The sequence below is a fragment of the Calliphora vicina genome, chromosome 4, assembly GCF_958450345.1.
Source record: "Calliphora vicina chromosome 4, idCalVici1.1, whole genome shotgun sequence".
Lineage (NCBI taxonomy): Eukaryota > Metazoa > Arthropoda > Insecta > Diptera > Calliphoridae > Calliphora > Calliphora vicina.
Window position 1 is genome coordinate 102,139,523 of NC_088783.1, and position 144,179 is coordinate 102,283,701.

The 144,179-nt window shown below is 30.1% G+C and overlaps 7 protein-coding genes across 10 annotated transcripts in view; 4 read left to right on the forward strand and 3 right to left on the reverse strand.

Annotated features, from left to right (window-relative positions):
* Positions 1 to 3,632: 3,632 nt before the first annotated feature.
* Positions 3,633 to 6,247, reverse strand: LOC135956597 (growth hormone-inducible transmembrane protein). 2 transcript variants are annotated; one of them, XM_065507133.1, is made up of 7 exons: positions 6,112 to 6,247; positions 5,748 to 6,007; positions 5,575 to 5,686; positions 4,532 to 4,673; positions 4,121 to 4,457; positions 3,911 to 4,043; positions 3,633 to 3,848 (listed from the first exon to the last, which is right to left on the reverse strand). In XM_065507133.1, the coding sequence occupies exons 2-7, from the start codon at positions 5,980 to 5,982 to the stop codon at positions 3,761 to 3,763; spliced, it is 1,047 nt and encodes a 348-aa protein (XP_065363205.1). In that variant the 5' UTR covers positions 5,983 to 6,007; positions 6,112 to 6,247; the 3' UTR covers positions 3,633 to 3,760. The 2 variants fall into 2 exon arrangements, with proteins under 2 accessions (XP_065363205.1, XP_065363206.1); XM_065507134.1 differs by lacking the exon at positions 6,112 to 6,247 and adding an exon at positions 6,070 to 6,086.
* An 806-nt stretch (positions 6,248 to 7,053) lies between these two features.
* LOC135957858 (zinc finger protein 267-like) lies at positions 7,054 to 49,774 on the forward strand. Of its 2 annotated transcripts, none has more exons than XM_065508664.1 (5): positions 7,054 to 7,426; positions 8,617 to 8,799; positions 8,867 to 9,325; positions 9,389 to 9,409; positions 48,824 to 49,774. In XM_065508664.1, the coding sequence occupies exons 1-5, from the start codon at positions 7,118 to 7,120 to the stop codon at positions 49,757 to 49,759; spliced, it is 1,908 nt and encodes a 635-aa protein (XP_065364736.1). In that variant the 5' UTR covers positions 7,054 to 7,117; the 3' UTR covers positions 49,760 to 49,774. The 2 variants fall into 2 exon arrangements, with proteins under 2 accessions (XP_065364736.1, XP_065364735.1); XM_065508663.1 differs by lacking the exon at positions 48,824 to 49,774 and adding an exon at positions 36,667 to 37,701.
* Positions 49,775 to 62,992: 13,218 nt separating this feature from the next.
* Positions 62,993 to 66,806, forward strand: LOC135956739 (zinc finger protein 486-like). The gene is made up of 5 exons (XM_065507305.1): positions 62,993 to 63,379; positions 64,974 to 65,123; positions 65,192 to 65,644; positions 65,710 to 65,730; positions 65,791 to 66,806. Exons 1-5 carry the CDS (start codon positions 63,011 to 63,013, stop codon positions 66,736 to 66,738), a joined length of 1,941 nt encoding a protein of 646 aa, XP_065363377.1. The 5' UTR covers positions 62,993 to 63,010; the 3' UTR covers positions 66,739 to 66,806.
* A 16,325-nt stretch (positions 66,807 to 83,131) lies between these two features.
* LOC135958862 (zinc finger protein 239-like) lies at positions 83,132 to 84,056 on the reverse strand. The gene has a single exon (XM_065509796.1). It carries the CDS (start codon positions 83,997 to 83,999, stop codon positions 83,178 to 83,180), a length of 822 nt encoding a protein of 273 aa, XP_065365868.1. The 5' UTR covers positions 84,000 to 84,056; the 3' UTR covers positions 83,132 to 83,177.
* Positions 84,057 to 94,568: 10,512 nt separating this feature from the next.
* Positions 94,569 to 131,242, reverse strand: LOC135957517 (zinc finger protein 37-like). 2 transcript variants are annotated; one of them, XM_065508284.1, is made up of 5 exons: positions 130,527 to 131,242; positions 130,406 to 130,456; positions 101,904 to 102,424; positions 101,064 to 101,821; positions 100,356 to 100,991 (listed from the first exon to the last, which is right to left on the reverse strand). In XM_065508284.1, exons 1-5 carry the CDS (start codon positions 131,157 to 131,159, stop codon positions 100,405 to 100,407), a joined length of 2,550 nt encoding a protein of 849 aa, XP_065364356.1. In that variant the 5' UTR covers positions 131,160 to 131,242; the 3' UTR covers positions 100,356 to 100,404. The 2 variants fall into 2 exon arrangements, with proteins under 2 accessions (XP_065364357.1, XP_065364356.1); XM_065508285.1 differs by lacking the exons at positions 100,356 to 100,991; positions 101,064 to 101,821; positions 101,904 to 102,424 and adding exons at positions 94,569 to 95,577; positions 97,952 to 98,005.
* Positions 131,243 to 131,449: 207 nt separating this feature from the next.
* LOC135958921 (zinc finger protein 568-like) lies at positions 131,450 to 137,254 on the forward strand. Its single transcript, XM_065509866.1, has 6 exons — positions 131,450 to 132,100; positions 132,169 to 132,219; positions 133,223 to 133,276; positions 133,338 to 133,367; positions 133,432 to 133,461; positions 136,246 to 137,254. The coding sequence occupies exons 1-6, from the start codon at positions 131,468 to 131,470 to the stop codon at positions 137,167 to 137,169; spliced, it is 1,722 nt and encodes a 573-aa protein (XP_065365938.1). The 5' UTR covers positions 131,450 to 131,467; the 3' UTR covers positions 137,170 to 137,254.
* A 4,860-nt stretch (positions 137,255 to 142,114) lies between these two features.
* Positions 142,115 to 144,179, forward strand: part of LOC135957276 (zinc finger protein 69-like) — a 23,369-nt gene continuing 21,304 nt past the window's right edge. Inside the window, exons 1-2 of the mRNA XM_065507997.1 lie at positions 142,115 to 142,712; positions 144,126 to 144,173. Coding sequence (XP_065364069.1) covers positions 142,371 to 142,712; positions 144,126 to 144,173 — 390 coding nt within the window. The 5' untranslated portion in view covers positions 142,115 to 142,370. The remainder of the gene's footprint in view (positions 142,713 to 144,125; positions 144,174 to 144,179) is intronic.

The window sequence follows — 144,179 nt, forward strand, 5'->3', positions numbered from 1 at the left end:
TAAATATTGTATTAATCTAATTAATTTTTACTTTTGACTAAATGGAATAACATAACTTTTTGATGGTTAGTGATAGAAAGGAAATATTGGTGCCCTTTTGCTAAGCTTAAAATGGCTTTTCATCGAGCATGTTTAAAAAAACTAAAATTCTTTTTTTTATGGCTTTTTGTTGTGGCTTTTTGGAACTATTTTTAAGGAGTCAAAAATCATCAATTGTATTAATTTTTGATTCAGAACCGATTGGTGAAATCAGATTTGCAATATTTGAACCACCACAAGGAGTGAAAAACTTGCAAAAAAAAGGACGCCATTGTTTTTATTTGCGCAAAAACCTTCAGAAAAATTATGATACCCGCAAATCAAATTTTTTAAATTAACTCTAATGTATACATTCAAGTATATAATAATATTTAATTCAACAATAATATGTAATTTTAAATTAAAAAAAAAATAATTTATTTTTAGAGTTTTTGGGGATAAAAAAATGGAAATGGGGATAAGGGCTGGAAAAAATCTGGCAGCAGTGCTGGAAGTTACGAGATTCCGTTCGTTTACTTTTAAAAACTTGTAACGAGAGAACAAGAGATTGGTAAAAGTGACGGTTCGTAGATAGAGAATATGATATTAAGTGTGTTCGCGTACTTTCCAGTAAAAATTATCCAGTAACTTTAATTTAGAGCGTAAAAATACATTTACTCTCAATCCAAAAAAATATCCAAAAAGTACGCGAACAACAATTTGTAAAAATAAGTTGTATTTTATTATAAACTAGTTGATCGCCCCGGCTTCGCCCATTAGCATTTACTAATGTTCTTCAAGTTTCTCCAACCCACTCACACCAGCCTATTCTTATTTATTTGCAAAAAAATATCTAAATTTGTATTGCATACTTTAGGGAGCTTTTTTATTACAGTTGACTGGACTCACAAAAAAAAGAATTTCTGAGTTTTACCCGGAATTTTTTAATTTTTTTTCTTTACAAACCATCTCCTGAAAATTTCGAATCGAATAAAAAAAATCAGCCAAATCGCTCCAGCCGTTCTCACGTGATGACATTACATACATGGACCATTTAATTTTTATATATATAGATCAATTTAAAACGTTTGTTTTGTGTTATTTCACTTCTTTTATTTGCAAGACTTGTAAATTGTGTTAATTTTCAACTTTTTTGTTTTGTTTACTTTTGCAACAATATCTTCTAAAGATATTTTTACTGGACAAAAAATGTTCAGTAAAAAATATCATGTTCTCTATCTACGAACTGTCACTTTTAACACTCTCTTGCTCTCTCGTTACGAGTTTTTAAAAGTAAACGAACGGAATCCCGTAACTTCCAGTGATAACTTGTACAAATTATTACAAATTATCAAGTACGCGAACACAACTATTTTTGACAAAAAATGTCCAGTAAAAAATATCAACATAAAAATATGTTTAAAACAAAACTAAAGAGTTGAAAATTAATATAATTTACAAGTTTTCCAAAGAAAAGAAGTAAAATAGCACAAAACACAAAGTTTTAAATTGATTTATAATAAAATACAACTTAGTTTTACAAATTGTTGTTCGTGTACTTTTTTTGGTTACTTTTCAGATTGAGAGTAATTTATTTTTACTCTCTAAAATAAAGTTACTGGATATTTTTTACTGGAAAGTACGCGAACACACCTTGTGATTAGTTTAAATTTTTGTTGGGCAGATTTTTGAAATTTCCTATTCTGTGCTGGGTATCTGGGTCATTTATTAGTGGATGGACCTGGGATTGACCTATGTATACGCCGAATAGTCAAAAAGATACTCTGTTATAGAGTCGTATGTGCTAAGTTAGGTGGCATTAGTGTCTCAAAAGTTCGAAACCGTGGCACCCTACAGGGAGGTGTACTATCACCACTTCTGTGGAACATGAATACTCTGTTTCAAAATGGATATCAGAAGGATCAAAACAGTCGCTTACGCTGTCGACATTGAGGAATTAATATCTGATAAATTTTTTGGATACAATATCTAGCTATATGGAATCTGCATTAACTACACTGAGTGGAGTGTTTCGTGTGGACTTGGTTCTCTTCATTACCCTGGAATCTGGACATTCAGAACAGGATTAACAAGGCCTCTGTGGCCAGCTACTCTTGGTATTAACTGGGATATTGGGCCGGATCTTCAAAGCAGTTGTTAAATCCATTCTGTTCTATGTAGTACCGGAAGGCCGTTGAACGAGTTCTAAAAGTGCCTCTAAGGCACTTTTTACTATTTTAAACTGGTTACCAGTTGATTTGATGGTATACAAATGGCTCTTAATTCTGCTGTGAGGCTGAATGCTGGCTGCTCGTGGTCTGCTAAGAATCAATGGCAATTGACTTCTTACTTTTTTCTATCCAATTTCATTTATTCTCTTCACTTTAAGTTCACACCGGGTTATATTTCATCACAATGGATCCTATGGGTCTCCGAGTGAAAGTGTACTTCTATAGTACACACACCTTCAAATCTGTTCATAGCAATATCGATTACTGCATCGCAAAACCATTTTTTGACATGCATTTCCATATTATAATCCCAAACAGGGATATATGGCTGCGAGAACTCTACCCCCGGACGATGTCATAAGGGTATATACTGACGGCTCTAAAAGGGGTGGAGGTTTCTTTATCTAGAATTTTATGACAAAATCCTAATACATGCTACCTAACTTCTGCACTGCTCTTTAAGCTGAAATTACTGCTATAAATTGTGCATCCAATTGGCTAAGGTATTCGAATATCTGGAGATATATGTTTATTTAATGACAGTAAGCCGTTAACGGAATAGCGAGTGTCTTCACGACGTCTAGGAGGAATGCTAAGGATGACGATATATATAGGTTCCCAGACACGATGGAAATCAGGGTAATTGCATAGCAGACCAATTGTGCAAAAGGGGTGAGATGATGGATGAGGAGTCGATCAATCCCTTTTCTAGTATTTCCCTTGCAAAATGAAAAATGGTTGTATAGCAGAGACTATCAGCCCAATTATGAATAAAAATTTCCCCGGGAGTTTTTTCCCATTGAATTTGAATAGGAAAAATGGTAAAAGGGAAAAAACTCCCGGGGAATTTTTATTCATAATTGGGCTGTATATGAGAGTGCACAGAACAGGTGGGACGGGCTTCTGGGATTGTCTAAGACTCTCTAGGGGAAACTTGTACCACTCAAAAGTTCGAATGGATGGCTCTGCTCTATATCACCGTGATATCTACTAACAGTCAGAAGGAGTATATTCTCAAAAAGCAACGACAGGACTTTGCTAAATTTGAACGAATTTACGCCTTTGTAAGTGGTGTCCCAACTGCCGACGCGATCAGTTATCAGGTGAAGAGAGCAGGGAAACCTCTGGTAATGTTCAGCCATCAACATCAAAGGCATTAAGAAATCCGGCATCGTTAAATATAGGGGTTTCATCTCCGGCTAGATCTATTAAAGGCTGCCAAAGAAGACCATTAAGAGAGCTATGTCAGGTGATGATAAACCCTCCTCATCAACAAAGCGGGTGAAAAAATACTAAATAGTTTATTTGGAACAAATTGGAAAAAAATCCGTTGGTTTTTCTAATTATTGGAAATACTGTTTATACATAAAACATATTTCGTCATTTCAAGCGAATTTTAAATTTATTCAACTCTTTGGTTTTTTTTAAATATAACTACAAATACAACTAATAATTTTATTTAAATCGTTTATAATCGAAAAATCACATGTTGTTAATTAAATATAGATAATTTAGTTGCGGCGATTTCCACCGGCTCCTGACAAAATCATAGCAATTCGAATGAATATGTTTAAAGCGTCCATGTATATGGAAAGGCATCTGTAAATTAAAATGTAATATAGTAAATATTCTACGAGAAATGTTAGTTTAATTATACATACGCATTAACAGGATCAAAGGGTGTCATAGCATACTGAGGATGTACTTCAGCTTTGCGTACAATACGTTGTGTATCATAAAGCAAAAATCCACTGAATAATACTAAACCGCCGTAAAGAGACAATGAAGCTAAGCCTAAAAACAAACAGCAAATATTAGGTATGAAAATATTTTCAAAATTAATATAAATATAAATTTATTATGTTAATTACCAGCTCCCAATGCTGTTGTAGGTGGTAACCACATGCCTGCCAAAGAAGAAGCCATTACCAGTCCTAGGCCAATAGCTAAAGGACCACCCATATATAAAAATTTATCACTGGGTGCACAAACAGCAATAGTCGATAGACCACCAACTACGCCACCGGTATAAATAGCTGCCCGAGTCAATAAAGGACCACCAAGGAAACATAATGGTGCAATAACAGCACCCAAAACGGCACAATGAAAAGCCCAAGCCAATTGTTTAGCACCAATACCCTCTTTATATGGAATTGATTGTGTCATGGCACCGGTGCCAATTACTAATGCAAATGTGGCCAAAGTGGACTAAGTATGACAAAAACAAACAAAATGCAATGGCTACATTTAACACAAATATATTTTATAGATTATTAACTTACCAGCCAACCGTTACGTGTGGTTAATTCCAAAAGACGTGGAGAACGGAAAACAGCGGCTGTCGTCAATGCAGTTAGAACGCAAGATGCTCCAAAATATCCATAGGTTGTGTGTAAGCGATCTCTAACAAACTGTGGCCATAAACTGCAAAAAAACATTAGATTAATTTAATAAATTAGAAATGTTTGACCAATTATGTCCTATTGGCCATGTTCATAGCTTTAAATTAATTAAATAAATTTTAGTATTCACCAAAAATCTAATTTAGAATTATAAATGTCAGCAACTCATTCCATCATATAACCTTTCCCGATATAACAAATTCTTTATCTTAATTCAAGACTTTATTTGAATAGAATTTATTTATTGTTTCATTAATTCATAATAAAATTCATTCAACAATTGAATGGTTAAATTCATAAATTATATTCAATAAAGGAGAGAGAATGCTAATAAATTGAAGAAAAATGTAATCAACAAATGTAAGAAATTTTCCTCAAATAGAACTAAAATTATATTTTTTAAGAATCCTAGGCATAAATCAAGATCATCGAAATAGCTTGCATTTTAATTTTTTTTTATTAAAATTTTAAACATAGTTTAAGAGTTATAAAGGGGCATTTACATTATGATTTTAAGTAGACTTTAAGTCATGGGATTTTTTTGTATTGGCAAACTGTGAAGGCAACAAAAAGGCACGATTTCTGTTTTTCATGGCTTTTTTTGATATTGTGCTATATAAATGCAAGTGAATTTTCATAGGGATTTTAAAAGAGAAGCAAAAAAATGCATGACTTTAAATCAACAAGTAAATGTCGCCTAAGAATTTAAAGATACGCCACAAATTTTAAATTACAGAAAATATGAACATATAAATGTTGCATTTTATAGCCAAATTTCAGCCTATTTGGCTTACGGAAACTGGTTCAAAATTCAGTTACAAAATTTTGACCTAAACTAAGAAACCAACTAAAAGCTTTTAATAATTTGTTATCATTTATGTTTCAATAAAAATATTTACATGGTAAAAAAAACAAATACTTACATTGAATTATTCTGTATGCTGGCATCTTTGCTAAGACCTAAACCATAATAACATAATGCTCCCAGCCCAACACCAGCAGCACCAGCTGCAGCACCTTTGCCCATGGAATATGCTAAAATTATAAAAAATATTCATTCTGTTTTTCTTTTACATTAAATTCCATTTCTTTTTACCATTTGCCGATGGTGGTGCCATTAATTTTTCCTTTAAAGTTGGACCGCGTCTAACTTCACCTCGAGCTGTTACTGGTGGCTCCCTGGGTCCACGAGCATATTGGCGAACCAATAAATTATTATTGCTGGGCTTTGCTAAACGTGGAACGAGTAAGCTTTGTTTTAGAGAAGCCGAAAATGTGGTAGAACCGCTGGCTAAACGGCCCGGTAATTGTGTTGCAAGTCTCAGTAACATTTCCAATTGTTGTGAAATTCTTTTCCTGTGAACGAAATTACAAAAATATTTATAACTAAATTTTCAAATTTTTTCTTTGTTTTATACTTTGAATTATTTCTTATTTAATACAACTTCAATACAACTCACTGGATTTTAGTAAATTATTTTTTTGCTGCAATTTTTCGTTCAATTTTGTAATTTAGAAAATTCTCGGTCGTAGATAAATTCTAAATATCATCTGAATGTTGCTTGAACAATAACACAGAGTTGCTCTAGAAAGTATTATTGTATTCAGAGGTGGAAAATTTAATTTTTGTTCGGTATCAAAATTACAAATTCAAATAGTACTTTTTTCAAATACAAAGTATGTACTAAAATTTTAATGATTTCTGTAAATTGTGTGGTAAACAGAAAATACTGTTATACGCATGATTTTCTATAAAAAATATTGTTATACGCATAATTTTTTCAATATGGTTATAAGAAACTTCTCTTAATTAATTAAAAAAAATATATTTTATTCTTCAAAACGTGTGAATGTATTTTATTTTTGATAGATTGAAATCGGTAGCCTGCTGTCTTGATTGTTAAGGCAAATAGAGTCGTTTTGTGTAAAACTAGTTATTGTGAACGTAATACATACCAGCTAATTGATTTGTGTGTGTCGTTTTGTGCAAAACGTTCTGTGAACGTTGTTGTTGTTGTAGCAGCAGTGATTGCTGAGTTGACAGCCCTTGTCCGAGTGAACTTGTGTCATTCCGGTGTGTAGAACCGGCTGTCGGGGGAATGTACTGTACTGTCTGTGAACGACATGACAGCGGGTTCTATGTAACGGAATGACCCTTGTCCACTTTACCAAGTGCTGTCAACTGAACACCATTGCTGATACAACAACAACTATAAATTATATATCAATTTTACCACTATTATTTTTCTGTGTGTAACACATTGAACATGCTACTCGGAAATTATACTTAACTGAACATACCTCGAATAAAAAGTAAACAATTGGAATTGGGCATATTTCTCTATTTATTGTTAGAGACACAATTTTGTTGGTAGATCAAAAGTTATTTCAACGTATAAAATGTCTTGTAAAAATATCGAAAATAATAACACTATCACAAAAAAGTGTGGAGAAATTATAATCACAATGAAGAAGAATGCTAAAAATGGTTATTCTTTCAATTGTTGGTTTTGTGGCACCATTTATGTACAAATGAAAAAATTCACTTTACATCTTGAAAAGGAACATGTTACCCTGTTGGAACAAACAACGTCCATAGTTTCTGAACATAGTAATGAAGAGAATTTGGATGATAAAACAGAAATTCAATTAGACACTGCTATGGATAGTAGTCTATTTATTGGAGAAATTAAAATTGAAGATTGTGATAATGATGATATTAAATCGGAAATAGGAGATGAAAAACCTCAAATTGTAACAAGATCTCATAAAAAGGTAAATTTTATCAAGCATTGCAAGTGATTTGCAATGGATTTGGAAAAGAGTAAGATATACATGTTAATTATTTACATAGTAGCAAGGACGAATAATTAGAATGTAAGTTCTTCATTGTAGTACCATAGTAAAAAAAATATGTTGTAACAAATGGTTACAAGATCTCTTAAATATATAAATTTGATTAAATATTGCAAGATAGTGCAATTGATTTATAAATGGGTAAAATATACATGATCATTATTTACATACAAAGCCTTTACAAACAATTTTTTAAACAAGACGGTAGAATTAGCAAGAAATTATATGAAATGGTACAATGGTATAAACAAATATGTTGATTTCATTAACAATTTATTATGACTTTCATGTCTTACAAACAACTAATTTTTCAATAGGATGGTGACCCAATACACACGTCAAAAATCGTAAAGAATGGTGTTCCTAAAAAAATTCCTTAATGTAGGGTCACACATGACAAATATTTGACGAAAAAGACGTAACCACTAAATAAAATACATTTGAATTCATTTATTTATTTCAAAAACTTATTTTACTTAGTATGATTCAAAACAAAAAATTGTGTTTTGTTTTATTTGATGCTGTTTGATGTTACAAAACACTTGTAAGAGTAAACACGTCAAACAAATTTGCGCTAAAAAAGTGGTTACGCTTTTTTGAGCAAATATTTGGCATGTGTGACCCTACCTTTATTAATGCAGTTATCAGCTCAATGTCCTGAGTTCAATCCTATTGAGAATTTTTAGTGAATCGTGAATTGGCGGTTGAAACAATACCGATTAACTCCTACTAATTTGTACGAGCTTTAACAGCGGATTGAGCACGAGAGAGAGTATTCCAAAAAAATTTAATGAAAAATTTATAGAAAATAGGCCAATGCGTGTAAAATTTTATTTACGTAATAAAGGATTTTGAAATTTTTTTTAAAAAATGCAATTCTTCCCTAAAGTTATTGTGGGGTGCAAAATTGAGTACATGCGAGTTATTTTAGTTTTGTCTGTTTTTTTTATTTAGAACTGGATGTTTTTTGTTTTGAATTGTAATTCATTTTGTGATTAAAATATAAAACCTTGATTTAAGTAGATTTGTATGAATATATTAACATAGAAGATTATTGTGCCATTTAAATAATGCAATTTATACAATTTAATAATTCTCTAATTTTTCAGAGTCGATTGTCACCAACATTTCAAGACCCCCTAGAAACCTTTGAAAGTAATGCTAATGAAATTTCCCTGACTGTACCACAAGAAAATGATGAAGAAATTAAAGTTGATGAAAATATTGACTTAAAAAATGAACCACCACCATTGGAGGATGTGGAAATAAATAACTTTTCAGATGATGAACAGGTAAATTTCATTTTAATTTATTGTGTAAACATAAAATATAATCTTATTTTTAAATTTATTCCTTTAGCTTGATGATAGTTTAAATTTTAGTGATGAAGATAATACTACTGATAGCGATTTCAAAATTGAGAATAGTGACGATGAAAAATTAATGGAACCTCTTAAACAAAGTAAAAAACCTAAAGAAAAAGAATATATATTAGCACTTATTGAAGCCTATTATAAAAAGTCTCAACTCTGGAATGTATCAGATTCAAAAAAATGCAGTCCTAAAAAGAGAAAGATACTTTTACAAAGTATAACTGATGAATTGAATGTAAAACTGAAAACAAAATTAAAATCATGTACGGTAAATGATAAAATAAACCTTATATGCAAGCAGTATGAGAAAGAAATTAAAAGACAATTAAAAAAGAAAGAGAAAAACAAAGATAAGAAAAAAGTTGCAGATAGTTCCGAATTGTGGTTTTATGAAAATATGAGCTTTCTTAAATCTATAGTAGAAAGTAAATTGAAACAGAAAAAGGTAGGAATATTCAAAAAATTTTACAATGAATCATATAAATATAGTTTTATTTTTCTATTTTAGAGAAAAACATATCATAAAGTGGTAAGTAGACAAATTAAATTTGTACTAAACTATTAAGAAATTAAAATGTAAACTTTTTATTGTTGTATTTGTTTACATCACACCACTGTGCGATTTTTCGCGATAAACAAATCCCGATTTTCGGGTTTATTGAAAATAATCCCGGTATTTTTCGAGATTAACAAATCCCGAATATTTTTTATAAATCGCGTGACTTGATATTTTAAGAGCTTTCTGATGCTCTAAAAATACATAGAAAGCATACTTATAATACTAATAGCGCTTCAAAAACTAACGGAAAAAGAATATTAAACAGGTATAAAATTTCTTGGAACGTTAGTTTATTAATAATATCGCGTTAACTGTGAAATTTAATTTTATTCTTTTAGTTTTTTTTTGTTTGTATGTACATACAGTTGCGAACAAGATAATAGCAGTACCACGAAATTTTGAAATATTTTAAATTTTTTCACAGTGTACTGTGTTTGACATACAGAAGAGAGTGGACGTCGAATATATTGACTACAGCCTGAGCTTCCAAATAAAACCAGTTTAGACCCGCCAGTTCACAATATATTGCGATATTTGCTTGCAAACCAGTCGGCATTCAGCGTACTCCAAACGAGTACCACTAGAAATCATCTCCTTACTGTCATGTCAATAACTTCTAAATTTCATTCGGTTTTTATTTGCTTGACAGATTAAATGGATTGCATTTGATGATTCTGACGATATTTTGATCGTCCTGAGGTGCAGTTTTCCGTTTGCAGTCCCTATTTTCTTAAGCAATGGTGCAATGTATTGCGCGACCCACAAAAACAGGAATTTTATAAAAAAGAACTATATTTAACATTAAAAATACAATAAATTCAGCATATTTAACTAAATTGTACTTTAATCTTAAAAATTATTACGTATTTTTTTTAAATAGGAAAATAACAAAATTAAGCAAATGTAACAAAATTTTAAGAGAATTAACTGATATGGTACTTAACATTTTATTTTATACACTGTGTTGGAGATAAATAAAATTATGCGCCTAAAAATAGGCTGTTGTTACCAGTGAATGTTGAAAAATATTAAATGTCGTTAACAGTTTGTTGAAATACTTAAAAGAACGACATTAAAAGTACCTGTTACTTTCTTGTTTTGTTACCAGTGATTTTTTAAAAACGTTACTAATGAATGTTGAAAGATACAAAAGAACGACATTTAACAGTATGTTGAAAAATGTGAAAGAACGATATTAAAAGTACCTGTTACTACAGTTGTTCCAGTGATTTTTCTAAAACGTTGCCTGCGAATGTTGAAGAAAATAAAAGAACAACATTTAACAGTATGTTGAAAAATATAAAAGAACGACTTAATTGTACCTGTTACTTGCAATATTCAGTAACTGTTGTTACCAGTGATTTTTCAATCACAGTGATTAAATCACAGGTATGGAAATATCGCTCATCTCTACTTAACAGTCTTGATAATTGAATTATAATACAAAAATACGTCTGAAATATGTATCAGAAATAATTTCAGAAACAATTTCAGAAATATAAAAAATTAAAAAAATATTTCACATGTTTTTTTTATAATAATATTAAAAAAAAGTCTATTTTGAAAAATATCACTTTTATGATGAAGTTCAGGCGACGAATTTGGAAAAATATGGAGTTGCACACGTAACCCACTATATACGAAGGGTAGTCGAATGGGTCCTAAATGCGACTGCATAAGTCGAATTTCTGAAATAATTTTGGAATTTGAGAAAAACAATTTTTAAAAAAAGTATATTTTGAAAAAAAATCACTTTTATGATGAAGTTCAGGCGACGAATTTGGAAAAATATGGAGTTGCACACGTAACCCAAAAAAGTCTATTTTGAAAAAAGTCACTTTTATGATGAAGTTCAGGTGACGAATTTGGAAAAATATGGAGTTGCACACGTAACCCACTATATACGAAGGGTAGTCCAATGGGTCCTAAAATATATGACAGCGCGCCCTGTGTAGTACCTCAGTGGTGGTGTGGAAATCTACACAAATTTCAAATAAAAATTTTCTTATTTCAAATTTATTTATTCTACTTATACTGTTTTTTCATATTACATGCGGAACTCCTTATATAGTGTGTTACGTGTGCAATTCCAAATTCGTAGCATGATTCCAAATTCCAAAATTATTTCAGAACTACGAGTTAGATAGTCGCATTTAGGACCCATTGGACTACACTTCGTATATAGTGGGTTACGTGTGCAACTCCATATTTTTCCAAATTCGTCGCCTGAACTTCATCATAAAAGTGACTTTTTTCAAAATAGACTTTTTTTAAAAACTGTTTTTCTCAAATTCCAAAATTATTTCAGAAATTCGACTTATGCAGTCGCATTTAGGACTCATTCGACTACCCTTCGTATATAGTGGGTTACGTGTGCAACTCCATATTTTTCCAAATTCGTCGCCTGAACTTCATCATAAAAGTGACTTTTTTTAAAATAGACTTTTTTTTTAATATTATATATTGTATTAGCTATGTTCAATAACTAAAAGTTGTTACTAGTTAGTAACAATTGTTACTGGAAAAGCGTTCATTAACTCAAAAACTTGCAAGTAGAGAAAAAATCAAGAGCGTATAAATTTTAGAGAGTATTCTCTCGTTGCAAACTATTACAAGTTCTATTTTGAACTCGTAATAGTTAGCAGCTTATATTTTATATGTTTTGTGGTGAAAAAATGCCAAAACAAAAGAATTTTCAATAAAATTAAAGAAAATGTGAGTATTTATACATTTTAAAAGGAATAAAATAAGAAAATTGTGTGTATAAAACAATTGTTACTGGAAAAGCGTTCATTTACTTTTTACTATTTTTGAGAATTTAAGAGAGTAATTTTGTAAATTTTGATTTTGTTCTCTCGTTGCAAGTATTTACTGGGAAAGTAAATGAACAGACCTATTATTATAAAAAAAACATGTGAAATATTTTTTTAATTTTTTATATTTCTGAAATTATTTCTGATACCTATTTCAGACGTATTTTTGTATTATAATTCAATTATCAAGACTGTTAAGTGATTAACAGTGCTCTGTTGAATGTAAAATGAGCAATGTTAAAAAATGTGGTTTTTGTCTGTGCTAGTTAAATACGAATTTATCTTCACACACATAAAAATATTTGACTTCTTTAAAAAAAAATTAATTCAATAATCCGGCACTGCTATTCCAATGTTAATAAAAAAATACATATTGTCATATATAAGAGCCTTTATTTCGGAAGTTATCATTATTTTTACAAAAAGATTACCTCACAAAAAACTTACAGGCTTGACCGATTATGGGTATAAACAAAATTTTAAGTTTAAAATTTTTAAAGACGTTGCACAGAGGGTTGAAATGTACCAAAAGTGGCGATTAATTCAAAAGCTGAACTTTATCTGTTTCAGTCATGTTTGGTATTGGGTTAAAGTGCATTAAATAATACATCACAAACTGCTAAAATTATGTTGTGAGTAACTTACTTTATTGGCAGTGAGCGGTCAAAGTCAAATAATTTATCAACTTCAGGTATTTGAGAACATAAATAAATAATTTTTGTTTAGATAAATGTTTTGAAAATATTTTTTAAGAATTTTTTTAAAGTTCTCCATTATTGGGGTTTTTTCGATATATAGATTGAGTTTAAAAAAAAACAGGGCGAGATCGGGTAAATACCATTATATGCTTTTAAAATATGAACTTTCAGCTTCTATATACAGAAAAAAAATCGTGCGGGTTTATAGAGGTTTTTTTACTTGTTTAAGTTATTGAATAATCAAAAAAATAAAAAGACGATGCGTTTTTTGGTTTGATCTCTTTAATGGTCACAAAAAGAATGTGTAAAGAAAATATAAAAGTTACTTGTTATAGTTAAAGAATTTTGCAAGTATCTATTTACAGTTACAAAATTATAAAAAGTAAAATAGAGCGATAAATAAAGAGAGTGTCAACTAAAAGAGTTATTATTAGTTTGTTTTGTACCAAATTCTTAAATAAAGTATAATATTGAATGAAATTTAAAGGAATGAATTGATAAACGTAAAACGAATTAAATTATAAAATGAAATATATATAATATTAAGTAATTAAATAAAATTATTAAATATGATTGTGACCGAACATACTCCCCGCCATTGAAAATAGTTTTCAATTAGTTTCGTCTATTGGTAAGGGAGCAATTTTGTGTATAGATCTTCTAAGAATGCCTTTTGATGTTTGGACGTCTACCACTCGAATTTTTTCGTCACGACCAGGAATTACTTTTACGATACGAGCGAGGAGCCACTGTTGTGGAGGTATATTATCCTCATGAACGATTACCAATCTGCCTATTTGAATATTTTGAGATGACTTGAACCATTTAGCTTTTTGTTGTAGTGTGAGGACGTAGTCACGTACCCATTGTGTCCAAAACTGCTGCTTCAAGTATGTAACCATTTGCCAATGCTTTAAATAACTGATGGTTTTGTGGTTTTCTAAATTTTCGTCAGGCAAAGCAAGTAACGAGGAACCAATTAGCATGTGTCCTGGCGTTAAAGCTTCTCCATCATTCGGATCATCCGATCTGGGTGCTATAGGGCGTGAATTCAAGATGGCTTCCACTTCAACAAGAATTGTTTGCAGCTCTTCATATGTAACACCAGCGTTAGACATATTTTTGACTAAAATGGTTTTGGTGGATTTTACTGCGGACTCCCAAAGTCCACCGAAATGGGGTGATCGTGGCGGAATAAACTTGAATTGGAATCCAGTAATTTCACTATACTCCATTATAGCTTTGGTGTTATCTTTATCGAAGAAACGCTGTTTAAATTCGTTGAGCCTTGCGTTGGCGCCAACAAAATTTGTGGCGTTGTCACAATATAAACGATGAGGTATTCCACGTCTACCTATAAATCTCTTCAAACACAAAATAAAGCAATTAGTAGACAGATCCGAAACGAGTTCAATGTGGATAGCCTTTGAGGCAAAACAAACGAAAATAGCCACGTATGTTTTGTATGGCGGTTTTCCTCTGATCCTATAAGACGTGTAAAATGGACCACAGAAGTCTACACCACAAATAAAAAAAGGACGTTGAGCCTTGAGACGATCGGCTGGTAGGTCACCCATAATTTGTTGTAATAGCCGAGGTTTGTATTTGAAGCAGTGGATGCAATTTCGTACTATTTTTCTTACTATATCTCGAGCGTTTGTGACCCAAACTTGTTGACGAAGGATTCCAAGAAGAGCTTTAGGTCCTGCATGAAGATGTTTTAAGTGAAGATGCTTGATGTAAAGGGTTGTAAAACGATGATCTTTTGGGAGTAATGCTGGAAACTTTGTGTTGAACGATAATGATGCATTTGCTAGCCTGCCACCAACTCTGAGTATCGGTAATGTTGTTCTATAACTGGGCATGTCTTGAAGAAATGGCGATAATTTTTGCAGTGCGGGTTGTAAAGTAATACCTTTTTGTAAGTGACAAATTTCATCTCTAAACGAAGATTGTTGAATGTCGTGTACAATTTTCCAAAACGACAATTGTAGTTCTTCGGAAGTTATGAATGAATTTCGTTTTGGTTTGTGAAATAGACGATGAATATAAACGATGATGTGCAGTATTCGAAGAAACGATGATTGATTTTTGATGATTTCAGAAATGATTGAATTAGCGACAATGGTTGTTTTAAACGATGTTTTTCTGATATCTGACGAAGGAAGTTTGGTAGTAGATATGGTGCTTTTAGGCCAATCTTTTTCATTTAGCATGAGAAAGTCTGGACCTCTGAACCAACTTGTAGAAGCAAGTTCATTTGCGAGACAACCGCGAGATACGATATCCGCCGGGTTTTCCTTCGATGGTACATGACGCCAAGGTATATTGTTGGTTGTATTCTGAATTTCTGATACTCTATTGGCGACGAAACACACATACGACGACGAATGATTTTTAAGCCAATTTAATACTATTTTAGAATCTGACCAGAAAAATATTTGATACATATAGTTCTGAAACTTATCTTTAATTTTGGCCCATGTGCGACTCAGTAAGAGAGCAGCGCATAACTCCAATCTGGGCAGTGATTGTTGGACGACAGGAGCAACCTTAGACTTAGCAATAAGTAGATTTACTTGAAAACCATTGGGAACACGTACACGAATATACAAACAACAGCCATAAGCTAACTGTGAGGCGTCCGAAAAACCATGGATGTCAAAATTCGTGTCTGGAGATAAACCAACAAATCTGGGTATTTCTATTTGGTTAATGTGTGGTAAGGTTTTTTCGATTTGAAGCCAACGATTTTGTAGTTGTTCATTTAAAGGTATGTCCCAACCAATTTGCTGCTTCCACATTTCTTGTATGAGGATTTTGCAAGAAACTACAACTGGGCTTAACAAACCAAGGACATCAAAAATTCTTGCAACTACCCCTAACACCAAACGCTTTGTAGGTACTTCAATAATTGATAATTCGAATTGAAAACAAAATACGTCTTTATCAGGCTTCCAATACATTCCAAGAGCCTTGGTAATATTTTCATTACTTGTTTTTAGGAGCAAATCTTCATTGGAATGTGATATTTGTGAATAATTGGAACTCCACTTTGATAGTTTTAATCCTGCTCTATCTAGAATTTGTGTAATTTCAGTCTTTTTTATTAGCAGTTCAGTGAGAGTTGATGATCCAGTAAGAAGGTCGTCTACGTAAAAGTCTTGCTTGAGAACGTGAGACCCAATGGGAAATTCTTGTTTGTATGTGTCAGCGATGAATGAAAGACTACGTATGGCGAGAAACGGTGCAGCTGAAGTACCATATGTTACAGTGTTGAGCTGATATAAATCTAATGGACTATTGCCGTTGTCCCTCCAGAGGACTAGTTGGAAATTTCTATCCTCTTCATGCACCAAAAATTGTCTGTACATTTTACAAATGTCTGCTGACATAGCGAATTTATGAAAACGAAAACAAAGAATTGCGATGATTAGTTCTTGCTGGATGGTTGGTCCGACCATTAATATTTCATTCAATGATTTGTTTGTGGATGTATGAGCTGAAGCGTCAAACACCACTCTCAGTTTGGTTGATGAGCTTTGGGGACGCAAGATTGAATGATGAGGTATCACATAATGGGGTTTATTCAAAACATCGTAGCTGACTAAAGACATGTGTCCGAGTGAAATATATTCTTGCATAAATTCGATGTACATTTTGTTTATCATTTCGTCCTTTTGAAGGCGCTTCTCAAGGTAAATAAAACGACGATGAGCGGTTTCAAAAGAGCTACCAAGTTGTTCGACTGGGAACTTAAATGGCAAACGAACCTTGACTCTACCAGTTTCATCGAAAACTGTATTTTTAATGAAATGGGACTCACATTGATTTTCCTCTTCCGTCATCAACGATTTATTTTGGGCAAATTCTTCAATTTCCCAAAATGACTTTAGCATCGTATCTAAATCTTGGTAGGTAATGACATTGCAGGACAAAATTTTATTTGGTGTCTGAGAATCAACCTTGCCTCCTATTATCCATCCAAGTTTGGTGTTAATGAGACAGGGGAGCTCTTCTCCAAGAATAACCTTGCCATCAAGTAGAAGATCGAAGAAAATCTCGGAGCTAAGAAGTAAATCAATGCGCTGAGGTAAATAAAAGGATCTGCCAGCTCCACATCTGAAGGAATATTCCAATTACTAATATTTACGCGTTCGGCTGGTTGTTGAGATGAAATTGATTTAGTGACGGAGAATATTGATGTGAATTCAAATTCTGATATACGAGATTTAACCGTTGCGGCGACTTTATATCTTAATTGTGTACGAATATCCGAGACTCCAGCTATATCTTGAATGGACCTGGTTTGACTGAGACGAAGTCGATTGGCAGTTTCTTGGGTAATTAAATTAATTTCTGAGCACGAATCTAAAAGAGCTCTTAGAGGCTGTAATGTTCCAAATTTATCTCTAACTAAAACAATAGCTGTAGGGAGCAAAACTCGACGATGAGTGCGAGTAACGAATGATGAATTTGTTGTTAAATGGATGGCTGCTGAACCAGTTGTTTGTCTGGACGATGATGTTTGCTGGTTTGAAGTTGATTGAATCGAAGACGACGGTTGAATCGATGATGTGGAAGACTGTGCCGATGATGAACGCTGTTGAAACGATGGATTCGAAAATGTATGACGTTGTAACGATGAATTTGATGAATCTGAAGTTTGCGAACTTTGATTATGCAATGATGTGTGATGAGAAACACGACAAGTTCGGCATCGTGATTTTGAAATACACTTTGACACCATATGGCCTTTACGAAGACAATTGATGCAAAGATTAGAGGATTTAACAAAATCAAAACGACGGGGCACAGGTAACGCTAAGTATGAAGCACAATTTCCTACAAAATGGTCTTTGCTTTGGCAATACTCACAGAAAATATTTGATGTAACGAGCGATAAACCTGGACGTCTAAATTTTGGCTTAAGTTTCGGTTCTGGATCACGAAAGGAGTCGGCTTCAGCACTTCGGCTTTCAAGGAATTGACAGCGACGACTAAGAATGGAATAGCAGTCATCCCATGATGGTAACTTGTTGAAATCTTGTTTCTCATCATAAACAGCTTTGGATTCCGAATCGATTTTTGACAAAACAATGTGTATAATAATTGCATTCATAACATCAAGTTCTGAACCCAAAGATAATAAAGAACTTCGAATAGCAGCAACATTGTCCAATATAGCACGCAAACCCGTAGAACTTGGTTTATTTATGGGCGAAATCGAAAATAAAGTGTTAACATTATCGATGAAAATTAAAGATTTGTTGTCGTATCTGTTTCTTAAGCTGTCTAAAGCCTTTTGATAATTTTCTTCTATTACTTGCAAGGGCTCAATTAGTGCAAGTGCTTGGCCACTAAGGCAGTTCAACAGGTAATTAAATTTGTCAATAGTAGGAATGCAAGTTTCATCGTGAACTAACATTTTGAATGTTGTAATAAACCGTGAGTATTCACAATATTTTCCATCGAAAGTGGGTAGTTTTAATTTTGGAAGGCGATTTTGATGCGAAAATGATGAAGTTGTATTTAAAAAACTTTGATCTACATCACTAGAACGTCGCTTCTTATTTAACAAATCTACCATATAACTTTTGCTTGCGATAAAAATTTCCTCTAAATCAGTACGGCCTTCATCTGAAGGGTCTAAACGTTCAATTTGGGTTTGAATATGGCTCACCTGCTTAAAGTACGACTCCAGCATTTGTAAACGACATTCGATTATTGTATAATCAGCAGATGATCCTTCCTTTTCTATTTTAGTTTTTAAATTAGAAATAGTACGCTTCATAGTTGTCCTTTGAGATTTTAAGGAAGACAAGTCAGACTTCAATTTAGCTGCAGTTTCGTCCTCATTAGCCATTTTTATTAAAAAGTAGCTAACTTGTAGAAAAGTTATAACCAAATTAAAAAAAAAGGCACGAAAATTTACTATTACATCCAAACGCAACACTAATTGATAAGTAAAAGTACCATACAGGCCGAAAATGTATCAACACTAGTAAGTTGCTTTAATTACCCAACACAGATGAACCGGTAAATATTTTTGGTAGATTTAATATTAGTATGTGTGTATGTTTTTGATGTTCAATTACTTACATGAACCTTAAATTGTCTCAAAAAAAGAAATAGCAACGAAGAGTTTCAAATGTTGATGAAAGAATACAATAACGATGAGATGAAGTTTTATTGTTGTTAGATGAATACCGAAAAATCCAAATGATGATTATGTTGATGAATACAAAATACAGCAACAGAGTTTGGTGGCTAGCTAGTGCTTGTACCGACAAACAAATGCACAACTTAATTTGTTGATAATAATGATCTTCTGCTTACAAATATTTTTGAAGAACGACGATGATGAAAGCAGCAACAAGTAAATGCACAACTTAATTTGTTGATGATAATGATATTCTCAATCAGAATATTTTTCACTCAATGTCTAGTGTTTTTATTTATTTAATTTGAATAATTTAAAACTTTAATTTTATTTTCGAAAACTTTTATACTTTTTATAATTTTTAACCGTCCTGTCACGGTCGCCAAATGAATAATCAAAAAAATAAAAAGACGATGCGTTTTTTGGTTTGATCTCTTTAATGGTCACAAAAAGAATGTGTAAAGAAAATATAAAAGTTACTTGTTATAGTTAAAGAATTTTGCAAGTATCTATTTACAGTTACAAAATTATAAAAAGTAAAATAGAGCGATAAATAAAGAGAGTGTCAACTAAAAGAGTTATTATTAGTTTGTTTTGTACCAAATTCTTAAATAAAGTATAATATTGAATGAAATTTAAAGGAATGAATTGATAAACGTAAAACGAATTAAATTATAAAATGAAATATATATAATATTAAGTAATTAAATAAAATTATTAAATATGATTGTGACCGAACAGTTATAGTGAAAGAACTCCTCTTGCTAAAAAACATATTCTGATACAAAATAGGTTAAAACATTTTTTTTAAAGTTGTGTTTTTATGTATTTATGATTGTTCATTACAAAAATTTATAATATTGTCTTTTGTGGCTTTTTTTAAATAAATTTGTACATTTATAAAATTTTGTGAAAAACAAAAATTAGATTTTAAATTAAATTTATGCTAATGTAAATACATATAATAAATTTATGTTTTGAATTTTTTAATAGCATATTAAGTATGCTTTTATTTCCAATTTAATTCATTAATTTATCGCTTTCCATTCCAAAGTTACAGCATAAATTGTGAGCTAAGGTCTTTTTTTCCAAAAAACAATAATGCATTTAACGGGTTAAAAAAAATTTTGTTTAAACTTCTTTTTTTCTAAAGTGCTGTGTTTTTATGGATTTATGATTATTCAGTACTAAAAAATTATAATATTCTTTCTCTTTTATAACTTTTTTGAAAAAATTTTTAAATTTATACAATTATGTGTAAAACAAAAATTGGATTTTAAATTAAATTTATACTAATATAAATACATACAATAAATTTATATTTTGAATTTTTAATAGCACATTAAGTATGCTTTAATTTCCAATTTTATTCAATAATTTATCGCTTTCCATTCCAAAGTTACAGCATAAATTGTGAAAAAAGGTCTTTCCTAGTGGTACTGCTATTTTCTTGTTCGTAACTGTATGTATGTTAGTTTAGGTCAACATTTTAAAAAGTTCTCGTAGGCCGAATAAGTTGAAATTTGCCATTCATGCATACTACTGATGACATTGCAATATTATGTTGGAAAATTCGAAATCAAATCCGAAAATTCGAAGTTATATCCGAAAAATGTTTAAAACTTTTAAAATAACCTCTAGATCATCCTGATGACAATGCAATATTATGTTCGAAAATTCGAATTTAAGTTAGAAAATTCGAACATATATTCGACATTTCTTTTAAAACTTAAAATAATCTCTAAATCATGAGGATTCTTAAAAAATGCTTTTAGGTTTATTTGAGATAAATTTCTTACATATTCATATTTTACATATTTTGAAAAAATACTATTTTCAATATATGTAGTATCAGCATATAAGCTTTTTAAAAAATATTCAAGAATTCGAATTTAAATTTGATATGTTCAAGGAGCACTAAAAAGAAGAAAAAACAAAATAATATTAAAAAACATTTAGAAAAGCTTTTTTTTAAATGTTCTAAAAGGAAGAAAATAAACTTTTATTTTATTTTTTTATAAATAAATTGAATAGGAGAAAAAAAACGGAACATACAGTATTGGCCATAACTAAAGCACCCCCTCAATGAATTTTTTCAAATCATAATTTTTTTGATAAAAACGGCTTTTTTGGGATGTATTTTGTATATATTTTATTAACTAATATTGTTAATGTTCATATAATATTCATTTAGTAAAAGATAATTTTATTAAAAATTAATTTAAAATGATAATTCATATAAAAACTCAAAACGCATCGGACAAAACAAAAGCACCCTCTTATAAGATGTTTAAAAATTTGACTCGGTACTGCATATTTGCAATGTGAGTTATCTGGAATCACAATGAATGGACTTAAAAATTCCAAAAGATAAAAATATAGGTAGACGTAGTGTGCAAAATTTAAGTTTTATACAGTTTATTGTAAAAAAACAATGACAAGGAAGAAGTACTCCAGTAAATTTAAAATTAATGTTATTGAAGACTGGAAGACGGGCTTATCACTACATGAATTTAGTAAAAAATATTCAATTAACAGATCAGTTATTTCCAGGCTCGTTTCAAAATTGTTTAAGACTGGTCGAAAATCTCCGGTGCATTATGGATGTCGTTCGCGAAAAAACACGATATTATGATTCCTTGATCAAAAGAGCAATTCAAAAAAATCCTGCAGCATCAGCTATTCAAGTACGAACAAGTTTAGGATTATGCGTTAGCGAAAGAACAATCCGTAGAAGAGTAGTAGAAGCCCGATTATTCAGCTGACGACCAGCAAAAAAACCATTTCTATCAGCTAAAAACAAGAAAGCTAGACTGAAATTTGCCAAAGCCCATATCGACTGGAGTGTCCAAAAATTAAAGACAGTACTGTTCCCTGCCGAATCCAAATACAACTTAAAAAGTTCCGCTGGAATAAGGCGTGTACGCAGACCAAAAGGGGGAAGACTGAATCCTAAGTATTGCAAAGGAACAATTAAACATGGAGGAGGTAATGTAATGGTCTGTGGTTGCTTTTCTGGTCAAGGATTTGGGCCAAATCATAAAATTTATGGGATTATGGATCGGTTCATGTACCGTGATATATTGAAAGCTGTAATGTTGACGTATGCCAGTGAAGAGATGTCAATTATAGGCAGCTTCCAACAGGATAACTCCATCCCTCCAAAGTTTGTAAGACTTGGCTACACAGCAATAAGATTCAAGTTCTTCATTGGCCTGGTCAATCTCCCGATCTCAATCCTATTGAGAACTTGTGGCACATTGTTAATATGAAAATAAATCGTGAAAATTGTTGAAATAAGGGTCGGAAATTTTCACGATTTATTTCATGCCTGGGAAGGAATATCGAAAAACGCCATAAAAACATATTATCTTCTATGCCAAAAGATGTTCTTGTGCCATCCAAAACAAAGGATTTGCAACAAAAAATTAACTAAAATTGTTTTTTATAGTATATCCTTGAAGGGGTGCTTTAGTTTTGTCCGTTTCATTTTCTACCTTAAAATATTTTTTGATTTTAATTTACCTCTTATAGAAAGGTTAACTTTGAAAGTATTTGTTTATCAATACTAAACATATTAACAAATGAAAATAATACATAATAGATATTTAAAACTTTGATTTTATACAAAAAAATACCATATGAAAAAAATTCATTGAGGGGGTGCTTTAGTTATGGCCAATACTGTATGTACCTACCCGAAAAAAGTGCATCCAGTGCCTTAAAAATCGCAAAAATGTCATGTGACGTATACGTTATATATTTATAGATAAACAAAATAATATTACTTATACGTCACATGTAAAATGGTGAAAATGGGGAAAATATTGTTAAAAATGGACATTTTTGCGATTTTTAAGGCACTGTATGCACTTCTTTCGAGTAGGTATGTTCCGCTTTCTCCTATTCAATATCTACAACTTTGCTTCATAGACAAAAGAAATATTCCGTACGGTATACCGAGATACATATAAAAAAATATAGAAAAAGTGATAAAAATCATCCACCATGAGCAAAAAAAAAATTTTATGGCCATTACATTATTAATGCAGCCAACTTGACAGAACTAATGATGCAGAAGTTCTTATTTTTGGGCCTACTTTCACGTGGAATTGTCGGAATTGAGTCCCAAATCAATGAGTTGAAACATGTTGTACTATGTAATTCATATGATATAAATGTTTGTGGCGACAAGCCAATCACCAGGAAAATATCGCGAAAGGAAATGTCTAGATTTGGAATTTAAAATAACTAGATATGGCTAAAAAACTAAATAACTGAATAATAATTGATACATGAGTATTATGCGAATACTTCAATATCTTTGATAAATTAAATATTTCTAGGAAATTATAACTAGAATTGGATCCATTCCAGTGGTGACGAAATGGCTAAATTAAAAGAAAATCCCTATATCTAGCAGGAAAATGGAAAGTGTGGTTGAAAAAATCGTTTCTTGCTTATAGCTCAGCCATTTGTGGTCCGATTTTCTCGTTTTTAAATAGCAACCTAAGTTGGGCTATATAAACTATGATGTATCAAACATGTATAAAAGTTATTTGCGGGCTTCGGAATGATGATTGTAACAGACGGTCCGATTTTGGTATATCGACACCGCTATCTATAACGATCGGAATGACAATCTTATTTATATCCTTACAACTCATGGTGTAGGGCATAGAATAAAATATACATAAAAACGTTACTGAGAGACAAAAACCTATGTCTGTTGTCAAAAACCTAAGTCTTGCAACAATAAAATATGTATCTACATTAGAGCGTACCACCTTACAAGGACCTTACGTACACCCCCTAATATAAAGTATTTCTACAAGACAGTTACGAAAAAATTGTTTTCTCGAGACAAAAACATTGATATATCGCACTCGTTCAACAATACTGTATTAACTCAAAATTTTTAAAAATTCATTTTTTGCAAGAAATCAACTAACAACCTCAATATCTATCTACTGTTCAACGTATTCCGATTACTCTTTCATCTCGAAAACCACATTTGAGACCATTTTCGTGATAATTAGTGACTACCTTGTATCAACAAAAATGTATTATTTTGAGTTAATACAAAAATTTAAATAGAAATACATCGTATATTTTAATAAAAAAATATATTATTTTGAATTGAGCCTTTATTCAAGTTAAAAATAATCAAATTGTTTTATTTAAATTTTGTTGTATTTTGAGTTGATACTGTTTTGTTAATAAAATAATACAAACAAATATAGAGAACTTTCAAAAAAATGGTATTAACTCAAAAAATTTATTTATTTTGCAACAATTGCAAAAATTTTAAAGAAAAACAATGTAAATGTATTTTCAAATGGAATTTGCTTAATATGATGTATTCGGATTTTCAAATTCTCTTAAAATGTAATCACAAACAGTTTTTGCCCTCTACTGAACATTTTAAAATTTTGAGTTGAACGAGTGCGATATCATAATTTAAGATCCGACTGTAAATGCCAAAAATATAACGAAAAATGTAAAATGGCTACCCCTACGTTCGGCAAAAAAAATATATATTTTTTTCGAACTGGTACGTTCTAATGTATTTTGTTGTTGTGACAGGCATACAATTTGGGGAAAGTAATTATTTTTACTCTCAACTTACTCTCAGTTGCGCCTTTAGTTCTTCGCTGTTGTGTAGGGTATAATTAGATTACATTTTATTTAATTACACTTTTATCGATTTTAACCCTCCGTCATGCACATGTATCTGGCCAGATATTTTACGAATTTAACTGTGATTTAAATATATTTCTAATTTGGCTAGGGGTTTGAGTCTCCAGGTACCCTCTACAAATATTGTTAGGTATCATTTTATGAAAAAGCACATTAAAAAAAAACAACAAATAAAATTTATGTGGATTTTTTCATCTATACATCGTATACGTAGCGCATGTATCTGACCAGATACACATACATTTTGTATGAAGAGTACTGTACTTTATTGGTATTTTTAATTTATTCAAAAAAAAAATCGGCGAAGAAATAGAGTTTGTTTATAATACGCGATTTCGTAGTGGTAATGTGAATTTCCATACACGACTAGCAGAAGCATTACCCAATGAGTTAGAGCGTGAAAGAGCCGTTGAAGACGTGGTTGCAAATGATGAGATTGATGACTTCCCAGGAGATGACGACGATATGGATCTAAATTATATGCCAGACGATGGCGATGCCTCAGATGTCGAAAATGATTGGGTTGTCGAAGCAGATGAAGTGTTTGATAGTGACGACGATGATGAAATTGGTAAGGACGGTACTATATGGTGTAAAAATGAACCAAATTTTGGAGTTCGTTTACGTCAACACAATATCATGCGTTTTCCACCTGGTCCGAAGTAACAAAACAGTGTTCCAATTGAAGCGTTCAAAAAATATTTCACACCAAATATAACATTTATTATTTCTGAAACGAATCGCCATGGAAAAGCTGTAGTCGAGAAGTGGAATGCAGCTAATCCCAGTAAAAAACTAAAAGTTTGGACAGATTTGACTCAACTGAATTAGACGCATTCGTCGGCATTCTTTTGGCAGCTGGTTATTCCCACAATAATATGCAAACCACAAAAGCTTTGTGGCAGTCAAATAATCTACCCATATTCAGAGCAGCCATGTCTTTTAATCGATTCTCTGTACTGGCACGATACATTCGTTTTGATGATGGTAGAACACGCGCTCAACGATTGCACGATGACAAAGCTGCACCCATAAGTTTGATTGATATAACATTTGCCCCTCATTACATCTCATTTTCCTCGTTTTTCTTATTCATTTCAGTTTCCAGTAGTAGTTCCTAGCTCAAGTGGTGCTGATACTCTACAAAAGAGAAAAAGTTGTCAGCTTTGTACATTGGGAGATGAAAAAATTCGCCGACTAACTCGTTTTTTTTGTTCCAAGTGCTCGAATCCGGTATGTCTACAACATTCGAAATCAGAGTATACATGTTTTAGTTGCTTACCTAAAGCTGTGTAAGACTTTTTTAATTTAGAATTAATTAAAACTTACTTTATAACTAATAAATTTAATTGAAATGAACTTTATAACAACTATTTTTTTGAAATTAAACACAAAAATTAAAATTTTCTTGTTTTATTTCTCAATCATATTTTTTTTTGGTCGGGTAGGTGGTTCAGCATGTACTAAGAACAAAAAAAAAAATAGAAAATATATGTCTGCCTGGCGTGATAACAATATAACAATGTAATATTATCACTAAAATAGCATATTTTTCATATAAATGTACTGAAATACATAGTGTATCTGGCCAGATACATGCGCTACGTATGTGAATATCGGAACATGTGCATGACGGAGGGTTAAACGCGCAGTCAAAATCGGATTTTCCAATTGCAAAGCGTTGCCGCCGCGTTATTTCGGTATGCTGCATACAAATTGTATGGGCATGAGAAATTTTGACAACTAGAAAACGCTTTTGTTTAGGTATGCTTGAAAATCAGACTATAGCTTTTTAAAATATGAGTATTTTAAGTAACAATTTTATTTTTGTGTTTAATTTAAAAAAAAATAGTTGTTATAAAGTTCATTTCAATTAAATTTATTAGTTATAAAGTAAGTTTTAATTAATTCTAAATTAAAAAAGTCTTACACAGCTTCAGGTAAGCAACTTAAACATGTATACTCTGATTACGAATGTTGTAGGCAAACGGATTCGAGCACTTGGAACAAAAAAAAACGAGTTAGTCGGCGAATTTTTTCATCTCCCAATGTACAAAGCTGACAACTTTTTCTTTTTTGTAGAGTATCAGCACCACTTGAGCTAGGAACTACTACTGGAAACTGAAATGAAAAATAAAAACTAGGAAAATGAGATGTAATGAGGGGCAAATGTTATATCAATCAAACTTATGGGTGCAGCTTTGTCATCGTGCAATCGTTGAGCGCGTGTTCTACCATCATCAAAACGAATGTATCGTGCCAGTACAGAGAATCGATTAAAAGACATGGCTGCTCTGAATATGGGTAGATTATTTGACTGCCACAAAGCTTTTGTGGTTTGCATATTATTGTGGGAATAACCAGCTGCCAAAAGAATGCCGACGATTGCGTCTAATTCAGTTGCGGTAAAATCTGTCCAAACTTTTTATACCCTACACCACCATAGTGGGGAGGGTATTATGCGTTTGTGCAGATGTTTGTAACGCCCAAAAATATTAGTCTAACACCCACCTTAAAGTATACCGATCGACTTAGAATCACTTTCTGAGTCGATTAAGCGATGTCCGTCCGTCCGTCTGGTCGGCTGGCTGGCTGTCCATGTAAACCTTGTGCGCAGAGTACAGGTCGCAATTTTGAAGATATTTCGTTAAAATTTGGTACATATTATTTTTTCGGCTCAAGGACCAAGCCTATTGAAACTGGCTGAAATCGGTCCACTATTTCACCTAGCCCCCATACAAATGTCCTCCCGAAATAGGACTTTATCGGTCATTAATGTTTAATTTATATATGTATCTCCACAAATTCCGCTCCAAATAAGTTTTATATACACAAAATTCATGTCACCAAATTTTGTTACGATCGGTCCATAATTAGTCATAGCTCCCATATAGACCCGCTTCCGAAAATCACTTTAACGTGCATAAATCGCTTAAAAATGTTGGTAAACACACAAAATTCAACATAGTTAACTTTAATATAGCCATAAATCACACGACCTAATTTCATGGTGATCTGTCCATAATTGGTCATAGCCCCCATATAACCCCACTTCCGAAAATCACTCAAAAATATAAATTATAGAAATTTTAAAAGAAAATTTTTTTTTGCTCTTTTACTTAGTATTATATGGTCGGGCTTGACCGACCATACTTTCTTACTTGTTGTTTTTTACTGGGATTAGCTGCATTCCACTTCTCGACTACAGCTTTTCCATGGCGATTCGTTTCAGAAATGATAATAAATGTTATATTTGGTGTGAAAAATTTTTTGAACACTTCAATTGGAACACTGTTTTGTTACTTCGGACCAGGTCGAAAACGCATGATATTGTGTTGACGTAAACGAACTCCAATATTTGGTTAATTTTTACACCATATAGTACCGTCCTTACCAATTTCATCATCGTCGTCACTATCAAACACTTCATCTGCTTCGACAACCCAATCATTTTCGACATCTGAGGCATCGACATCGTCTGGCATATAATTTTGATCCATATCGTCGCCATCTCCTAGGAAGTCATCAATCTCATCATTTGCAACCACTTGTATGGAAATTCACATTACCACTACGAAATCGCGTATTATAAACAAACTCTACTTCTTCGCCAATTTTTTTTTCATCTATACATCGTATACGATGTATAGATGAAAAAATCCACATAAATTTTGTTTGTTGTTTTTTTTTTAATGTGCTTTTTCATAAAACGATACCTAACAATATTTGAAGAGGGTACATGGAGACTCAAACCCCTAGCCAAATTAGAAATATATTTAAATCACAGTTAAATTCGTAAAATATCTGGCCAGATACATGTGCATGACGGAGGGTTAATAGTGAAGTTAGTTTGTGCAAGGTAAGTTGAATCAAATTATTGTATAATCAATTTCTGCTTTAAAGGTTGTGCTTTGTATATGTGCTACTATTTTCCAACATACCCTGCCAGCAATTGGAAGTTATATTTTCGATATGTATACTAAAATGTGTCTCTTTTGTGTCACAAAAATGTTACTCAGCATTTAAAAAACATTTTACAAAAACAAATTACATTACTATCGAATTATGCTCATCTTAAAGTACATTTTAGTTACAAACAAAGATCCCTAAAAATTAAATTAATAGATAATATTAAAAAGTACATTATGATACAAAAACGATCCATTTTAGTATACAAAAGAATATTATTTTTGGTTAGTGAAAAATTTTACAATTACAAATTACATTAATACCGACTTTTTACTATTTACATTTTAAAAGAAAGAAGAAGAATATGACAATACTCATTATATTTATGAATTTTAAAATCATTGGTTGTGTTAAATAAAAAGTGTGTGTTTTAACTTAAGTTCAAATTAAATAGTGATAAATAAAGTTTTATTAAATAATTAGTGATTAATTTAAATTATATTTGTAATTGAAGTGTTTGTTAAAAGTGGACCAATAAATAAAGTTTTTTTAAAGGTATAGAGTTAGTGCAATAACTAGTGATTTTTTTTTTTAAATGTAAATACGTATTCCAATTAATTAGTGAAACATATTTTATATAATTTTTTATACTCTAATTTTTAATTAAAGTCGTATTAAGTTAAGTTATATCATTATTTTATTTATTTTTAATGTAAATACGTATATGCATAGTGTTTTCATAACTGGAATGCAATAAAATATTTCCATTTTAATGCAAGAACCAGAATTGGAAACATTATCTTCTCTCTGGACACTTTTTAGATATAATAATAATACACTAAATGGATAGAATTGGTAGGTATCATATGCGTGGCACGTTTTTTTCCCGCACTGTGCCACTATTACGATAAGAAAGCGATATCATATTCGATGAGTTTCAACTTCAAGATGATACGTTTGGGACACTTTTTGGATAGTAATTGTTGGCAGGGTTCAAAAATAAAAATGAAGATGTATTGCTGAGAGAGCTACCCAGCAAACATAATGTCAAACACTTAAAATAAGAACAAAATAAAGAATGTTTAGATTTAGAAATTTTGCAGGTATAACCAATTTATTAAATGAATATAATTTAAATTTTAAGGAAATAAAAGAATATATGTACATTATACGGCCGAAATTCTCTAAAATTTTTTATTTGTTTCTGACTTTGTTGTTTTGTGTTCAATTGTAATTGAAACGCGTGTGTTTGCTATGCTTCGTCCAAAAACCAACCAACAATCTTAGAAAAATAAATCTGAAGATTTCTGGAACGGAATACTATTCATAGATAATATTTTTCAATCGGACGGCAGAGTAACAGTTTGGAGAAGGCCAAACACTGAATTGGAAAAGAACAATGTAGTAAACAAAAATTAGTCGATTCAATGCCAAGACGATTAAAATAAGTCATTAAAAAGATAGGCTACTCCACAAAATATTAAACTATTAAAAAAAACTATTTTCCTATTAAAAATTAGAAACTGTGTGAATATTTTTGTCCTCTTAAAATCGAACTTCGAAACATTAGTTAAATTTTTTTTCGGAAATGTGCCAACTTATGTTTAGTTTTTCAATATATTTCAATAAGTTATATGTAAATAAATATTTTTTTGAAACCCGTACGAAAGTTGTGGCCTTCGTTTAAAAAATATGGATGATTAAAAATAAATCTGAATATTTAAGTCCGACACTGTATATAATGTACTCATGCTAGTATTTTCTGCTTTTTAGTGTCTAATAAAAATTAATTGCTAAATAAAAAATTATTTTTTACCAAATCACAGTGAATTCAACACACTTGAGAGAGAGAGATATAATTGTCAAAAGTTTTTTTAAAAATTGACAAAATCCTCTATCCATTGATATATGTATAACAAGTCTACCTTATGTTTTTACGTGGCAAAATAATTAGGGAAAACTCAATATCTTGCAGAGAATTTACACTGTTCTTTTTAATTCACAATTTAGAGACTTAAGGAAATTGTGTGAAAAAGAAATAATCCCTCAAAGATATTATCAGGAGCATATTAATATTAAAAGTGATGGTAAAATTGAGGACACCCTTGCATAAAGCTACAAATATGCTGATAGACATTGAAATTTGATAAATGTATTTTAACTCTTCTAATACAACTACTTACTACATGTAACTGCTTTTAACTTATTAATTTATCAGCCTAACTACAAAAGCCTTAAAGTCGATTTTAAGTCCATAAAGTTGACTATTATTTTAAATTTCGTACCATAAAACAAATTTCAAATATAATTTAAAATGTTGTTTTATTATTTCTTTTTTTTATTTATATTCATTGAAAAATATTTTCAATTATTTGAATGTATACACAGAAAAAAGAAATTCATAATTGGAATGAATTTTGTAATAAATATTATTAATCGAACTTGACTTTTTTTTCCCAAACTATTTTCATTCAGAATAAGAAAATGATCATAAATATTATAAAATTGTACATGACGGAAATTTTCGCTTTTTTACGTAAATTTTATAATATTTTGTAATAAATTGCATTATAATTGTATTATATAATGAATTAGTTCAAAAATATTTGCATAATAGCCATATATTGGCCACTATTTTAAGATAAATAAAAAATATCTGAAACTATTATATTTACTATATAATTATCATTAAACATAATAAAACATTCATAAACATAAAAGCATCTCATCCTCTTAAAACGATTTAATAATTTTCGCGCATATTATCTCAATTTGTAGCTGAAAATCATAAAAAAAATAAAAAATTTTCCAAGGAAAATTTCAAATATAAATGAAATTGAAACCTTTTTTTCAAGCCTTCTAGATTTTGTTTGAAAACAATAAAATATGAAAAAAAAAAATAATACTATTTAAGAAATTATTTATAAATGTTATGCTAGGTATACACGTTACGATAAGTCGTACGATAAATCGTATAAGTATGAAATTAGTAACGTGTATCATGTTGTCGTACTAACGAAGTATGAAAATCAAAAATTTTTGATTTTTGTGATATTTTTATTACTTGTCATTTTTTTCAAAGGAAATAGTACGATTTGTAGTAACGTCTATCACAAAATCGTACTTCAACTCATACTACGATTAGTACGAAAAATAGTATCGTGTATACCCAGCATTAAAGCTGAATTCACCCATGAGTTTCTGAAACATTTTTTGTTCGGAACAATTTTTTTTATATGTAGTTTGAAGTCTCTCTCAAAAATAGAATGTCAAACTACATATAAAAAAAAATTGTTCCGAACAAAAAATGTTTCTGAAACTCATGGGTGAATTCAGCTTAAGAATTGATATCAATGAAATCGAATAATAATATTTATGTTGAAACTTATTTCTGTGTATATTGGAAAAAGTTTTGAAGCTTTTTTCAAATAAAAACAAACGTTGTATTTTAAAATAAAGTCGACTTTAACAAAAATTAACTTTACAATTTTTTTTATAGTTGTATTTTTATATTTTATGATTTCATTAATATTTAATTGAAATAAACAAATTCAAAACATAAATACATATGTACATATGTATTAATATCGCTTTAAATAAAAATAAACAAGAAAAATATACTGTGACGGACTTAAGTATAGGCGCAAGCGGCATTTTAAAAGAAACTGTTGTTTTATTTGTATAAGAAATCCCGAAAAATTTATTTTATGATTAAATTATAGGTGCAGAGGTTATACATTAAAATAATAACCCTGAAAATTAAATACATCGGCGCATAATTATAGTCAAACACTAAAGTACTAAGTAAAGTCGAGTTTAATTCTCTTAAATTTTTTTGACTATGATTATGGGCCATTTTCTTTGCAAAACAAGTTATTAAAAAAAAACATTAAAAAATTCATTATTTTACTGGACAAAAGTATAGGCACAACTATTTGTACAATAATAAAAACCTCTATTAACATTCATTTAATATTAAGTTGATAGTCCTTTTTACTGAATAACGGCCTTAAGTCTATTTGGCATGGAGTGGACTTACTTTTTGGTTCTATTTTCGCCTATGTTATGCCATTATTCCATTAAAACAACTTTAAATTCAGTTTTATTTGAAATTGGGAGTTTTCGGATTCTCCGCTCCAACTCCTCCCACAAATGACATGTGCCTTATTATAAGTTGGACTTAGGGTTTTTAATTTCCCGACCTTTTTTGATTCCCGGGATTCAGGAAATTTTTTTCTACATTCCCGGGTACCCGGCTATTCCCGAAATATATAATGATACTGTAAATTAGGAATATTATAGCCAAATTTCATACAAAAACTTAGTGTTATAATTAATAAATATCAGAGCTTCGAATTAATTAATAAAATTTGAGCTTAATTCACTAAAATCTTAATCCGTAATTAAAGAATGTCAGCCTTTCATTCCATAAATCAATTCCTAATATAATTTTTTAGATTCATTCCAAAGCCTTTGTTTAAACTGAATTAATTTTAAAGTTAATTAATAACTATTATTAATTATTATTTAGTCTCAAGTTCATTAAATTGATTTCCTTAGAAATACAATTTATTCTATTAAATTTTCATAATTCTAAAGAATACTGAAAAAGTTATATTTAGACACACGGCAGAATGGAATGCATTTTCGGGGAATTAATGGAATGGAATTAATAACAGAATTTATTCAAACTTTGAATGATTAAATTTTTGTTAAATCAAATCATTTACAAAATTAATTGAAAAAATTGTCTTAAGCCTTTTTGTACTAGATTTGAATTGAAGAAAAATTTAAACAATTAATAAATTTATGAAGCTATTTTGTTATGGATTTGAAGAAGAAATTTAAAGAATTTAGAATGATTCAATAAGGAATAAATAGAATGATTCAATAAGGAGTGAAAAATTGGCAAAATTCCTGGGATAAAAACCCTAGTTGGACTACATGAGCCGTTTTCTTGCTGGAATGTAAATGTCTTAAGTAAGTTTAGCTTTTCTGCGCTTTTTGCCAAAATCTGGTTTAATCTCTGCAGCACCTTTGGAAGATGTTATTTTTGAATCAACTCTTACTTTTTGTACGATTTGAGCACGTTCTTTCTCAGTTAATTTTCGAGGATTACCACATATTCAAAGTTTGTTTTGCCTTTGACCTATTTACAATAATTCGTATGGTTAAACGACTGCAATTCATTAATTCCCAGATCTCAGCAAACAATTTGCCTTGGTTATGCAAATGTAAAATTACTCTGCGCTGAGATTCAGTAGTTTCACGTTGTTTAGATAAAAGATAACATACAAATTAAGTATTTTCCAAACTTTTTGAAACTCCTCACTTATGTAAATGACTAAAAAATAATAACGGATCACAAGAGCATGAGTCCAATGTAGGGTTCGGGAATTTCTTAATAAGTTTTCTTCTGAAAGTTACAATTTTCAGATTCGTTTCGATGGCCAAATTTGTTGCTAATTGAATCATTTCATTATATCCATAGATTTAGAGGTAGTCAGTCGGCAAAGAAGTATTACGGTTGAAATAACCGATTTCACTCAACTTAAGCCACAGCAGAAAAATTTGGTTATTAAGAATGAATCTAATTCAAAGTTTACACTCTTAAAGGAATTATTAAGATGCCTAACATAGTCGAAATTCTTAAGTTGTTTAATTATACAAAGAATTTATGGATTTTATACTGATTAAAACTACGAATGCGACAATACCGATGAAATTACACTATTAAACTAGAAACTCTATGCTGGACCAACATTTATTTTATACATTATTCGAAAAAAAATGTCTGGTTTTTGGTTTAATTTAGGGAATTCCCGGGAATGAAACGATATTTTAACTTCCTCCCGGGAAAGAAAAAAGTCCGGGAAATTAGGAACTCTAGTCCAATGCAAGATTGTTGCTTGATTATTAAAATTTAATAATTTAATGGATGATGCCTTTTTTAGTGCCTATACTTTTGTCCATCGTATTTTAGAACTTTTTGTACTTTTTATCTGCCATCGGACTAACTCAACTTTCTACATGAATAAAAGTGCTAGTATCTTAAAATATACAGCAACCTTTAATAGATTAATTGTAGTTTCAATACAAAAAATATTATTTCTGCTTTTAATGCAATCTTTAAATACAAAATGGATGTTGTGCCTATACTTAAGTCCATCACTGTAAATAACGTAAGCGACAAGATGCGTGATGTCAAACTGTGCGGACATGTTTTTTAACTTGATGCGACAAAAGAACAAAAAAAAATCGAATGTTACTGATTTAAAGTGATTTAATATTACTAAAAATTGGAAAAGACGTTTAAATAAATGTAGCCTACATTTTGTGAGAAAGAAAAACATTACCAAAAGAATAATACTAAAGAAAAATAAATTAAAATAAAAAACCCCAAATTTTTTTTTTTAATAAAACAAGTACAATGCTTCTCCACCAAATTTAACAGTGCAAAATCTAGCAACAAAAAATTAAATTTCACCCGCGCAAATTGCATCGCCGTCTAACTACATCGCCTCTGCTCATGAACAAACAACAACATAACTTGGAAAACGACCTAGCGTGGATTATAGGTCTTGCCGAGTACATTAGAAATTGTGTCAAAAAATTTCAGAAACACCCACAAATTCAGAAGTTATTCTGAATATACCGTTTTCAGTGATCTTCGTCAACTTATCGATTTGTAACTCAGTCAGTCTCTGTCCGACTTTAAATTTTTAAACGGTGTCGGAAAGAAAACTAATTGCGCTTTAAAATGACGTACATTCTTTAATACATTTGTAAGTCATAAGTATTGTTTTTGTTAAGAATACCTAAAAGAAAAATCATAACAGTAAGGAAATTCGGCTCATTCGCCAAAATATAGTAAAAAATTAGTTTTTCTCGAAAATAGCAAAGTTTAAATCACAGGTACGGAAAAACTATAGGAGGTATTGTCATACTTTTTTCATATTTTTATTCCCTATTATGTTCTAAATAAATCCCAATGTGATGATTAAAAAATTCTGAAATTTGTTTAACAAAATTTTTAAAAATTTGAAAAAGGAGTTTTGAAACAGCCGTAAAAAAATTAATTTATTTCATCATACCTGTGTCATACCTGAATAGGTTAACGGTATCCTACGAAGACAAAAACTCATATACAAGTAAATGTGGATATATTTTAAGTAAAAATAAGCTTTTATTTTAATATTTCTCAAAATATGATAATTTTGTTCGTACATTTCTTGTTCTAGTGGCCTGAGTCACATTAATGGCCTGGCGATTTTTTAATAACTTTAACGTTTTTTAACCAATTTCTGTGTTTTATATCTTATTAGAACGACAATTACGTACACATTTCGATTATTTAAAATTAATTTGCAAAATTAATTATTTAATGGCAAAATTTTTACAAAATATGAAGAAAAAAAATGCATTTTCCCCTTGTAAATGCACTTGAAAACTTTAGGGTCGTTGCGGCACCAGTTAACGTAATCCTATCATCCTAATATTTTACACACATGTTTCTACAATACATAGAACCATTCTAGAGGGGGGACGGTCAAAATTCGCAATTTTATTATTTTGGAGCACTCTAATATATATGTATATATTTTCTCAATATTAAATTGGATTTCTCATCTTCAATTTCTATTTTCTCTATATCAATTTTGATTTCTCATTTTCAATTTGTTTTTTGTGAATATCAATTTGTTATTTCTGAATATTAATTTAAATTTCTTGTATAAAATTATACAAGAATATGAAAAAAGTGTGCCGTGCTTTCAATGAAATGGGTCAGAGGGCCGTGAAGCAAAAGCTTGTGAGAGCCCCTGCTTTAAATATTAGTTAGTGCAGCGGTTATTCAAGAAACCAACCGATTAGTTTTCTTTAATGTATGTATGTATGCATTCAGTGCCGGAAAATTACATGTTTAATATTTTTTCCTCATTTCAGAAACCCTTAACCGATGACTTTTTGTATGAAATAATCAATATTTACAAGAATTACAATAGTTTATGGAATATCAATAATGTAGCTTACCCCGTTAAAGAAATACGCAATGAAACTATGCAGTCTATGGTAGAAGACGTTAAAAAGAAAATCGATATACCTTTAGATGTAGACATCCTAGAAAAACACCTGCAATATATACACAAGTCATTTTCTAAGGATAAACAACTCAGAATGGAATGTGAAACAAAACAACTGGATTTTCAACCCACGTTTTCTTTCTTTAATAAATGCGATTTTTTAGAAGAACACCAGGGACCATTTAAATGTCCACATTGCAGTGAAATTGTTATACCATTTAAGGATTTTCAAATACACAAATCCCAACATGATGGATCAATTCCATTTAAATGCGAAGAATGTGGCTCTGGATTTAAGGCTCATGGCAACTACACAATACATGTTAAACGACATTTGGGCATCCTTAGATTTCGATGCGAAATCTGTGGCAAGGGCTATCCCGTAAATTCTGAACTAGAAAATCATATGCGTGTACACAGTGGCGATCAACCGTATTTGTGTTCCATATGCGGCGAAGGATTTCGCACTGCTGTTGGTTATGATAATCATGTACGTCGACATGAAGAAAGATTCAGATATTATTGTCATATATGTAAAAAAGGCTTTAACGCTTTGATTTGCCTAAATGATCATGTTAATGCTCATCTTAATGTCCGCGAGTTTTTTTGTCCAGTCTGTGGTAAAAGTTTTACTTGCAAAAAGTATTTAAATTATCATAAACGTATACATGGGAGTAAAGACTACACATGTAATATTTGTGGAAAAAGCTATGCTCAGGATGCTGGTTTAAGACAACATAAAAAACAACATGGAACTCCTATTGGTGTTATTAGTATAAATAAAGAAAAAAATAAGTATAAAACGACTAAAAATTAATTAAACCTAATAATAATATCACCAAAATTGTAAAATCTTATTTATAAACTAAAATAAAAGTATACATACATACATTACTAATGATCGTACCCGTGATTTTTGAAGAACGCCGTTTTCAGTTAACGTAATTTATAAATCACTGTTTCTCTTAAACCTTTTTGCACCATTTATTTCAGTAGACAATAGGGTATTCAATTAATCGTGTTTCTGGTTTAATTGGTTAATCAAGCAAATAATTAATCGATTTTTAGATTTAATCGGTTAATTTTAAATTATTCGATTAACTGAATAATTTCTATTTTAATTTTAAATTGAAAATAAATCCACGAACAAAAACATAAAAGACAAACATACAAATATGTTATTTGAGATCCTTTTTATATTCACATGTGAGTTTTTTAGGATATTAGTGAGATCTTCTGAAATAATCTGTTTAAAAAAGAATTCAATTAAATGCTTTCTTTTTAATCGATTTTTTCTTTAGTTTTATAAAACTTGACTTGGAAAAATCTCGCTCGGTGATTGTAGATGTTGTAAAAATTGATAAAGGCATGATAAAAAACATCTCAGTTTTTTTTTAATTTTTTCTAAGCATATAAACTCCTTTATTATACCATTGGAGTTCTTTTGGATTTTTTTAGATTTTGAATAATGTTAATAGTTTCGTTAAGTTCTGATAAATGTAAAAACAAACGAAGTTTAAATACATGTAAGTTAAATGTGTCAGTTGTTATACTCACTAAATGGATGCTCTTGGATGTTCGAAAAAATAAGTAATTTGTCTTTGACATTTGAAAAAAAAAATACAAAAAGGTGTAAAATAAATGTCGGTTAAGCAATTTGGCAATTCCTTATTTTACATTAATATTAACATAACAAATAATAAGAACTTTTATTTAAATAGAAGGTCCTTTCAGGAATTAAATTTAATAGAAATATGTTCCTGCAAAATTGCAATATCTGCCCTTGTAATTTTTTAAGCAAGAGAAGAAAATAACAGAAAATTTACGAAAATATAGACAATTACCCGGTGCGCTTCGCCACCCCAATTAGAAGAAAGAAATAGTACTATCAAGTCTCACTTTGAATCTAATTGTAAATGTCTAATTTCATATTTCTGGGTATATTACTATAGAAAATGCAAAATGTGTTCCTAATTTTAAATTTTTAGGTTTATTATTATAAAATATTCAAAGAGTACCATTGCAATAAGGAAATAGTACCATTGATTATCACTTTTAAATTCGCATTCACTAAACCATAACCCGTCAAGTTTGAATTTTAGATTTGTATATCATTTCCTATATTATCAACTAATTTTGTTTCTATAATACTTAATATTTAATAAATTATCACAAAACCGAAACCGATCGGTTTTTAATTTTTTAAAACCGAAACCGCGTTTTTGAAATTTTTCGATTTTTTGGAAACTCTAGGTCCATTATTATAGGAAATTCAAAAAAGTACAAAAAGTACCAATCGAATAAAGAAAAAGTACCAAAAAGTCTCCCCTAGAATTCTCACTCACTTAGGACCATATATGCTTAATTTCATGTTTCTAAGTTCATTGTTATAGAAAATTCAAAAAAGTACCATTAGAATAAAGAAAAAGTACCAAAAAGTATCCCCCTAGAATTCTCACTCACCTAGGACCATATATGCTTAATTTCATGTTTCTAAGTCCATAGTTATAGAAAATTCAAAAAAGTACCATTAGAATATAGAAAAAGTACCAAAAAACCCACACTTGTGGTTTCCCACTCACTCGGTTTATATATAAGCTTTATTTCATGTTTCTAGGTTCATTGGTGAAGAAATTACAAAAAGTACCATTCCAATAAAGAAAATGTACCAAAAAGTCTCCCCTAGAATTCTCACTCACTTAGGACCATATATGTTTAATTTCATGTTTCTAAGTCCATTGTTATAGAAATTTCAAAAAAGTACCATTAGAAGAACAAAAAAGTACCTATAGTTCAGTTCACACATTTTGGTACCTAAATCTTATCCCCTATTCCTAACACTAACTTCACTAAGATGCATATCAGCTAACTTTATAATGTCTATAAGTGTAATAATTAAAATATTAAAAAAGTACCATTAGGAAAAAAGTACCAATTTCCCTTTTCCTCCTTGAGCACCCCTAAAGCTTGAAATTTAAAAATATTCCATTTTGCCAAAATTGTTTATGCTACCGACATGTCTCAAACGATTGAAATCTGTGTTAATGTGCCCAAGAAAAAATATGTTTTAAAAAAGTACCAAAATGTTTACCCGGATTTGGCCCAATATACACCTATTCACTCGAGTTCCAAATAACACCCTGTTAGTTAATTTTTGTATGAATCCAGGAACCAATGTTAAAAAAATTATCAAAATTGGCTTAATAATTTCAAATAAAATGTATTTTCCCGATTTTATCCCCTTTTTGGTACTTTTTCTATCCCCATTGCGGTGGTAAAATTTTATTCAAATAAATTTCTGTATCGTGGTGGGAGCTCATAATAAAATATTCATATGTCTATGTCAAATTATAGAAAAAAAAATTTTATGAAAAAGACCAAAAATAAACATAATTTTTATCCCTTAAGGGTTCGAATTTCCAAAAAGTACCAAACTTATATTTTTTATTTTTTGATAAGTAAAGAATACCACTTAAAATTTGTTTCTATGTTTATTGGTTTAAAAGATACATAGGGTGCCAAAAAAGTACCAAAATACCGTTTTCTCCCCTAAAATGTGCGAATTTCGAAAAAGTACGAAACACCTGTCAGCTTATTTTTTAGATGAAGTAACATGCAATTTTAAGTTTTTTTGTATCTTTATTAGTTTTGAAGATATAAGGTTACCGAATTTACCCGTTTTTACCCTTTTTTACCCCCTAAACGTTCGAATTTCCAAAAATCCCTTCTTATCGGATCGTTTTGGGGAGGGAGGAACCCACAGTTAAAATTTCATGATTCTAGCTTCAGCCGTTTGGGCTGTGCGATGATGAATCAGTCAGTCAGTCAGTAACGTTACTCTTTTATATATATAGATTAGCATTTAATCCGCTACTTCTAACCAATTGTTTCCTTTATTGGTTGCATTTTCATTTCCTCTATTCGGAAAAAGTAAAAAAAAACATTTAAGAACTTTATTATTTACTATTAAGTGCCATCCCATGGTCCTGGGGAATAATTATTGGCTTGAATGAGAATTCGCTCGGCAATAGGTTGAATTATCTACTAATATACGCAGGCTAAACGGTTTATTACTCTGTTCAGGGGTAAATCGCAGAAGCTTCTAAGCTATCTTAGATTACTTACGGGGCTATTTACCGGACATTGTGATCCATTGTCTGTGTGTAATGCTGAATCGAAACAATAAACATATTGTGAAATTCTCGACTCTAAGGATGAAAATTGGCATTGCCCTATACAGTGCAAGATCGGTATTCGCTACTAATTAATAACCAGACCTGTCGTAAGTAATTATTTAATGGCAAAATTTTTACAAAAACTGAAAAAATGCATTTTTTCCCTTGTAAAATGCACCTCAAAACTAAATTGCAAGTCGGCACGGGTAGCAATCATGATAGAAAGTCAAAATGTCATATTTAACTATAGTTTTATATATATAAACAAAATAGAGGGTATGCGTTCCAAAATTGCAAAAAAAAAATTTTTTGGGACATTTGTTTTTTGTTTTTTATTGAAATATGTATTTACAAATAACAGCTGAATCACGTAGTTCATATAGTGCTGTTGTCGGCTTATAATTTTCCAAAGGGATATGTACATATGTTTATCGATGTTATACTGGAGTTGTATATTATAGGATTATTGAAAAAACATTTAAAGGCGCGTGGGTTTTTCGATTTTCCAACAATTTTAGTTTGTCTGTGATATTCGCAAAAAAGTTATTCGCTCTTTACATATTTTTCTTCCGGGTGCCGTTTTCTCATTACATGTGACAAGAGTGTGATTCGTCGCCATTGTGCTTATCAACGTAAACCTTAAATTTTTTCACAAATGGATCAATAAGATGAGGTCTCGAAAGACAATTTCTCCCCCGTAATTTAAAAAAAATCTAATTCCATGTTGACGTTTAAATTTCTTCAACCTTCCTTCACTGGTATTGAATAATTTGGGATTGATAAATTTTGGAATACGAATAGCTGGCTTTTGATCGTAAAATCGCTGCTGATATTGGATAAAAATGTTTCCCTTTGTTTTACAGACCACTTATAAAGATTTTGTTAATTATTGGGTACTCAGCATTCTTTAAGGTGCAACGTTTGTCAGGGCCACTTTCTGTTGTACGTACGAACTCTTTTAACCTTTATGTCAACGGCGACATACCTGGGTTTGTTTTGCATTTTCAAAATGCTGTAGCTCTGAATTGGATAATCGGATCGACTTGAAGTATATGATATCCTAGCCAAAACTGTTTTACGCAATTGTCACAAGTTTGGTTAGGAAAGGATCACCCGTTTGGAAGATAATGCCCATTTAATAAAGTTGCGTCAACAGCATACATACCTGCTTATGTATAGTAAAACGCATACAAATATAATGATAAAATTTAAAAGTATAGTATTTTTTCAACGTTTTTACCACCCTATTCCACAGTTTTGATAACAGCGATTTTCTCCATTATTCTTTTATTTCCATTTTTGGGATTTTTAAAAACTTTTTTGGGTATTAGTTTTTCTATTTCTAATTGAAAAATCTATATAACTGTAAAATTTCATTAAAAAATACTAATAAATAAAAAACTTACTTTAATTTGAAAAATTTTTATCTTTGGAAAAATTCAATAAAACACATTTTTTGTCATACCTTTACAACCACTTTTTTCAACAAACAATGACTAAATCTAAGGGTAAAACCGATTATCATAAAATTGTTGTACCCTTTGTCTATTTCTAACAAAATTATAAAATAATAATACAGAAATTCCAACAAACGAGTAGATATTAGCATTTTTATGCTAACGGCATGACATTCCCCATACAAAACGTATATGCATACCCAGGTATGTTGCTGTTGACGTGCGTAAAGCAGTTCTGCTGTTGACATAAAGGTTAATGAATTTTCTTGCTTTATAATGCAGTTAACCGAAGACTTAGGTATGTAACTTGTAATTCAGAAAACTTTTAAATTTTTTTTAAAATCTCTAATTTTTGAGAAATCGTTGGCTTTAAAATATGTTGAACTTTTCCCATATTAAGAGACACATCCAAAAAAGTTAATATACCAAATACTTTTTTGGTTATAATCATTGTAATCAAATTTAAAAAAAAGTCGCGAAAATAGAACCCCTTTTTCGTAAACTGTCGCGACTATAGAAACTGCAATGTTAAAAATTAAGCCGTCGCGATAATGTGTAGTCGCGAATACCGAGCTTGTACTGTATTAGGGTCGTGTAGAGCTAACTGGCTCGAATGGCTTTAATGACAAGAGTGGATGTTTTTGATCTTTCAAAAAACTAGACAATTGGCTTCATAACAAGAAGTTATGAACTGCATAGAGCTTTCCTATAATGAATATTTTTATTTTTAGCTTGAATTGGTATTTTGAGAATTTCACACGCAATGACAAACTTATAAATACCTTACTCAGTTGTTGGTGAAAGGTATCTTAGTAGAATTTAAGTTTGTGCTGTAATTTAAGCACATATTCCAGTGAAAATATTCAATTGTTAGTGATAACTTTAAGTTACGTTTATATTGTTAATGATGGATGTTATGTGGTATTCTTTAAATATTAGTAAAGCGGTTATTCAAGAAACCAACAGATTAGTTTTCTGTAATGTATGTATGAATTTAATTCCGAAAAATTACATGTTTAATATTTTTTCCTCATTTCAGAAACCCTTAACTGATGACGTTTTGTGTGAAATAATCGATATTTACAAGAATTACAATAGTTTATGGAATATCAATCATGTAGCTTACACCGTTAAAGAAATCCGCAATGAAACTATGCAGTCTATGGTAGAAGACGTTAAAAAGAAAATCGATATACCTTTAGATTTAGACACCCTTGAAAAACACCTGCAATATATACACAAGTCATTTTCTAAGGATAAACAACTCAGAATGGAATGTGAAACAAAACAACTGGATTTTCAATCCACTTTTTCTTTCTTTAATAAATGCGATTTTTTGGAAGAACATCAGGGACCATTTAAATGTCCATATTGCAGTGAAATTGTTATACCATTTAAGGATTTTCAAATACACAAATCCCAACATGATGGCTCAATTCCATTTAAATGCGAAGAATGTGGCTCTAGATTTAAAGCTCATGGCAACTACACAATACATGTTAAACGACATTTGGGCATTCTTAAATTTCGATGCGAAATCTGTGGCAAGGGTTTTCCTGTAAACTCCGAACTAGAAAATCATATGCGTATACACAGCGAACAACCGTATTTGTGTTCGATATGCGGCGAAGGATTTCGCGTTTTCGTTGGTTATGATAATCATATGCGTCGACATGAAGAAAGATTCAGACATTATTGCCATATATGTGATAAAGGTTTTAACACTTTGGTTAGACTTAATGATCATGTCAATGCTCATCTTAATATACGCGATTTTATTTGTCCAGTCTGTGATAAACGTTTTACTTGCAAAAAGTATTTAAATTATCATAAACGTATACATGGGAGTAAAGACTACACATGTAATATATGTGGAAAAAGCTATGCTCAGGATGCTGGTCTAAGACAACATAAAAAACAACATGGAACTCCTATTGGTATTAGTAGTATAAATAAAGACAAAAATATAAGTACTAGAAATTAATTAAACCTAATAATAAGAAAATTATAAAATGTTATTTATGAACTGAAATAAACAAGTAACACTGCATTTACATGATGATTTTTACAACGTTGCTTTTGAAACGTCTCTTTTTGTTTGTAGGCAAGCGGTGTAGAGAAGCTTGGGGGGTAAACAAATAGATTCGATTTGTGTTTTTCGTGTCCTTTTTCAGATTTCTCTTTTTACTAATTTCTTTTCTTCTTGTTCCGTTTTATTCTTTTCCTGATTTTGAAGTTTAATAAAGAAGATTAACCGATTAAACAATAAAAATCAACCCTGGCTACAAAAAAATACATGAAACCAAAATTCATCGTATAAACGCAACATGATTTTGGAAGCAACTTCAAAAGGGAATTAAGAAAAAACAACGTTGTAAAAATCATGGTGTAAACCCAGCCTAAAACTCTGAAACATTTGATACATTATTTTAGATTGTTGCATTTTGGCAGAATTTTAAACAGCATATCTCAAATAATTAAAATTTGGTAGATTTTGTTAGTTTTTAATAGCAGGAAAAATATTTTATGTGTGTCAACGCAGATTTAGAATACAGACGCTGCACAGTGGTATAGAAAAAAAAAGTGAAACTTCTAAACCCTTAGTCCGATTTGAATGAAATTTGGCAAGCGCAAAGAAGAAGTATTGTCGACTTTAAGTTTTTTTGACCGCATGGGTCCACCAAGGGTGCGGCCATGTGTTCCGATTTCAAAAAAAAAATACATATGAAAACACAAAAACCCTTGAAACTTTTTTTCAAGATGATTTGAATAGAAGAAAATAATAAAATGTTACTATGTGAAATAACAGTTTAAACTGATTATATTTAATTTTTTAATGTTTTAGGTATGTTTTAGGCTAAAATTGCGGCGAACACTAGGCCGCCAATTAGCTTGTAGTATGAAATGAATTTGACTCTGATTGTTTTTTGCTATTGTCAAATTGTTTATTGAAACCGAATGTATATCCGGCGCATTTCTCCAACCCACATAAACCTGCCTGTTCTCATTTATTTGCAAATAAAATATCTAAATTTTGGACTGCATACTTTAGGGAGCATTATTATTACAGGGACCTTTTCACCTTTTCAGATTTAAACACATTTAAATCTCAATAGAAACTAAACTATTGGTCGGATCGCTTTGATTTTTTTTAAACGATTCTAGATAAAATTTCCTTGGAATACATGTGGGGGGCGGGTAAACTTCCCATGGACCATCAAGGAGTCATTTCAGTTTGAAAATGAAAAAGGATTTGTTATTGTAAAAAAAACAAAATACATGTAAAACGTCCACTCAAAGCACTTCTTAACATAAATCTTTAGTTTAAGTATAATCCTACATGTTAAACATTCAAGTTACGAACATTTGTATAATTTTTTTAATACGAAAAACATGAAAAATATTGTAAAACTTTGAGTTATTTGCGAAATAGTTTAGTATATTTTCAGCGAACTTTCAATATTTTTATATAAATTAGTTTATTGGTATGTTTTTATTGTAAAATTCTAAAGGATCAAACTTAAAAAAGTAAATTTTCAACATCCTTGCGATATCACCAATATATCCTGGAACTTAGATAAACAAAATTGATATCAGTGAAAAGATAATTTTGTGTAGAATACCAAAAAAATTTTTTTTTTTTTAATTTTAGTCTCCATTCATTAAATAATCAAAAAAAAAAAAAATACAGAATAACCCAAAAAAATTAAAACCGCCATATTTTAAAAACAATTAAGAGAGCTATATACCCTTCTGCAAAGATCTTTGAAATATCTATCATTAGATATCCATATTGTCTATATTAATGTCTTAGTAATCCAGATATAGGTAAAAAATCGAGGTTGTCGTGGTTTTTTCCTCATATCTCAGCCATTTGTGGACCGATTTTGCTGATTTTAAATAGGAAACTTCTCGAAAGCATGTCTGACAGAATTATTGAAGATTTGGATCCCGAAGATATCTGGGGTCCTCAGAAAATTGATTTCAACAGACAGACGAACATGGCTTAATCGACTCCGCTATCTATATAAAAAGGCGTAACTAAATTTTTTTCAAAATGTCGGTTTTTGTTTATTCCGGTAAACAAATGTCAGATGCACCTTGCCTCAAAATTTCAGGAGGATATTATTGCAAATAACAGATTTATAACGATTTCAAAAAAAGCCCTAAGTCAAGTCAAAGAATTTTTGAAAGAAGCCTCATTTTTTTTGTTTTGTTTGATTGGTTATCATTTTTTATAAGTATCAAATTCGATTCTGAATTGAATTTTTGCACCTATCAGGAAATTTAACAGCTTTATGTCGCTGAGTGTGATTCATGAAAAAAAAATGGAAACATAAATTGTCCTATCCATTTTTTGCGCAATTATTACAGGGATCAAACTATTCCATATTTAAACCTAGGAAAAAATTAATTCCTCAACTAAAGACGAGTGCTGCATTTTATAAAACTACATAATTTCACAATATACAATATTTTAACACACGAATTGGACAATTATGTTTCGGATGAAACAAATGGATGTCTAGGATCTTCCGTTTTTGCGAAGTGTGATATTAAACACTTGTGGAAGATCCAAAATCTACCAAAACCGCAATTTAATATTCTCTAATGCATTGTTGGCTTTTAGTATGGAAACACAAATAACGATTGAACAAAAAGTTTTAATAAGTGGACATACTCAACTGGAATGTGACTCAAGCCATTCCCTTATAGAAAGAAAAATTAAAAATAAGCAAATAAATTTACCATCGCAATTTGTGCAATACAAGCTCACCATTTGCACAACGACTATTTTCTAAATTTTGAAAACATGCCTAAACGATACTCTTCGATTCGTCCTGGTAAAAATATTGCTTACTATAAAAGTTCATGAAATGTATGTACTCAAACCTCAATTTCAAAATTTAAGCAGATGTATTGGTGATCTTACTGTAAATATTGTACGAGTCATATCAATGAAAAAAGGGCCTATATTAGATAACTTCATTAAAATTTTAAAAGAGAAATAAAATGTATCGCCTCTTTTTATAAAAAATAGCATTAAAACTTTTTTTGTATCTACAATTTTATGGATTTTATTAAGTTTTTTCCTTCTCCTGTAAAGTAACAAAAAATCGAGTTACGCCTTTTTTATATTAAGCCATCGATATACATTATAGGTTCGGAAAATTATATTGTGGAAATTACAAACGGAATGACAAACTTATATATACCCTTCTCACGAAGGTGAAGGGTATAACAAGAGCTGCCCAAAAAAACTAAAGATATTTTAGTAAAATTGTTTTATGCTAAATTCCAAATTTTTAATTTGATAAATTCACTGAAATTTATTGTTGGGGGATAAGCTAGTTCCTATGCGCATTTCACTGGTTGCTTAGGCCAGATCATCAGGAAACCTTTTCCCAAAAGGCTTTAGAAAAACTGAAGATATTATTCAAATAAAACTATAGAGTGTTTGAGAATTACAGACACTCAAGCTTTATTTGTAAAAATATCAAAGCTTAAACAAAACACCAACAATAAACCGTGATTTATCTTTTCTTACATTTCCTTACTACAAAAGATAGTTTTGACTATGAAATGTCCCATACATGTTTTATCAAAAACATTTTTCGCTGCACCAAACCAAAATGTGAATTTTGTTCTCCTGTGTTATTAATAAAGTTAGGGCCATTATTACAACTTGCCTTTATAGTAAAAGGTAACTTTAAGCAATAGAAAAAGGTACCCTTAAAGTTAACTTTAACTACAAAGGCAAGTTGTAATAATGGCCCTTAATGTACTAATCCGCATATTGTACCCATTTATTAATCTTAATTCAAAACTAAACATTAATAACTAAAATCTATTTTCCATGCAATAATGTATTACACTGCTCCAGTTTGGGCAAAAATTTAAAAATGCCACATCAAGAAATTACAAATTATTCAAAATAAACGTTTGAAATTAATGTTTAATCTTCCTTGGCATTTTTCTTCACTTCAGCTTCATGTTATCGACATTTTATTGCAAAATTTTTACCGACGTTGTTCGTATTTGGAATATCATCATATTAATGAATTAGTTCCGTATTAAGTAGTGAATAAGTATTATCTAATACCAAAACATTAAATTCATATAGGTTTTTGTATATTTTTTTCCTCATATACTTTGTATATACGTATATTTATTAACATTTTATTATTTACAAATAATTTTTATGTTGTAAAAGATATAATCTTGAACTTATTAAATGTAAATAATTTAAGAAAAAGTGTAAAAAATATTATTGTAAATAAATCGAATTGAATTGAAATTGAAATTATAGAATACATTTGTGTTCTATAATTTATTTATGTAGTTCCGAAAATTACTTGTTGAATATTTTTTTTTTTTTTATTTTCAGACACCTTTAACCGATGATCTTCTATGCGAAATAATTGACATTTACAAAAATTACACTAGTTTATGGGATGTCAATCATGTAGCGTATCTCGTTAGACAGAAACGCGATGAAACTCTGCAGTCTATGGTAGATGACGTTATAAAGAAAATTAATATTTCTTTAGATGTGGACAAATTGCAAAAACACCTATTGCATATACACAATTCTATTTCTAAGGATAAACAACTCAAATTGGAATCTGAAGCGAAACATCTGGAATTTATACCCACGTGTTCTTTCTATTATAAATGTGACTTTTTAGAAGATCATCAAGGACCATTCAAATGTTCATATTGCAGTGAAATCTTTATACAACATAAGGATTTTAAAATACATAAATTTCAACATGATGGCTCGATTCCATTTAAATGTCAAGAATGTGGCATGGGTTTTAAGACAAGCGGAAGCTATACAGTACATGTTAAACGTCATTTGGGTGTACTTAGATTTCGTTGCGAAATCTGTGGCAAGGGCTATCCCGTAAATTCTGAACTAGAACTGCATATGCGTTCCCACACTGGAGACCAACCGTATTTGTGTTCGATCTGTGGCGAAGGATTTCGCGCTTACATTGGTTATGATAATCATATGCGTCGACATGAAGAACGATTTAGACATTATTGTCATATATGTCAAAAAGGTTTTAACACTTTTGTAAGACTTACTGATCATGTTAATGCTCATCTTAATGTACGTGATTTTATTTGTCCAGTCTGTGGTAAAAGTTTTACTTGCAAAAAGTATTTAAATTATCATAAACGTATACATGGGAGTAAAAACTACACATGTAATATATGTGGAAAAAGCTATGCTCAGGATGCTGGTCTAAGACAACATAAAAAACAACATGGAACTCCAATTGGTATTAGTAGTATAAATAAAGCAATAAATCAATAAGCACAAAACATTAAAATTTAATAAATATTTATTTGAAAACATACGAGTATTTAATTTTCAAACACTACCGCTTATATCGTCCAAAGAGAGGTTCTAGGAATCGAGATATATCGATTTGAAGTTAGTAATTTTACTATCGATTTTTTGTGCCTTTTACATGCATTTTGACCATATTAAAGTCCGTATATCGAAAATTTATGTTCAAAAAAGTTGTTTTTTTTTTGTTGGTTTTCATTGAGTGGGAAAATCAGTTTTTTATAATTCGTAAATCGTAAGTTATCTAACAAAACTATATACCCAGAGAAAAAATATAGTTGTACATGTTTACCATAACCATTTCAACAGTTTTACAAATTGTTTAACAATATTATGTATATGATTGCGATAACCATAATATGTTTAAGTTACCATTCACATAATCGGATAGACCGATTTTAATAAATTACCATGGCTATAGAGGAGGTGTTGACAAATTTAAGTTTTGAATTTGAGCTTAAAACACCAAAGGGGTACCGAGTCACAATGATGACAAATTTTTATTCTCGATTATACATAAAAAATCTACTAGTTATTATCTTATCTTATAGTTTACGAGTTATTTGAAAAAATGGATCCAAATCTTTTCCTAATGTCATTTTTTGAAATGTATTTTTTTAATTAAGAACAAATTTATAAATATTTTCAAGAAAAGGAGCTCGATCTGTGATCACTCATATTTCTAAACAAAAATTTATTTTTATATTAAAATTTAAAATATCTAAATTCGTTAATAACTTTTCCAATAAGCGTTTAATCAAGAAAAGGAGCTCGATCACTCATATTTCTGGCCAAAAATCGATTTTTTATATAAAAACTCACATTATCTAAAATTTTTTAGTAACTTGGCAAATAAGCATTTAATCAAGAAAAGGATCTGTGATCACTCATATTTCTTTCCAAAAATAGATTTTTTATATAAAAACTCAAAATATCTAAATTCGCTAATAACTCGGCCAATAAGCATTTAATCTAGAAAAGGAGCTCGATCTGATCACTCATATTTCTGGCCAAAAATCGATATTTTTATATAAAAACTCACAATATCTAAAATCGTTAGTAACTTGGAAACAATAAAAGGAGCTCGATTTGTGATCACCAGGGAAACCAAAATATGCAAATGCATGTTTTTTCTGGTGAGTCTAATGAGCACATGGATAAGATATTTAAACGTTTCAGAACTATTTAAGAATTTTGGCATCGATTTGTTAGTGCATACTTTTGCATATTTTACCCTTAAATGCATATTTTTGCATATATTTGTTTTAAGGGCATATTTATGTCATATTTTTGCGATTTTAGAGCATATTTTACTGTTTAATAGCATATTTTGACTTTAAAACCAAATTTTGTCTTACTTATTTTTCGCTGTTGTATTCCTTTGTACTTCCTTTGTTTAAAATTCAAAATTGAAAAATAGTTGGCTTTTTTTAATATAAAATAAGCACTATTTTAATAATAGCGCCATCTAAATATCAAATTTTCTAAGTGTTAAAGAAATATTGTCTTTTAAATTTGCTTCTATAACATCAGTTGATGTCGAAAGACCATTTTCTATGTATAAAAATGTTTTCAGATCCAATAGACAACGATTTTTATTTGAAAATTTAAGTCAACATTTTGTAATTTATTGCAATAATAACCTTAATTTGAGAAGTGACTTTATATTTATATAAAACCGTCCCGGCTTCGCTCGGTAGCTATTTACTAATGTTAGTTCTTCAAGTTTCTCCAAAAAATGTCTCTTATTAAGAAAAATTAGAAGTGAAAAGGATATAAAAAAATAAAATTTCCGATTTTTTTTTTTACAAACCATCTCCTAATTTCGAATCGAATAAAAAAAAACAGCCAAATCGCTTCAGCCGTTCTCAGGTGATGCCATTACATACATGGTCCATTTCATTTTTATATATATAGATATCATAAAAAAATACCTCTCGAGGCCTTTTTAGAAATGAATTGTATTGATTTTTTTTAAATAAAAGTATATTTTTTGGTTAAAAATTATGTAAAAGTCGATCTTTTTTATATAAAAACTCACAATATCTAAAATAGTTAGTAAATTGGACAATAAGCGTTTAATCATGAAAAGCAGCACGATCTGTGAGGAAAATAAATGTGGGAAACCTGGAACTGGATTTCTTTGTTCCCGCTGTTGAAATTTCTATGACGATTGATTACAAGTATGTATAATAAATATCTTGGCATTCGGAGTGTTGCAGCGTTCGGGCAAATTTATCATTCCGGCACATTTCAAAAAATCTGGTCAATGTTGTAGATGGCGGTCGATCAACTCATTGTAATACATTCTCCTCAGTAAAGTACACTCTTTGACCATTTTCCAGATGTGCGGCTACATGAACAACAGTTGGATATCTTTCATGAATGGCAAATGGCTTCGATACTGCTAACATAGCGGCCCATATGAAATTGCCATGTCTCTACCTTTGGACACATATTTACAGATGTATTTGATAAGTGGGCGTATTCTTGGGCGTAAAATACTTTTATGGACTATTGCGAACATTTAAAAAAATGGCCAAATCGAGCCAGGCGTTCTGCGATTTTAGATATATCGAAAATAAGTGGGCGTGGTAAATTTTTCTTACGAATTTTACTACAAACATTAATAACAAATTAGCCAAATAGGTGCAGCCGTTTTCCGATTTTAGATAAATCGAAAAAAGTGGGCGTGGTCAATTTTTTATTCCGTAAAAACCTAAGTTGGACTATGACCAACATTTAAAAAGAAAATTTGTCTAAATCGGTCCGGTCGTTCTCAACTGATGCAATTACCAACGAACGAAATTTGATTTTTATTTATATAGAAGATAGATGTGATACGATTCCATGCAAATTTGTCTTTATTTTTCCCCCAAAGAGCTGCTTACGTTAGTCCATATAAATAGGAACTGGAATCAGTTCTGGGTTTCTTTCTTAAACATTTAAAAATATACATTGTAGAAATCTCATAAAATAGTATGATTATTATAATTTTTCCTGAGAAAAAGCAGCATTAAGTCTAGAAAAGCAGCATTAAGAAGAGAAACTGAGACTAAAAGAATTATTTTGATATTCACCACAGATAACGAAGATATTCCACAGAAATTTGAATACTCGAATTATAGAGTCTTGGAAAACAAATCAAAACAATAAGAAATAGTTTTGATCAAATAAACATTTATTAACCAACAACAAACATAACTTACCTGTCGCAATACTCATAATTGAAATCCACAACAGACGGATATCGGGACAGCGTAACAGATATTAATTTTAAAATATTTGTCCGTAAAAATGTGTAGAAGGGTTCCTAATTTCCCGGACTTTTTTCTTTCTCGGGAGGAAATTAAAAAATTGTTTCATTCCCGGGAATTCCCGGGAATTTTTTAACACTAAATTAAACAAAAAACCAGAACAATTTTTTCGAATAATTTGACTTATAATTTTACCAGGGTTTTAAAAGAAGTATAAAATAACTGTATTTGGTTTTTGGTCCAGCCTCTATAAGGGTTTCTGATTTAATAGTGGCATTTGATCGTTATTGTCACAGACGTAGTTTTAATCAGTATGAAATCAATAAATTAATTGTTTAATTAAAAAACTTAAGAATTTCAACCAAGTTAAATCTACAAAACAAGCGTAGTTAGAGAAATTTTTCAAATCAGATTGTAGATAAACGATTTTCAACCACTATTATTGTTATTATTTTCTCTAAATATGAATAATGATCATTGAATATCCCTAATAGATGTAATGTCAGGCATCTTAATAATTCGTTTAAGAACATAAACTTTAAATTTGATTCATTCTTAATAACTAAATTTTTCTGCTGTGGCTTGAGTTGAGTGAAAAATTCCGTTATTTCAATAGTAATACATTTTTGCCAACTGACTATCTGTTGTTAAAAAAAAATCTATGGATATAATAGAATAATTCAATTAGCAACAAATTTGGCCATCAAAACGTATCTGAATATAGTAACTTTTAGAAGAAAACTTATGAAGAAATTCCCGAAAATTCCCGACAATTCTAGACATTCATGAAAATACATAAATACAAGGCGTATTAATCAGGTGAGAGCGTCTCGGCGACAAATACAACAAAGACAATATTTGTTATTTGCCAAGGGATTGAAAATGTCAAAAAATATATAAATTATAAGTTTTTATATGAAAAATATTAAAAACAAACAAAGTTTGCTCTAACAATGTTTTTTTCTTAATGATTTAATATTAAAAACGGCGAGCGGGGATAGAAATCTAAATGATTCCAGCGGAAAAACTCTCCATTTATGTATGTCCGTCTGTCTGTCTTAAGTACAAAACAACGTCCAAAATACACAGCCAAATTCTTCTAAGGAGTATTGAAATTCAGCAAAAGCTATAAATTGATGAATTTCCACCAACCAATTTCCAATACTGCTTATTTTGGTTTTGCAAATATTATTGTTTTTGTTTGAACAAATTTATTTAAACAATTTTCAGTTTTTTATTATTTTCATTTTAACCCAGATATGCCGACGGCTTGAGCTTGATCATTTTAAAAGTACTTTTATATTATTTTGGGAGCAAATGAGAAATAAAAAACAGTGCAGTTAAAGTTTTTTAAAAATTTATTGAAAAAATTGTTTTTTTAAGTCGTCCTATATATAGGACTTTGGGGTCACAACAAAAAAACTAAAACGCAATAATGAAACATTCATACATATAACAATCAAGCTACTCTTCATAAACGAGATATGTCCATAATGACTAAATATGGGCATTTTGAAAATATAACAAACTAAAAATTCAATATCTCAAAAATAGTAGTAAAAAATAATGCTATCACACAATCTCCCATGAGGTAGTGGTGAGTACTAAGTATGTGAACAACAAAAAATGGTATTTTGATAAACGTGACGTATCCTGTAAACAAGAACTACATGTACTACATGTAGTACAGTCGGCATATCTGGGTTAAATATTTCAAATGTCAACAACAAACAGTAAACAAATTTTTGACACTTTGAAACACAACATAAATAAACAAACAAAAATCAGCTGTGCTCGTAACTTCACCTTATTGAATACACCTTGCATAAATATAAATTTTTTTTCGTTTTTTCTGTCAGAATTTTTGGATTTTCAAAATGATACTATTTAATTAAAACAAACAAATAGAATACAAAAAATTATTGAAAACAAAAGCAAAAAAATGTTTACAATAATTTTTTCTGTGTTTTGCATGCAAAAAATTCGTTTTTCTTGAATATATGACGTAGGGAAATGCTAATAACTTGGTTATTTTTAACTTTATGTTTTATACCTTGTTAGAAATATAATTTTGTCTAGAAGCTTAGGTTTATTTTAAATGTTTAAAAAACAGTATTATAATAGGGAATTTTGTTAAGATATCGAAAAAAGTACCATTATTTACTTGGGGTAAATATTGGGAAATATAACTGTGATTTCAAATGAGACATAAGTATGTTTAAAATCCAAGTTAACAAAAAAACCATTTCCAAAAGTTTCAACATCAAGAGCAAATAGTATTTTAGAATTGGTACATGCAGACTAATGTGGCCCAATTAGGGTTTGGGGTTTGGGAATTCCCGGCAATAATTTTACGGGAATTCCCGTAATTTAAATTTTATTCCCGGGAAAAACGGGAAATTTAAAATTTATTAAAAATACTTTATTATATTTAAATATAAAATCTCTGTTTGATGAATGGCTTGTTCTAAATATTAGTGGAGGTTTTAAACTCCATTAAGGATACAGTAGTAGCATTAAGCCGACATTTTGCTATGATGAACACTCTTTATGAACAGCTGTTATCTAAAAATTCTACGATTTCTCAAAAAATGGTTCTTGCATAAAATGTAAAGTTAATAAACAATACAGCAACTTATGTAAATTTCCTAATAACTTCACAACATAATAAGCTAAATTATAATACAAAAAGACAATGTTCATTCATTCGCCTATTTGACCGCAATGTTCCTTCATCAGTTCAAACCGATGACGATGATGTTTCCGAAATACAAATGGAGCAAAATTTTAAAAACGAATTAGATTATTCAATCAATATTGAATATGAAAATCGTAAATATTTAAAATCAAATGCTGAAAGTCGTTTTAAGCGGAAATTAGCTTTATTTGAAGCAAGTAGCAATCGGAGAAAAAAAATTAGATTGTCTTTATAATGCTTTATTAACGATAAAGCCACCACCTCTTTAAAGTGAAAGAGATTTCTCGGTATCTGGAAACTTTGCCACTAAAATAAAAAATCGTCAAATGACTTACAGAATGCATTTTGAAAACTCAATTTTTTAAAAAAAATAGTTCTATGACGAACATATAACATTATTTATATGAAATAATAGCGGTATTCACAATGTAGAGTACTTTCTCTAACAAAGTAGCAAAAGAGCAGTTTAGCAGCAACCATAAACAAAATAAATTAGAACTACTTTTGTACTTATTTACACTTTTTAAACTATATGATGTAATTTTTGTTTTGGAAATGAATTAAATTTTATTTTAAAATATATTTTATAAAAAAAATATAATAAAAAATATGTATAACAGAAAAATTAAAAGAATGAACCTAAAAACTGCATCACAAATGCAATTAAAATATTGATAGACAGCGAATTATAAAGGTAGATACATTCACAATTTATAAAATTTTGTGACACTTTATGGCTCTTTTACTGTATTACCATGACAAGAGCTCTACATCATGCATATCGCTAATATTTAATTTTATAGTAACAAATGATCTCCAAATATTTTATCCAACATTTTTTTGTTTTATGTTAGTAGAATTGAATTGTGATGTATTGCTTTTCATTTTCTTTCAATAAAATTAAACAATTTTGTAAAATAATTTTCTGTTTTACTCATTTTTCTAGTTGAAAAAAAATTCACGGATTTCGGATAAATTTATTTCCCGGGAAAGGGGAATGAAAAATTTCATTTCCAGGGAAATAAATTTATCCGGGAAACCCCAAACCCTAGGCCCAATGCAAAATGCAACACCTAGTGCAAGGCGAATCTAATAAGGTGACAGCGCCACGGCAACAAATACAACAAGGCAAAAAAATTCGTCCAAATGCCAAAATAATGGCGAATCTGATAACATGGTACATTTTTTCATGCAAAAATAAAAATGTTGAAGAAGCACCACAGTATGCAGAATCCTTAATATCTGATGATTGTTATGAATTTTCATTAGCTGAAGAATTCAATTCATCTACATCATCAGAAAATGAAATTACACCATCAGTTATAGAAATACAGTCATCAAGATGAACAACCCCTTGGACGTTCCCACGACAATTGGATCTCCGTTCCGGAACGACCCGAATCATATGCAGTCAAAGATTGTCAACTCAGCGACAGCTGTACAAACCGAAAGTTTTTTCCCTAGGAAAGAACAATCTGCCACAGTCGAACAACCCCTTGAACATAGAATTTCATCAAGAACTAATAAAGTTATTTTACCAAAAAATAATTGCAAATCATGATCCTATAAAGAAGCTATATCAAGACCAGATAGCAGTAATTGGTTAAAAGCTATGGAAGATGAAATAAAATGTATGATAATCAAACACGAGAACTCGTTGAAATGCCTGAAGATCGAAAATTAGTTGGTTGTAAGTGGATCTTCAAAATTAAGAAAACTGTTGATGGTAATCAAAAATATAAAGCAAGGTTGGTCGCTAAAGGATTTTCTCAGAAGTATGGAGAAGATTATGATCAAGTGTTTGCCCTGTAGTCAAGCAGACAACTTTAAGAAGCTTATTAGCAATAGCAAGTTTTAATGATATGAAAGTTCAGCATATATATGTCAAAACGGCTTTTTAATGGAGTTGGATACAGTAATTTACATACGTCAACCAGAAGTTTTCATAGAAAAATGTGTATGCAAATTAAAACGTAGCATTTATGGTTTGAAGCAGTCTGCTCGATGTTGGAATCTACGAATCAAGGGGAAAGGCCGATCCATGTCTTTACGTCAAAACCATAAATAAATCAAAAGTGTATAGAGAAATGTAATTCTAGGTTCGTATAGATTCAAAGGTTTATTTCAGAATAAAATATTTTTTATTTTGTTTTACATAAGTTTAAAAACCTACTTATATAAATTTGTAAATTTCAATACAATTTAATAAAGTATAATACTAACAAGTTTGTAATAATTATAATAAATATTCCAATAAAGTGTACATATTTATCTATCCATATGACATCATGTAAATACGTTAGAAAGCTATTTTTTTTAATAACCGAACTAGGAAATTTAAAATTATACTTGGTCTAGTCCCAAGTATAATTGTATTGAAGAAGTAATTTTTTATATGTCTCAAGAAGATTATATCAACAAATATATAAATGAATTTAGTCTTTCTGACGCTAAAAATTCATCAATTCCGATGGATCCTGGATACTTAAAGAATATAATGATAATTGTGTACTAGAAAACAACAATTTATACAGGAAGGAGATTGGATCTTTATTATATCTTTGTGTGTATTTATTATATACACACGTCCAGATATATCAGTTGCTGTATCAATATTATCTAGAAAAGTGAGCAACCCAAGTGAACGTGATTGGATAGAAATAAAAAGAATTATAAAATATCTCAAATGTACTAAACATTTAAAGCTTTGTATTTGAAGTAAAACATCTTTGGAACTAAAGGGATATGCTGATACCGACCGGGCTGGCGAAATAAACAGTCGAAAATCTACAAGTGGTTTTATATTTAAACGTGGAGATGCAACAATTAGTCGCTTTAGAGGAAGCTTCTCAAGAAATGGATTATACAACTTTTAGATAAATTAACATATGGATGTAAAATATTATTTTGTTCGAGATCTTTAAAATTTGTAAATTTAGAGAATTAGTTGGATTATCTTGTTAATTAGTATTATTGTTACTGTTTACTTTGTTTACAATATTTGTTATATTGAGAAGGGGTGTTAATGTACAATTTATAACAAAATATTTTACTTTAATTGAAAACAAATCCATATAAATATATAAATGTCTTTGTAAGTTTGTTTGTTGGTTTGTTTGAGCATCACGCCTAAACGGCTGAACCGATTTCATTGAAATTTTGAACATAGATAGATCCTTATTTGGAAGCGTAAATAGGCTATATCTTTTTTTAATACTTGGACCAGAAAGATATTTAAAGGGGGAAAGCCAGTAAAATTGATACCTTTAGTTCTTAAACAATCAAGAGTAAACGGCTACACCGATTTGATTGAAATTTGGAACATAGATATTCCTTTACTAGGAAGCAATAATAGACTATATAGTTTTTCTTAACTTGGACCACAAAGGGACAAAAGAGGGCAAAATTTGTACCACCCATACAAAGTAAATAGTTATTTTCAAATATATGGTGAACTATAATAATACTAGATTCTTCCAATAATATTTAATAATTGGAATAATTACTAGATTCTTCTTATCTTCTCTTATCATTTTACATAGACTAGCTTAAAATGGGCGGGAGTGGATAAGTGTGCGTGGAACTTCCCATACAATGTATATAGTATTTTCGAATATCTGCAGAACTATTATTGCGACAGCCTTCAAACTTTTTACGAATCAATTTTTTATCAGCATATTAAGTTTATCCAAAAATGGGACGGATGGGAACAAGGGGTGTGGCACCCCTTCTTAATTTCTGGCATAACAGGACACTGGCATCAACGTAATTTACACAAAATTTAAAGACTCTTACAATTAGATTCACTTGATATTCGAATATTTATATATTTTATATACAATGGTAACAAAATAACTCATTTAAAGCATTACTTTAACTATTATAATAAATAGCTTTCATATCATTATAATGAGTCTGACTAAAAATAGGCGAATGTCTTAAAAAAAGCTTCAAGATTTTTTAAAATCACAGGATACGGCATAGTATGCAATTAATCACAAACAAGAAATTCCGGTATTAATTATATTCATTTATTTGCTTATAAAATCTTTTCACATTTTTTTTATTTTACTTCGACATTCAACTGTTTGTTGAATGAAAAATATTGAAATATAATTTGTCATTACCTAAAATACATTCAATACAATTAAACAATTTTTATAAAACCACTGCGTGTTTTATTTAATAACTTACATTTTCAATAATTGTATCATTAGAATTTTGTGAACATTGTAATGAAGTAGAAACCCATAGACTAACATAGAGACAAGACGGAAATGTCAAAAACACAAGTCAGTTATCAAAAAAACTAACTTTTCAAACAACAAAATACATTTTAGTAAGTACGTTTTGTTAACGTATCAGACATATTGTTACAAACACAGAGTTACGAAGTTGCACTAACGATTTGAATTTAACGGTCTGTAACGGCTTCTTGCAACATTCATCATGTTTCATTGGGCCCAAATAGTGCCCGATACAACCTCTAATCCATACAAATTTGATTTAAAATATCTTAGCCACTCTAATTTTCACCCACAACGGCAAGAAAATATTCATCGAATACAACCTATGTAAAATATAATCATGTTTGTCTTTGAGGGATTTATAGCAAGATAATTATTTCTCTAGGATCGGACCATTTACCCATAATCGTTTGTTTGGATAGTCCCAACGATTTCATCATCTCTGAACGCCGAACCGACCGCATCTTCAATGGTCTACCGATTCCCACCAACGTACACAAAGCAGACAGGAAGTTTCGGAAAATGGTTCGATTGATCCCAATGTTAAAACCTGGGAAAATCGAGAGGGAGGGACAATCGTATAATTATGAGAGCTATCAACACCAACAAAATGATTAATGTGCTGTTTTTATAATACAAGCAAGTACTTTGAGTGGAAATTTTACATGTATTTTGTTTTTGTTACATTAACAAAACACATGTAAAATTTTTCTCAAGATGTTCCGACTATCTGGATTTATGCAATATTTTATAATAAATAAAATTTATATAAAAAAACCTATTTAATTATAATAATATTGAATTTATGTATATAATACTATGTCGCCGTTTACACAGTCACCCTCATTTTCTCAATCTCTGGTTATTTTTTATCGTGACGATAATCTGACAGTTCTCATACAAAAAAAAATTAATTCGAGGTTTATCGTTACGAAAAACGATAATCTGATATTGAGAAAATGGGGATCATATTTTTCTCGCATGAAAGTCTACTTTGTTGGCAAGAAAGGCAAGAGGAATAGAAAGGGGTACACACTCTGATGTACCTGCAATTCGTTTTGTGTTTACACACGATGTCCTAGCCAGCCAAGGCCTTCTTTAACAGGCCTGACAGAAGGCCTTCTTCAACAGGCCTGGTAGCAGGCCTTCTTCACAAGCTTGTTTTCAGGCCTTTTGTAAATAAACTTTGTTAAATAAATTGTATATTTGATTAAGCCTAAACTATGTTTAAAATTTAATAACTTACCCGGCCTAAGCGATATCTTATTTATTTTAATTTTTATAATAAAATCCAATAATGACCAAGTAAAAAATTACAACCGCTTTGTCCAAGAATTAAAGCAAAACTATTTTAAGTTTACTTCTTTTTTCTCTTCAGTTTTTGAATTTTTTTGTATTTGTAGTTTTGTCTTTGGAATGTGAGTTTTTAACGGTATTTTCTGCTTGTACTACGTTTGTAGCAACAAAAAGAAGGGAGCAGGTAGGCCTTCCATAAGGTCTTCCTGAGAAGGCAAGCGAGCATGAGTACTGGATCTAAAAAAAGGTCCAGGAAGGTCTTACAGAAGGCCTTATAGCTGAAGGCCTCAAAAATTTCGCCGCTGGGTAATACCTACATACACATTTGTATGTATAAATTTATACATACAAATGTGTATGTAGGTATTAAATGTAAAACCAAGGCGTATTAACAAGGTGAGTGCGTCCCGGCAATAAATACAACAATGCAAAAACAACAGGCATTTTGTTTTTGTTAAAATCAAGGCGAATTCATATAAGGTGTACTCGTCCCTACAACAAATACAACAATACAAAAACAACATTCATTTTGTTTTTGCTTCTTATCCAATCTGTCAAAAACACAAGTAAGGCGAATTCAATATTGTGAAATTTAGTAAAAAACTAGTGTAATATATATTTGTTTGCTTCATTTCATGTGGAGGATGTTAAAATATTCGATGATGAGTTCAAACGCGTGGAGAAACAGAAGAAATTGAATATAAAACAACAGAAAATAGTGGACGCATTAAAAACACACAAACACAAACACACACATATATATGACGCGCACCAACACAAACATAAATTTTGACAGTTTGGATAAAACAGCTGATGATCAGCTGGGCTAATGAGTACACCTTATATGAATTCGCCTTGGTTAAAATGTACGGTAAATGTCAAAATCAAGACGAATTAAAATATTACTATCAATCAAGGCGTATTTAACAAGGTGACAGCAGTGGCGAATTGAAATATATATAGAGTTTGACATACGGGCGTACGGGCGGATATTTATTATATATGTAGTTTGACATTTGTGCGTGCTATTTCTATAATCAGCTGTGCTGCCGATGGCACCTTATTAAATGCACCTTGAACAAATGTAAACATAAACATAGTTTGTCAGAACACCTACATTAAACCTCGGCGAATTAAGAAACTGCTGATTTAATGCACTCACCTTGTTAATACGCCTTGGAGTACACCTTATATGAATTCGCCTTGGATTAAATTAACCTTCTCCTTAAAAAAGGTTTTTTTGTGTACAAGTTTTACCAATACCCACCCGGGTGGTACTGCACTTTTATACATATATGCGACGAACAAAATTTTAAAAAATCAAAAAAACCTCATAAAAAGTTTGAAATGATTTTAATAAATTCTACAGAACTCTAAAATTTGTTCAGTGAGTCTTAATATCATTTAAATCGAAACAAAATTAAAAAAAATTATTAAACTACTAAATCCGTAATGGTTACCCGGGTTGGTATTGGTAAAGCGAAGGTTAATCAACATTTTGCTTAAACGCGTTTAAATCTCCAAGTGTGAACATAGCTATATATAATTTCGCTCAATGTATTTTTTTTAACATAATTGAAAGTTGATCCTCTTTAAACATACTCTGTGCAAGTTATACCAAACTGAACATACTACAAGAAAAAATAGTAAACATTTGCTAATGATACATTTTTGGATTTGTAGCTAAATTAAAAAGTTTTACAAAGTTTTATTAAAAATGTCATGTAAAAGTGTAGTAAATAGTAACACTGTTACCAAAAAGTGTGGAGAAATTATAATCACAATGAAGAAGAATGCTAAAAATGTGTATTCATTTAATTGTTGGTTTTGTGACACCATTTGCATACAAATGAAAAAGTTCACATTGCATCTTGAACAGGAGCATGTTACCCAGTTGGAACAAACAGCGTCTAATATTTCTGAGCTTAGTAATGAAGATAATTTTCATCATAAGACATATATTGGAAAAGAACCTGTGGTCGATAATATATTAGTTGGAGAAATTAAAATTGAAGATTGTTCCAATGATGACATTAAATCTGAAGCGTGTGAGGATAGTTCACAAATTCTAACGAGATTTAGTAAGGTAATGTTTAGAAATCTTAAATATCTTGAATTATAGTAAAGTAAAATTATTAATCTGGTACAAGTTCATAATAATTGTCCGAGCACGAAGATATGGATACAATTTAAGATCGTTTAAATTGGCATTTATAATAGTTCTAAAGTGATGTTATAAAACATTTTTAACATTATTCTAATATAGGGTAAACAAAAAATCCTTTTGTAAAATTTGGTTTGTTTAATTTCGGGTCTATTATCAGTGCGAAAATATAATTCTATTATCTTTATATATATATATTCTTCTGTACGTGTGTTAGTAATTGAACTCCTCCTTAACGGCTGGGCCGATTTCGGTTAAATTTGTTGTGTGTATTTGAGTGGGTCCCTGGATGGTTTAGATTCACAATTGACCTATATTGGTACAATGGGCATGGTACCCCCATACCAAGCAAACATTTATTATTGTACATCTGGAGTACTATTCTAGCGGGAGTCTTCAAAATTTGTGTGAGCTATGGCAGAACAAAGTTTGCCGGCACATCTAGTAGAATTATAAAAAACTGTGTAACTTATCACATAGTTCTGTGTAACTTATCAATAGTTAATGTTAAGCCTTTTAAAATTGGAAATTATTTCTAAAGTTTAAGTTATCTAAAAAATTTCTAAGAAGATGTAAGGATGTATAAGGAATTTATACTTTTTGAAAAGCTAACATTACATCATATATTTTAAATGAAAAAAACTTTAAAAGGTCCATCTCAAATCTCATATTCGATTTCAAAATATAGCAACACATTTTATATGGCCCAATATGTTCTTAATTATTTTGTAAAAGTTTCCGATATCCCCTGGTATGGATATTATAACCAAAAACCTAAAAATCCCATTTTCAGTATTTTTCAAAACTTTTTGGGGAATTTCGCGATTCCTGATAACAAATTTCAAAATTTATTTTTATTTTTGCATTTTTAATAGAAAAATCTATATAACTGTTAAATTCGTTGAAAAATATTCATAAATAAAAATTTAATTAAAAAATTTTCATCTTCGTAAAAACTCAATAAAAAGCATTTTTTGTCATATTTTTCAAAAAAGTATTTCATATATTTTTTAATTGTCAAAAGTTATAAATACTTTTGAAATATAGATAAACTCCCCTATCAATTGATATATAACATGTCTACCTTATGTTATTTAGGTGGCAAATTAATTAGGGAAAACTTAACATCTCGCATAGAATTTACCTAACACTGTTATTTTCAAACATACTTTTTTTTATGAATTTCTATGTATAATTCTCTATGGTACGAACATTAAGGGCCATTATTACAACTTGCCTTTTAGTTCCTAATAGTAAATGTTAACTTTAAGCAATAGAAAAAGGTACCCTTAAAGTTAACTTTACTAACCCCCAGTAACACGAAGTCTGGTTATGTTTTAACTAATAGTTATACTGACAGTTTTCATACAAAAATCATTTTAACCGACAGTATAACTATTAGTTAAGGCCTAACCAGACTTCGTGTTAATGGGGGTAAGTCATATATCTTACAAATTAACAATTTGATTTTTCAAATAAAGCTAAATTAATTTCATATTACAATTTTTTTTTTTAGGATGAATTGACACCAAAATTTCAAGACCCTCTAGAAACCTTTGAAGTCAATACTTTGGCTGTTCCACTAAAAACTGATAAATTAATGCACCATGAAAATGAACATCCAACTGAGGATGTTGAAATGTTTAACTTTTCAGAAGACGAACACGTAAATGTCACATTGTATTTTATTACAAAAGTATAACATATATTAAATTTACTTATTTAATTCATTAGCGTGAAGATCTTTCAGATTTAAGTGGTGAAGATAATTCTTATGATAGCGATTTTAAAATTGAGTATAGTGCTGATGAAAAATTATTGAAACCTGTTAAACAAAGTACAAAAGCTAAAGAAAAAAAATTAATTTTAGCACTTATTGAAGAGTATTATAAAAAGCCACAACTTTGGAGTACTCCGCTTACGGAAAGTTGTAATATTAAACAAAAAGAGGATCTATGGCAAAGTATAACCGATGGGTTGAATGCAAAACTGAAAATGAAATTAAAACTACACATGGTTAAGAAGAAATTCAACTTTATATGCAAGCAATATGAGAAGGAAATTGAAAGACAAATGAATGTAAATGAAAAGAACAATGAGACAGATAATTCAGATTTATGGTTTTATGAGAATATGAGTTTTCTGAAATCTACAATTGAAAGTAAATTTAAATTTAAATTGAAAAGGGTATGAATATTTAAGATCTTTATTACAATTAAAATATAGTTTAATTTATTTCTCTTTCATTTTAGAGAAAACCAAGTAATAAAGTGGTAAGATGGGTAATTGTTTTTAGTTCTAGATATACTTTATTTTAACTTCCCAAATTTCAGAAACCCTTAAATGATAATATTTTATGCGATTTAATTGATATTTACAAGAGCTACAATAGCTTATGGGATGTGAATCATTTAGCCTATACCGTTAAGGACAAACGTCATGAAACAATGCAGTCTATGTTAGAAGACATTAAGATGAAAATGGATATTCCATTGGATATATACAAATTGGAAAAACAATTAAATTATATACACAAATCATTTGCTAAGGATAAACAACTAAGATTGGATTGTGAAATTAAACAACAGGATTTTCAACCCTCGTGTTCCTACTTTAATAAATGTGACTTTTTAGAAACACACCAAGGTCCATTTAGATGTCCCAACTGCAATGACATCATTGAAACCTATAACGACTTTCAAATACACAAATCTCAACATGATGGCTCGATACCGTTTAAATGTCAGGAATGTGGCATGGGTTTCAAAAGAATCACCAACTACACTATCCATGCTAAACGACATTTGCGTGTCTTTAAATTTCATTGCGAAATCTGTGGCAAAGGTTATCCATTTAATGCTGAACTAGACCTTCATATGCGTTCTCACACCGGGGCACAACCTTATTTGTGTTCGGTATGTGGCGAAGGATTTCGCACTGCCATTAGTTATGATAATCATATACGACGACATGAGGAACGATTTAAATATTTTTGCCATATATGTAAGAAGGGCTTTAATCATATGACACGTCTAAATGACCATGTTAAAGCTCACCTTAATGTTCGTGATGTAATATGTACGGTGTGTGGCAAGGGATTTACTAGCCGCAAATATTTAAATCATCATAAGCGTATACATGAGGGTAAAAACTATAGCTGTAACATTTGTGGGAAAAGCTTTGCTCAGGATGCCGGCCTAAGAGCGCATAAAAAATATCATGGAACTCCGATTGGTATTAGTAGCATTCAAAAAGAACAAAATAAATATAAGTCATTATAAACATCAAATTTTAATATAGTTTAAGGAAATACTAAAATAAAAATTTATTTAAATATTTATTTAAAAAATGGTTATATGTTTAATGGGAGTTACATAATCTAATGGCGTTTTCTTTTCTGACACAAAATGTTGCCAACATATTTTGTACCATTTATTAAATATTACCCATACCCTCATAATGTTTTACATTTTTAACGATCACAATAGAACAAAAACCATTACCATTTATGCAATTTTCTTCTATGTAACTTCTAAATGTTGTAAAACTATACATTTTGCTGTTTAAAAAAGTGCTGCATTTCTAACCCTTTGATAAAATTGAGGGTGAAACGTGTAGCATATCTTCGGGGTTTTAGGGCAACATTATTTGAAAAGAACACGTTATACCCTTACCAAACTACATTTTTTAGAAAAGAACACAGAATAGGGTAAAAGGTAGAATAAAGGCATCATTTATGCCAGAAAAGAAAACGCCATAATACATTGTTATCCCTATGCAATATCTCATTTCTAGCTCCATGTCGCTCCTACATTTCTAATAGCCTGGCCAGAGATGGGGACAGTCATCAAAGTATCCACCCTTGCAGGAATATTTTATTTGTTATTTTATTCATTTAGTTATAGAATTCTAACCAATAGGCCATTATTTATTAAAAATCAATATATAAATTAAAATAATAAAAATACATTGAAACTGCATATAACAAAACTGCACAAGTGCAGCAAACTAAAAAAAAACTAGCAGCAAAATTGTTTTAACCATTTTTGCAAAATTTAATTAAAATGCCGGTATGATATTGGTATTGATTTGCAATTGATACCTGTATGATAAAGGTATTCATACCGTTATGATAAAGGTATTGATACCGGTATTTGAATACCGGTACTCAATTTTATACGGTATTTAATCGATATTAATAACGGTATCAGTTGCCAGCCTTGGTTACAACTTTAAATAATTATAAGTATATTGTCATCATACTTAAAGTTCTTGCTTTAAGTATGATGACATTAGCTATGTTCAATAACTAAAAGTTGTTACTAGTTAGTAACAATTGTTACTGGAAAAGCGTTCATTAACTCAAAAAACTTGCAAGTAGAGAAAAATTCAAGAGCGTATAAATTTTAGAAGTGCTCTCTCGTTGCAAACTATTACAAGTTCTATTTTGAACTCGTAATAGTTAGCAGCTTATATTTCATATGTTTTGTGTTATTGTTTATTTATTTTCAATTTTATTTTTGTGGTGAAAAAATATAAAAAAAATAATTTTCAATAAAATTGAAGAAAATGTGAGTATTTATACATTTTAAAAGAAATAAAATATGAAAATTTTGTGTATAAAACAATTGTTACTGGAAAAGCGTTCATTTACTTTTTACTATTTTTGAGATTTTAAGAGAGTAATTTTGTAAATTTTGATTTTATTCTCTCGTTGCAAGTATTTACTGGGAAAGTAAATGAACAGACCTATTATAAATTTTTATTAAATTTTTTAAACTTCAGAATAAGGGCATGTTGAGGATCATTTTTGTAGAATAACCCCCATATGCATAAACAGTTTATAAATTTATCAAAGGTTTATAAAACTGATTTTGTATGGAAATTTGGTTTAATAAACCTTTGATAAATTTATAAACTGTTTATGCATATGGGGGTAAACCTATAATCCAGCTGGTCTTGTTTTTTTTACAGTGGGTTTAATTTTTTTATCGAAGGGAGCATTATACTAACTGAAAAAAATTTTGTAAGTTAATGTCTAAGAGAATTCTTATTGTCAGAGTTATATTGTAGAATTTTATGGGGATCATTTTTGTGGAAGATCTTAACCCTTTTTGTTAACCCAATTTGACATTTTTTCGAGAAAATCAGAAAAATTCCTTTCAAAAAGGATATTTAAGGATTAAAATATTCTACGAAAATTTTTGCCGGAAAATTTCAGTGGGGGTCACCAAAGATACAAAAGTTGTAAATAAAGCTATTTACGCTTATTTAGCAAAATTACACGCCTCGGGTGAGAATAAATGCACCCTTCTAAATGAATTACATATATGTTATTAAAAACCAAAACCGCGTTCAAAAGATATTTTTAGTATTAGATGCCCCAATGCCTTATGTAAATTTATTGACTAACGCATTTTGAATCGGTTCTATACTTTTCCCGGCGGGACTGAAAATATGATGGGACATATGTGTCCCATTCGTCGTCAAAGGTATGGGACACATATGTCCCATCTTTAATATTTTATTGAAAAACAATACACAAAATATTCATTTAAAATTATGAGATCCTGTAAATGGCTCATAAAATCTAAATCAAATTCAAACTTAGTTGTGATAAAATTCCAAACAATTTCTGTTCCAGTAAAGCACATTGGTTTTTTTTACATGCGAAACAATTTGTGTTTGTTTGACTATCAATTCAGTTCTTTGTCCTGACTCCTGCATTCTATCTTGTTTGATAATGTCCAGCTACATCCATCAAAAAACAGACGAACATAAAATTTGATCTTCGATTGATCATAAGTTTATATAATAATATTGATTGTATTATTGGAAATGTTATCGAAATATAACATTTTCTAGGTCAGCTGTCATATCTTGAACCACGGCTTCGCCAATGTCAACCTCTCTCTGTGCCTTTTTGGGTGTGTATACATATATCAGTTTTATATAAATAACTAATTTAAACACGTAACGACTCTCCAGCTTATGAGTTTGTCTTTCATATACTGCGGCCTTAAATTTTACCATATGCTCGTCTATAGACTGATAATTATTTGCCTTGGGTCAAAGTTTTTCCAAATGCTGAGTTGAAATTATTTATTACTGGTCGTATTTTGAGGGCTCAATAGTATAATGGGTCGACGGCTTAGCTGTTCAGCATTGTTAGCAAAATGTAAGCTTGAAAGTCTATTTTCAAAACTGTCTCAAATCATAACCTTGTACATAAACGGTACTGAATATATTCCATCGTAGACCAGTACAATTTTATTTCTGCCAATTTGTGGATACTCATTCTTCTTTACTTAGGGAAAATATTATACCGTTCTGCTCACAAGAACGTTTCATTTTGGGAATTATGTACTATATTAGTGTGTCGAACTCTCAAACTTTATTAAACACTTCTAAAATACCTTTGGGTATAAAACCTGCCTGTATATGCAATCAGGGTCGGTATAAGCTTTCGAAACGTAATTTTGATTGGCTTTTTTCTTCTGAAATTTGGGAACACCTTTTGCCATTGTTCGATTTTATTCGTTTTGAAATGTAAATAAAAAAATACTCTACTTTTTGAAACGAAAAACAGCTCTTAATTGTTTAATGCATTTGTTCCCAAATGTTTACCTTTGACGACGAATAGGACACATATGTCCCATGATTTTTCTCGTAGAAGGAGTAATAATTTTTAAATTTTGTAATGTCACCTTTCTGAGTAAGAATACGCCAAAAAAATTTTAAAAATTTCCAGCAGAAAATTCTTCGTCATCAAAGGTTTAAGAAAGTTCATATCTTTATGGGTCAATTTGACCATTTCTTCGGGTAAATCAAAAAAGTCCTTTCAAAAAAGACATTTAAGAATTATAATATTCTACGAAAAATTTCAGTGGGGTTCACCAAAAACACCAATAAGGCTCTTTACGCCTAATTTGCAAAATTACACGCCAATTTATAAAAAAACAAGGTAGAGAGCTATATTCGGCTGTGCCGAATCTTATATACCCTTCACCAAATTATGCAAAGGTCTTTGAAATATCTATCATTATATATCCATATTGTCTATATTAATAACTTAGTAATCCAGATATAGGTCAAAAATAGGTAAAAAATCGAGGTTGTTCTGGTTTTTCCTCATATCTCAGCCAGCCATTTGTGGACCGATTTTGCTGATTTTAAATAGGAAACTTCTCGAAAGCATGTCTGACAGAATTATTGAAGATTTGGATCCCGAAGATATCTGGGGTCTTCAGAAAATTTATTTCAACAGACGGACATGGCTTAATCGACCCCGCTATCTATAAGGTTCCAGAATATATATACTTTATAGGGTCGGAAAATCATATTGTGAAAATTTCAAACGGAATGACAAACTTATATATACCCTTCTCACGAAGGTGAAGGGTATAAAAATATTATAGTGCACTCGCGGTAACGTGAGCTAATAAAAACCAAGGGAGATCATGTTAGCGAAATTGTTCAGGATAGCGGTTGTCGAATTTCATGAAAAAAATATAAAATTTTACAATATAAACCAGTGTTTTACACGCTTGAACGTAAAATTCTTTTATTATTATTTGCATTATTAAAAAATAAAACTAAAATCATTAATTAAAATTCATTACAAAACAAAACGAGATCAAGAGAAAATATACATTGAAATAAAATTACATATGTATGTAGCTAATAAAATTACTCATTACATTTATGCATTAAAGAAATTCGTTTTTCTTTTCTGCTGCTTTTCCTTTTCTAATAGCTGAAATACTGCTTTCTCCCTGAAGTGTCTAAGTACACTCATGTCTTTGATTCACCATTGCAATGCCTTGTTAAAGATTTCAATTGCCTCATTTGCGGCAATTTTTTTAACAGTATCAATCATCGTACTAGAAGCACATTTCATTTGCATTGCCAAGTACATTTTATCTGGTAAAAGTTTCCAGAATAAACCAGACTCATAAGCATTATAGAGTTGGTCATTGCATAAATCCATTTCATCCATTTTTTTCAGTTTTAGCTTAAATGGCTTCGATGAGAGTTTTCCTCCGGATACTTTAAGAAGTCTAACTCCGTACTTTAGTAAAATTGTTTTATGCTAAATTCCCAATTTTTAGTTTGATAAATTCACTGAAATTTATTGTTGGGGGATAAGCTAGTTCCTATGCGCATTTCACTGGTTGCTTAGGCCAGATCATCAGGAAACCTTTTCCCAAAAAGCTTTAGAAAAACTAAAGATATTATACAAATAAAACTATAGAGTGTTTGAGAATTACAGACACTCAAGCTTTATTTGTAAAAATATCAAAGCTTAAACAAAACCTTTTCTTAAATCGCTGAAGCCATCCGTCATTAGCATTGAAGCCTCTTGTAATTGGAAACAATGACAAATTTATTTAAGAAAAAATATTGATATTTAAAACAAGGAATGAAAATGATTTCAAAAATTTTCACAAACACAAAACATATAAAAACAAAAGTTTCTATGATTGAAAAACACATTGTCTCTAATAAAATGATGTCTTATATCAATATGCTTGGATCTTTTGGACTCAACATTTTTTGCCATGCATACACAACCACGTTTATCCTCATAGATAGTAACAATTTCATTCTTGAGTATATTTAAATCTTGAAGTAAGCCTCTTGCCATATAGCCTCAGATACTGCTGCACTTAAGGCCACGTATTCAGCTTCACTCGATGAAGTTCCAACAGTTTGCTGTTTCTTGCTACACCATGATACTGTACATCCATAGACTTTAAATATATACCCACTAATTGTAGAGATTATATTTATATTATTTTAAAATAAAATACAATATTCTGGTTTTATTTCAAAATTAAAAAATTTTATTGTTTGTTGTAGAATATTGAAAATTATAATGAAAATTATTGAAAACTAATATGATTAATAAAATTAATTAAGAAAATGAAAACTTAATATTTTTTGATATATAAAAACACAAAGTATTTTTATTCACCTACACTAATAAACTTTCGATTTGTTACATCGCTTGCCCAATCAGCATCCGCATATCCAACCAAAATATTGTCATCACTTGCTTTATATATTAGTTTTTTCTTAATAGTACCTTTTAAATATCTTTCTTTAAAGCTTGCCAATGTTCTTCTGAAGGGTTTTGTTGAAATCTTCCAAGATAGCTCACATGGTAACATATATCCGGTCTTACAGAAAGCATTACATACATAAGACTACCTAAGAGTTCTCGATATGGTTTATCAAATGTATTGCTACCATTATAAGTGAGTTGCAGTCCTTTATCCATAGGCGTCTTGACAGGATTGCATTCATTCATTGAAAACCTTTCCAAAACCTTCTGTATATTAGCTTCTTGTGACATTATTATGCTATTGCTGTTGATTTCAAACTTAACACCCAAGAAATATTTTAGGTTTCCACAATCAGACAGTTCAAAATTTTTCGAAAGTTGAATTTTTAGATTTTCAATAGACTTCAAATTCGAACCAGCAATCAGTAAATCGTCAACATACATAATTATATACAAAACATCATCATTAGTTTGATCGCACTTGGTATATAGACAATAATCATGTTTAGAACGAATAAAGCCAATTTTGATTAAAAATTAATTTAATTTATCGTTCCAACACTTAGGCACCTGTTTAAGTTCATAGAGAGATTTGAGTAATCGACAACATAATCCTTTTTCAGCTGACACCCCTTCTGGTACAACCATATAGATTTCTTCACGCAAGTCTCCATTTAAAAACGCAGTTTTTATATCTAATTGATGAAGATGAAGATTTTGTTTAACTGCAATCGCAAGAACAACACGTACCGATGTAAGTTTCGCCACAGGAGCATAAGTTTCGTTGTAATCAATGCCATATTTTTGTGAAAAACCTTTAACAACTAACCTGGCTTTATATCGTATCGGATTCCCATCCTCGTTGCACTTTTTTTAAATATCCATCCAGAATTCAACAACTTCACATTTTTTGGAGGTTTAGTTAATACCCGGACCTTGTTAGATTTCATAGATTTTAATTCCTCATCAATAGCTTTCAACCATTTATCCGAATCAGGTCTACCAGAAATTTCTGAATATTTTTCAGGTTCACTGAGATAATTAAATGTTTATGTGTAAGCTGCATTGCTAGTAAAATAGTCCAGAAATCTCAGAGGGGCTCTTCGTTCTCCATCACTTCTTCTGGTATTCGTTGTTTCTTGATCACAAACTTGTATAGATTCAGATTCTTGGTATTCATCATCTGTAATAACATCTTCATCTGCTATCTCCTCTACATCATCAACTTCTGCACTATCTTTATTAGATATTTCTTCAGTAACGGGAATATTATCAACAGTAACTGCTTCATCCACTTCTTGCTCGTTACTCCTTAATAATATATTTATAGGCTGATTATCTTCAGGAAGATCATTGTATGGATAACATGTCTCATCGAATTTTACATCTCTGGCGGTGACAATATTTTTCAAATTGATATCCCAGAGTTTATATCATAGGTGGCCAAACATGCCCATGAGGGCATTGTGTTATTCTCACTAATACACACGCAATACGAATGTTCTCAGCAAAAACTCAAAATAAACACAAAACAAAAACAATTTAATTTAATTTTCGGTGCAAATAACACATATATTCATTTGTGTTCTCTTTTATATTTTACACTACACCATATGCATTTTAAACACTCTCTTTCTGGCCACCTCTGGTTTATATCCATTAGGAACATAGCCAACCATAACATGCTGCCTACTTTAGTCATCTAATTTCTTTCGATTTTGCTTGGGTATCCAGGCACATGCTTTACATCCAAATATTTTTAGGTTTTTCACATTAGGTTTGAAACCAAACCACATTTCAACAGGTGTCACAATACCATCTATAGCTTTCGTTGGGCTTCTATTAATCAGGCACACGCCAGCTAGTACTGCTTCAATCCACATATTTTTCGGCATATTCAATTCTAGTAACTCCGCTAATTTCTCAACTTCTCGACATCTTTTTGATACCATAAATTACTGCAAAATGAGAAAAGTCATCAATAAAGGAGACAAAATATTTTGTTCCATTCCAAGCTATAGGATCTATAGGACCACAGACATCTGAATGTATTCTTTCTAGTGGACGTGACGCTCGGTGACGTGTTCCGTTAAAAGGATCTCGACAATGTTTTCCTTTTACGCAAATTTCACAAAAATTTAGCTTTTCGGGTTTAACATTTATTCCATTCACCACTTTATTGGTCAATAAATCATTTAAGGAAGATTGCCCAATATGACCGAAGCGTTTACGAAGACTTCCTCGTAAATAACCCGTAGCTATCAACTCACCATCTTTGTATATAAAAGATTTGTCTTTACTGAATTTAACTTCAATTCCAGCAGCCGTCATCTTTTTAAAAGAAAGTAAATTATCTCTCAATTCTGGTACATATAAGACATCTTTTAATACAATATCAGCATTCTTATTAGATACACAATGAATTGTTCCTAAGTGATTAGCCGTTAAATACTGATCATCTTTTGCAATATTTATTTGAATTGGGTCTACAATTTCATTTAATGTAGTAAACTATTGATTTTTATTGACAAGATGATCACTTGAACCGGAATCCAATTTAAATGTGATGCTTGATTTCAAGATTTGGCTCTCTTTATTTGTATCTGCCATGAAACAAATACTTTTGGATTCAGGCTTACCTTTTGAATCACTTCGAGCTTCACTACTGCGACATTCATTTGCCTTGTGTCCGATCTTGTTGCATTTAAAACATTTTCCAACAAATTTCTTTTTGTTATATTTCTTACCAGCAAAAGCAGTTTTAGTCGGAACCGTTTCTTCTACATATCGACTTGAAATCTTGGTTTCTTCTAATAGTAAGCGCTGTTTTACCACGTCGTAATTTAACTGACCTTCAAGATTTTGTAGGGCTGTCACAAGAGGATCAAATTTTTCAGGAAGTGACATAAATAATTGAGTTAAAATGTCACTTTCTTCCAAAACAGCACCAGCGGTCTTCAAACTTCTTATTAAATTTTCAAATTTGATTAGATGTTCAGCCACAGGTTCCCCATCGTTTAACTTTATTTGCATTAATTGTTTTTTACCAGTATCTGATTGACAATTGATTTCTTGGCAAATATTTCTTTCAGGCCCTCCAACATTTCTTTTGCTGTTCTTTTCTCACGAATGTATTCTAAGCAATTGTTACCAACAAATGCTACTAAACGTTCCTTTGCCTTGCAATGTTTCTTAAAAAATTCTTCCATTTTGGCTGGATCCGTTGGAGGTAAGCCCGTTAAAACTTCTCCTAAGATCAAACTTTCCAGATGAACTTTTAGTCGGAACCGTTTCTTCTACATATCGACTTGAAATCTTGGTTTCTTCTAATAGTAAGCACTGTTTTACCACGTCGTAATTTAACTGACCTTCAAGATTTTGTAGGGCTGTCACAAGATCAAATTTTTCAGGAAGTGACATAAATAATTGAGTTAAAATGTCACTTTCTTCCAAAACAGAACCAGCGGTCTTCAAACTTCTTATTAAATTTTCAAATTTGATTAGATGTTCAGCCACAGGTTCCCCATCGTTTAACTTTATTTGCATTAATTGTTTTTTACCAGTATCTGATTGACAATTGATTTCTTGGCAAATATTTCCTTCAGGCCCTCCAACATTTCTTTTGCTGTTCTTTTCTCACGAATGTATTCTAAGCAATTGTTACCAACAAATGCTACTAAACGTTCCTTTGCCTAGCAATCTTTCTTAAAAAATTCTTCCATTTTGGCTGGATCCGTTGGAGGTAAGCCCGTTAAAACTTCTCCTAAGATCAAACTTTCCAGATGAACTTTTACTCGGAATTGCCATTCGTCATATCCGCAACCGTTAAATTGTGGAATTCCATTTACTTCTTTGTCGCCCATAACCTCTTGCAATTGGAAAACAATCACAAATTTATTTAAGAAAAAATATTGATATTTAAAACAAGGAAGTTTACAAAGGAATGAAAATTATTTCAAAAATTTTCACAAACACATTTCAATAAAGCTTTTAAGTTATGAATGTAATTCCTTAGGTTTTTCTTTTAGCATTAGCCTGCTTATAGGATGTCATCCGCATATAACAACAAAAGGTCGTTATCAGGAGGCGCAAGTATATCATAAAAATGTTATACAGGTCCCAACAACGACCCCTGAGGCACACCTCCCACCCCACGAAAAATGTCCTATCGGTAAGGAAATTCAAAACAAACCTACATAGTCCCCTGTCAAGTCCCATGTCTATTAGTTTAAAAACAATTCCATCATGTCAAGCGGTGTCAAATGCCTTAGAAAAATCAAGGCTGACGGCAATTGTAGGGTATCTCCTATTTTGACCACTGGAAACATAATCCGCAAAGACCATCAGCGCGTGCGAGGTCGAATGGCTTCTTCTAAAGCCCAACTGAGGTTCCAAGAGTGAATTACGGTCATTCCTAAGTACAAAATCCGGCATCCCATCCAACCCGCTCGAACTCTTATTAGGTCTCCTCATCGCCTATCGACTCTGTCCGCATAAACCCAAAACCACCCGAGTTATTGCCGCCAGCAGTACAGTCAGTCAGACGTTAAAGGAGACCCCCGTTGAAGTGTAGGCACCCTTCCCCTTACACCACGATTCCACTAAGTCCGAATTCACCAGTAATAAATCGAATAGGATTCGGCCATTAGAGTTAATGACCGAGTCCCCCAGGAAGGGTGCCTGGCATTTAGGTTAGCTCCAATTAGCCGCCGCCAACAGTATACCCTGTGGTTTCCGGAACATTGAAATCACCGTCACAGACCCACCACTCAATTCGCACCGCCGTGCTCTCTACAGATGACGACCCTCTCACAAGAAAGAGTATCCCCACCAGAAAAGCAGTCCTTCCCCCACGTCCATTATGTCGTTCCTGTCGAAACGTCAAGTAGCCCTCGATGTCCAGCTTCTGGCGTGGACAAGTCCATGCTCAGCCATAAGCAAAACATCAGGTGTATGTCTGTCCAAAAATGGTCTAAGAGTGTGCCGATAGACAACTGAATTCACATTAATAAAAATCAGTCCTAACCTTTGTGCTGAATAAAGCAAACCGCCACCAAAGAAGCGCCTGCAATCCCTGTCAATCAAATAGAATTTCGAAAGTGAATTCGCAAGAGTCGGTCCATTACCGGCAGCTGCCACTCCCGAAAAAGTCATTGAAGGATTCCTAGGTACGTTAGATGCCACAGCAGAAGCATACGATTCACCAGGTCTTACAACACCCATAGATGGCCGACGTTGTCTTCCACCACACTTACTAGAGGCCCTATTTTGCTGAACCTTACGTACCACATGCCCCTCAAATCCACAATTCACATACCTTAATGGAAAACCTAATATCCTAATAGCCTGACCAGTCGTCAATGTTTCACTGGTATTATCAGCCTTTGCAGGTATGTCGCAATTATTGAAGCATTGGGTGATGACTATCCTTTTTACAGTCCCAATATAGTCATCCTAACCTGCAGATCATGCAAATAACTCATCATGTCACCATTATCATACGTATCCGATAGACCCTCTATAATGACCGAAAAGGGCCTTCGCCCTTTCGGCGTGTACGTGTAATAATTCACATCCTATTCCCTGATCAGAATCTTAACCTTCGTTAAATCCGTGAAGGTGCAACGAGGGTGAAACTCATATATTTGTAGCATTCCTGCGTATTATCTTCACATTATAATAACTGTGACCTAAGCCTAATTAATTATATTAGTGATATTCTTAATGTTAATATTATAAGCAGTAATAATAGGTACGTTCATGGACTTACTACATTCAGGGCTTCCACGTTATTCAGTGTAGATTTATCCTACGCAGAACAAAGTCACCGGTTGTTACATCCATGTTTGAAATATATGTGATGTCATCAGCATCATCAGTCGTACCACTTATATCAGCATCATCAATGCCAGCTGCGGTTATTATTGTTAATATTCATCCCAGAAGCAGTGGATTTCTTTTGCTTATTTTTATTACCTTTCTTGTTGTTCTTTTTATTGGGCAGTGGCTTTTCCGCAATAATTTTCTCATTTGAGATGGGTTTCACAAAAAATTAACCAGAAAGGTTTTCACTAATACATCCACTCTTCTTTTCATTTGTTCATTTTCACTCAACAATTTAAGCATTAAAATTTTCAATTGTCTTTTCCTTAGCCATAAGTAATTCTTGGATTTCGTTATTAGAGTCTCTAACCCTTGGTCCCTTTATAGGGTATACCTCAGCTTCCATTTAAACATTAGTCAAATTCCACTTAGTTTGGCAAAAATTAATTAAATTTCTTATTCGTTGCCTCCTAGCTAGGCTTTTCACTTTTACAAGTACTGATTATGATGCCTACTATACTAGCTAAGCTTCTCACTTTTGCAAGCCTACTATATTAGCTATGCTTCTCACTTTTTGGACTGCTTCGTTTGGCGCATAGGTGTGGGGACCCTATTCATTGCGTTAATCTAAGGGCTGACATCGGGAACCTGGACAGTATAATTAAGGGAGTGATATTTGCACATGAACGCGAACAATGAACACAATTCCTAGGTAATATATGACTGAAAAACAGAACGTACAGGACTATCAAGACGGCTGCTGGACTTAACACTGCAGACGGTGAGGGCTTGAATGGGGCCTGTCGAAATATATTAGATATTTAGTGATTATCGGAAGTGAAGTTTATATGGGGGTAAAATAGTGCCCGATCCAAAAAAAATGGTCGCGCGATTTCTCTTTGCACGAAACTTAGTTGTTCTGAATTTGGTATGGATACTGCAATTCTATGGGCATTTATATACCATACCACCATATTTCTGGAGGAAATTTTTATGGACTGATTCTTACCATTTTCAACAGAATTTCTCCTTTTATCATATAAATAGTGAGTACAAAATTGCATGGTATTCTCTGTAATGAATTTACCCAGTCACAAAAAACGTGAGAATTATCAAAATTTTTGATCTATAACCCTGGTTCTACCAATTAGATTTTACTGATTTTTGGTATACATTTCATTAATTTCGCATATGTATTTTGGACGTGAGAGTGTTATACACAGAAAGACATTTATATTTTAAATTTCAACTCATTCGGATATGTATTTTGGACGTGAGAGTGTTATACACAGAAAGACATTTATATTTTAAATTTCAACTCATTCGGATCATAAATGGATTTATGGCGATTTTTAAAAAAAATTGAGGCCCTAGGTAAACAACCAACTTTGAGGAGCCACGCACTGGAACCCAATTGCGCTAGGAAGTTGAACAAACGTAAATTTGCATCGAAAACATTTCAGCTCCAACCGTGTGAAATTTCGTTACAATATCACCAATAGTTCCCGAATACCGAATTATTTCCAAAAAAACAAAATATGCGGCATATTATGCGCAAACATTTGTTTATGAAAACTTGCAGTCTTCTAGCTATAGTATTCGTCATAAGCCATGTTTCGCTTCCATACAATAGTGTGGATTTCACACAGGCATTGAAAATACGGATCTTTGTATTCTTCGAGATTTGGGGGGATCTCCACGTTTTATTTAACCGACCAAAAACTGACCTTGCCTTATTTAGTCTGAGTGACACGTCTTCTTCCACTTCTCCATCTATCGACATCATACATCCTAGATAACAGAAGGATTTAACATATTTTATGCGTTGGTCTTGTACTACAAAGTGGTTGTCAGTAGTGTTATTTATACGCATTGCATGTGTTTTGGCAATATTTACTTCCAGCCCAACTCTATTTGCCAACGCAACCAAATCATTTACTTTGCTCTGCATATCGTTGAACTTGTGCGATATGAGGCAAATATCGTCAGCGAAATCCAAATCTTCTAGATGGTTTTGGAGATCCCAAATAATTCCCCTTCTTTTACTGCATACTTTCCCCTTCTTTTACCGCATCCTTGTATCATAACCTCGTCCAAAACAACGGCAAACAATAATGGAGATAGAGGGCAACTTGTTTAACTCCAGCATTAGTCATGAAAGATTCACTGATCATGCCATTGTGTCGAACTTGGAGTGTGCTATTGTTGTGTGCTTTGATCAAATTTATCAATTTTGTTGGTACACCTTTTGCCTTTAATGCATCCCATATTGCACTACGCTTTATTGAGTCAAATGCTTTTCTGAAGTCTATAAATACTAAATAAAGCGGTGTTCGCCATTCGACCGATTGCTCTATTATTACACGGAGCGTATTGGCTTGATCTACACAGTTGCGGTGTGGACGGAAGCCTGCTTGCTCATCACGTAGTGATTTTTCGATGCTGTGTAATCTGTTATTTATTATGGTATCAATAACTTTGTAAACAGTGTTGAGCAGAGTAATACCTCTCCAATTATCACACTCAGTCAGAACATTTTTCTTTGGTAGCTTTACTATTTCGCCTTTTGTCCAGGTATTAGGTAGCTGTTCATTTAACCAAGCATCGCATATGTACGGATGGATGATTTCTGCTGCTATTCCTGGGTTAGCTTGGAGTAATTCTGGGGGTATACCATCTTCACCCGGCGCTTTGTTTCTTTTCAGTTTTCGTACAGCGGATGATTTCCTCAATGCTAGGGGGATCTGTAGATATTGTGTCGTTGGTAGTTGAAGACGCATCAGTATGTGTGGAGCTTTGTGTGTTATCATCGACAATGTTGCTGATTTCCTGGAAATGTTGCCGCCATCTTTGTGTTTGTTCTTCTACGTTCGTAAGCAGTTGACCATTCACATCCTTCACTGCATGATTTCGATTCATACATTGGTTTGAGAGGCGACCTATTATCTGGTATAACTCCCTCATATTGTTCGCGCCAGCAGCTGCTTCCGCTTCACTGGCCATAGTTTCAATATATTTTCTTTTGTCGTTTCGGGCTGATTTCTTTACGGCTGGTATATTGTGGGTTGAAGTTTGGGTTATCAATCTTCCGTTGTTTCAAGTTGACAGCCATTTCTTTCTTTCTGTTCCTTGTTTGTAACCTATTTTCTCTTCTGCAATGGCCCTGAGTGAGTTGCACGTTTCTTCCCATGTTGTGTTGTCTTCCGGTATACATTCTCTTAGAACTTCTCCAATTTCATTATTTTTCTCTTTTTTTAGTTTTTTTCGTATAAAAATGGAACAAAAATTCAAATTGACCCTTAATAGCACTTGGGATCCAAATGACCCTGAACTTTTAAAATCACGAAAAACACAGTAATTTTGACACCAAGTGCTCTTAAGGGTTAATTTCCATTTTTGTGCTGTTATTGTAAATACTAGACTTCATGTTATATATTTCTTAAGTTTCATCAAAATCGGCCAAAAAATATATAACATTTCGCTATCTTTCCATTAGAAATTCCAAATATTGAAAAATTTGACATTTGACCTTCACGATTTAAGTGTTAACGTTTTCCGATTTTAGGAAAACTTTCAGACTATATCTAGAAATACCTGAACTATAATATTCTGAACAGATTTTACTTAAAATTAATAACAGTAAAGAAATTGGGCTCATTCGCCAAAATATGACCCAAAAATTAGTTTTTCTCGAAAATCACAAAATTTAAATCGCAGGTACGGAAAAACTGTAGGAGGTATTGACATAATTTTTTCACATTTTTATTCCCTATTATGTTGTCAACAAATCCCCATGTGATGATAAAAAACTTCTGAAATTTGTTTAACAAAATTTTTTAAAATTTGAAATTGGAGTTTTGAAACTGCCGTTAAAAAAATATTTTTTTTTTTAGTTAACCTATACCTGCGAATAGGTTAACTGTATCCTATGAAGATAAAAACTGATACTGACAATTAAATATGGATATATTTTAAGTAAGAATAAACTTTTGTTTTAATATTTCTCAAAATATGTTAATTTTGTTCCTACATTTCTTGTTCTAGTGTCCTGAGACACGTTAATGACCTAGCGATTATAGAACGACAATTACGTACACATTTCGATTCTTTTAAATTAAATTGCAAAAGTAATTACTTAATAGCAAAATTTAAAAAAAAAAAACAAAAAACATTTTTTTGGTGGTATTTTAGGTCATTACGAAAGTTTTCAGGGGATACCGTGTCAACATTTCAAAAAATTTAATTCTAAGGGACACTCTAATGCATATGTTTGAAAATATTTTACTCATAATTTTTTCTGTGTGGTTTTAAAAATGTTTATATCTAAACTGCCTAACGACCCAAAATTGGTATTAAATTCCAGAAATCCTAATTCATTATTAAAAGCTAAAGAAATATTAGTGGAAACACAATATTTTTATACGAAAAAACTAATTTTCAAAATTTGTCGTTAAATTCAGATAATAATAAAAATAGAAATGTTACTAATAATCGCAATAAAAGGTTTACTAATTCTCATTCTTATCCACAATCATACAATCCTAATTCGAATCAAGTTTTGCAAAATAACTCAAAAAGATATTGTTATTTTAAATATAATTGGGGCATTCAAACGGTGTGCTATTAGCTTATATTGATAATAATTTTTGAGCTATGTTTATTGTTGTGTCATAAAATAACACTGGTTTTGTTTGAGCACAACAACAATTTGTTTAAACTATCCTAATATATTAGCACATTATGACAATATGACTTAATATCAGTCCGTTTGAATCCCACAAATCTTTGTATATTTTAAAATTATTTATTTAGGTTTAAATGAATGATAAACTATTTAAATACATTTAATAAATTTTTATTTTCCGCTATCGTAGCATATGGTTGATGTTGTTTTCGGTGTGTTCGTAAACCGGAATCTTGAGCAAATGCTTTACCGCACACATTGCACTTATAACGTTTTTCCTCCCCGTGAATAAGTTTGTGACGGTGTAGATATGTAGCGGCTGTAAAACCTTTACCACAAACATTGCAGATGACATCACGTATATTGAGATGAGATTTAATATGAGTATTCAGTTTATATAGATGATTAAAGCCATGTTTACATATATGACATTCATAACGAAAACGTTTTTCATGGCGTCTTATATGATTGTCGTAACCTTTGCGATCTCTAAATCCTGTTCCACATATAGGACACAAGTACGGTTTGACTCCAGTATGCAAAGTTAAATGCCTGTCTAACTCTGATTTCAATGGATAACCCTTGTCGCACACATTACAGTGATATATATTAATGCCCAAATGCCTCGTTACGTGCGTTAGATAATTCTTGAACTTATCAAATTTCATCACGCAAAGCCGACATTGGAATGGTATCGTGCCATTGTGCTGGGCTACGTGTATGTGATAGCGATCGTATTTTGTAATAATCTCATTACAAGTTGAACATTTAAACGGCCCTTGGCTATCTCTTAGGAACGACAGTTTTTCATAAAATTTCGATGTAGGTGTAAACTCGGTTTTATCTAATTCACACTTAAGTTCTTGTTCTCTGTCTTGGCTGAAAATGAAGTTTATATAGTCAATATGATCCTGTAGTTCATCCATGTTCTTATCGAAATTGTGATTTGATTTTAGTTCTTCAATCATGTTGCGAAAAGTTTCATTTATTTTTGGTAATATGCCAAACGCGATGTCATTAACTTGCCATAAAACTTCATACTTTTTATACATTTCAATTAAGACTGGTAATTTTGACTCATCAATGTTTTTCTAAAATAAAGACAACAAAGTATGTATATTTTTATCAATTTGTATCATTGATTTTGATTTACGAGTTAGTCTAATATATGTTGTATATTTAAATCAGAGACCGAAAATAACGGCTTCACTTTCATTTCAATAGTAAATTCTCTTTCGCAGCCATTTAAAAATAATTTTTTCTGATATATCACTGAGAGAGTGATTTATTAGAGAACATTTTAGGTTACGGGTTGAGAGAAACAGAAAAGAAACAAACACAACTAATCTAGATGAGTGATTTATAATTTATTTTTTTCGTAAAGGTTAGCTTGTGACTTTTATTTGCGAATATGAAAAATAAATCGCAAAAAATCATTTGATGCAAATCAACGCTTAAATATACAAAATTTATCAAAAGATTTATAACAAATTAAAAAAAATAATCTTATTTCTGTTACTCAGACTTCATTACTTCATACTTATCATATTATTTCCATAATTTGTTAAAATTACTAATAATATGTTATTGTATGTAAATAAAAGAGAAAGTAACAGTTATTAAGAACAAGAACAAATGAATGTGTTTTTTACTCACACCAAACCATTAAAAAACAACAAAAACGAATAAAGGTCATGCAGAACCATTTAAATAAAAATCATTTTATAACTGTTATTTTCAGTGATTTATTTTTATCACAAAAATATAAATCACAATATGGGTTTTTTGGTATATGGACGAGTTATTTTCGATCTCTGATTTAAATAAATATAACTTACCCAACGCCTTTTACATCGTCTATGCTTTTTTCCTGCATTTGATTCCCTTTCCACCTAAAATGAAATATTGATTTTCGAAAATTAATGTAGTTTTCATGGATTTCGGATTGTGATCTTAAGATCACAACATTATCAAACTTAACTAAAGCACAACAAGATCACAACATTATCAAACTTAACTAAAACACAAAAACCGTGTCGAATTTTAAAGATAACATGATGCGAAATATTTGTTTATGCAAAGGTAGGAGCAGTGTTGCCATTTTGACTCTTTTTCGGGTATTTTATGACGCTTTTTTGGTCTCATTACCCTTTTATTTTTTTCCAAATACCATTTTTTAAAAAAGTCTATTTTTTGACGCTTTTTCCATATTTTGTGGCGCTTTTGGTGCTTTTTGTTAAAACCATGTGATTTTGTAACAATTTGTAACAAATTACCGCAGTCGAACACGAACGTGCGTTTTATAATTTTTGGTATTCTCTTATTTGATATCGAATATTATTTCGATTACGAGTGGGACAATTTTCCCATGAGTATTTCATTAAAATCGTTTTGTGGTCCAGTGATGATGATGATTATTAAAAAGATGTATTTGAAATGTATTATTTCGTTTTTTATTGAATTGTTATTTTATTTTAAGGTTTTGTTTACTCCTAAGTAGTGTTTAACCGAAAATTGTCCTTTTTTAAAAAGCCAAAATCGAAAATCGAAAAAACCGGTTAAACCGGTTAACCGTCATATATGTGTTAAAAATCATAAAAAATCATGTCCAATAAAGTATATACAGCTTTAAAATTTGTAGTTTTTAGTAGTCAGGAATGGTTAATATTATATAAAAAGTGCTAAGTCCATTTTATTTTGTAAAAATGTCTAAATTATTATCTCAGTCAAATGGAATTGAGTATAATTATGTTACTAAATATATAATACTTGTTTTAATTATTGGTTTATTCATTAAATTTCAACCAAAAAATGTAAATTAATTTTTTAATTAAATATTTGATAATTTTGAAATTTATTATCACCTCGACTTTCTGATATGAATCAGAGAATGTTACAAGTCCCAAAAAGGACTTATAAGATGCAAACGCACTTCTTTTTAGCTGTGATTATTTGTCATTATAAATGATACCAAATATTTTTAATAAAACTCCATTATCAGATTTCAAAAATATTTAATGGATTTTAGAACGTTTTTTGTCTTTCCTGTAATATTTCTGAAAAGCTAACGAAATGATTAATAAATTAAATTTTAAGAACAAAACATACTAATGAAGTCAAAATTATTGAAAGAAGTTATGTACATCGAATTCAATTTAACATTTGGTAAAATCATCACTATGTTTTTAATGAATCATTAGTAAGTTTTAGCCTAAACTTATAGAATTTGCGAAATTTAATTTTAATTTTTAATAGTTCCACTATGTGCAATTTATTCTGAAATAGTTTCTAAGTAAACTCATCGTCCTCTACTATTTAGAATCATTGTAATTCTTAAAAATATTAATCTAATGATGTTTGTATCGTAAATCAGCAGTTTAGGTTTCAAATCAGACCAATAATGTGTATACAATGAATATTAAAAATGCACAAAAACATGAGATTTATTAATTTTAGTCCCAAATTTTAAAAACCGGTTAACCGAGTGATAAAAACCGGTTAACCGAAAATCAACATTTTAAATTAACCGGTTCGCAAAAAACCGAGATTAACCGGTTTATAATCACTACTCCTAAGTAAATAATAGAATAAATAATTTAATTAAAAATTTAAACCTACTTTTTATATTTAATGTTTTTAGCTTTTTATCATTGTTTTGAGTGCCAATTTTACACTTTTTAACCGTTTTGAATGTGTTATTTGCAAGTGAAAAAATAAATTTTAAAATTGTTTTGTTAAAATTTTACTTTTTTCTCTTGGCGCTTTTTACTCTTTTTTCGTAATTTTCTATGTTTTCTGAATGATTCAATTATATTCATAGATTTTTTCGATGGTTGCAACAGAAAATCAGTTCAAACAGATGAATTGCGATTTAAATAACCGAATTTTTGTGATCCTAACTAAAATGTTTCAATATTAAAGTTCTTAAATGTTAGTCAATGTATTTTGTTGTTGTATTAGACATTAGTTTTGTTGTATTTTTGTTTGATAAATCGGAGTGTCTTGTCTCTATGTATAATTCTCTATGCCTATGAGCATGATGTAATAAGTAAGGTGAGAGCGTTTCGACAAAAAAAATTGTCAAAATTGAATTTGTCAAATAAAAAATAAACAAATTTTATTTTGGCATCTTTTAGATAATTTAATATTATTTTCATAAATAAATTACCTATTTCATTTATTAATAGGAATTTTTAAAGATTTTTCTTAAGCTATTTAAAAAGTGAAATATTATCCGGCAGATTTGTACAAAATCAGAAAGTGCAATTAATTGGTGGAAAAATTAAGTGAATTTTAATGATCTAGCAATAAATAATCTTTGACAAAAAGAAAGCCAAAATTGCGGCAAAAATTATTTCCAAGGGATCTAGCATTATGATAAACTTACTCACGACTGCAACCTCTGCCACTATTTATAACACTGCATTACCATCTAGAAAGCTATATTTCTACAATGTTCTTTAACTGAATATTCGAATTCGAATATACGGTCGCAGCAAACAGCGTTGCCATACTTACGATCAATGGCCAACTGAAAGCTTTTATTCAATGTTAATAATGCCCACAGATATGTTAAAGTTTGGGCACTGCTATTTGAAAGCATTATGCAACTTTAAATCAGCCTTAAAATCGTTATATTTGAATTCAAGTACAATTTCGTAACAATATGTATCATTCCTTGGGCAAATGCAGGCAACGTGAGTTCTATACTACAGAAGACAAACCACTTTTTCGTAACTTCACAAAAAACATTACTAATAAAAACACGAAATTTTGCACATAATATAAACATTTAGTAAAATATTTTAAGTTGTTTTTTAAGTACACACCACCGGTATTGTAATCCATTTTGTTAAAATCTTAGTTATAACCAATTTTTTAAAAAAAAATCACGTTTTCCCTAATCCCAGTAAGCACCAAAGCCCCAAAAATTTCAAGCACTTTTGAACATTTTGTTGGAATTTGACCTGAATGCAAATGTAATTATACTTTAAGGGCGTGTGTGAAACGGTAGCAAAGCATGAGGGAAAGTAAATTTTTGATCGATATGAGGTGAATAAAATTTCATTAGCTCATAGGGCTACACAAATTTTTGACAAACGAATAGAAATTTTGACAAACTTAAAATAAATAAAAAAAATATACAAACTAAATGTGATAATATATGTTGTGAATTTGTGTTATTTTATGTTTATTTAATTTGTAAATCCTAAATAAAATTCAAACATATTTTAACAGACTGGAAATTCTTGGTATGTATTTTGAATTTTCTAGACAGTTATCAGAATTTATCAGAGTCAAAAGATATTTCATTTGGCACAGCAGAATTATAAAATTTGCTCACCATAGGAAAATTATAATTTACCATAGTACTTTGCTACCGTTTGGCACACGCTCTAAATATGAAAAATATTTGAAAATTTATTTATTTTTCAAACAAAAAACATATGGCTTGAATTTATGTTTCCTTTTTACTTGAGAATGCTATTGAAATAAAGTGTAATACAACTGTAATTCAATTGCTTGACTATAATTCAAGGCTTGAATTATAGTAAAAATGGTTATTGGGATGTAATTTGTTTTAATTTTCAGCTTGAAAACTCTATTTAAAAAATGTAAACTTTCATATCTGTTTATATATAAACTGAGTGGCCAATTGCGATAAATTTTTGGCATGTGAAATTTTTTTCAAAAAGCGAAAGTTGAACATTTGAATATTTGCCACAAAAATTGGAAATGGGCACATAGTGCAATGTAAACTCAAAGCTTTTGTTATTTTTGCATATTAACTAAAAAACGGCCGTTAAATTTAAATTATATTTGAAAAAGAACAACGGTTTAATAGTGCTTTATCCAATTTTCATTATATGAAATATTTTTTTCACATTTTCATTCATGTTTTTTGCAACATGAGTCTATGGACAAGCAACAACGGTTAATGGAGGTGCTTATCAACATATCACAAAATAATGCATCAACACCTGCATCTAATTCATCCACACCTGCATCAAGTTCATCCACAGCACCGGAGGCCTTAATGGGCACTATATCCAAAAATATTCGTGAATGAATGACAGATATTTGAAACAGAAGCACAAGACCTTGACGACGCATCAAATGTGAGGTTATTGCTGAGGAAAGTAAGTACGACAGTGTTTAACAAATACAAGGATTACATACTTACTAAAATGACTCGAGACGTAACATTTGCAGAATCTTTAGAAATATTAAAAAAACGTATATGGAAGAAAAGAAAGTTTATTTAGCTTAAGAGCAAAATGTATGCAAAATGTCAGAGGTGAAATGGACGATTTTATAAGTTATGCCGCCATTGTTAATCGCCTTTGCGAAAATGTTTTGTTGCACAAAGGCACTGCTGACAACTTTAAATGTTTAATTTTTGTAAACGGATTGAAGATGGAAAGAGATAGAGAGATAAAGGCTCGACTTTTGACCTTGCTTGAAGGTGAAACCGACTCAGCACCAATAACAATAGACAAGTTAGTAGCAGAAATACAACGGATTGAAAGTTTGAAGCGGGATTCTACAGTGCAGGAAAATACAAATATTAATGCAATTAAGTCACAACAATTTTCCGAACACACATCAACACAAATGTCAAAGCGTCCCTATTGGTAATGTGGACAAATACATTTTGTATTAGACTGCAAATATACAAACCACAAATGTAGTGTGTGTAGTAGAATGGGCCACAAAGAAGGATTTTGCTCGTGTTTTCCTGACAAAAATAACCATCAAAATAAATCTAAATATAATTTAAACAAATAAAAATAATTATATAAAAAGCGTGCACACAGGTGGAACTTCAATCAAGAACAGAAGATATGTCACTTTACGCATTAACAATATAAGTGTTAAATTACAACATGATACTGGATCAGATGTTACAATAATTTCCAAACAAACTTGGTTAAAAATCGGTAAGTCACCATTAAATACAACAAATTTATCCATCAATAACACCGATATTACTTGTAACATTTTAGTTTCCTCTATTCCAGATTTGAATCTTTTTGAATAAATCTGTTGATTCATATACATCATGCAACAACATAAATCTCAAAGGTTTTTCCAGAAGTTTTTAGCGAGGAAATCGGACACGTTAAGAGTTTTAAAATACACCTACCATTTAAACAAGACGCTGCCCCAGTATTCCGACCTGAACGACAGGTTGCTTACGCTGTAAAGCAATCTCTGGATGAAACCCTCGACACATTGCAGCGAAAAGGCATTATCACCCCAATAAATTACTCAGAATGTGCTGCTCCGATTGTTGTGGTAAAGGAATCATCTGGTAAGCTTAGAATCTGTGGTGATTATTCTACAGGACTCAATGCTCAGCTTGAGCCACACAATTTTCCGTTACCACTACCAGATGATATATTTGTAAATTTCAACAATTATCGATTTAAGCAACGCCTATATACAACTAGAAGTAGCATATCCCCAGATAAAAACAAAATTAAACAAATTCGTGAACTACCACCTCCCACAAATATTGGTCAATTGCGGTCATACTTAGGAGCAATAAATTATTATGGAAAATTTCTTACGGACATGCGTAAGTTGAGAGATCCTTTAGACAATCTTTTAAAAAAAATGTCAAATGGAATTGGTGGGAACAATGTAAACATAGTTTCCAACGTTTCAAACAACTTTTGTGTTCTGACATCTGCAGCCAGATGTTTCAAATGTTGGTTTGGGAGAATATATATGCCATGTTTTTTCTAATGGTACAGAAAAAGCTATATACCATAGCTCAAGAGCACTTACTCCAGCAGAAAAAAATTATTCCCAAATTGAGAAGCAAGCTCTGGCGTTGGTGTTTGTGAAGTTTCATAAGTACCTATACGGTAGAAAATGTATTCTACAAACCGACCACAAGCCGCTATTGGCCATATTTTCAAGTAAGATGGGAATTCCTGCACACTCTGCAAATTGCCTTCAACGTTGGGCATTAACATTAATGTCGTATGATTTTGAACTACAATATGTATCAACAAATAATATCTTATCAAGGCTGATTGACAACGTTCCAAAATCAAATGAAGAAACAGTGGTAGCCTGCATTCAGCTGGAAAAGGACATCAAATTGGTGATTGAAGTTGCCATGAAAGCTCTACCCATCACTTTTAATATGATTCAAGCCGCTACGGAAAAAGATGAGGAACTTCAAACCACGTTAAAATGTCTAAAATCTGGTAAGTGAACAAAAATAATTGATTCAAATTTAAAATGTAATTTTTCTTGAAAATACAATTTGAGTATTGCCAGTGATTGTTTGATGTATGGTGATAGAATCATCGTACCCAAATGTTTTAGAAACAAAATTCTGAAAGAATTGCACAAAGGTCACGATGGCATTGAAAGAACAAAAATGTTGGCACGAAGCTTACATAGACTCACATAGATGATGATAATATCATCAGGAGTATGATCCAAAATGTTCGAAGTGTTCAGCAGTAGAAAAGACTCTACCAAAAACCACATTACATAGAAATCTTCAATCATAATTGAATGCCTTCGAGATTTTACAACTGCGTTTGGTAATCCAGAATTAATTGTGAGTGACAATGGCACCCAATTTGCAAGCCACACATTTGCTACATTTTGCTTAGAAAATGGAATTCAATACATATTTACGCGCCGTACCACCCACAATCAAATGGACAAGCGGAAAGATTTGTTGATACCTTAAAAAGAGCACTGAAGAAATTGGAAGGATCTGGAACAGCAAAATAAAATAACTGGAAAAACACCATCTGAATTGTTCGTGGGAAGGAAAATAAGAATAAACCTTGACTTACTAAAACACCCAAAATAGATGTACTAATTCGTGACCAGAAAAAGGAAACACAGTTTAATAACCAATATGGAGCTAAGAAAAGAAGCTACGAAGTTGGACAACAAGTTTTAGCAAAAGTATATAAGCGAAATAATATGAAATGGTCCCCTGGCATAATAATAAAGAAAATTGGTGATGTTATGTACGAAGTTAAAATTAATAATTTATCAGACTTTCGATCTATCAGATGTCATGTTAACCAGTTACGACCCGATTTCTCGGACTTAAAAACATCATCATTAATTGATTTATTAGATTGTTCTAATTTACAACCAGTATCTTTTAATCCTCTAGAAAATATTAGTTTTAAAAACACTTTAATACACTTTACGTGTCGAAATAAAATTCATCACAAGAAATTCCGAATTTATATTAGATCAGTTCACCGAATATGGTAACGATCCGATCCGGTATGCCCCGAAAACACAAAATATTACCATAACGATCCTGAAATTTCCGGTTAAAAATAGTAAGCTTTAAATAGTAAGTAAATTTACATTTTATTCGCGTTTTTTTTCAAATGCGAAAAATAATTAAAATTAAGATGACAAATATTTTGGACCACAAAATAATTTACAAAAAATTAATAACAAGTGATCCGTTATATTTAGCCACAAAAAACATTATATACATTCCCTGTAGGACTTTGAGCTAACATAAAATTAACTCATGATCAATCAGAAATAAGTCTCAGGTGACTAAAAAGCTAGCTCATTTCCCTTGAGCTATTCAGTTTTCAGTTAGAACTTATTTTTTCTTCTTTTGTTATTTGCTAGAGTAAAATCTTAATGTTTGATTATTACTGCATCAGCTTTAAGTAAGCTAAAAGTTATTTTAATACTTATCGAGATTTAGTCAGATGTTATAATAAAATAGCTCATTTATGCATACTCTTTAATTTTTGTTTATTTCTGCATCAGCTTTAAGTGAGTCAAAAGTTGAATACGTATAGAGATGAAGTCAGATATTTTAAAAAAACAAATATGTAGTTCATATCTGCATCAATCTAGAGTTTCTTCCTAAGTCTTTTGTAAATGAGTTAGCAATAAGTCAGCTTGATTTTCAGTTAGCTCATAAAAGTCCTACAGCGTTTATATAAAGCAAGAGAGCTATATAGGTCAAAAATAGGTAAAAAATTGTCCTGGTTTTTTCCTCATATCGCAGCCATTTGTGGACCGATTTTGCTGATTTTAAATAGGAAACTTCTCGAAAGCATTTTTGACAGAATTATTGAAGATTTGGACCCCGGAGATATCTGGGGTCTTCAGAAAATTGATTTCAACAGACAGACTGACAGACGGACATGGCTTAATCGACTCCGTTATCTATAAGGATCCAGAATATACACTGATGGACAAAATTCACCGTCATTTCCTCTTTAGGATGTGTAAAGGATTGCCACGGTACGTATTTGTAAATTAGGTTAAGTTAAAAAGACTTGTTTTAACTGAAGTATAATTAAATTGAATTATTGTTTTTGTTGAAAAAATAAAATTTTGTGTTTCAATTATATTTATAACGTGGTAGTCCTTTAAACATTCTGAAGGGAAATGGCGGTGACTTTCGTCCATCAGTCTATATACTTTATAGGGTCGGAAAATTATATTGTGGAAATTACAAACGGATTCAAATAACAATGCATATGCTGACACGGCAGAAGGAGTAACAAGAGTAAATTGTTGCGTTATCTCAGAAAATGCGTTGCGGAGGACCACGTCTACTAATAAAATGTTTCAAACATAATTGAAGTTGTTGGTTGAAAGATCGTATAAGTTTTATATGGTATTTTTCCACGACACGAAGTTAAGAATGGGCCACAAAAATCGAATCCAATAACAATAACTGCGATCAACTGGTAAGTGGCCCATTATTTGACCAATTAGTTTTAGCATTTGACGAATTATACCAAGCAATACTTTTGGACCAGCATGCAAATGAAGACGATGAAAACATTCAATGTACAGCAATAAAGCAATCAAGGTTTTAAAGTGCTTGCCTATAAAACCAAGATCCCCAGGTTCGATCCCTGGCAGAGGACGAAAAATTTAAATCATGGTTTTTCGAGTTTTTAAAATTAACCTCCCTCTAAACAATCCATCAAAAAAGCCCCCTGACCACTCCTCCACCTGGAAAAGAGGATAACATCATGGAAAAGGTCAGGCAGCCCGCCATCCCCTGGGAGAAAAAGGTAGGAAACAAAGATCAACAAGGTTCCCCACCACTACACCAATACACATAGGGCGTTGTTTCTATGCAACGACAGATGGCAGCCCCATTATCCTAGACCAGCTACAGCAGACTTAGCTGGAACAACAACCGTTTAAACTGATCGGATCCTAATGGCAACATCATACATGTATCCGAGGACCCGCTACAGCAGACCAATCATTTACTTAGCTGGAACAACAACCGTTTAAACTGATACAAAAAATAATACGATAAAACGCACGATACTCCAATAATTAGGACAGTGCAATCTACATGGGAAATACGCGAAAAACAACTGCAACAATTCGTATTAGATGGAGATGCTTTGTGGAAGCCAAATGTCCCCAAGTGGGCTAATGAAGAAAAAAAATATGCTAGGAGATTATAGTTGTTTTTGAATTCTATTAGATTTCATGGAAATGAAGCTACTGAATTACTTAAATAAAGTCAAGAAATGTGTATATTTATTTGAAATATAATCTTTGTATATTTTAAAATTATTTATTTAGGTTTAAATGAATGATAAACTATTTAAATACATTTAATAAATTTTTATTTTCCGCTATTGTAGCATATGGTTGATGTTGTTTTCGGTGTGTTCGTAAACCGGAATCTTGGGCAAATGCTTTACCGCACACATTGCACTTATAACGTTTTTCCTCCTCGTGAATAAGTTTGTGCCTTTGTAGATATTTAGCGGCTGTAAAACCCTTACCACAAACATTGCAGATGACATCACGTATATTGAGATGAGATTTAATATGAGTATTCAGTTTACATAAATGATTAAAGCCATGTTTACATATATGACATTCATAACGAAAACGTTTTTCATGGCGTCTTATATGATTGTCGTAACCATGACGAGCTCTAAATCCAGCTCCACATATGGGACACAAGTACGGTTTAACTCCAGTGTGCGAGGTTAAATGCCAGTCTAACTCTGATTTAAATGGATAACCCTTACCGCACACATTACAGTGATAGCTATTAATGCCCAAATGCCTCGTTACGTGCCTTAGATAATTGTCAAACTTTTGAAATCCCATCTCGCAAAGCCGACATTGGAATGGTATCGTACCATTGTGCTGGGCTACGTGTATGTGATAGCGATCGTATTTTGTAATAATCTCATTACAAGTTGAACATTTAAACGGCCCTTGGCTATCTCTTAGGAACGACAGTTTTTCATAAAATTTCGATGTAGGTGTAAACTCGGTTTTATCTAATTCACACTTAAGTTCTTGTTCTCTGTCTTGGCTGAAAATGAAGTTTATATAGTCAATATGATCCTGTAGTTCATCCATGTTCTTATCGAAATTATGATTTGATTTTAGTTCTTCAATCATGTTGCCAAAAGTTTCATTTCTTTTTGGTAATATGCCAAACGCGATGTCATTAACTTGCCACAAAACTTCATACTTTTTATACATTTCAATTAAAACTGGTAATTTTGAATCATCAATGTTTTTCTAAAGTAAAAAAAAAGAAAATAAGGAGCATATGTTTATCAATTTGTATCATAGATTTTGATCTACGAGATACTCGAGGAACTATATTCAAAACAGTTTATCTTAGAAAACATAAGTTTTAAGAAGACCAAAGAAATGTTTATTTCGCTTATTCGTAACATGGGGTCTCCATGTAATAGTTAAAAAATTGTTTTTAAGAAATAATGTCAAATTCGCATTTTTTCATTAAAATATTGTTTATACCCTAAAGACCATAGTGGGGAGGGTATATTGGGTTAGTGCTGATGTTTGTAACGTTTTGTCCCAAAACCCACCTTAAAGTATACAAATCTGCTCAGGATCACTTTCTGAGTCGATTAAGCTATCTCCGTCCGTCCGTCCATGTAAACCTTGTAATCAAACTACAGGTCGCAATTACAAAGATAATTCGACAAAATTTGGTACAAGCTCTTCCATTGCCCCAAAGACGAAGCTTATTGGGTTGAATCGGTCCATTATGTCTGCTAGTCCCCATACGATTACCGAACTCGCCTCACCAAATTTTGTGATGATCGGTCCTCAATTAGTCATAGCTGCCGTAAGGCCCAATTCCGAAAATCACTTTAACTAGCTTCCTAGCTTTAACTAAATCCCTTAAAAATGTAGGTATTGCCATACAATTCAATACAAATAATTTATATGTATGTATATATACAAAAGTCATGTCAATAAATTTTATAACGATCGGTCTATAATTAGTCATTGTTCCCATATAATGCCCACTTCCGAAAATCATTTTAATAAGTATAGATTTCTTAAAAATTCATTCAAATAAATTTCAACACAAATAGGTTTCATATATGTATACAGAAGTCATGCCACCTAATTTTATGGCGATTGGTCCATAATTAGACTGGTGTAGGGTATCATATGGTCGGGTTTGAATTTTATCGTAAGCGACACACAGTGGTATAGATAAAAAAGAGGGAAATAAATCTGTAACTTCTAAATGCTTAGATTGGTTTGAATGAAATTTTACATGCGCAAAGAAGAAGTGTTGTCGAGTTTAAGTTCTGAACGTGGACTTCAAGGGCCCACTAGGGGCACGACCAAGGGTCCTCAAAGTAGGACACTTTGTGTTCCACTACAAAAAACATCGTCGTAACTACAAATTATCTCTTATAGCTTAGGAGATATTCGCATTTGAAAATTAAATTTTTAACATTTTTATCCACCCTACTCCAGTTTTTTGATAAAAGCGTATCCAAATATTTCCCGATTTTCTACAGTTTTCCTTTATTGGACTAACAAACACATGTATGTATCACATAGAGAAATAATTGTTTAAAAATAATGACTAAGTCCAAAGTTATATGCATTTGAATTTAAAAAATTTTAAAAAGGCTATTTTTCGTTAATTTTTTTGGAAAAAAGAACTTTTTTCTTTCTAAGTTATCGCAAAAAATTTCTAAGAGGATGAAGGAAAGCTGGTCCGAGGGGACCAGGTTCATTCAAAAATACCTATTTTTTATTTAAAATTAAAATTTAGGGCAAAAATTCTCAAATTGCATATTCGATATTAAAATATAGTAACCGATTTCAGGTGGCCCAATATGTTTCTAATTATCTTGTAAAGGGTTCCGATAACCCCGACCCTGGTATGGATATTATAGCTAAAAAACTAAAAATTCCTATTTTTGGAATTTTTCAACACTTTTTTGGGAATTGCGGGATTGCTGATAATAAATTTCAAAATTCGTTTTTATTTTTCCATATTAAATAGAAAAACTACATAACTGTGAAATTTCATTAAAAACTATTCATAAATAAAAATTTAATTCCAATTCGAAAAATTTTTATCTATGCAAAAATTCAATAAAAACATTTTTTTGTCAAATTTTTCAATTATAAATATTTTTGCAAAATAGAAAAATAGCTTGAACGAAATTATATTATATCGCATCATAACATTTTTAATTCTATGTATAAATTTCAAAATAATCAAAAAAAACCTTCTCCTGTAAAATTTGTGTTTTGTCGCTTACGATAATTTGGCGCTAAGGGCTCGATATATAAATATAAACATAAAATGGGCAATATTTTGAAAACACTTTAGTCTATTTATGATATTTTGTCAGATTCGTGATCAGCATATACAAATTAGTAAGAAAGCATATTTTATAAGTAAAAATTAGACAAAATAAACCCGATAGAGGGTTTTGCATTCAGAAATATAATTTTTTTTTAATAAAAAAGCAAAAAAAATGTTTTCTTTGAAATTTTTATGTTTGCTAAATATTTTGTTATCAAAAAATAATTTTCATGAAAATCTAAGACAGACGATATTGAATGAATATAGTCCCTCGATATATGTATTTAAATAAATAGTACTCACCCAACGCTTTTTACATCGTTTATGTTTTTTTACTGTATTTGATTCCTTTTCCACCTAAAAAGAAATATTGATTTACGAAAATTAAAGAATACGTGCTGAAATTTGTTGACGTTTTATTTATTAAAATTCTAAAATACATACATATATACACTAGTATGTAATATCCCAGCAGTTCTAGGAGACTGTCCCGAACATTTCAAAATATTTGTAACTAAGTTTGATTAAAAAAATAACCAAAATGTAAAAAAAGTAACCAAACAAAATTAGTTGCAAACGTCATGTTTTTAACTTTTTTTAAAAAAAAAATATGAACAGAAGTATGAAATTTAATTTTTTTAATACATTTTACACAGGTTAAATTTTATGTCAAGATTTCAACATTTAGAATATTATGAAAATAAATTCTTAATAGCAAAATATTCTGAAAAATCGACAGAAATAATTTTTTTTTTAATATTTAAAAAAAAATCCACTTTCGTGCCTTTTTTGATATTTTTTTATTTTACACAATTATTTTTACTGAATGTAAATCTTTTAATTTTTTTAAAATGTACTTCATTTTGTCTAACCTCTACATGAAATACCTGACATATATTTTCAAATAGTGGCATAGATTTTCAAATATTACACTTTTGCTGTGGTTTTGCTGAACATTTTTCACATTAATTATCTTATTTGCGTTACTGGCTACAGCAAGAAAGCAATTTTATAAAATAAATTATTAATGAAATTTTTAATATTTGAATTGAAATATCATTTTCTCATGTAAATACAGTTTTATACAGATGTCTATATGTATACGACATTGGTAGTTTTTATTAGAGTATTTTTAATAATATCTAAACCAATAGCAAATATTGAACCTAGCTAAATATTAAAAATAAACATTATTGTTTAGAATTTTCGGAATACAACATTTTATCATACTCAAAAGAATCATATGGTTATGTAGATCAGTTTAATGAAAAAAATCAGTTTCTATGCTGTACCCAAAATTTAAAAGAAAAACACCAAAAAATAGGGTATGTAATGTGAATACAAAAACAGTAATATTTCGAAAACGCGAGCTGATTAAATATTGAAAAATCTGTCTATAACAAAATGTTTTGAAAAAAGTAACCAAAATGAAAAATAAATACACATCTACACATCAGAAAAAAATAACCAATTTTGGTTATAAATAACCAAAACGGCAACACTGCATATCATTTAGGGTGATAACTAGTTACATAACTTGCTACGTGACTAGTTATTTCAACACGTGCATGCCATAAACAATACACACATTTGAATAACAACCAGCTTGAAATAAAAAACAAAATATGAGAACAAGTACAACACAGAAAAAGAGAAGAGAGTTTAATAATAAGAATTATATTTCCTAAGGTATTTTGTTTTTGTACAATTACACAGTGCAACACGAAAAAATATAACCATATACGGTTCAAGTTCAAGTCCATAGGTAGCAAACCGTTCAAAATTCAAGGAAACAATCAACTACAAAAATGTACGTAAGATCTCAGTAAATAACTGTGTTAATATTCTAAATTATGTTAAATTTCTATACTCGTAATAAGAAAACGTTTCTTATATCCTTCACCTTCGTGAGAAGGGTATATATAAGTTTGTCATTCCGTTTGTAATTTCCACAATATAATTTTCCGACCCTATAAAGTATATATATTCCGGATCCTTATAGATAGCGGAGTCGATTAAGCCATGTCCGTCTGTCTGTCTGTTGAAATCAGTTTTCTGAAGACCCCAGATATCTTCGGGATCCAAATCTTCAATAATTCTGTCAGACATGCTTTCGAGAAGTTTGCTATTTGAAATCAGCAAAATCGGTCCACAAATGGCTGAGATATGAGGAAAAAACCAGGACAAACTCAATTTTTGACCTATATCTTGATTACTAAGTTATTAATATAGACAATATTTCAAAGACCTTTGTCATAGTAAGTCGGACCTACAATGGGTCAAAATCGGAAAAAAATGTTTGACCCAGTTTTTTTTTACCAATAGTTTTTTTCGCTAAATATTAAAAAAAAATTAAAAAAACAAAAAAAAAATTTAAAAAAACAATTCGAAAATTTTTTTTCCTAAAAATGAAAAAATTCAAAAAAAAAAAAATTTTTGTTTACCTAAAAATATTTAAAATTTTTATTTTAAAGTATAATTTGGTGAAGGGTATATAAGATTCGGCATAGCCGAATATAGCTCTCTTACTTGTTTGATTTTATTTGGTATTGGAAATTCTAACAATATTATTTTTCCTTTCCCCCCGTTGTTCCACGTCTGGTCAAGATCAATTTATTTTTATTTATTGTAGAATAACTATGTAACCCTCTTCTGTGGTTTACGTATTTTGCACTAGCAACATAATTTTTTGTAGTCAAAATCATCATTTACCATCAATAAAATATTTATTTTTATATATTTTCTTATCTGTTACATCAAATTAGTTTATCTTCAATACATTTAACACAAACATTTCGGTTATGAGAACGTTTACATATACCTTTTTGGCAGAAACAACAGATCATTTGATGTACATAATTCTTAGTTTTCAATTTCTCGCTATAACAAATGTGACATCTAGCTTTTCCTTCGACATTTGGAGGAACACTTATGGAACTTTTTGCACGAATATCAAATGATCGTGATGATACCTCCCAAAATTCTGGAGGTTCACGTAACAGGGAAGATGTGGAATGGGCTAGTGAGCTACTGGGCTCCCCCACTGATTCGTTTAGCGAATTGTTGTTAATGCCAGAAAGTAAAGAGGCCGCCAACTCGGTTCGTGGTGCGCGTTTTCTCATTGTCATGTATGATTTTGCAAGAGATATTCCAAGCTCACGCAAGAAAATTCGTCGCATTGTTGGCTTGTTTGTTTGCCATTTTGGTTTCACATCTTTGAATATAATCATCGCGTTTAGAGCTGAGATATCGATCATATTTGCGAAAACCGCCATAGGCCATCGATTCGTCTTTCTTTTAGAACTGTAACAAGACAACATTTTGTCAACTGTATCCGCTCCGCCTAAGTATAAGATAAAATATTTAATAACTGGTGATCAATGAAGTCAAATTATAAAAAAACATTGAAACGAACCTTTGGTTTTATTATAATATTTCATGATTTTTGGCAACTTTTTTCCATCAGATTCTACATCATTCGATACGTGCATTGTACTTTGCAGTAGCACGCAATTGTCTTTTCTGTCAATGTATGATACGAGTGCTGTGTTTTCGGTGAATGCAAATGTTGATTGGAACAATGGAACATTTTTGCATTCCAAGAGTTTTGGTGGGATGCTTTTTTTGTTTTTGCGCATTGTACCGACCATTGTTAGCCCTTGGGACAGCAACTTCTGACCAAGTTCGTAAGATGAGAAAAAGTTGTCCATCGTTATGTTATGACCATGCAGTCCACGAACCAAATCCAAAACTACACGTTCACCTTGATTTTTTTCAGCTAAACCATCAACTGGCTTACCCAAATAAGGTTTGATTTTCCAAACGTAACAAGTTTCAGAGCAAACTAATAGCCAAAATTTAATTCCATGTCGTTCAGTCTTACAAGGTAGACTTTGTTTAAATTTGGATCTTCCACGAAAACCAAGCAATTGCTTGTCAATGGTAACACATTCAGATGGGTTGAAATAATCGCTCAATAGTTCAGACCATTTGTCGAATATTTCCCGAATTGGAGCAAATTTGTCCGTAGAGCTTCTTTGACGACTGCTCATAACGTCATCAAACCGAATAACTCGATTCATGTATTGAAATGTTTTCTTCGACATAATCGCTCTAAATATGGGACGTCCATATACACCATCGAATAAATCCAACGTTGTTTCATTCTTTGATCTAAATCATTACAATTATAACTAAAACATTAGATGGATTTCAAACATAGACATACATATAAACAAACAATATATGTACATACCTATAAACTCCAGCTAAAATTAGAACACCGATAAATGCATGCAACAAATGTGAGTCGATTTCGATATAGTGTTTGCCGTACTCCGCTTTGGCATATGTGTTTGACCACTTCAGAATAACATTCTCAATTGGCGGTGGGAAAAACAACATAAACGCATCTTTCAAATCATCTATGCGTGCCATTGCATATCTTGTTGTGCCTGGCCTCAAATTGTTGATATTTTCATTCCATATTCTTCCAGTACGATCGCTTACTGGTTGGGGATTCCATACTATACCATTTTTTGATACAAATAATGGATCCACTGTTCTATCTACGGATGAGACTCCGAGTGCGTCGACATCTTCATTTTGTTCCTTTACATTAAATTCAGAATCAGAATCAGCTTCACTTTCATCCGATTCAGCATTTTCTTCCGGCGAGTTATTTTCGTCACTATCGGTAAAATCTTCATCATCAGAAACATTTAAAATAACTTCAAGCACTTCGTTGGTAAGATATTTTGGTCTAGCCACGTTGCCCTAATCAACGACAAAAAAATTACTTTATAAAATGCAACCAACGAAATTGCACTCTCTTCGAGTATGGTTTGACTACAGACATGCACGCTTATCAATATGTAAACGTGTAATAACATGTTTACATTTTACATTACATACTTATGTATATATTTTGTCAGAATAAAAAAAGACTTAGACAAAAAAATGCTGTTCCTAGTGCAAAATTCATATTAATTATACATATACATATGTGTGGAAAACCACACATCCGGGTATGCTACGTCACTTCTTAAATATCTCGTTATCAAATGTAAAGAAATTGCATGAACTTCGCTTTAACATTTTTTAATGTATAAAAATATTAATTCTGTGTGGTTTCACACACAAGGGTGAAATAAAGGTTTAATTGAAAAGCCTTTTTTGTTATTTTTTTAAATATAATTCATGAGAATGTATTGCATGTATTTTGTTATTGTATCACCCGTATGTGTGAAAAGAGAGTAATTTTTCCATATATATTACTCTCTCCTTCCGTTCTATGTGTTGAAATATAATTTTTCATGGATTTTTAAATTTTGAATAATACTTTTGTTTGAGTTTTTTCAAGTTTCTGCTCTGTTAGTATTTCTCTATGGTAAACGATTCAAAGATTTGATTTTAGTTATAATTAGTTAGTTATATAAATTTTGTTATAAATAAAACTTAAAAAATAATAGTAATTCAAATTAAGTTTTTTACATATTTTTCACAGCTCGAGAGTAATTGGAGTTTTTATTACGCTCTAAGTTGATCCTGTTTCTTATTTTAATGAAAAAGCTTTCCAAAACTCGTAAGTAATGTTTTTTCGATTTTTTATGTTTTTTCATAAAAATACTTGCTTTAGTTAGGGGCACGAAGTGTCGAGAAAAACTAAAAGTATTTCCATACTTAATGGTATCAAAAAAAACAGAATTGCTACAAGAGAACCCCTGAATATTTATTTCGTTAATTTTTGTATCACTGTGTAATGTTTTATTTTGACAAACATATTAAAACATTTCAAGTACATATAGACATTGGGCTTAAGGATTTCATGTGTAAAATTTCGTTGTGAAAAAGCTGCCTTTGATCATCAACTCCAGAATATTCTTCTTTTCCATTAATAAATGAAGCTGAAGTACAAAATCTTAATTTAATTTTTTTTTTTGGTTTGGTTCCGAAGCATTAAAAATATTAATACAGGTTACCAATCAAAACAAAGAATCGACACAGAATGATAAAGAGCTTGTAAAACTACAACTATACCGCATTTATTAATATTATTTATGTTTTTTTTTTCTTTGATAACATTATGAAAAAAAGTTGACCGTGCTTTCAATGAAATGGATCAGGGAGGTCGTGAAGAAAAAACTTATGAGAACCGCTGATCTATAGCGTAGTCCTGGCCAAAATTTTAATGAAATTACATATCTTTAAAATGTAAATGTCAAAGATTGCTCGAATCATAATAAAGATTCCGACATCCAATTCTATAAGTGTTTTACTGAAAATTAAAAAAAAAAACTCTTAATTAATCACCTTTTATAAATGATTGTCTTGATGATATAAAAATCGCACAGGAAATTGGTTGGTTGTGAATTAGTTTATATAGGTAGTTTAGTTATACATAGGTGTTGCCAAATGACCCGCTTTTCTTTTGAAAATTAAATCGTTATTCCCGTTTTTTTAGATTTTCCACATCTAATACTTATTAAAGAACAGTTTATATTGAACTACCTTAATTTAATAACTTTGGAGTAACAGGTAAGCCGGTACTTTATTTACACGAATTCGATATAACGCGAACTCTAATTAGCAAGCATTTTTTCAAATACGCGACTTTTTTTTACATGATTTTTATATAATGCGGCAACAAACACCAAGAAACGGAAAACACAGATGCGAATAACAGATTTCTTTTTTGAAAACTAAATGCATTTTTTTATTATTTTAAAATTGCTTTGTTAATTTTTTTGTTATACATATATTGATATATTTTATGCATTGGACAAAACCACTGAAAGGGTTAATAAAAAAATACTTCAAATTCACTCAATTTAATTGAAGGACAACCCGTGCAGAGAGGGGATTTTTTTCAGTTTTTTTTTTAAATATTTCCATTAAATAATTACTTTTGCAATTTAATTTAAAAGAATCGAAATGTCTAAATGACCCTGAACTTTTAAAATCACGAAAAACACAGTAATTTTGACCCACTGTTATTGTAATTACTAGACTTCATGTTATATTTTTCTTAAGTTTCATCAAAATAGGCCCAAAAATATATACATAATATTTCGCTATCTTTCCATTAGAAATTCCAAATATTGAAAAATTTACCTTTGACCTTCACGATTTAAGGGTTAAAGTTTTCCAATTTTATGAAAACTTTCAGACTATATTTAATTACCTGGGCTATAATATTCTGAAGATATTTTACTTAAAATTAATAACAGTAAGGAAATTGGGCTCATTCGCCAAAATATGGCCAAAAAATTAGTTCTCGAAAATCGCAAAATTTATATCGAAGGTACGGAAAAACTATAGGAGGTATTGACATACTTTTTCCACATTTTTATTCCCTATTATGTTGTAAATAACAAAATTTAACAAAAAATTTTAAAAATTTGAAATTGTAGTTTTGAAAATAAAAATTTTAAATATTTTTAGGTAAACAAAATTTATTTTTTTCCAAATTTTTTTTTTAATTTTTAGGAAAAAAAAATTTCGAATTGTTATTTTAAATTTTTGATTTTTTTTTTAAATTTTAAAATATTTTTTTTGGTTTTTTAATTTTTTTTTTTGTAAAAAATTCGGGTAAAAAAATATTTTTTCCGATTTTGACCCATTGTAGATACAACTTACTATGGTCTTATAAACGTCGTTGCAAAGGTCTTTGAAATGTCTATCATTAGATATCCATATTGTCTATATTAATGACTTAGTAATCCAGATATACATAGGTCAAAAATAAGTCACAAATCGAGGTTGTCCTGGTTTTTTCCTCATATCTCAGAAATTTTGCTGATTTTAAATAGGAAACTTCTCGAAAGCATGTTTGACAGAATTATTGAAGATTTGGATCCCGAAGATATCTGGGGTCTTCAGAAAATTGATTTTAACAAACAGACAGACGGACATGGCTTAATCGACTCCGCTATCTATAAGGATCCAGTATATATATACTGTATAGGGTCGGAAAATTATATTGTGTAAATTACAAACGGAATGACAAACTTATATACATATACCATTCTCACGAAGGTGAAGAGAATAATAAAAATATTACGACTTTGTAGATATTTTTGGTCAAACATGTTTGTATTGAACATATGTATATGTAGCTAACATCTGGGTTCTGATTCTAGCATTTGTAATATAAATAAATTTCGAATGCTTCTTAGAATGCCATCAGAATGCCGACTTAAGTGATGTAGTTTTAATTTTTTTTAGCATGAATTTATTTTTTTAACAAATATATTTCATTACTTTTAACTTACAAATACAGCTTTCAATATAAAAAATGTATTTGAATTCCTGTATGTAGACTTTATTGGGCTACTGTATATGTAGCTAACATCAGGGTTCTGATTCTAGCATTTGTAATATAAATAAATTTCGAATGCTTCTTAGAATGCCATCAATATAAATGTCTATACATTTTATTCGATATCGAATAAGGGAATATCAAAAATGCGAGAATTAGCACCCAAGAAAATCTAACTAAATTGAATTTAGATAAACGGAAAACTCTTTTTTTTAAATTATATGAGGTTATAATTAATTTAAACTAATTATTTTAATTAATTATAAGTAAAAATTTAAAAAATCGGATTTCAAGTATCTCGGAAACTATTGGAGATATTGCTACGAAAGTTGTTTTACAGTTGTTGAGATTCCTAGAAGAAATGGGGGCCAGTGCTTGTTAACAGTTATCTCGTCCCTATAAAAAGATACACGCATCCAAAGTTGATACATACATGTAGTATTTTTTAAAGGTATATTTTTGCTTTTGTAGAAAAAAATTTTCTTCGGGACTATATATAATTTTTATATGATCCGGAAAGAGAACTTTATGCAAAAGCGTGTAAAGTAAAATTTGGCTCACTTAAGCGGACACAGTACCCACCAGGCTTATCCAAACCTGACCATTTTTTTTTTAAAAAGAAATTATGTTTGAGTAAAAAATTCTAAAAATGCTTGATCTTTAAAAAAACTTCATATGTGTAAAACCCTATATATTATTTAAATACATACAAAGTTCTTTTACTATCACACGGTAAAGAACGTCACAGTACGCACTCTTCCAAAAAAAAAACTCAGATTTTAGAACACATTGTTCCCGTTTTAGGAATTTCGGTATTTGCAAATAAAAAATTTCAAAACTTATAATGACATTGATTTACGGACATTTGGATCTACATAAGTTCCAAATTCTGTTATGATATCTTTAACCGTTAAAATTTAACATTAATTAAAATTTTATATTTTTCTGATTTGTATGCAATCTAAAATCGTGAATGTAGTAGAAGGTTGCAGTTAGGGGAACTTAAATTTATAATCACTTTAAATGACACATAAATACCTTTCATTACGTACTACATATACATGGTACTACTTCAAGGATAATAAGCTCTATACTTTTTATTTATTACAAATTTGTTTTTTCTTACTAATTAAGTGTGAAATGTATGAAAACAAAACAAACAATAAAGCTTCAACTTTGACAGCTTACCGTTAAATTATGAGTTGCCACCTGATTCTAATTTTTTACATTTGTGTATTCCTAAGTGGTAGGTACAAATTGCCATCATTACCTTTTGGAAAATTCAAAACTTCAAATATGGACTTTTTGCCTCAAAAACCTATCATTGGGCACTTTTGTTTAAGTTGGAAACATACACAACTTTTTAGGGGCCACCCTAATTTATAGTGGTTAGTCCAAACAAATTTGTTCATATATTTTGATGTAAATTTGTTTACCGATTTATTTTGTTTTTTTACACATACGCTCTCTGAGTAAACGCACTATTGTGTTTTAATTGCTTTTGAGCGTTGGACAGACCGACATTGTTATATAAGCCCAATCGTACCTTCAACAGAAAGACGGACATATCTACACCATTTCCAATTGTATTTCAGAAATCTGTAATTGTATTTCAGAAATTTCTAAATATATTTCAGAAAATTCCAATTGAATTTCAGAATTTTCCAATTATATTTCAGAAATTTCCAATTGTTTTCAGATTTTTCCAATTGTTTTTTAGAAACTTTCATTTGTATTTCATAATTTTTTATTTTTACTTAAAAAGTTTCTAATTGTATTTCAGAATTTTCCAATTGTATTTCAGAAATTTCGATTTGTTTTTCAGAAAATTCTCATAGCAATACCAATGGAAATTTCTGAAATACAAATAGAAATTTCTGAAATACAATTGCAAAATTCTGAAATGCAGTTGGAAACTTTTTAAGTATAAATTAAAGATTCAGAAATACAAATGGAAATTTCTGAAATACGATTGGAAAATTCTGAAACACAATTGGAAATTTCTGAAATACAATTAGAAATTTCTGAAATATAAATGGAAAATTCTGAAATATAATTGGAATATTTTGAAATTCAATTAGAAAATTCTGAAATATAATTGGAAATTTCTGAAATTCAATTGGAATTTTCTGAAATATAATTAGAAATTTCTGAAATACAATTTGAAATTTCTGAAATACAATTGGAAATGTTGTATATCATCTGAGAATTTTATAAGGAATGACAAAACAATTAAGAATTCTATACTCGGCTGTGCCGAATATTTTATACACTTCATCTAAGTATACTTTAAGATAATAATGATAACAAATTTTTTTGGTGACAATTTTATTTGATCGACAAATTTTAATTTATGTAATGTAATTTAAGTAAATTTGTTTAAATGATTAGAATATTTTAAAATATTAATATTAAATTTTACGATATTTAAAAAAAATTTACGATATGTGCATTTTCACGATCAAGAACGCCATATTCGTATGCTTCTGAAGTGAAAAAAATAAAAAAAATCTTAAAATTTATTTCTTGTTTCAATTGTTCTATAGCATTTTTATAGCTTTGTTGTTTCTAATATTTTAGCAATAGACATGGGATCAGGAGCGCAACAAAAATAGATTTTAGCGAATTTTATTATATACATATTTTAAAGACTTATTATACATTAGTAATAATAATTGTAATCAGAATACTTATAAGGCAAATTGATTAAAATTATTAAGTATTATTTTTTAATGAATACGCCGATTGAGATGCCTGGAAAATGTGAATTCCATTTGGTGGTTCGACATACATTTTATATATGCAGTACTTCAGTAACTTCAACTGCTTTCGTTAAGCATTGTTATTTCATATTCTATCTTTATTGCAGCTTTTCCCAATGTTTGGTTGCAGACACATGACTTAATAAGCTTCTCTTTTTCTTTTGCTTCCTTTTTCTTTCTATCGCGCAACTTTTTCTGCCTTATGCGATCTTTTTCTCTTCTATCTCTTAGCTCCTTGCTATTTGCGTTTGCTGCTTTCGATAGCTCTTCACGGCGTCGTCTCATCCTCGCAGCTGCTTTATCGCAATATTCTTTATATTTTATTGGATCTTTTTTAAGTTTCGCCAAGTACCGCATTGTTGCTTCCCTTCTTCTTTCGGCACGCGTTTTACCCATCTACATAAATATATGTACATAATATATGCTTGTTAAAATAATAAAAACAATTATTTTTGATAAAAGCTACACTTAAGGCCCAACCACATACAGTTCTTTTGCTTCAACTGCAACTGTGTGACAAAATCTAGCTCAATCAGTGTGTTAGCGACACTTGTTGATCATATGTTTTCGTACTTTTATTTATTAACTACAAAACTAAAAACAAAGCTACTTTATGTTTAGACAATTCTATGTATAAATACATATTTGTATTAACTGCAGCTGTCAGTCGCAGTTGAAGCGAAAGTATTGCATGTGTTTGAACCTTTACGCTAGCGAACGCGACACACTTTGAAAATCAAAATAAAAAGTTTAGTGTGATTTTAAACGATGGCGGAATATTGTTAACAAACGATTAATTTGTCGTTGATAGAAATATTTAATAAGATAAGTGCAATCATAATATAAATATGTCATCAATAAATACAAAAGTTAAAATGTCATTACAAGTACATATTGTAGCTAAGTGCAAGATAAAATAAAAACTGAACTTTATAATAATTTAAATCAGAATATGTTTAGAAATATAAAAGAAGTTTACAAAAATTATCAAATGAAAAGCGAATAAAAATTTAGTGTTAAACCATTTTTTTATGGTTAATAAAGGTAATAAAAAAAACTTAAAAATAAAATTTGAGAAAAAGTAAATTTTTTGACTTTTTTGGAAATTTGGGAGCCTCGAAAATGATTTTTTTGATATGTTGTAAGGAAATTTTTTATCCTCATGCCAAAAGCTATCGAAAAATCGATGGCACAATAACGACAAATTTTTGTACATACAAATCGGCCCACCCTAATGCACAGTGGTTTACAAACTTTTTATTTTGGAAATACTTCAGTAGGTCGCAAACGATTAATGAAATTTCACATAGTCAGTGCTGAGGTGTTTTTGAGTTGATTTGTATTTGAAATGAGGTGCGCGAAAACCAAAACATGCTCACCTCGGGCTTACAAATTTAAAAAAAAATCACAAAAAGTTCAGTTCTTATCCGAATGTCAAGAAATTTTATATTTAGATAGTACTTGAAAATATCTACAAAAAATACGCTTACATGGTTTATCTCATAACATAGTTATGTTAAAAAGGTTTGTTTAAAAATAGTTCGCCGACTTTTCTCAGTTTTTTTGATGTGATGTGGAGTCGGAAAAAGTTTGAAAAATGTCTTGTGTTTTAGAAAAAATTTCAAATATAACACCGTACGACACTCAATATGAGATACGAACCGGATGATATACGTCTGAAACAATAAATTAAATGGAGAAAAACTGCGTTTTCAGTTTTTCATTTCGTGATCCTATTTTCTTTTAAAAGGACTTCAAAGTTTCAAAGAAGTACATTTTTCAAAAAATGTTTTAAAATACTTCTGATCATCCTACTATGCCAAATTTGGTTTCAAATGATCAAGAAGAGTTGTAAAATATTTCGTATTATTTTTATTTTATCCTGTAAGGATCAAAAGATTTCAAAAATGTCCTTTCAATTATTCATCCTTGAATATCCTTTTAGATTTCCAATAGTTTTTTTTTCAAAAAAAAATAGTGAGTTAAAGATCCAAATATTGAATACCACATGCCAACATTTTATCCTTTTATCTTCACTACTTAAGTGTTAAAAAATATTTTATATTTGCATTATTTGATTTTTTATATTTTATTTTAATACTTCATTCGAAAAAAATACAACAAAATCCGTTGTGAGTTGCTTTTCACAACGGATTTTGTTGTATTTTTTTCGAATGAAATATTAAAATAAAATATAAAAAATGAAATAATGCAAATATAAAATATTTTTTAACACTTCTGATCATCCTACTATGCCAAATTTGGTTTCAAATGATCAAGAAGAGTTGTAAAATATTTCGTATTATTTTTATTTTATCCTGTAAGGATCAAAAGATTTCAAAAATGTCCTTTCAATTATTCATCCTTGAATATCCTTTTAGATTTCCAATAGAATACTTTTTAATAAACAAGTAAAATGGTATAATCGGGCAAGCCCCACCTCTTGATACCCTACACCAAGTATTTGATTATAAAGAGTTTTCTTTTGATATGAGACTTATTTGTGTTGAATCTTATTTGAATACCAAAATTTTTGGTAGTGTGCCTTATATGGGACCTATGACTAATTATGGACCAATCGTCACAAAATTTGGTGGGATGATTTGCGAATATATGAAACATATTTGTGTTGAATTTTGTTTGGATACTGACATATTTCAGAGATTTATGTATATTAATGACATTTTCGAGAATGTTGCGTGAATTTGGTGGTGAGAGCTCGGCTTATATATAACTTAATTGTGCTGAATTTGGTTTGAATATGTTTATAATTAAAATATTTATGAGAGCTTAACTATTTTCAAATAGAGCAATCGTATGGGGGCTAGGAGAAATAATGGACCGATTCTAACCAAATTCAATAGGCTTTTTCCTTGGCCATTTTCGAGTTACCATTTATTCAATAACACAATTCTCGAACTTATATCATGAATTTCAGAAGACATCACAAACAAATTGCACTCAGTTCTAATCATATTTGGTAAACACACACTCTTTAGAGTCATTTGAATTTTTTTTTATTTTTTTTTTAATTTCGATAATCTCGCGATTTTAATTTTTGAAAAAATTAAAAAAAATAGTTATTATGATGCTGAAGTCGGATTTTATTGATTTAAGATTAATTTTAAAGATAACATCCTCTTTAGAATTTTATTGATTTTTTAAAAAAATTAAATCATAAATAAAATTGTGATTTTTTCAACATTTAAATGAATAAAACCTAAAATCTCCCAAGGAGATGGGTAATAATTTTTCTTTCTGTGCTCTGTGATATAGGTATTTAAAGTATTGATAAGATATCTGTGGCCTTCTAAAAATTTATCTCAACCAACATAAGGGCATCGCTATATGAACGTCTTCTATCTAAAAGGATCCAGATTATATATTCCTTATGGCATCGCAAATGAAATTTGAAGACATTACAAACGGAACCATTATCACTAATGGTAAATGGGTATGAGTTTTTCATTTCGTCCGGCTTGCATTTGGTATTTTATTTATAATAAGAAATTGACTCCTTCTTTTGTGGCATTAAATTTTATAATTGTTGTCTATTTCTCGAAAACAATATAAATATCAAATTTAATGCATTTTAAAGTTTTCCCCTAATAAATCTGGAAAAAAACATCCTTTTAAGTATCTAGACTTGGGCTGTTGCGTATGTCAGTTTATTATGCAATCTCAATAAAATTAAAATTGAATTTCAAATTTTTGTAATTTATTCAAACAAACGAAAAAGTAATTTTAAATAAAAATTAACTAAATATAATAAACAAAGTAAGAAATTATAAAATAGAGAAAATACATAGAAAACTAAACATTTTTTATTATAATAAAAATAATTAGTCTTAGTCTTATTTAATAGACAATATTTTATTTAAAATATTTTTTGTTTATTGAAATTATCAGTGAGCTCTGCTCTTTTTTAAATTTGTAATTATTTCATAAAGTATTTGTGTATAATTTTAAATTGAAAGGCTTATTGCAATAAATTTACAAAAATATATGAATATTCTTAATATTTTTACGCCCAGAAATTAAATATGTATGTTAAATGTTTATGAAACTATTTCTAGTGATGTTAGCAAAGATAAAAAGTAATCAGTTCTCGAATCCATGTGACTTATCATGTTTTAGCACTAAGACTTTCAAGTGTTTAATTTTAATAAATTATTTTTATATACATAGTTTCGGTGTATTCGTTGGTTTTTGGTGTATGTAGGAGTCTGGTAGAAAGTACAAAATACAAATTCACTGAATTTGTTTTAAGATTATGAATTATCTACCAAGTTCCCCCTATATCCCTGAATACTGCCGAAATAAATAAAAACCGAAATATATGGTTACGTCACAGTAATTACATTTCTGACTATTATCTGTTTCATATGTTTGAGACTTGTTGAAAATATTTAATGTATTCAGACCTAGACAACAATTGCTATATAATATTAGTATGTATATCTGGTGAAATATGTTGTAGAAGTTAAAAGGAACATGTACGCGTATCAATCATCTGCATCAAATTGAGCTAATATTTCATAGGACATATTACATACTGGTTTGTGGTAGTTAATGAACAGTTATTGTAAATGTCTAAAGTTGTATTTAAAAAAGATTCATATGATATAAAAAATTAATAGGAAGACATTGATAGATATCAAAGCAATAAACTTTTATATTGATAACCGCCTTTATTCTGCTGCTTACTTTGTAGAAGTTTATTTTGATTTTTTTTTTTAAATTTTATGCCTGCACAATTTTCTCAGTTAACGCTTTCGTTAAATGTCCCTTCAATTTTTTTTCTCATTGTTGTTCTTATAAACTGTTCTGTTTCGCATAGAGTATATCTAAAACATTTTTGGCAGACAGATATCCTTTGACCATACACTTCAAGAAAGTACTTAAACGTATGCTTTCTTCTGGAATTCCATAAACTCGTATTTTTTCTTTGTGCTCGAGTTCCCTGCACATCTACCAAACTCGCCACATACCATTGTCTAAGATGGTGGTGTCCAAGTTTCCAATAACTATTAAATATTAATTGTTGTTGTTCCTTTGAGATTTTCTCTTTGCATTTACTTTTGCAATTCTCCAAATTTCGAACTTTGCGTTCAGAAATAATTTTACCAGTTAAGGTAGTATATTGTTTTCCTGAGTTTCTTAGGTCTTTTCGACTATTTGCTGATGACATTGGTAGCGACTTATGTTTAACTTCAAGGTCTCCAACGTGGTAATCCTGAAATTTATTTTTTTTTTCATTATAATTTTATAAATCTTTTAAGAACCTTACTTTATAAATGTTACGATTCGAATCAGATAAACTGAAATTTGGATCTAATATTTGGTTATCACTGACAAAATCAATTGACATTGTTTCGTTATTTCCATTTATTTGACAACTGTTATTTCTTAAGTAAAAGTCACTTAATATTGACAAACGAAAACAAACAAGAAGCTGTAGTCAGACCATATAATACTCTGCCCCGATTGTATGAGTAAAAACAGTTTTCTTTCAAAATTTCTGATTCCATACGCAAAAATCAGAAATTAGGAACTCAAGCTATTTACAAAATATACTTAGCAAGAAAATGCTTTTTGAGTGTTTCAGGGAAATAGCTGTTAAAATTTTGGTTTTTTTAAGAACTCGCTTGAAATTTAGTTTTTTGATGATAATAATAATAACACTGTCCAAAAAATTAAGTCTTTTTGATTGGAACAGAACAGCGACCCTATAATTCTGAAAGGGCATGTTGAGTTGATAATTTTTGTAGAATAAACTTAATGTCCAGTTTTTTTTTTACAGTGAATCAAAGTTTTAACTTTTTAATCGAAGGGAGCGTTATAGTAAATGAAAAAAATGTTGTATGTTAATGTGTGAGAGAATTCTTATGTTGACAAAAGTTTGATCTCGATCGGTTAAAAATTGGCCGAACGAGGGTCAAAGCTCGTGAGAACATTTCCAAGGGGAAAAAATGCTATTTTTTCAGTTTTTGTAAAAAGTTTGCCATTAAAAAATTATTTTTGCAATTTAATATAAAAGGATAATATAATTGTCGTTGTAATGAGATATAACTGACAAAAATTAGTTAAGAAATGTTAAAGCTATTAAAAAACAAAATTAACATATTTTGATAAATATTAAAATAAAAGCTAATTTTTACTTAAAATATATCCATATTTACTTGTATATGTGTTTTTGTCATCGTAGGATAACGTTAGCCTATTTGCATGTATGACCAAACAAATTTAAGTTTTTTAACGGCAGTTTCAAAACTCCATTTTCAAAATTTTAAAAAATTTGTTAAACAAATTTCAGAATTTTTTGATCATCACATAAGGATTTATTGAGAATATAAAAGGGAATAAAAATATAAAAAAAAGATGCCCACAAATCCTACAGTTTTTCGGTACCTGCGACTTAAATTTTGTGATTTTCGGGAAAAACTATTTTGGTGAATAATACCAATTTCGTTACTGTTATAAATTTTAATTAAATCCTATACAGAATATTATAGGCTAGATAATTCTAAATATACTCTGAAAGTTTTACTAAAACTGGACAACGTTAACACTTAAATCGTGAAGGTCAAAGGTAAAATTTTGCAATATTAGGAGTTTCTAAATGAATGATAGAGAAATATTATATATTTTTGTGCCGATTTTAATGAAAGTTGCGAAAAATATACCTCAAGGTCTTTTTAACCGATCGAGCTCAAACTTTTGAAAAATTTATCCTAACCTAACACAAAACTGCCCATCGTTTTTGAAATAGATGTGTTTTCAATTTTTCCATACATTGAAATTCCAACTTAATGCACATGTGAAATGGAATGAGATGAAAAATAATATTTTTATGTTATACTTATTAAAGTCCCTATTTGTAAGCGAATGTGGTAATGACTTATTTAACTTTCTATTTGTAAGCGAAGGTGGTAAGTACTTGCCTTCAATGACATCAACGTGTTAAAATGCCAATGTATTAGTGTGGAAGAGTAGTTATATTAGCTTATTAACTCATTACTTTTCAATGTATGTTTTTGCTGGGAAAATTATCATTTAAAAATATTTCCTCAAAAAAGTTCAGAGTTTTTTTAAGTAGCAAAAATTCATGGTTGGCGTATGCGGATTTAGACGACATTCGTGGTTGGCGTAGGGGTATTTAGACGACTGTCGTATTTGTAGGCGTATTTAAAATTTTCGACTACGCCAGCAAAGTAATAGAATCATATTGTAACAGATTACCTAATTTTATTTGATTCTGAAGCAACCTGTTATAACAATTGTCAAAAATCATAGCTGTTTACAAAAATTCCTTTAAATTTTATTAAATAAAAATGAATTAATTTTTTAAATAATTGTGTTGAGTGTGGGCTTTTATTCATTTTTAGAAGAAGGTGATGGCTATTTTTTTAAAGAACTTATTTTACGCTTTTAGCAGCAGTTTCATAGTTTTCTTATATTCAAATAATATCGAATATTTGTTCAACCGATATATTTTACTATGGAGAAACACATAACGGTCGCTTAAGACCAAAAGGTTCTTGGTGTTGCACACTAGTGAGCATATACAATAAATTTACTGCAGCCTCTTCTAATGGTGATAACTTAACCTGTTTCAAATTTCCACCACCTGTTGCATGACTTTTGGCCTTGTGCGCCAGTTTTTTTTTAATTTAAATTTGAAGTCCGCCCATACCTTCAACCAACCCTCACCTGTACGGAATGGTGGTCCAATACAATTCAGTATTGTAAGTATATCGTCTGCGATTTCATTCCACTCTTTTTTATGTTTATTTTATTAAAACCTCTATTAAAGCCTCTAGCCAAATAGGTTTCCTTTCCATTATTTTAACCAACTTAAGCACATGCTTGCGTAATTTTTAATCTAAAATGTTTGTAAATCATCTGAAAAAAATTGTATGTAAAATTTATTACTTGTTTTCACTTTTTCTACTCTTGTCGTGAGTAAATTTTCTAACGACCGTTTTAACGGGTAGCTTGTAATATATTTGGATACAGAGTCGTATTTATTGGCGTTTTCGCCAACCACGATACCATTTTATAAAAACGCTCAATAAACGACACAAAAACGCCAACTACGATAAGGGTGATTAATTGTATCAAAAACATTCATATTTGTTTTCATTGTAATTTCAATTTTAAGAGATTTCGTTACCGAAAGATTTTATAACATCACATACGCAGTTACCGTACTTAGTGCAGTCCATGATAAAAATATAGAAGGTAGTTTCAATAAATTTTTTTTTTAAAATAAAGTTTTTTGAAGTTTCCTTTTTTTGTGAGCATTATAAAAAGCGTTGCCACATTTCAAAAAATGATTATGATTTTCGAGAATTTTTTTTACAAAAAATGTGTAATTTAATTTATTATTTAAATAAAAATGTATTATGTTGTGTTGGGAGTTATTGATTCAATTCCTAACGTTCGATTATTTATTAAAACACGTTAACTATTTTTACATGTATGCATTTTCTTCATTTTTGTTTTATTACTATGTAAATATTTTATATCTTTTAAATGGAGGTTTAATTATAAGAGACAAGTAGCACATGGAAGAATGTATTTTCAAGATCTAGCCTAGCACTCTCAGAAAATATAAAAAGTCTTCGAAATCGGATGGAAAACAAAAAATGGCACGCGTTTAACAAATTTACATGTCGAAGGTGCGCTACTTTGGGTCCCATAGCGCCGCCATTGAAGTATTGTGGGGTTCATTTTCAAATCTTAAACTCGAATATTCCTTGGGTACGCCGTTTAGAAATACGAGATTTATTTTCAAATAATTTCGATTCTAATAATGGATTATGATCGGTAATAATCGGTGATATATATCCCAAAATTTGTTTACATAATTAGTATTTTGAAGTAACCTTGTGTTCATTGTGACAGCATTCATATCCAATCTCACACGCTTTGTTTTAACTGAAATATTACTTTTAACTAAATGGTCGGAGCACACCATTGGCTGTTTTGGCAAATCTTCTTCGCAAGCTTTACATATATCCATAAACAGTTGTTGTTGTTGGGTAAATATTTTTTCTATTTTTTTAATAATTTTCAAATTAATGAAAATTATGTATTCCCAAAGGGAAAATTTGAAATTGATATGGCATTACTATTTTTACGAAAACTTCAAAATCCTTAAGCATGTCAGATATAGAATTTGAAAAAATAAAGAGAGAATGAAACTACCTTCTATTTTTCTACTATGGTGCAGTCTTTGGAGAACCCCGGAGAACCAGGATTTACTTCATACCCATCTTTATTTTCATATCTTCTCTTCACATCTAGGGTATCACAATGAATCCTATGGGTCTCCGAGTGGTTGTGTGTTTTATAGTAAACACCCCTTCTAATCTAAATAAATGACTATGTGGCGAAATGTATGCCAAACATTTTGAATATTTAATTTTAAAAGAGGATTATAAAATAAGCAATGAAATTTAATTAATTCGTAATTCAGCTCCAGTTGGATCAAAAATAAACGCATTAATATTTTAAAGAATATTATATTGTATATTTTTTTAATAGTGCCAAATATTGTTAACAAATAAGTGTATTTTGATAAATGTATATTTACGTACTAAACTTTTGTTCTCCTAACACAAATTGTTAGACATCTAGTTTTATGATAAATATAGATTTTAAGCAATTTCATACTAAATACACGTAGTTTTGGACTGGTGTTATTTTTAAAGAAATAGATTCCAGCAAAATCCACTTTCTGTTTGCTTTCTACGAAATATTTAAAATCTTGTTTGATTATCATTTATTAATATAGCATAACAAGAACGAAAACGTTTGCTACCTTACAGATATACATATGGGGCATTTCTTGTCAAGTGAACCAACTTTTGAAGTCGATGTCTTCCGATTTGCACCAAGGTTAGTTCTATTGGATAGTAACTCAGACACAATTTTTCAACAAGATCGGTCCAGAACTCTCTGAGTTAGAGGGGGTCAAAATTTGACATTTTGGCAACCAGATATTTTTCTTGTTCATGTATCTTATTACCTATTGTTATTAGCAAAATGTGTCCCAAATAGCTTAGATAGCTCTTTCTTCAATCTTTCGAAAAAAAAAATAAAAAAAAATTTAATATTTTTTTCCAAAATCAAAAACTTGTTTGACTTTTTTTAAAATTGGACCTTTTTTTCGTAAAATAAAGCTTAGATATGTTCCTTGAAGACCAATTTGGTCTCTTAGTGGGATGCGAGTGGGATATCTATCAAAATAAATATTTTTTTTGTAACTCAAGACAATTTTTTTTTTGCTCAAAAGAAAGATAGGTCCATTCCTTTGGGATAATTTTGGTCCCTTAGTGGAATGCGATTGGGATATCTATCAAAATAAATATATTCCCACTGGCATTCCCCTAAGCTACCAAATAGGTCTTCAAGGAAAATATCTAAGCTTTATTTTAAGAAAAAAGGTCCCATTTAAAAAAAAGTCAAAAAAGTTTTTGATTTCGGAAAAAAAAATATTAAAATTTTTTTTATTTTTTTCGAAAAATTGATGAAAGAGCTATCTAAGCTATTTGGGAAGCATTTTCCTAAAAACAATAGGTAATAAGATACATGGATAAGAAAAAAACATCTGCTTGGCCAAAATGTCAAATTTTTACCCCCTCTAACTCAGAGAGTTCTCGACCGATCTTGTTGAAAAATTGTGTCTGAAATAGGTTTTCCAAACTTCCCAGGTATCATACGGACCCATTATTGGTATCAATTAAGTTTAGGGGTTCGGGAATTCCCGACAGGGATATAATTGTTGGGAATTCCCGACAAATTTAAAATTTGAGATTTTATATCTGTAATAAGTTGTCGTTAATGTAAATGTACTATTTATAGAGAATTTTAAAAGAAAAACAATAATCAAGTTTTCCGACACGAAATTTTAAACAAGTTTACAAAAAATTAACGATTTTGTACAAAAAATACGTTTTTTAAATTTGCTACCGTTTTTTTAATTTATAATTTTTTGTTTATGTATAACATTAAAACATCAAAAAATTTAAAACCATATGTATTGAGAAATATATATAAGAAGAATCCGAGATGTACGTATTACGGGCTGATGAAAAGCTTGTTCCACATTTTGATATTTTAAACCTAATCATTAAGCTGAACTATAAAATTATACACTTTACCAAAAAAAATTCAATGTGAAATTAATGAACTACATATAGCAGATTGATGTCATTGATAAATTACCTAAAAACTTTACAACATAATCAGATAAATTATAATGTAACAAAGGAAATGTTAAAATCTTTTAGACATTTGACCATATTGTATCTCATAAGTTCATTCCGAGTCACAAATGGAGAAATATGTTAAAAATAAGTTATACAATGTCACGTCGACAGCAAAAAAATGGTATATGTTTCGTCGATATCGATAACAAATGGTTACTATTGACAAAATTTTATAATTTTATAAGTCGGGTTAAAGTACAAAAGGCTGTCAATTGGTATCGTTATCGGCGAAACATATACCATTTTTTGCTGTCGATGTGACATTCACCCTTATCGCGGTTGGCGTATGTGTTTTACGCCTAAGACAGTTTCGTACAAGATTAAAGAAACAGGTTACATTTTATCTTTAATCTAATACGAAACTGTCGTATGCGTAAACACATACTCCAACCGCGATAAGGGTGATTGTGTCGACAACGACTTACAGAATATGGATGATTGTAAATGAGAACCACAAAAATCGAATATTAAAAACTGAAAATCTTTTCATACGAGAATTGGCTTTATTTGAAGCAAGTGCAAATCGGACAAAAATGTCTTTGAGGACTATAAAATTTGCCACAAAAAAAATATATTGGTTGTAAGATGTCTTATAAAATAAAGGGTGTTTTTAAGTCCGATAGAACTTGAAATTATATAAAAATAACTCAAAAAAGTAAATTTTAATCAAAATAATTTTTTTATTCGGTAGATCAATACAGATGGCATTAATATTTGAAAATTATTTTCAAAATCAATCCACCGCGGCTGTTCTAGACGAAGCGCATTCTGGATGTCCAAATTTTGGCCACTGTTATGAGCATTGCTGGCCGTATGTCACGAATAATACTCACGAATGTTTGGCCTCCAAGCCGTCAATATACTGATCATAAATGTCAAAAAGTTAGGGCAGTATGACAGTTCGTTAGACAGTTAACGCTTTCGTAAGTTCTATCGTTAAAACGAATTTTTCTTTGATTAATTTCTATAAAAACTATTTATGATTTGAAAATGTGTTCCCTTTTCTGTTAAAACAACTGAATTTTAATGTATTGTTTTTCATAAAATAATACAATTTTTTAAAATACTTTACATTTTGCTTATTTTTCCAGTTTTAATAAATTCCCGGGAAATTAATTTTTTCATCCCGTTTCCCGGGAAACCCAGTATCAATATTTCACTTCTTTTCATAAAAAATAGTTCACCAATACATTTTTCTTTATACTAGGGTGAAGGTTATGTAAGATTCGTCACAGATAGAGTTCCTAATTTCCCGGGTGTGGCATTTGACAGTCTGGTTACACTTGATATAGTTTTCGGTATAAAATCAATAAAGTATATTAAAAGAGTTCAGAATATGTTAAAACATGTGGAATTCCCGAGAAATAACTTTCTTGGATTTTCGAATTTTTTATATTTTTCACTGGAAAACAGTGAATTTATCTAAATCAAATTTTTAAAATCCTAGTATAATAATATACAAACATTTTATATTTTTCATTAAATATGAAACACTTTTTTATATCCGACCGAATTATTATAAAGTAAATTCTGAAAAAAATTAAAAAAATGTCTAAACTAAAAAATAATACAATTTATAGTTCATGATACAATTATTGAAGAAGATACAATCACTAGGGAGAGTTTTCAATATTTACCCCTATAACCAGCGTTGCCACTCATAAAATATTTTTCCTACCAAATTTCTAATTAAAAACTACCAAAACCTACCAAATCCTACCAAATTTAAAATATTTGAGAAATGCTATATGGATTCGTTTCAAAATATGTAAAGAGTTAACTTAAAATTATATTATTGCTGCTATAAAATTACCCAGAGGAAGAAAATTATTTAATTACACTACAATCAGAAATATGTTAAAATCGTTCAGTTTTCGAGATTTTATTTTCGAGTCGATTTCACGATGTCCTTCCGTACGTCTGTCTGGCTGGTTGTCCATGTATTTCACATAGCCCCCATATAAATGTTCTCCAGAAATAAGACATTATCCGTCATAAATGCTTGATTTATATAGATATTAAATAACATTTTTACAAATAAATTACACATAAAAATTCAATTCATAATTGACCATAGCTCCCATATAAGGCCCCCTTCCGAAAATTACTTAAACGAGCATAAAACACCTAAAAGTGTTAGTATCCCGAAAAAATTCAACACAAATAAGTTTCATATAGAAAAAAAGTACGCGTCCTAATTTCCATATTTGGATATTTAAAGTCTCAGATGAAACTGTAATATTGAAGCAGAGTTTAACACATATTATTAGAAAATAAAAGTTATGAGAGCCCTTTGGCATTTTTTGAACTCAACACTACTAAATAAATACACATTTACCTGACTAAACTAAATATTTAAGAAAAAGCTATCTTCATATTTTGCAAATATGTAGTTTTATTATTTTGGCATAACATAAGTAGTTTTTTCGTTATTATTTTAATTATTTTGTTCTTAAAAATAGTTATGTATTCAGCAATATCGTAGCCTACCAAAATACGACAAATATCGGAACAAACCAACCAAACTACCAAAAGTGAATTTGTTAACTTGAAACTACCAATTTTGGTCCAATTGGACCAAAGCGGCAACGCTGCCTATAACGTCAAACTTTGATTTTGATTTTTTTCATATTGTATAATTGAGAATTTATTTTCTACTGAGTGTACCTTATATTGTTGTGTCATGGTTTGGTTTAAAAAACTCTCCTGTCATAGACCTAACACAGTTGGCAGAAACATAAGTGTTGAGTAGTATTAGAAAAAAATTATGTAAAAATAACACTCGTATGTTTGATTTTGTTAAGTATTTTTTGTTTGAATTTTTTCTAGTTTCCGCTCTAAGTCTGCCTTTACACAGGGCAAGTTTTCTTGCGCAAGTCTAGAGTTTATAGGAGAGAGAGGCAAGAAGAAAGAAGAGGGGTACACACTTGCTTGTTGTATTGGCAAGTCTCTTCAATTCTCTTTTGTTTTCTCATTTTCACTATGGCGTCTATAAGGTTTTGACATGCAAATTTGAAAACAGACTTGCTGTGTGTAAACAGTCGAGCAAGTTTAAAAGGAAATCGAAGAGACTTGTTTCAAGTAAACTTGCTGTGTGTAAAAGCAGACTAAGTGATTTCTCTATGGTATTCAATTCAATTTTATACACCTAAAGTTTGTCTTTCTATTTTTTCTTTGGCTTCGTTTATTATATTTCTGTAGTTTGGTTAAAAAGGTAGACAAGTCCTGAGAGTGACAATCGTGTATCCTCGTTGTGATACCTGGGAATAACTCCCCATAAATGACTTGTTTGTGTTTCTAACCTAGTTTGACATAACAAGGAAACTAATTGAACACTCTGTCTAATAGTTTTCTTTTAAATTTCTACTATCTCAGTAAACCAACGTTTTCGAATCTCCTTATATATTTAATTTTATTATTAAAAGATAATTTTCGACTAAGAGCGTGTGCCAAACGGTAGCAAAGTACTATGGTAAATTATAATTTTCCTATGGTGAGAAAATTTTATAATTCTGCTGTGCCAAATGAAATATCTTTTGACTCTGATAAATTCTGACAACTGTCTAGAAAATTCAAAATACATACCAAGAATTTATACGATTTCCAGTCTGTTTAAATATGTTTGCATTTTATTTAGGATTTACAAATTAAATATTTAAGAATTCCATGAATAAATTCATTAAATTTTTGTTTTTTTTTTACACATTCCGTTATTGGACCTCTTACGACTATCTGACTCCACCAACATATTTAAAATTGACAAACGCGTTACAACACCAACAACAAAAATATATGTTTTTTCAATATGAATGGTGTCAAAAAAATCTTTGCATACTGCACACAAAAAAATAATCGAGGCTATATTAACTAAGCTTAATTAGTTAATTTCTTTTTATATGAAAACTAAAAACTAAGTTTTATTATCTATGCCCTTAGGTAATTCAAACAATACACTTTACCTAAAAACTATGTTAATATAACTATCGGAATTAGTTATTTGATGTTTGGTATCTTTTTCGATGTTGTTTTTGTTATTTTATTGTCAATTGAAAATATTTTTGGTGCAAAAGGGTATGTATGAAATTATCTAAAATTTTAGTTATATTAACTAAGAAACTTTGTAAATGCCATTCTACCCTTGCGCTTAGTTAAATTTATACTATATTCTTAGGAAATATAACCTATGGATTTTTTTGTGTGTGAGTGAAGAAAACAAAAAAATTGGTTAAATTTTGTGCAAATAGGCTGCATAGCGTTTAGTTAAAAATATTTTTTTTAAGTTCTACAAGTGACTTTATATTTAAAAAAAAATAATGGCGGGAAATCGCATTTCGAAAAAGATTATACTTTTTTATTTTAATTATTATAAAGGAAAATCTGCAAGTGGAAAATGATTATGGGCTAAGAGTATCACATGATACACTCCGAAATGTGCTACTAAAACACAAATATTCTTCAGGAATGGCTAGGAAAAAACCCCTGCTCTAAATCAAAAATATTGAGAAACGATTAAGATTTTCTATAGAGCACATTTCACTCCCTCCAGAGTGCTGGGACGACTAAATTTTTTCTGATGAGACAAAAATAATGTTGTACTGTCATGATGCAACCTCATGGCGAAAACCTCTGACAGCTCTAGAAAACAAAAATTTAATTCCTACAGTTAAGTTTGGAAAGTTTTCAGTTATGGTATGGGGTTGTATATCTAGTAAGGGAGTAGGGGTAATCAGGATTTTGGATAAAATATTGACGAAATAAGTTTATCTTGATGTTTTAAAAACCGATTTAACCGCTATCATTCTGAAATTCGGTTTTGTTGACCCGGTAAATTCAAACAAGTTTTAATACAAATATTAATAGACAATGATCCCAAACATAACTCTTATTTATTTGGTCGTGGTTACTATAAAACTGTACAAAAGTTATTGATACCCCAGCCCGAAGTCCTGATATTAACCATATCGAAAATTTGTGGGTACATTTAAAGAAAAAAGTGGGAAAAATATCGCCAAAGAATCAAAACGAATAAATTAAAGAAGAGTGGGACAAAATACCCTTGGAATATGATATAACTAAGCTAATTAACTCAATGGGCAGCCGTTATTGATGCTCAAGTTGGACACACAATATATTAGCAGCTAAAACACTGGAAATGTATCACAAACTTAATATTTTATCGAATGTGCAAACATTTATTTGACAGTATAAAAAATGATTTTTTTGTCCTTTTTTATTATAAATATGAATGGTTTTATTGAAATTGATTTTTTTTGTTATCTATTATATTAATAAACATATGTTTATAAAAAATGTGTTGAAAATAATAAAGAAGTTAATTATTTATATTAGTAATCAATGTTTTCTTTGAAATTTTATTATTTTTTCTCTATGTGCAAAGAATTTTTTGACAAACTGTATCTTATCATATTTTACACAGATTATACAGATATGCAACTAATGATAGGTGTCAAATAAGTAATATCAAACCGTATGGTTATTTTGATGTTTAAAACAATTTTATTATAGTCGTGATTTACAGAGCGAGAAAGAAAATAGCATTTTCTCTATAAGTAATGAGTGTGAAAGACCATCTACATATATACATATATGATTGTAAAAAAACAAAAATAAACATTGAAATTCAAATTTCAAAATTTGTGTAAATAAAATAATATCAGCACTTGAAATGTGCTGAATGTGGCACGTAATGCGAGAACATCGGGCTAATGAAGTTGCCCGGAAGCCTTGTTGTGATAAATGTGGCAAGTCATTTAAATATGCTTACAGTTTATTTATTCACAAATTAACACATTTGTCGGAAGAGGAAAAAAGTTTCCCTGAAGTTGCTATTGCCGGAAGTTATTTCCTAATGATATTATCTTATATTGGCTTGATGCTGCAGAAAGTTCTTCCCAGCGGAAATTGCTAATTGAATTTTTGTCTGTTTCTTCAAAAATATTTTGCATTTTAACTTTTAAGCTTTTAACACAAATTTTGTTTTTCAGAAATTAATATTTTAATTTTTTAAAAGAATTTGAAATATTGAACATAAATAAATAGTTACGTATTTTGAAAAGAGGGACAAACAAACATTATATATTTGTCCCTCTTTTCAAATCACCACCATTTTGACATTTATTTATAGGTTGTATTTTGGTTGCCATATTCATAAAAACAGCTGATTCTTATCTGTAATAATCTGTGATATTTTAGTTTGTATATTTTTTTTTATTTGTCAAAATTTCTATTCGTTTGTCAAAAATTTTGTGTAGCCCCATAGCAGAACAAGTAAGGTACAATTATTAGAAAGTACGTTCTCAATTATAACGTCAAACAAAAGAAAATTAGAAAAAGAGTAAATGCGTTATTTGACGTTGTAGGGGTAAATATTGAAAACACTCCCTAATAATTGTACCTGGTTGGTTCTACCATGGTGTAGCCCTATGGGCAAGGAAATTTTATTCACCTCATATCTATCAAAAATTTACTTTCCCTCATACTTTGCTACCGTTTCACACACGCCCTAAGTAAATTAAATACAATATACAAAATATCAAATAAATATAAACATAAATACATTATTAACATCTATTGTTTCTTCTGTTAAGAATATTTAAATATATGTATATTTTAAGCATGTTGCTTGCAACGTCTTCATCATCACATCAGCTAGTTGGTAACTTAATTTTCGGAGACATTTACACGAATGAAGAAACGTTTTAAAGCAATGTGCTTAGTTCTTCTATGAAACTCTGTATTCTAAGCTAATCGTATTGCTGTATTATTATCCATTTGAACATCTTTATATACAAATAATTCGGAATATAGTCTCTTTTACCATATAATTTCGTTATTAGCTTCAGCAGCAGCAAATTTATGAGCTTCAGTTGTAGATGCTGCTACTATCGGTTAAATTTGACTCATCCATGAAATTACAGTAACAGCGCATTTAATTACAATGTTGATCTGACAATCTCTAAACATTATCCGAAGTCAGCATCACTAATAGGGTTTTTATCCCGGGAATTCCCGGAACAAATTTCCCGGGAACTTCGCCAATTTTTCACTACCCGATTCCCGGAATTTTTAGTCGGGATTCCCGGGAATTAAAAAGTGACAAAACTATAAAGAAAACAAGTTAGAACTCTATTTTTTTTTTTAAATAAAAATGAAAAGTTTTTTTTAACAGTTTTTCGTTTATATCTTAGCAATAATAGACCTCTTATTATTATTATTATTATTATTATTTTGGCCATTTTGGTAACAAGACTGCTTTATAATGAATGTGTTTTGCAGATGTTGTATTATAAAAATTCACCTTTGAATCCAATAATTTGGAAATTTTAGAGATCAACATAAATTTTATCTCTTAACTATTCAGTTTAATGTATTTGAATTCATTCCTTTTACTAAGAGCCTTTTTTCAATTCAATTTGAAAATGATTAAAACCTAAATAAAACTGAATGAAGAAAAAACATTTAACTCAATTTGTAGTTGATTGGAATCAACAAATATTCAATCATTTAAAGTTTGAATAAATTATTAATTAACTTCAAAATTAATTCAATTTAAATTAAGCTTTTGAAGGAAGCTAAAGCATTAGATATTGGGAATGGAGTTATGACATGAAAGGCTGACATTTTTTAATTACGTATTAAGATTTTAGTGAATTAAGTTTACGAATTAATTAAAACGAAGCTCTATATATAATGATTATAACACTAAGTTTTTATATAAAATTTTGCTATAATATTCATAGTTTACAGTATTATTATATATTTCGGGAATCGGCTGGTACCCGGGAATGTATAGAAAAATTTTACCGATTCCCGGGAATCAAAAAAGGTCGGGAAATTAAAAACCCTAATCACTATAGCATTCGAGCTTTAAGTTATTGTCAGCCTTGTATGTAATATCACAGTCTTTGTTACAGGTAATGTATCGCAATACTCTTTTGAATCTTACAATATCTTATTTTAAAGGACTATCTAAAGTTCTAGATAAGTAAACAATACTATATACAATATCTGGTTTAGTACCCAGCATTAGGTACATAATTCCCCCAACTAGACAGGCATATCGTAAAATTAAGATTTATACTCTACTTTCCCTTTTTCGGAATCTTAAACCATCTTGGTCATTGAGGTAGATCAAACCTCTCCAATATCTTATTCGCATAAGGTTTATAATACATTTGTATTGCACCATTTTCATTCTTTATCCTTAATCCCAAAAATAATTTGCTTCCTTAGCAGTAATTTTAAATTCGGCTCTTAATTCATTTAATACATTTTGTACATCAATTTCATCAGTTCCTGCACTAGTCCGTTGTCTACATATAACGCCAAAATATGTTTCTTTTCATTTCTCATAAATAAACACCGATCTGTTTCGGTGACTTTAACCATACAAACTGATTTTTAACTTATGAATTCGTTTTGTATATATTATTGCTAACTGTTACAATTAATACTGCTCTAATAGTTGTCATCCTCGCTGAGCTAAAAGTTTCTGTATAATGAGTGCTTTTACGTAGTGTAAAACCTTTAATCACTAACCCAACTTTAAAATTTTCTATGATACCATCAGGATTCAACTTTACACGAAACACCTTCTTTGAGGGCAAAGCTTTTGCACAATCAGGAGGATCTGACATTACCCATGTTTCATTTTATTTTTGGGAATTAATTTGAGAATTCATTGCGATCTTGCACTCTTTGAAATCTTTACTATTTATAAAATCTTATATTTCCTATACAAAGTCATGGTATCTAGAATTTTATAGCAAAATTCGATTTCTGAACCGTTTAGCAATTGGGAAATCAGAATTTTCAGCATCCCTTGACCGCTTTCCCCATAATATTTTAGTACTAACCACTTCTTCATCATCATCATCCGTTATTATGACTTCATCTAAATTATAATTTTCTCTAGCATAATCCAAAAGTTTTCATCTTATATGCACCGTGGTTCTTCTTCAATTGTGTTGTCATCTTTCTCTGGTCTTTGAAAATCTTCAAACTTTAGATTTAGTTCATCTTATCTGTTGTTATTATTTTTACTTAAATGTTGTTGACATCATATTTGACATTTACTAAACATGGTAACGTTCATCATTGGCATAACCAATGAAATAGCCCTTTGTAGCTTTAGCATCAATCTTATTTCTCTTTGGATTTATTATATGTGCTTAACATTCACACAATTATATTTGAAGAGCATCCTGTGCTCATAACCTTTTGTATTTAAACGTTTATTTTCGACGAAGTAAATTAAATACAATAAGTATTAACTAAATTTTAACATAAATATATTATTAACATCAATAATAAAATTGTTTTCGCTATCGTAACCACTCAGAATTAAATTTTGTATTTTTTCGCAATTAATTTGGAATTCTCAACACAATTTTTTTTCCCCAAAATTAATTTGGACTTTATCAATCTCGTCTTAAGATGTTGTAGTGGTGGTAGGTATGTATATATGTTTGTCTTTTCGTTTTCAAAGTAATAATTACATATATATTCTGGATCCTCATAAATAAAGAGTTCATATAGGATTAATATGGTTTAAATCAAAGTATCGAAGGCCCTAGATATATTAATTTTACCATAACAATTTTTTTTCACAGAAATAAAGATTTTTTCACCTATACATTTTTCTTTAAAAGTATACTTAGTTGAAGGTTATATACGTTTCGGCACAGCCGAATATATCACTCTTGGTTATTTTTCAAATACATAGTTAACAAAACATTACAAATTGAATGTTCTTTTTGTGTATTTTTTTTGGAACTGGATCCATCTTGTTTAAATCGCTTTTGCCAGCACTAAAATGTTTCTATAAAAGTCTTTGAAAAGTAGATTCTATAATTTGTTTTACTAATGCGAAAATAAAACCGAACAAATTTTGTGTTGTTTTATTTTCAATATCTGAAAAATTTGAGTGCATCTTCCAGCGCATTTACAGGTTTCCTGCATTTTGTATCTTTATTTTAATCTGAATACTATAGTATAATAGTTTTTTTTCACGGGGTTTTAAATACTAATGTGTTGCTTTGAGCTTACTAGATCCCGTGTTTGTATAAGGATTTTCTAGACATTTTTCTTTCCATTATAGATATAAGTTATTGTTGTTGTTTCTTTAACAAATCTACTGTGCAAAATTTTGCTCTATTAACGTAAATTTTTGGAAACCGAATTTTTGGCCAAATCTGATATCGGAAAATTCGTTCGAACTATAATTTAAACTTATTGAATCGATTACATATTCATCTTTGAAAAAATAAGATATATAGTATGTAATCGTATTTGATAAACTTTAGTCTTGTTAGACAAACATTAAACTTATATATTTAGTGAGTTGGGTGTCAAAAATAAAAAGATTTATATTTACATTATCATCTGCATCCTTGGATTCATCAGAGCTCATTTCGTTCTTAACGGACTGAAATAAAATTAACTAAGTGTTATACATACATATTTTCGCATAGTATGTTATTAATTGAATATATTACCTTTTGTTTTAATCGTTTGGCTTTTTTAACAACATTAAGTTTTCTTTTTTTAAGTGGCATTTGATCCAAATCATCTTTAAATTCATCTTCACTGTCACTATCATACACATAACTTTTATCGCCACTGTTAGTGTTAAAAATTTCAAGTTCTTCATTTTTTGTTTCTTTGGCAATGTCATCTACGCCACAATACATTTCTTCATTTTCGCCAATAGTACTTCCATCGATAGAGCTTTCTTTTAATTCGCATTTGATATTACAATTTAAAATGTCATTATTAGAAACAGAGCTTTCAGGTGCTACTGTATCTAAAGGATCTGGATTTACATACTTCCTGTTTTCTATGGAACTACCGAAATCTTTCTTAATATCCGTATTTTCAATCTCTGTAAGTGTTTGAATCCTAATTTCTTCCGGTTCGGCTTCAAATTTTAGTTCGGTCTCATTTAGTATATCTTCAGCATTATTTAAATGTACTTCTCCAAGATGAAGGGAAAACTTTTTTAATTGATCACATTGTATGTCGCAAAAGGTGCAATGAAAAATGTACGTTTTGTTTTTTCTATTCTTCGTTTTTATGTCTATTAATATTTCACCGCACTTTTGTAAATTAGAAGTTTTATTAGCTCCCATTTTAATTAAATAGTTTTTTATATGTTTGTTTTTTTCTTTTCCAATTTGCAATAGATTTTCCAAAAAATTGTTTATACTTTCATGAAGACTTATTATTGTGTATTTACATTTTTACAAAGGGTACGTTCAGTTAAAATCGATAACTTTGAAAATTATCGTATGTGTGTAACATCATTAGCGATTAACCCATTAAAATCCCCTTTTCCATACATTTGAAGTTGAAGCGTTTTTCAACACAGTTAGTTGATACCACTATTTGTTGTTTATTTATGTATTTATTTTTCATTTAACAAAATAGTACAACAAAAATGGGTGCAAGCAAAAAATCAGATCTTCAAAAATGTGGCGAACTTTTAATTGAAATTAAAAAAATAAAATATAAAACAAAGTCTTACATATTTCAATGTGGTTTTTGCAGTGCTGATTGTGATCAGCTTAAAAAGTTTACTAAACACCTTGAAGATCAACATTTCCATAATTTTGAAGTCGAAATAAAGGTTGATCCAGAAATAATGGAGGATGAACGTTCAAATCTTTCCTTTGATCCAGAGGAGATCAAAGTGGATCAGCGAATGGATGTAATTGAGAGAACTGATAATGACACTACAATTGCAAATAACTCTATTGGCCCGGATACACATTATGATCCTTTGAAGACGGAGAAAAAAACAAATGATACTCTAATTTCAAATTGTTTAATTGTGTCTAATGATCCCCTGACGACGAAGGAAGCGGACAGTAAACTAAATGAAACTCATGATTTAGAAGCAAACGTGAACTCAACTTGTGAAGACGACGAAAGTGACAATGATTATGTTATGAGTTGTGATGATTCTGGTAATGAAATAGAACATGAATACAACACAAATTGCAGTGATAATACAGATGAAGATGAAGAAACGCCCAAGAAGATTAAAAAGAAACTTAATATTGTACAAAAGGTTATACTTACATATATGTCGTTATAACTTTATGAATGTAAAAAAAGTAATGTATTTTTCAATTTTAGTCCTACACATCCGATGTAAGCACTGATGATTCAAGAGATTCCGATTTCGATGTAAGTAAATCTATATATTAGGGTGACAGCCTATTTTTTTAGATTTCAAAGAGTGCCGGGTGGAATATTGTGACACTAGGCCCTAAAAGTTAAGTGCTGAGAATTTGAACCAAATCGGATAACGATTTAGGGACGCGCAACGAGGTCAAAGTTCAGATATATGCAAAATTTGACTATTTACAATTGAATGCAAAAGAATCGAAATGTCTACGTAATTGTCGTTGGAATGAGTTATAAATGACAATTTATTAAAAAATGTTAAAGTTAAATGTTAAAGAATATTGTGTAGAAAATATTTAGCCAACTACAACCTATATAGAAACTGGGGCTGAATTACCGCATTCGTGATCGAGTGAGCTATCGTATCGAAATTATAATAAAATTTACTATCAGCCCAATTATGAATAAAAATTCCTCGGGAGATTTTTCCCTTTTCTCATTTTTCCTATTCAAATTCAATGGGAAAAAACCCCTGGGGAACAAACTCCCGCGGAATTTGTTATTCATAATTGGGCTGTATATTTCTTGCTCGGTATCGAATGTCATAATCTCGAATAAGAATATTACGATCAGTTTTACTCGATATCGAATCCGCTTGAATACGTACAAAATTATCATTGTTAGTTATATGTTAGTATTTTTATATAGTATTTATTTGGGAAAATTCTTAAATGTAACTTTTTATGAAAAAATTTAAATTTTAATGAGAAAAGTTGTAACTTTTTACATCAGGGGTACATTGATTTTGTCATTCCGCATAAAACTATTTGTCGGAGACCCAAATTAGTATATATATTCTGGGTTCTCATAAGATTCTAAGACGATCTAGATATGTCCGTCCGTTTGCTGTTTAAATTACGATAAAACGAAAAAAACTAGATGGCTGAAATTTTTCACAATACATTATGCAGATATCCTGATAAAATTTTGCACAAATTAGTTCTAAGTACATATATTTATAATATTTTTTAACATTTTAGAAATTGTTTCCCATTATTTATAGATTGAAAAGGAACTTAATCGTTATAAAAAGCCAAAGAAACCAAAAAAGGAATGTGTAAGTAACTTTTAATAATTTTTATTGAGTAAAAATCAATTAAAATTTAAAATTTTAACAGAAAAAAGATGCTAAAAAACAGAAAGAATTAGTGAGTATTTTAAGTTTTATTAATTTATATTCGTTCTTTAAAAATAATGCTTACATATTTTTAGGCCGAACAAAATCAAAATCCATCTCCAAAGGTACGTTTTATAATAAAATCGAAATTTCTTAAGTATTTCATCTATGTATGTTTGAACATATTTACTAGGGTATCCATTCGAATAATGATCGTTCGAATAATCGAATAATTTCTTACGAATTTTTATTCGTTTAATATTATTAATTATTATTTAGACTCACTTTCATTAAATTGATTTCCTTACAAATACAATTTTTCTATTAAATTTTCATAATTCTAAAGAATACTAAAGAAGTTATATTTAGACACACGGCAGAATGGAATGCATATTTTTTTAAAATAATAATAATATTAATCAGGAAAGACGTTCGACAAAATAACCACTAATATTAATTATTCGTTTAATTTAAAAATTACCATTTATGTAGAATAATCGAATAAAATGAATAAAAATAATTGATTTAATTTATAATTTTCTTTTCAAAATTGTTCATAATTCTAAATTTAAATAAGTAATAATGTCTGACATGTTTAATAACCTGATTAGAGTGTCCAAAAAACCGGTTTCCGGTTTAATCGAAAAAATGTGTTTTTGAAAAAACCGGTTTTGATTATTGTCTTTTAAAAAAAATCGGTTTATATTAAATTTTTATTTAATATGAAAAAGGTCTCCTTAAATTTGTTTTTATTTGAGGACGCTAATAAGAAATGTGTTAAAAATTGTGTCCTTAAGGCTCTATCTTTATGAAATTATCTTCTCTAATATATAAAAATCTCGTGTCACAATGTTAGTGTTTGAACTCCTCCGAAACGGCTCAACCGATTTTTATGAAATTTTGTATGTATGTTTGGTATGTATGATAATAGGTCGTAAAGTATATTTCATACCGCTAGGTCATTAGGGTGACCCTATCCAGAATTTATTTTTACCATTTTTTGGCCAAAAGCTTTTTTTTCGCATTTTATTTATTTGGCATTAAAAAATACCTATAACCCTAAATTTTCATCAACCGACCCTCACCCACCCGTTTTTTAGCTGAGATTTTAGTATTTTGTAGAATGTCCCTATCCACCCATTTTTTAAAATATTTTTCGCCAAAAAATTTTGTTTGTATTTCTCTTCATTTGGCATCAAAAATACCTATAATGCCAACTTCACTTAGAATACATTCGCTATTTTTATTTAACAACCAAAATATTCACTAGAAATAATTTTTTATGGCAGAACAACGTTTGCCGGATCAGCTAGTTTTATATAAAATTACATATATTTTCTATAAAATAAATCAATATTTTTAAAAATGATATCTGAGTTTTTCATAAATATGTTTGAATGAGCTTAGAAACTATATTTCATTAAAACCGGTAAGCGTCTTACCGGTTTGTCAAAAAACCGAAAAGTTAAAAAACAAAGATGAAAAAACCGGTTAACCGGTTGTTGTTATAGCAGCAGTTGTTGCTGAGTTGACAGCCCTTGGCCGAGTGAACTCAGGTCATTCCGGTGCGTAGAACCGGTTGTCATAAGCTGATACTTATGTAAATGTATATTACTACCATAGTAGAAGATTGGTCCGATAGCTTCTACACATCGACGGCTTTATATAAAAATGGCGTAACTCGATTTTTTGTTACTTTATACGAGAAGGAAAAAACTTAATAAAAATCCATAAAATGTTAGACACAAAAAAAGTTTTATTGCTATTTTTAATTTCTCATTTAAAATTTATTTTTTTTATTTTATGATCAAATAAATAATACTAATCAAAATTTTGAGAAGAAAGTTATATTGAAAATGTTGACGAAAGTCGACTGAGGATGAAATTGATACATTGAAACAGATGAACAAAATATATTTTATATATTGTTTATTATTAATCATAATATTTCCTAGGTATTTATTATTCACAAGGTTTTCGTTTTTAAGTTAAATTTCATAATGATCTGATCTTGGAATAACATAAAATATTGGTCTTGTATGATATTTAAGATATTTTTCTCAAAATTTTTGTTTATTATGTTCGTCAACTTATCGACCTGTGACTCAGTCAGTTTTTGTCCGACTTTAAATTTTTTAACGGGTTTGGAAAGAAAAGTGATTACGCTTTAAAATGACGTGCATTGTAAGTTATAAGTATTGTTTTTGTTCAGAATACCTAAAAGAAAAACAAAATTTATCAACTTTTTTGATTTTTGTATACCAATGTATAAAGGAAATTTAGTTCTTAACAAAACATTATTCAAATCGGATGAAAATTGTAAAAGTTATTCAATTTTTCATTAACACCTTTTTTAGTATTTTCTCCCCAGAGCAATGAATAAAAAAAATAAAAAAAAATAACTATGTATTGTTGAATTTGAAAAATTACGAAAAAAAAATAAAGCGTAACTTTTTATAAAAACTTACACAATTTTTTGGAATATACATTTTATGAAAGATTAATTCTTTACCTATCCATAATTGTTTAAAATTTTGAAATTGATATAAAAAAATTTTGTTTTGAAACAATCTTTGAAAACGGTTTAAGTACGTCCTTTTTTTAATTTTTTGCAAAAAAGTATGATTTTTTTTATAAAATTGTAGATTTTTTGTGAAATTGAAAATTGTACATCCAATAATTTATTAATTTAAGCCTGATTTGTATCAAATGAATTTTTGGTATTTATTTTTCATGTTCTTTTAAGAAAAAAAAATAAATTATAAATAACTCATCATGATTACTTGTGTTTTTTTTTTCTTTTCTGTTTCTCTCAACCATTAACATAAAATGTTTCTTTAAGAAGTTTTGTTTGTAGCTTATATAAAACATACAAAAATATTCCTAATGTTTGCTTTATATTTTTTTAGCGCATCTTTAAACAAATTTTGCCAAATTTAATTGAACAATATAAAAAGCATGAAATCCTTTGGAAAGTAGAAAATATCGGATTTGGTGTAAAACCTATGAGATTGGAAATACTTGTTAAAATAGCCGAAGAAATAAGCTTACGTCTTAAAAAAAACATAACTGTTGAAGGAATACACAATCATCTGAAATATTTAAATCGATTATATAGCAAAGATAAAAAACAAGAATTAATATGTAAAAAGGAAAATAAGGAATTTATAGCTGAATCTGAATTGTATACTGAAATGTCGTTCCTCAGCGAAAGTCAAGGACCATATTTATGTTTGATTTGTAATGAAATTATACCAAGATATGACCCTTACTGTCAACATATGGCTCAACATAATGGAACACAGCCCTTTAAGTGCACGTCATGTGAAATGACGTTTGCTAAATTTGATAAATATGTAATACATAAAAAACGGCATTTGGGCGTATACAATTTTTACTGTAATGTCTGCGGTAAAGGATATCCATTTCAAGCTGAATTAGACTGGCATTTAAGTTCCCATACAGGTTTAAAACCGTATTTATGTTCCATATGTGGTGAAAGATTTAGAGGTCGTTCTACTCATGCTGATCATATGCTACGTCATCAAAATCGTTTTCGCCACGAATGTTACATATGTAATAAAGGATTCATGCATTTGCATGGCCTTAACTCTCATATAAAATGTCATCTTAATATTCGTGATGTGAGATGTAAAATATGTGATACTGGCTTTACACATAGTAAATATTTGAAACGACACGAAAAAAAGTACCACCCAAACATATCATATAACTGCGATGGTTGTGGAGAAATGTTTTCTCTAGCAGTGGCTTTATGTGATCATCGGAAAATCTGTCATTCTTTAGCAACAAATGTTACAAACGAGACTTAAAAAAAAAGAACACAAAACAAAAAATTAGTCATTAACAAGTCGTTAAATTTTCTTTAAATAAATAAATTTAAAAAAAAATCTATAATTCAATTTGAGCATAATTCACTAAAATCTTAATTAGGAATTAATAAATGTCAGCCATTCATCCCAACATCAAATTCATTAGCTTCATTCAAAAGCTTTTATTTAAATAGAATTATTTCATTGTTGAATTAAAATATGTTGCCTTCATTCAATTAAAGACATTTGTTGTCTGAGAAAAAGCACTAACAATTTAAAAATTTCAACAGACTATACCTGATAATTTTTTATCTTGACAACCATTTTGACGTTTATTTTAATAAAATTTTATCAGGTATAGATAGGGGGTTATATTAATTTCTAGTTTTAAACTCTCATTTGTTTTGTTAAACTTTTTTTTATTTTACAACTGAATTTTATGAATAAAGTTACAGGTAGGCCTCCATTTACGCGGTTTGTAGCGTGAAAATCAAATTCGCGTAAAACGAGGTTCTAATTTAGAACGAAATGCTTTTGTGGGACCAGTAATTTTTTATTTCGCGTAAAACAATACATCAGTCACATAACAAAAAAGACATTGGGACCTAAAAACCGCGTTAAATAGAAATCACATATGTACATACATATCGTCAACTTAAATGATTTTATAACGTATCCTGCAAAAACAAGAAACATGTAGTTACTTCCGTTTGCATTTAAGGCGACAATATATACTTTAAGTAAACTTATTTTATTTGTACTTTTAAAAACATACTTAAAACCAAGGTCTATTAATAAGGTCTGTGCAACTAAACAGCTGATAATTTTTTGTCCCTTTGTGTTTACATACTGTGTTTGTCAAAATTTGTTTACATTTTTAGAGTGCCATTGTATTTTTTTAAAATTTGTTTACTTTTCTAACGTTTCGTGACAAAATTGAAAACTGAAAAAATAAATTAAAAACATAAAAAAATAAGAAAAAGTGTCGTGAACAAATTGAAAACGTAAAAAATAAATTAAAAACATAAAAAAATTAATAAAAAATGCGTTAATGCTCTTCAATAGTTCTTTAATTTCATATATCTAAAAAAATAAATGTATGTTGTTGAAAATAAAATTATATTATGTATGTTTGTTTTGGTAATGTTTAAGACAAGTTCAGTATAGTCTTACACAAACAAAATGCCTGTTTTTGTTTTTGAATTGTTGTAGAGTTGCACAGACCTTATTAATAGACCTTGCTTAAAACAAAAGTAAAGTAAAAACACTGAACTAAAAAAAAAATATTTCTTATCGAAAATTAAGGAAAAAATTTCAATTAAAAAAAAACAAAATATTCCAATACATAAACATAACAAAAAATTTATAAAAATTAACGAAGTTTTCAAAAAAGAAATCTGTTATTCGCTTGTGTTTTTTTCGTTTTTTGTTGCCGCGTTATATAATAATCGCGTAAAAAAGTCGCGTATTTGAAAAAATGGTTGCTAATTTGAGTTCGCGTAATATCGAATTCGGGTAACTAAAGTACCGCATAAATGGAGGCTTACCTGTACTTTGATTTTTGACTTTTCTGTTCAGCATTATGTTACCCCCTGTCTATACTTGATAAATTTTTATCATGATAAACGTCAAAATGGTTGTCAATATAAAAAAATTATCAGGTATAGTCCCCATTTATTAGTATTATTGCTTCGTTACCCCCTGTCTATACTTGACAAATATTCATCATAACAATAAATGACATTTGTTGTCAAGACAAAATTGTCTAAGCAAAAGCACTAACAATTTTATCATAACGAAGCAATAATACTAATAAATGGATACTATACCTGATAATTCTTTATCTAGACAACCATTTTGAAGTTTATCATAATAAAAATTTGTCAGGTATAGAGGGGGTTATGACAAAATTGTTAGTGCTTTTGCTCAGACAACTTTGTCTTAACAACAAACGTCATTAATTGTTATAATAAATATTTGTCAAGTATAGACAAGGGATTACCGGACGAGTAGAACATTTTTTGAAGTTCATAAGGAAAGTTGCATTTTACTTGTTCTTCAAATGAACAAAATTTATAATCTTAGGAATATCTATATATATAAAAGAGTAACGTTACTGACTGACTGAATGAATGACTGATTCATCATCGCACTGCCCAAACGGCTGAAGCTAGAATCACGAAATTTTAACTGTGGGTTCCTCCCTCCCCAAAACGATCCGATAAGATGGGATTTTTGGAAATTCGAACGTTTAGGGGGTAAAAACGGGTAAATTCGGTAACCCCATATCTTCAAAACTAATAAAGATACAAAAAAACTTAAAATAGCATGTTACTCCATTTAAAAAATAAGCTGACAGGTGTTTCGTACTTTTTCGAAATTCGAAACTTTTAGGGGAGAAAACGGATAAAAACTGTATTTTGGTACTTTTTTGGCACCCTATGTATCTTTTAAACCAATAAACATAGAATCAAATTTTAAATCGTATTCTTTACTTATCAAAAAATAAAAAATATAAGTTTGGTACTTTTTGTAAATTCGAACCCTTAAGGGATAAAAATTGTGTTTATTTTTTGTACTTTTTCATAAAATATGTTTTTCTATAATTTGACATAGACATACGAATATTTTATTACCCCCTGTCTATACTTGACAAATATTTATCATAACAATAAATGACATTTGTTGTCAAGACAAAGTTGTCTTAGCAAAAGCACTAACAATTTTGTCATAACGAAGCAATTATACTAATAAATGGAGACTATACCTGATAATTTTTTATCTTGACAACGATTTTGACGTTTATCAAGTATAGACAGGGGGTTATGAGCTCCCACCACGTTACAGAAATTTATTTGAATAAAATTTTACCAATATACCAAGGGTATATTGGGCCAAATCCGGGTAAACAGTTTGGTACTTTTTTTGAACATATTTATTCTTGGGCACATTAACACAGATTTTAATATTTTGAGACATGCCTATAGCATAAACAATTTTGGCAAAATGGAATATTTTTAAATTTCAAACTCGAGGGGTGTTCAAGGAAGAAAAGGGAAATTGGTACTTTTCTCCTAATGGTACTTTTTTAACATTTTAAATTATTTCAGTTATCGACATTAAAGTTAGCTGATATGTATCTGAGTGAAGTTAGTGTTAGGAATAGGGGATAATATTTAGGTACCAAAATTTGTGAACTGAACTATAGGTACTTTTTTGTTCTTCTAATGGTACTTTTTTGAAATTTCTATAACAATGGACTTAGAAACATGAAATTAAACATATATGGTCCTAGGTGAGTGAGAATTCTAGGGGGAGACTTTTCTTTATTCTAATGGTACTTTTTTGAATTTTCTATAACAATGAACTTAGAAACATGAAATTAAGCATATATGGTCCTAAGTGAGTGAGAATTCTAGGGGCAGACTTTTTGGTACTTTTTCTTTATTCGATTGGTACTTTTTGTAATTTCTTCACCAATGAACCTAAAAACATGAAATAAAGCTTATATGGAACCGAGTGAGTGGGAAACCACAAGTGTGGGCTTTTTGGTACTTTTTTTATATTCTAATGGTACTTTTTTGAATTTTCTATAACAATGGACTTAGAGACATGAAATTAAGCATATATGGTCCTAGGTGAGTGAGAATTCTAGGGGGAGACTTTTTGGTACTTTTTCTTTATTCTAATGGTACTTTTTTGAATTTTCTATAACAATGAACTTAGAAACATGAAATTAAGCATATATGGTCCTAAGTGAGTGAGAATTCTAGGGGGAGACTTTTTGGTACTTTTTCTTTATTCGAATGGTACTTTTTGTAATTTCTTCACCAATGAACCTAAAAACATGAAATAAAGCTTATATGGGCCGAAGTGTGTGGGAATCTACAAGTGACTGCTTTTTGGTACTTTTTCTATATTCTAATGGTACTTTTTGAATTTTCTGTAATAATGGACATAGAAATATGAAGTTAAGCATATATGGTCCTAAGTGAGTGAGACTTCTAGGGGGAGACTTTTTGTTTTTTCTAATGGTACTTTTTTTGAATTTTCTATAACAATGGACTTAGAAACACGAAATTAAACATATATGGTCCTAAGTGAGTGAGAAGTCTAGGGGGAGACTTTTTGGTACTTTTTCTTTATTCAAATGGTACTTTTTGTAATTTCTTCACCAATGAACCTAAAGCCATGAAATTAAGCTTATATGGACCCGAGTGAGTCGGAAACCACAAATGGGGGATTTTTGGTACTTTTTATATATTGTAATGGTACTTTTTTGAATTTCCTATAATAATGGACCTAGAGTTTCCAAAAAATCGAAGAATTTCAAAACCACGGTTTCGGTTTTAATAAATTAAAAACCGATCGGTTTCGGTTTTGTGATAATTTATTAAATATGAAGTATTATAGAAACAAAATTAGTTGATAATATAGGAAATGATATACAAATCTAAAATTCAAACTTGACGGGTTATGGTTTAGTGAATGCGAATTTAAAAGTGATAATCGATGGTACTATTTCCTTATTGCAATGGTACTTTTTGAATATTTTAAATAATAAACCTAAAAATTTAAAATTTGGAATACATTTTGCATTTTCAATAATAATGAACCCAGAAATATGAAATTAGACATTTACAATTAGATTCACAAAGTGAGACTTGATAGTACTATTTCTTTCTTCTAATTGGGGTGGCGAAGCGCACCGGGTCAGCTAGTTTTAAATATTAAGTTTTTACTCAAACAAAAATGACTGTTGTTCGTGTATTGTTGTAGTTACGCTGCCACCTGGTTTTTTGGAAATTTGTTCCCTATCCAACAAAATATCTATAGAGACTGAACATACTATAACATTTTAGACATTCACTAAACATATAACTTGAAATGTAAACAAACTAGTTGAAAGTGTTTATTTTTTAATTTTATCAAAATAACTAAAAATGGGAGCAAATAAAAATTCAGATCGTCAAAAATGTGGAAATATATTAATAAATATAAAAACTATTAAAAACAAGAATAAGATTTTTACATTTCATTGTGCTTTTTGTAGCACGGACTGCGATCAATTAAAAAAGTTCTCTAAACATCTTGAAGAGCATTTGCATCATTTTGAAGATGCAGAATATACAGAGGAACAAGTCAAGTGTCCAATTCTTGTATTCGAACCAGAAGAAATTAAGGTCGAAGAATCATTAGATATGGAAGTAATTGAAGAAGACTATAAGAAAATTGTAAATAGCTCTACATGTTCTGAAGTATATAGAGATCCTTTGGAGACAAGGAAATCTGAAAAAAACGTACTAAAAAACATGGATAGTGTAGAGGATTTTGTGATAACAGACGTTAAAGATGAACGTGAAGAAATTGTCAAAGATAATGTTGAATGTTGTGAAATAGGCAAGAATAAAGTGACATTTGATAACAGTACAAATAGCATCCCAGAAGAGACCACCAATAATTTTAATCAACGATATCCTTTCATACTAAAAGATTGTAGTTCCGATGAATTCTCTGACGATTCAAACGACGCAGATTTTGATGTAAGTCTAAAATAGTTTTATTTAAATAATTTGAAAGTAAATTTTTAATTTGGCTCAAATATTTATTATAATTCTCTGTAATAATTCAAAGAATACCAATGTAAATTTTATTTTAGACAATTGGCAGGGTAGAAAATACATTCCAATTTGCCAATTGTCTAAAATTAAATTGCAGTGGTATAATATGAATTATTATAGAGTAATTATACTAAAAGAAATTGAGCCAAATTAAATCTCAAAAATTAGTTTTATTTATATTTATATTATTAGTATAATAAAGATGGCCAACATTTTTTATGCTAAATAATTTTATCTCAGCATAGTTTAGTTAAGTAAGTTAAGATATGTATACGATAATGAACTAAAAATTAAATTGGTTGAATTGACTCAACCATTAACTGTATCCTTGGATATGTTTGTGACACTTTAAATTATTCATTTCTAAAATTTATGTAAATACTACTTGTAATTAGTAAATCCAAGAAACTAATTTAACTGTTTTTAAAAGCATTATATCGCAATACTGACCTTGAGCTGGAAGAAACTCTACAAATTCATTGTTATTTAAGGTATTTTCAAACTACAATACTTAGTATTGTCAAAAGCAGATTTATCACAATACAATTTCATCCACTAAACAAAAATTTCATTAGATTTTCAAATAATACAAATAATTGTTTTTATGTTTTCATACATTTTTTTAAACAATTAAAAAAAATTATATTTTTTTCGAAATTATGCTTTTTGATATTTCACCTCCTGCTTTTTGATAAAAGCCATCTGATGGGCATGTTATGTTAGGATAAGTTCCGTAGGCAGTCACCACACAAGCAGCTCACTTTGATACATTAAAAAGTTGATCCCGTTGTGATAACCAAGATTAAACAGCAGATATCTTATTCGATACGAGTTTGTTTTCAAATTGTTTCAATAGAAGATTCTCTGATAAAGATGAGTCTCAGCTTCATCCTAGATAGCTCTTCTAGACACCAGAGAAAAGTGCTGATCAAATTAGTTATTGTCTTTTTATAAACAATTTAAAAATTTCCTTTAAAATAATTGAGAGATTCAAACGTTCTGCTATTATGTCGTATTGACAAATTCTTGTTGTGCTGCAAACAAAAAAAGGGTTATTTTATGACAAACCAATAAACATAGTTCAAAAAGTCTTATTAGTTTATAAATTTTTTGTTTGAAACCCAACACAAATTTGTTTAAATTAAAAAAATATTTTATGACATTACGACAATACGACCTAATAGGAGACCGTTTGAATCCCCCAAATATATAAATTCTTAAATACAACATCAATTCTAGGTAAAACTTTATCAGTTTCAAAATTCTTATTTTTATACGTATTTAAAAATTAATTTATAAAATTTTTGTAAATTTATAAAAATATTTTATTGTCAGGTTGAATTAAGCACTGAAAATACCGCTGATACACTAAAAAAGGAAACTGTAAGT

Bases quoted from the DNA above. Each gene is read 5' to 3' on its own strand.
- LOC135956597 (XM_065507133.1), bottom strand. From the start codon at position 5,982: ATGTTACTGAGACTTGCAACACAATTACCGGGCCGTTTAGCCAGCGGT. The intron at 5,687-5,747 runs GTAAAAAGAAAT...TTATAATTTTAG, and splicing joins GGCACCACCATCGGCAAATG to CATATTCCATGGGCAAAGGT. The intron at 4,044-4,120 runs GTAATTAACATA...GTTTGTTTTTAG, and splicing joins TACAACAGCATTGGGAGCTG to GCTTAGCTTCATTGTCTCTT.
- LOC135957517 (XM_065508284.1), bottom strand. From the start codon at position 131,159: ATGGGAGCTAATAAAACTTCTAATTTACAAAAGTGCGGTGAAATATTA. The intron at 130,457-130,526 runs GTAATATATTCA...ATTTTATTTCAG, and splicing joins CCAAACGATTAAAACAAAAG to TCCGTTAAGAACGAAATGAG. The intron at 102,425-130,405 runs GTAAATATAAAT...GTCGTTGATTAG, and splicing joins CCAAGGATGCAGATGATAAT to GGCAACGTGGCTAGACCAAA.
- LOC135956739 (XM_065507305.1), top strand. From the start codon at position 63,011: ATGTCATGTAAAAGTGTAGTAAATAGTAACACTGTTACCAAAAAGTGT. The intron at 63,380-64,973 runs GTAATGTTTAGA...TTTTTTTTTTAG, and splicing joins TTCTAACGAGATTTAGTAAG to GATGAATTGACACCAAAATT. The intron at 65,124-65,191 runs GTAAATGTCACA...TTAATTCATTAG, and splicing joins ACTTTTCAGAAGACGAACAC to CGTGAAGATCTTTCAGATTT.
- LOC135957858 (XM_065508663.1), top strand. From the start codon at position 7,118: ATGAAGAAGAATGCTAAAAATGGTTATTCTTTCAATTGTTGGTTTTGT. The intron at 8,800-8,866 runs GTAAATTTCATT...TTATTCCTTTAG, and splicing joins ACTTTTCAGATGATGAACAG to CTTGATGATAGTTTAAATTT. The intron at 9,326-9,388 runs GTAGGAATATTC...TTTCTATTTTAG, and splicing joins GTAAATTGAAACAGAAAAAG to AGAAAAACATATCATAAAGT.
- LOC135958921 (XM_065509866.1), top strand. From the start codon at position 131,468: ATGGGTGCAAGCAAAAAATCAGATCTTCAAAAATGTGGCGAACTTTTA. The intron at 132,220-133,222 runs GTAAGTAAATCT...CATTATTTATAG, and splicing joins CAAGAGATTCCGATTTCGAT to ATTGAAAAGGAACTTAATCG. The intron at 133,368-133,431 runs GTGAGTATTTTA...ACATATTTTTAG, and splicing joins CTAAAAAACAGAAAGAATTA to GCCGAACAAAATCAAAATCC.
- LOC135958862 (XM_065509796.1), bottom strand. From the start codon at position 83,999: ATGATTGAAGAACTAAAATCAAATCACAATTTCGATAAGAACATGGAT.